The sequence below is a fragment of the Atractosteus spatula genome, chromosome 5, assembly GCF_055471065.1.
Source record: "Atractosteus spatula isolate fAtrSpa1 chromosome 5, fAtrSpa1.hap1, whole genome shotgun sequence".
Classification (NCBI taxonomy): domain Eukaryota; kingdom Metazoa; phylum Chordata; class Actinopteri; order Semionotiformes; family Lepisosteidae; genus Atractosteus; species Atractosteus spatula.
Genome location: NC_142710.1, coordinates 50,018,706 through 50,147,812, shown reverse-complemented (window position 1 = coordinate 50,147,812; position 129,107 = coordinate 50,018,706). Strand labels below are relative to the sequence as shown.

Sequence of the window (129,107 nt, the reverse complement as noted above, 5' to 3'; positions counted from 1 at the left end):
CTACCACCTCGACTGACTCACAGTGTTTCAGATGATTTGTCTATGAATTTTCACTTTTGGTGATACTTAACCTAGAAACTATTGCAGTCAAGCCCCGTATACCGTACATTAATAGTAAACATGCTACTGTAAAGTAGCATCTATTTGCTGTTCTCTTGTACAGCTGTTCATTCACCTCCCCACATAAATTATTGCTGAGTTGAAATGTTTCAGTCAGTGACTTAGGTTAACCATTGACAACTACAAGCAGAGTGGGGAATTTTTATTGCATTGTGTTCTGTATGTTGCCAGTGTTTCAGCAGTCAATGAGTTATAGGACTATACCCTGTCTTAAATTTGATGTCAATAGACAGAATGTAATAATCGGTTATTTTATGTTGTATATTTCTAGTTAATTTAGGAGGGTTTTGGAGAACTTTGTATTCACTTTGACATTATAGGGTATTTTGTGTTAATCAGTGGCAAAAATCCCAATTAAATACATTATGATATAAATATTTAAAATATTTAAGATGTAAAGCCAACAGAAAAAGCCTGTATTTCAAATGGGTTTTTTTGTTTGTTTCTGTGTTAATTGTAGGTGGGGATGAGAAGTATGTTTCATATTTCTCTTCAGTACCACTTTATTTTGACAAAGTATTAACTCTTATTAAGTGGAGCCAGTCAAGCACTTTGGAAATAAATGTCAGCAAAACAAAAGAATTAGTGCTACACCAATTTGTAATTAGGCAGATTTGAGCCAGCCACACTTCAGCCTATAAATATAAATTGTCAGCTTGTGGACATTCTTCCTTTTTTTAAGTATCTGGGTACATACAGTACACTGATAACAAACTAAATTTCTTAGACAACACAGAGCATGTTTTTTTTAAAAAAACCCTTGCAGAGATTATTTCTCTTGAGAAGGTTGAGGAGCTTTGATGAAAGCAAGCACATCCAAAGATAGTCTATACAAGTCTGGGAGGGAACGTGCTCTCTTTTAACATCTCCACTTGGTATCCGATTCTTGGTACCAGGTGTACAGCTAGGCGCTGAAGGATTATAAATATGAGCAGCAAAAGTATTGTTCAGAAATGGAACCAGATGAACCACTTGTATACAAAGAGTGTTTGCAGGAAAGTAAATGATGCCTCACACCCACTACACTCCTAGTTTGAAAAACTACCATCTGGTCAACAGTTCAGAATCCTGAAGGCTACAAAAACACATTTTTAAGAACTCATTTGCTCAGAGTGTCATTACTTTTTTAAACTCTGATGTATGAGCTCCTTCAGAGCACAGTATTTACAGTATATTTATATGTATGGACAAATTTGAATCTTATATGTTTTTTATTGTATTGTTGTTTATGTGGGCTTTATTGTATACAACTCCAGTGCATTAAATGTTTTATGTTTTCTGCATTTGTTGTCTCAGTGAGGTCAATGGAAAAATCCCACTCTATGTGGACAATAAACTAAATTCTGATACTGATATACAAAAAGATTATTTCCATCCACTGAAAAAAAGCAACAGTGCTCAGTACTTTGCAATTTGTTTTTTTTTTAATTCTTGCAACTAACACAAAATATTGAGGTAAAAAAAATTAAAGTTGCTGAAAAAATAAACAACACTTACAGTTCTTAATTGAATATGAATACTCCAAAATACCTTATATTATACAAAATCAGAGCCTCCTGGAAGAAGTGGATTAAACCCTTCCCAAGTCACAAAATAAACTTCTATGATAATTTTAGGGAGCACTAGTGTAGCAGGCAAATGTCTGGATTGTGGGTCTGAGTCCCCCTCACTACTGTTTAAAATTGAGTGAGGTACTTTACCCCTAATTGCACCACCCCACTGTATAAGTGGACACCATCATTGCTGGGGTAATCCCACACCCCAGGGGGATCCTGCTTTCTAGTCCACTAAGTTTTGGCCAAATAAGTCGATGTGGCTCGGATATGGAAATTACCTGCCTATGACAGTTTTATCTGCAATCCACTAAAATTTGCTTTATTTTGGAAAATAAAAGTGTCAAAGGGAAGCAGAGTGGCACAGTGCTGGGGTTGTGGGTTCAATTCCAGACCTGGGTTGCTATCTGTGTGGAGTTTTTATGCTCTCCCCGTGTTGCATGGGTTTCCTCCAGGTGCTCCTGTTTCCTCCCACAGTCCAAAAACATACTGGTACAGTAGATCATTCAGCTTCTGGGACAATTGGCCCTGATAGTTTTGATAGTTTGTGTCCTTCTTTCTACCCTGCAATGGACTGATGTCCTGTCCAGGGTGTACCCTGCCTTGTGCCCATTCCTTGCCGTGATAGGGTCCAGCTCCCCTCGCAATCCTGAACTGGAAGAAACAGTTAAGAAATGGACAGATGAATGGACGTCTAAAAGACAGATAGCATGCAAAGTGTTTAGTAGAACTTGCATACAGAAATACTCCTGAAATGTGTTTAGATAAGGACCAATACTTCATTCACATTCACTGATACTGCCTGTTCAAAATGAAATATTCAACCTAAAACAGACACAGATTTTTGAGCAATAATTATTTTGGACCACTTTAAGGATTATACTAAGGATTTTTCCAGAGCCAACCTCTGTGACATTGAAACACAGGGACCACCAGATTGGTGAGAGGAGAGAGAAGGCCAGCTGGCCCTCTTGCTCACTTGGTTAGTAGTTGTTAATTGATCACAAGATCTCATCCAAGCATTTCTTGAAACAGCTGATGGAGACAGTTTTAACAATATGGCTAGGCATCCTGTTCCAGACACACACGTCAGGAAATTGGTTTCTGGGTTCTGTACACGACACAGCTGTTTTGGTATATCTTGTCCATACATCCATATGTGAATGGCTTGCTAAACGTATTAGAATTTGTATTGCAAATAAAACATAGCAACACAGTATGTCCTTGTGAAAAAAATTAATAGCTGAATGAATGGATGACATGTTTAACAAGGCCTCATAAGTAACTGTGTGTGACCACAAAGCAGAACTGATCTCCTGGTATGTTTCCTGGTTGTGTGCCAGCTGCCAGTTCTGTGCACTCTGCTGTTGAGGGATGGCACACAAACAAGGAAAAGCCAACTGTACTTTCATATCTCTGAAAGCCTTACAATAAAAACACAGAACGCACCTTGCAAATGAAATATTACAATGAATAAAAAGGAATGAAGACCACATGACCCATGTAAATCTGTAAGGACTGTGGACCGCTAATTTTTCATTTATGTTCTTTAAAATCTGTAACTCCGTGCTAGACTGAGAAATAAGTCACTGTACTATACTTTTTTCAAAAGTTGAATACATTTCATTTATAACAAGACAAGAAGGAAGCAGACCACATAATGTGACGTTTCATTCTGGTACAATCATCATTGTGCAGTCATTTTATGTCTTCAAAAGCTATTTTTATATCCATTTATAGCAGATTATTACTTCATTTAAAGGGGAACTGCAGTCCCAATTTTTCAAGTGGTTATTAAATCTCCGTAACAAAATAAATTCATTGACGACATAGAAAAAAATTAATACATTTTCTCATTAAGCACAAAATTGTGAACTTTGTGAAAGTACTGTAAGTCTTCTCAAACTCCTGGTCTCACGTTTCCAATAAGATTTGCGTGCAGAGTTAACACGTATTTTCCTTTTATCAGCAAAACCATCTTGAAGTTGAGAGCAATATTTCTATTGTATTAAAAGAGGTGTACAGTATTCACAAGCCTGGTTGTTCATAATGCAATAGGGCCGCTTCACTTCACTGAATGTTTTGTTGCCTTGTTCTTAATTGCAGAATATGGCACTGCACATACCGGTAAATTTCCTCTATTTCGTAATGTAAATTGGAGGTTTTCCATTTTACTGTGTACATTTTACTTTTATTGTTTAAATGCACTCATCAGTGATTCTTTCTAACCCTGAAATATAAAATTAACATTCCCTTTTAAATGTTTGAGTCATAAAAGGCAAAGTTATGTAAAGATAGTCCAGGTATACCTTACACATTTACATCTATACAGTAACAAAATTTATTTTTTAAACAAAATCAGTTTAATAACACATAGTTAATAAATTTCCATAGTATAAACATAAAGGGTATCAACCAAACAGCTTCATAATCTCCAAAGGCAACTGTTCAGCTTTCATAAATATAAATAAGCATAGAGCCAAACTGGAAATGTAATAACATATGGAAATAAGCAGTTTATCAAAATGAGTATAGATTTAATGTTTTAAATATTTACAGAACTTTTAGAAGAGATTGAGTGCTCACTTTTCTTACTAAAGACAATTCTGGTAACAGACTTAACTGCACTTCACAGAGACATACTGAAAGACATATTGAAAGACACAGGAAAACAGCTATACATTTTTAAGTATTTGAAAAATAGATAAAAGAGGATTTATTATGCTTTTACATGCGAATTTATTTCACAGATTTCATGAAAAAAATGTTTTAGCATAAGCAAAACTGGCAGCATGAGAATGCACATTCTTGAAACGCAGAAAAAAACGTTCTATGTGGTAGCTATAAACCATACTGTAAGTGCATTTTTTGTCTTTTGGTAGGATCTGAAAAACCTGTAAGAATGTAAATGGAAATGTCTTTCTTTTTTAAAAAAAAGATTTTAAACATTTCCCATTTTTAAATATGAAAAAATTACAACAAGGGCAGCACAACAGCAGCGCTGGGGCCCTGGGTTCAGTTCTGCATTGTGGGGTGCTATTTGATATCTGCATACAATTATGTTGTAAGTTCTCCGCGCGTTCACGTGGGTTTCCTCCAGGTGCTCTGGTTTCCTCCCACAGTCCAAAAACTGTTCTATTCCTTTAGATCCTAGACTATATCATCAGCTGTTTTATACAAACAGCAAGTCTTTGAAATAGATGAGAATCCATGATGTGTATATTTCACCTAACAGTAATTTAATTGATATTTGCAGGTATTGCCCAAAACCTGATAATAGCTTACACTAAGCACTGAACTTCCCTAAACATACAGTACTTATGAAGGAGAAAAAGAACTGTTTTGGATACATTCTTCCAGCAAGATTCCTAAAAGAAGGAAGATCTTGGTTGTCAAGGCCTCATTTCTTCAGCTTTACATACCAACCAGTATTAAAATGAATCCAAAGCAGTTTATAATGTATAGGAAAGAGGTCTGCATTGCTAAAATAGGTGAAGGTACAAAGTACAGAGAAACCCTTTAAAAAAAACATTAATTGCATTGTGTCTTTTCATTGCATGTTGAAATAGTTTCTGCATTTGGAGATTGTGGACACTTACGCTGATGTCAGATTAATCAAAAAATATAGACTCAAGAATTTTTAATTTTTTCTCTAGCAATAATACTATTTTTGAAAATGCCTGCTGGCTTTTGACAACATTTAATGACACTTGGGCAGCAGAACCTCAGTTTCCAACAGCTGTGAATGAGAAATTGTGATATAACCAGGAAAGCATCAATCACAGCAGCCTTGGGGAGGAAAGGTTTTAATTTGAAGCTTTTTAATGCAAGTCTTGCTTAGGATTGCTTTCGGCATTATTTTTTAATCATGTATGCTAAAAAAAAAATCCTAGTTTTTAAACGTCGTGCAAATCTTATACTTTGCAACGTTTTCAGTTTTAGTTTAACATTACCCAGGTTAGAAACACTTTGGAGAAGTCTTCATGAGGATACATTTTACCACATTTAAAGAACAAAGAAATTGTGTTTCTGATAGATTTCGTTACATTTTTGTGAAAAAAAAATAGCCTGAAAGTGTCATATGGAGTTTTAAATTAAAGTTTGGCAGGAGGTCAAACTGTAAATTTGCCCACTTTTGCCCACTCTTTGTATAAGAATCTCAGTTCTCCACACTTTCTCATTATCCTTTTACATGATACCACGATGCTAGCTCTCACCCTCACTGTCAAGAGAGATTGCACCAGACCCAGCACTACTTCAGACTCAGCAAGTTAAAGAGCTCCAGCCCGAGCTGGAAATGGAATTTCTCCCAAAACTCAACACTTCCCCAAACTCCAAATCCAGTCTGTATTCACTCCAACCTGACTCCATGCTCTTCTTATGTCAGCAGCCATATCAACCTGCAACTCAAAACTGGCAACCCGCTGAAGCTAAGCAGGTGTGAGCCTGATCAGTACCTGGATGGGAGACCTCCCGGGAAAAACTATGGTTACTGCTGGAAGAGCTGTTAGTGGGGCCAGCAGGGGGTGCCATACACTATAGTCTAAAAAGGTGCTATCCTTCAGATAAGATGTAAAACCGAGGTCCTGACTCTCTGTGGTCAGTAAAAATCCCATGGCGTTTCTTGAAAAGAGTCTGGGTGTAATCCCAGTGTCCTGGACAAATTTCCCATTAGCCCTTACCAATCATGGCCTCCTAATAATCCTGATCTATGAATTGGCTTCATCACTCTGTTCTCCTCCCCACTGAAGTGGTGAGTGTTCTGATGCACTATGGTTTCCATCATATCATCCAGGTGGATGTCGCACATTGGTGGTGGTGGTGGTGGAGGGGAGTCCCAATTACCTGTAAAGCGCTATGAGTGGAGTGTCCAGAAATGCACTATAATTATTATTATTATTTAAGAAAGTGTTTTAAGGTGCCTGAGGATCATGAAATATCTCAATCTGTACGCTATTGTCATCACTGTTTTTTGACAGGGATCCATCTAAGGCCAAAATCAGTACCTTACCTCCAGAAGCTATATAGTGCATATGCCAATTGATCTTCAGAAGTTATATTCCTGTAAGTTGTTCAATGTAACCTTCATCACCATGATTTGGAGCCATCGTGCACCAAACTCTAATCTCTCAACGTGTGCTTGATGGTTTGATTTCAACTGGTTCATATAGGCTTTTAACTTATCTTCTTCCCTACCCTTTTCGATTTGCTAACTGTATCCTCATTCATATACTATTTTTTAGATATTTGCAACATAAGAATTCTGCTTCTGCATAATGGGGTCGCACACTCACTTCTTTGGGGGGGGGTTCTGACAGCCTTATCCTTCCAGTCAAATTGCCATTTCAGTGAAGGCAATAAATCACCCTAATTCAAATTCCATCTCTACTCCATCAGAATTTGTCCAGACTACGGAAAAAACATTAAATACCCTCTGGTGTGAAAAACAGTTGTATGATTTATAGGTACATTTTAAAAATGAAGCATGGTTTATTTTTAAAACTTAAATTTGGTAATATTAAGTTTGTTAAATTAAAAAAAAAAAACACCCCACACTCAGACTCTAATGTCCTTTGAATTGGGCAGGAGATGAAAATCAGCTTTATAATTTACTATAAGGGTGAAATGCACTACTAGATATTCAAGAACTAAGGTTAAATATTCTATTTCTTAAAATTACCTCCATAATTACCTCCAGAGTCCACAGATGGCAATGCTATCCTCGTATATTTTCGTATCATAAAAAAGTGTAAAACTTATACATTTTTTACAAACTTAAAAAGTGCTAAAAAGTGTAAAACTTATATATCTTTTTACAAATAGGACACATATATTCTATAGTTGATATTGTATCGCTGCACTCTCCTTTCATTCTCAAGAAATCCGCTCATAGATATTTGGAAATCAGAAACCTATCCAGCTCCCAAAAAAAAAATCCCTATCCGAATAAACCAACACAGGGATGTGACATTTTACTGTTTCAATTGTAAGTAAAAACACTGATACATAGATTTAAAGTGCACTTGGTAGTTTAATACAAAAAAGGGTCAACTACATATGGTGTAGCATTAATGTGAAGCCTCTAAAAACTCACCTGAACACGTTTTGAGCTTTTGATACTTCGCAAAAAGTAAACATATAAGTAGCACTGCTTCAGACAGTAAAATGTCTCATTTCATCACAGTGAATAAAAATACTAGCAGGTGTTCCTATGCATCTGGTCCGCTGCTGAAACTTCAACAGTAAACATTTGTCAAAGAACATTATTCTGTAGTTTTACCAACAACTTATGCCACAAAACATTTTTTGTGGTTCTGAAATTATGTGACAGTCTAAAAATGATTAGAACACTAAATGTTTGCTGTGTTACGTTTTGAAAAAGACAGTCTTGCTTTATGATATAAGCAGGAGTTCCTTGTTGACACTTCACAATGACAGCATTGTCCTTTGTTATTAAACCATCAGTAATATTCAACTGCAAAAAACAATCAACCTATTCATTGAACACATAATTTGACCCCGTTTATCTTTTACATATATCTTATAATCTTTGCTTCATTGGGAAGATACAGATCCTTTTCTTCAAAAAGCCAGGAAACTCCTTGTGTACACACTGATCTCCTTCAAAGCATCCACATAACTATTCCTTTGCTGAATTTTACATTTTTCATTTCATGACACAGGGCTCCCCAAATATGGAATGGAAACAATGTACACTAACGGACCCGGCTCAAAATTCAAATTCATTTGAAAACAAAATACAGTAGCACCCAGGCATTTAAAGATATTTGTGTTACGAAACCACTCATTTTCCCCACAAAAAAAGTTGTTACAATTGTCCAGCAGTTGCAAAAGGGAGTGCTTTTCAGTTCTGCTCTTTTTTTATTAGGAACTCCTACACTGAAACTAGGCAGTTCAGAGAGTCTGCATATTTAAGAAGAATTAAGAATTCTGTATGACAGCTGTATATTTTACAGCTGTAAAAATAAACTAAACTTGTCAGATGCACGTCTGATGGGTATTTAGAGTCCACCTTCAAAGGAAGTTTCTTCACAAAGCTTCACTTTATCCAAGTTTCCCATTGCAATGTCAATGGTAAAATCCCCATTGTAGAAGAAAATGTCTTTGGTGGCTGTACAGCTCCTTGCAGATGAATCAGAATCAAAACAGTTTTTTTTTTAGTTATGTGGTGGCCTCAGGTGAACAACTACACGTTGCTCATAAACTTTTCTCATGTTTTTTTCCACTTGTTTCAGAAAAACTTGAGGAATGCGGCCACACAAAGTATTGACTGTGTCCAGAAATTTAGTTTGGAGTGGGAAAAACAATGACTGGAACAGGTTCTCTTCAAAGGGATACTGAAAGAGAAAAAAAACATCCGGCCCTCAGTTTTGAATTATATTTGATTTTAGCAAGTCTTAAGATTTATATTAAAATACGTATCACATGATCTGCATGTATCACATGAAAAGAATAATACAAAAAAAGCTTTATTAACATGATGATGTAGAGCACGCAGGCGAGGCAAAACCCTAACATGCAAAAAAAAGTTTTGCCACAGATGAAAAATTGGCAAAAAACTTCAGTGTCTTAAATTAAGATCCAAGTTTTGTCCTACATGTCAATAGTTCCTCTAACATGGTGCAAATGTTAAAACTGTGACCACTAGAGGGAGCTAAGACATTGATGAAGATTAAGGGGAAAATTGTTTTTAATATATCACCATTGGTATGTAATAAAACTAAAATGATAAAAATAACATTCAGACTTTAAGTCAGCTACAAATAGCTATTATAACTACCTATAATATTTTAACAGAAATTCTGTGCACTTTTTTTTATTAAGTCTGTAGTGTTTTGGGCAACAGGGAAATTCAAAGCTTGAACATACCATCTTTTTTTAGATTTACCTTCAATAATATTCTTCTACTGAAGTTAAAATCATTCTAATTCTACAAAGTGACCCATTCATCCATTAACTGCTTCATCCAATTCAGGGTCGAGAAGGAACCGGAACCTATTCCGTCAAGCAATGTGCTCAAGGCAGGGTACATTCTGGATGGGACGTTAGCTCATCATAGGGCAGACACACACAGAAACACACTCACGCCAGGGCAAAAAGAAAATGAACCTACCAGTATGTCTTTTTTAGACTGTGGGAAAGAACAGGAGCACTTGGAGGAAACCCATGAAAACAAGGGGAGAACATACAAACTCCACACAGATAGCATCCCAGGTATGGAATTGAACCCAGGAACTGTGGAATTGAACCATGCTGCCCATAATAAGAATGATTATACTTAATTAAACTAACATGACCATTGCACCGCTCACTGTGCTGTAAATGTTAGAAAACAAATCACGTCTTAAAAATGTACAAAATGGAAGATTAGCGGCAGCACTGTTCCTTCCAAGTCTTTTTTTCTTGGTTTGAAATAACCAAGACAATGTGACATCAAACAAGTGCCTGCCCCATCTCACAAAAAAAAATAAACGCTACCTCATTTAATACTGTGCTGTGAATCTAAAGGGAAAACCAGTGGTACGTTTGTGTTTAAACTTCAGATACCATCTGAATTCTGTTAGGCGCTTGTGCTTTTTCCAGTGACCCTGTGCCAGGGCGGCCTCCTTCTCTCTACATGCAGAGCCTGCCTACTCACATCGTGGATGGCCTCATACACAGCTCTGAAGGCGGGCTGTTTGTCATCATGGTAAACACCACGGTTTCCGTGCAGGACCGACACGCCTTCTTCTTCAGCTCCTTTGCAGTTGCTGCCATACATGCAGTGATCTGGTCTGTAGTTCCACTCGCATGGGAAGATGTAAAGGCACTCTGAGAGGTGAAATCAAGCAAACAGGCTTTGAACAACACCACAGGAAATGTCCGGAATGTCATTTACCGTCTCGTGCCATAATCTCTGTGTTGAACAGACAGTCATTGCTTTAATCATAAAGTTCTAGAACATTCTGTATTACTAAAACAACATTCTTAGGATTCGAGGTAATAAAAGAAGCAACAGGATTTGTAACACTCAGGCAGTAGTCACCCTTTTTCAGAATGGTCTGTTGGCAGCTTCCTGCAGGCAGAATCCAGGAATCCGCTTAACATTGCTTCTTTTTCTCTTGCCAGACAAAACAAAACACATCTGCCAAAGCACATCCCGGCGTTAAAAATATTTAATATCCTGCCTATCTCACTGCACCTGTGGATATCACTGCAGGCAAAGCCTGTGGGAGTGGTTGGTTCTCCTGCTCTCACAGACACGCTTAAAACTACAAAGGAAAGGGAATTGGATTCAAGCACTGTAGACTACAACAGTTCTGTCACAACACAGGGCTGGCACAGAACTGCATGAAAATTTGGAACAGCAGAAATACTTTATTATACAGGAAATGTAAGTGATAAAGTATGAACAACAGTATATAGAGTCAAACAATTCTGTCATCACCAATAGGGCTTATTATCCTGTTTCTTTCACAGTGTGACCCCAACCTGTATAAAAATGATCTTTCTTGCATTCTAACAACATGTAGACTAGCTTCAGCAGTGAAGACGTATTACTGTACATCCACAAACACACTCGAATGCTTCTGCACAGCCGAATGTTTCATTATCATCGCTATTGATATAAAATGACTACTCGTTAATCCCAGTAATACATTTTTCATTTTAATAGCTCGTTGCTGTCCTTGAAGAGAGGCATTCTGTAATTCCGTTTCTGAAGACAAAATAGAGCGTGTGATGATAAGAGCACCATCAATGCCCTCAAAATATAAACACAGCTAGCCTCAACTTGATTCATATCCTTTCATAAATGAAAACATGAATAATTGGGTGTGATCTGGTAGCGTAGCAATTAGTGCTGCTGGTCTCGAGCTCTGGGTTTGAGTCTGGACTCGGGAATGTTCAGTGTAGAGTTTGATATTCTCATAATGTTTACATGGATTTTCACTCTCCTTTCAAAGATGTGCTGGCCTGGTTGTACTTATGTGTGAGTGTGCTCCCTGCGATGGACTGGCATTCTGTTTAGGTTGCAGTCCTGCATTGCACCCTGTTTCTGGGATGGGCTCCAGGCTATCACGAGCCTTGCCAAGAATAAACGGCTTTCTGATAATGGATGGACAAATAATTGTAAGAGTATCAGTACTGGATGAAATGAAAAATCCAAAAGTTGGTCATGTAAAAATACACTGCTTTGTGATCATTTGGTAGGTTTTCAAAACTCCTAGAAGATTTCTGAAGACAAATGATGGCCATTGAAAACAGTTTTCTTAGAAAGGCAGGTAAGGTCCCAACAGTTGTTGTTCATGTCGGGTCAAATTACATTGATGTTAACAACTTACTTTGTATTCAAGAAACATTCAGACCTTAGACACTAAGTGAAAAGAAGGACCCAACCAGTGGTCTTTCCTGAGACCTGCCTGCACAACGCAAAGACAAACGCAGCTACAAAAAAGTAATCTTTTGAGGTAACACGTAGCTGAGGATGTTGCCTGCTATCAGCTTTTTAGGCCTCTGAACACCCTTTTATGGCAAAGGCCATCTGTACATCTGTACAGTAATGAGATGGGCACCAGTTCGGTAGGGACAAGCATTAATAATGAGACATTTTTTTAAAAATATTTTAACTAGAATGGAAAGGGACAGTCCAAAAAAAATTCTGCATAGGATATTCACGCAGAATATCACAAACAGGGATGAGAATCAAAAACAGAACCTAAGGGAGACATAAAATGTTAAAATACCAGGTAATTAAATTATTATGCCTTAATGCCAGATGTATTAGGAGTAAAACAGAAGATGTAGAAGGAACTACATTGGCATGCAACGATGATGGAATTCATATCACTGATACTTGGTTAAGTGAGAGCTGTGGAGATAAGAAAAACATTAGTGGAGTGTTTATCTTCCTCACATAGATTGTACAAAAACAATGTCAGCAGCCGAAACTGAATGGAAGACAAGGGTAATGACAGCCTTGTTGCTCAGTTTGTCAGAGCAGCTACTAGAAGAAATGCCTGCATTGATCAAGTGTTTTCACAATCAAGTTTTCTTTTAACTACCTACAGCATTAATAGATACAAACAGAGCATATGATATGGTACGTTATGTTTTTCAGAAGACTTTTGATAATGTTCCATATTCTAAAATAAATCACAGGCAGAAGACATTCAAGATATTTCACAGTATATATGCAAATCAAGAGCTGGGTACAGAAATGGGGTGCATAGTCCAGCAGGGTCATGTGCTCTAACTAGCAGGGTCCACTCAAAGGTATCAAAAACACAAAAAACTACATTGTGACAAATAACTAATATTCATCTGCTGCATTTTTAATGTCTCTCAGTTTAGATGCTGGCATAGCTAGCAAATTAGTCAGGTTCATAGACAATACCAAAATAGGAAGGTTAGCAAATTGCAGAACCTGCAAAAGAAACTTAAAAATACTTAGAGCAACCTCAGGACTACCACTTGGAAAAAAAAGGTAATAAAAAGCAATATTGGGCAAGCAATAAAAAAGGCAAACAGGAGACTGGTATACTGTATATAGTTACAAGTGTAGAATTTAAATCAAGGGGTATTAAGATGTAATGCACTAGTAAGACCACAGTTAGAATATTGTGCACAATTTTTGTCACCATGATATAATAAAAAGGCTACCACGTGGCAATCAGTTCAGAGAGACTAGATGCTTTGACAGGCTCAAATGAATGCCCTACACTGACCACCGACAAGAAATTAATCTTTTTAGTCTTACAATTTTGCGAAATTTCCAAACACCCTGACCAATGAACATCCTCAGAACTAAAAGTGTTAACACAACCAGAGGACACAGTTCAGTGTGCAGAGGACAAACAGAGGTTAAAGTGCTTTTAAAAATAAGAATTGGACATATTTTTATACATATGTTTGCTGGAGTCTGGAACAAAAAATCAAACCATACTGTTGAAACTAACACCTCGGTGCCCAATGAGAAAGATCTGGATTAGATCCTTGGACTGGATCATTCATTCGTTGTCTATCCCTAACTAACTGAGGACGATTGTCTTCCATCAACTCAAGGGAACTAAATAGAATAACACAGGATGTGCACAATATCTGGCCGTTTGTCTAAGTATTACGTACTGCTCAATCCAGTCAAAGCTCTCTATTTGGGTCCTCATTTTAAAACCTCTGGGCTATAAAAACCTATTTGGACATGTAAATGAGCTAAACGACTGGGACTGAAATGATGAGTGTCTTGTTGAAAAGAATGTCATCGCTTCTGTGAAGTATGAAAGTCTGTCAGATTTTAATTCCCTGGCCCTGGTGCTGCTGTTATAGTTGAGGGATGGTTATTTTAGCCAGAAAACTGCTTCCCACTGTTATGAAGCTCAAAGGTGGTCACAGATGGATTTTTCTAGCAATTTAACAATCGAAAGCAAACCTACAAAACTGCTGAAAAATTGTTGAGCGAGCATAAAATCAACATTCTTGACTGAGCATCACAATCTCCAGATCTAAATTCAACAGAACATAAAGAAAACCATTTATAAGAGCAATCTGTGTAATCTGAAGGAGCTGGACTGGAGACATTCTGCATTGTAGAATGATCAAATATCCCCACTGAGAACTGCCTGAAATATGAAATGTACTGGAGGCACCTCGTTTATGTTATAAAAGCCCAAAAGGGGAGTAATTTATTTATGCAACAGATACTAAATATACACATGCATTTTTTTGCATTTTTTACACCACTTTCAAATTTGTATGTTATACAGTATAACAAATTTGGAACCAGATGTACAGTAGCATGTCTGTTTCATCATATACAAATCATATACAAACTCACTTATCCCTGTTTTTTACAAGATACTTTTATAAAAAAAATATATATATATTTGCAGTAACATGGTTTTGGATATCTCATTAATTTCAATCACTTTAAAAAGCTCCTCCCCGTTAAGATGCATTTTAGTAAAATACAGATGACAGAAATTTTTGTGTACCTATTACGTAATAATTCAATCCTACCTCTGCTATTTTTGCCAAAGTCCATTTAAGTAAATTAGCATTTTATTATAAACACTTTTTGAGGCAAACAGCTGTGCATTTACATTTCCCACTTGTCATTTGCTCCACATACTGAGCTAAACATAGACATATCTTATGCAGAAGACTGATTTAAGTTTGCCAAGGATGGTGCTAAATCCCTCTCCCAATTATCTCCTGCCAATCTGCAGTAACACTGAAAAGTAACACTTGAAACAACCGTTAGCAAGAATTTCATCACAAAAGTGAGTGCATCCGAACACCTACTCCTTTCTGCAGACCCAGGAAAGGTTTATGATTAAAATAGGAAAAACAGTTTTTTTAAAAACAGGATGATGACAGAAATTATTAAAAAGGGTCTGTCTTTTCTTTTCTGTTTTACAGAAAAAAAAACATTTTGCAAAGACCTTATCCCTTGAGAGTGGTTGCACAGCATTTGAAGCTATAACATGGTCCCAAAAGTCAATACAACTAAATTAGAGGTTAATGCTCCAGTGAGCAATCAAATTGTGAAACTCCCAAGGACTAATGCTCATATTTTATCCGTCCCCTTGTTTAGACATATGTGATCCGAAATACCTGCATACCTGGATTGTAGTGAAAAATGATGTTTAATAAGTCCTGGTCTCCCCAGGTGATATGATTTTTGTACTTCTGGTAAAGAGGGTAAAGGAGATCCTCCCATGACAAACCAGCAGGGATCATGCTGTTCTGCAGGATTAACAAGAAAGACATGTTGCATTAAATGTTTTTTTTCCCCTTATAAATGTCAGGAACAACTACTTTCGACGCTCTGAGCTGACAGATCAGGGTTTTGTAAACACACATTTTTAGCAAATGTGACATATGAAAAGGAAAGCCGTTATTTCACTGCCCTTTCAAAGCATCTGAATAGAAATAGCAGCACTTAAGAGTTTCAGAGCAAGAGCTGAAAATACAATCTCAGTTTAAGTGGACACAAAATGTATGTGTGGCCCTTTAACTTGTGCACATGAGAAATGTTTAGAACTAGCCAACCTCTTTTTTAAAATGTTTCATCAAAGCACTCAGTCTGCCCATTGGACTCCTCAAAACATTTAATAATAATAACGTCACTTTATTAACCCCTATACAATTTCTTGCATTAGGAATTTGTCTTTTCATATACCCCAGCTTGCTCTCCATGAGACACACAGACACACAAATAGGGAGAGAGCCTGGGGTCAGAGAGCAGGGTCAGCCATTGTAAAGCGCCACTGGGGTAGCTGGGGCTAAGGGCCGGCTGCGGGATTTGAACCGGCAATCTTCCAGCCACTGGCGCAGATCCTTAGCCACAGAGCCACCGCTCCACCCCATTTTTTGTCTTCTAACCACACTTTTCTTTAAATCAAAGCACAAGTCTAATTCTCCTTCCCCATAGGTAAGGCATGGTACAGACTTGACCTTTCTTTGCTGTAACTGTCTGATAGTGATGCTGAAAATACATCACTCAAGGCGCAGAATCAAACTGACCAGCTTTCGCACTGATCAGCAGAGATCAATCCAGATCATATATCATATCTAAATGCTGATGGAAAAACAAATTTTAGTGGGGGTAAAGTACTATGAAATATTATGCATATCCTTGATAGTCGCAATAAACGAAAGATTCAGATCCTTCTTAACCGTGGCTCTGACTGTTTTCCCTACCTTAAATAGCGTGCTTCTTATCCGTGTCAGATTCATAAGCATCACTCCTGAATTGACTCCTGTCACTCCATAAAATGGATGACGAGCAAAGCGACTGTACCAGCCAATTTTAGGGATTTCATGCTCTGGCGCCATGGCTGCCAGCTGGGTGCTATTGAACTCTTTCAAAAAGGTCCAGATATCATCCATGGGTCTTAAGAAGAGGACATCTGTATCCACATACAAGAGAGAGTCTACCTCCTTCAAGATCACCTGTTTGTTAAAAAAAACACATGCACTGAAATTAATAGAATAAAGTAGATCTGTGGGTTAAAATCACCAACCTACAAAATGAAATGACATTGTGGAAAATATTTTAAACCCCCTTGGAAAGAAAATAAAATATAAAAGAAACTTTAACAAGAATCTCATCCAGGGGTAAAAATTCCTTTTAAAACTATCTGCTCGAGATATCCTACAAGGTAAAATGGAGGCAAATTAGAGTACCATTTTATTCTGAACTCACTATATTTAACTGATATAAACAGATACAAATCAAAAGCATCAGAAATCCCAAGTGTTTTTCACTCCTATTTTCAGTCTGAGTTTTTAATCTTCTGACAAACATAAGTCTGCCTTTGCCTTCTTTTAAGGACTAGCATAAAAATATGTCACAGCAGTGATGAGAGCTAAAATAAAAAAAATCTTAAAAAACACAAGAAATGATACATTTGATACCTTCAGGTGTGAAGCATTAAAAAACACAATCAATCAGTAAACAGAAACATACAGAGAAAGACACAGGAAACTGCTTCCCGACTGTGACGGAATTAACTCAGATTCACCAAGAAATCAGTCCAATGGTTCACATCCCACTATGAGGTCCTTAGTCTTTCATTTCCTTGATACTCAGCCTGTTTGCATAAAAATGTCATTAAAAGAAGTAATTGAAATTGCCATTTGCATTTCATGATGAATTAATTCCTAGGAACTGGTAAAATATATTACCAAAGTCCTACAATTTAATTTGCAGGATGGCAAAACAATAACTGTCTAGTGTAGGAAGATACCTACTGCTGTTTCAGGGAAAATTATACAAGAGCTACAGTAAAATGGTTTCAATATATATGTAGTAAAACTTATTTATCTGAGTTAGCTGAGGGCTAAAATAATAGCGTCGTGTGAGCAAAGCAATTTTTTTGACATTTGTTGTCATCAACCACTTATCTGCAATAATTGCGCTAACCACAGTCAGGAATTGAATGCTTTGGAAGATTTCAAAGCTTTTGAGTGCTTTGGTCTAAAAAAAGCCACATAAAAAATCAGATTTGAGAGCCTATTTGTTTTAATATTCTGACTCAGGCAGTATCAACACTTCCAAGTATTTTGGTGCGTGTTGTGCAGTGCATTTGAATGAAATGTGTTAAGTCTTACTGGAAGAAAGAGACGCTGTGCTGCACACGGTTTGAATAGCTTCTTCCATTCCTGTGTGTTGCCCACTGAAAATGTGATGGAATAGATACTGTACTGAAACTTGGAGGAAATGGGGTGAGGCCATTGGTTCAGCTGAAAGACAAAAACAGACCGGATGATGAGTTTTACATTCTGAACCAGAAACCTGTCTTTAAATGTAATATTTCAAGTTTTTAAAAAAAATAAAATGCATGATTCTGAACGCAATGCTTATACTAACAGAGACAGTCACCTCTGTGGTGAGGACAGAGAAATGCATCATTTAAGAATTGTTTTGTTTAGATCTGACCATTAGTCAGATCCTGACCACAATCAAGAAACATGGTATTTGTAACCCAATCCCTTGCTATTTTATCGGTAATAATAGCAATACTTTATAACTTAATTGCTATTAACACAATGCATTAATAGTAATACAATCTTAAAAATAAACTATACTGCTATAGGTCTAGTGTTTTCCATTTTGCAGTTCATCCCTCCATTCCTGATTATTGTACGATTGTCACCACTCTGGAAAAACAGAATAATGTCAGCTGAAATTCCCTTCACTTAAAATAGGCCTATATTTCAACAGGAACATCTGAGTACTAATACAAACCTAATTTTGTCCTCACATATCCCAAGATAGAGGCAAAGGGAGAATCAGTTATTATACAATTTAAAGCTTAATTTATATAACTTGAACATATCACACATACAATGGTTATATTAAAAAGGTTAGCCAAGGCATCAGTGATATATTACATAGGCTTTAGTAATGTGAGAATTTGATGTCTACTATAAAGCTGACCCCATTGTTTTTGATGGAAGTCAAGCATAGGATAATGGTGGAAGTTTTCTGAACATAGGATCAATCAGTATATGAAATCAAGTAATAGGCAAATATGTTTAATTAGTTAAAAATGCAAACCTTTGTGCAACGCAATGAGCATGTGAAGTTCTGTTAATTTAAAAAGTAAAACATTGAATGTATATGACATTCTTTTTAGAGAACAGAATAAAGTATTGAATCATTTGCCAAAAATCCTGTTTTTCCTTTTCTAGTTATTGGAGAGGAGTACTGAAGTAAACACAGAAGTCTCTGTAGATTGTGAAAGAAAATATTTCAAAATATAGTGTGTGATTTGAGCTACCTCCTAAATGTGGTGTGTGTGAAGGTGTATCATGCTCTGCTGAGTTCTGAACTCCTCAATACTCCACAGTATAATTTAACAATACGTGGATACAAGAAATCAAAACATTATGTGCTGGCATGTATTTCTGCTGACAGAGAAATAATTAATGTAGATTTACAACAGCTGTGTTTTCAGGCAAAGAGCAGATACAGATTCAACAATCATTCCCCTCAGCGGCTCTTTGCTTTTAAAAGGAACCAATGCACAATAGTTTGCTTTTTTTCATGATTTCCTCTTTACTTATTTATCTCCATCAGATTATGTGACATATGTTTTGTTTCATTGGGCTTCACTGGGGGTAAATTATTCCTAATAAAGGAGTTAGGCAGTGTATTTTTCACAGACTCACAAAGCAGTAAGAATTTTACAAAACCTGAAATAAACAGGGTCCAGCTGGATGCTGACAGGCCAGCGCCACACAAAAAGCTACAATTAAAAAGGCATGAATAAGCAACTAAAAATAGATATAGATCCAATCCAGGACATGTCTTAATTAAAAAGGTTTTCAGGCCACTTTAAAATCAACAATGCACACATTTGAAACCAGAATTAAAACACAGATCGTCGCTACCTTAAAATGCTTCTGAAACACTCTCTTTTGACCTTATAACCAATTACATACCCTGGGCAAAGAGGTAAACTAATTAGACCAAGGTACACAATCTTGAAAAACTACTGAGTAAAAACATTAATAATCAAGGGAAAAGGACTCCACGCCTCCTATAGTGCTCCTGAATTATGAAAAGCCACACAGGTAGAACTCTGCCATTAGTATGGAAGTGTAAGTGCACCCAGCAGTAACAATTAAAAGAGAATGATTAAACCAATAAATAAGAGCACTGGTCCTTAATTGTGACTTGGTTTTATTTGATATAAGGGGCCTGACTTTGACAAACCTGGGTGCAAGGGCAGCAGGCAAAGTCATTGCCCTAGTGCTGGAGTGTCTTGTCTTTGAAGTGAAATATGGAACAAAAGCAGTGCCACGAATAATATGTAGTGTAAGTAGTTGGTCGCTGAACCAGTCACTGCAGAGTGGGAAGTGAACTATTGTGGGCTATAGTGAACCACTAACATACTGTTGATGAAGAAATTTACAAGTTAAAATGTATCAAAATGGGTCACCGGAGCAATGCATTCTGAAACCTGCAGCCCTGCTTTGGAGGCTCTACTGCACAAGGACGGAAGTGCACACACAACACATGAGCTTCAGCTTTTGCTGCGGAAGGCGACAGCAATAACAGGCATACAACATCGTCTTCACTTGGAAGAAAATGTCATAGCAACACTGCCGATTCCAGTTCCAGTTCTTCTTCTTCCTCTTCTTGTTGCTTCTGTCGTAATTCTTGGAAACGGCATGGTCTCGTGCCTGTCAGGATTGCCATAGCTCTTGGGTTCATATTCAGCTTCTGTTCGCACCGTCTGTGTGGGGCTTTCTGCCACGGTTCAAAGACATGCTGTCCATAGGATTTGAAGTCTCTTAATTGTCTCTGTACACTTTCCCTGCAAAGAACTGGCTTCCTGTCCAGGGTATATCCAGTCTTGCATCCACTGTCTGTCACTTTAGGTTCTGGCTCACTGTGACACTGTACTAAAAGTTTAATAAAATGGACAGATGTTTCCCACACACCTGAAGAAGGCTCCACAGCCGAAACACTGTGTTATCTTTCTTCTTTTTTTCAGCATGGAATAACCCTATTAGATGTTTCCAAACACTACCTTTATGTTATTTTTTACCTTTATCTGATTGTCCTTTTTGTGTGTAAGTTACTTTTATGTTCACGTGGTGCATACTTCATGCTATTGTCACGTGCAAATAGTACTCTTTGTAGATTTACATCCTCACTATCTGCAATATCTCTTGATTGAATTTTGATAAATGCAATACATTTTATTAAGCAACAAATGAATGATTATGAGATGACAGTGAACGATGACCTCTTAACATTGAAACCTTCTGTTATCTAACGCAATGCTATTTCAGAACCCAAGCCTTCGTAATGAATGTAAAGATGGCTGAACCAGGGCTCATATCTACAGAAAAAAATGACAACCCTTGCTTAGCTTGGCTAATCTCTTTCAGCTTGTGATAGGAGGGAAAGCTGAATTCTCCTCAATTTTTCACTAAAGCGTCACAACATGATACCCTGCAAACCTTAAAGCTGAGCTAATGCTGTTGGAACCTACAGGAGTAATTAACAGCCCTTTGTAAGGAATAAGCTGTAAGACGAGGGCAATACGAACCAGAAGGCAGAAGTGGAAACTAAGTGAAAGTGCATTCAAAACTGGGAACTGGAGGCACTTTGGGTAATAGCCCATCCACCCATGTTGCTGAAGCTGTGAGCCTGGTCACAAGAAGTGGCTAGATTAATGAACTTCTAACTACCAAAGAAGGTGAGCTGAATGGTCTCTCATTTGTAATTGTTCTTATGTTCAAGAGAGCTCATGTCGTTATTTACTGTATGTTAACAGGTAATGTGCCATAATATACCAGTGTTTCCCTCAGTATTCACGTACAGCAGCTGTTGCACATTGTGCATTCTTAATGATTTTACAGATTTCTCTATTTTCTACTATTTTCCTATTACTTTTTAAATAATACTTTTGTCATTTGCTTGCTATGCCTTTGAGTTTGAATGTTTCAGTTCCTGCTCAACGCCCACATTATTGTGCCCTGTCCACTTACTCTTTATTGCCCTGACGACTGAGCCTCCCCGTGACGACTCTTTTAAAATGCAAATACGAAAGCACTTTTCTCCGTCATCAAAGTCGCTTCACAAGAACATGTTAATGAGCCCAGACCACAGAAGTTGTGTTGACCACTAATGCTACATGAATCTCTACATAAATATGTTATTCCAAACAGACCTTGTAGCAGAAATAATGTCTTGGTCCAAATCTGATTTGGATAATCACTTGCACATTTGCCCTAGCATTAGTGCTTTGTGAAATGATCAACGTTTAGTGGAAGGTGTTGACTGAGGATTTTATTATTCAACCAAATTATCAGTGAATTTCTGAAGTTAAACAACCGAGTTTAGAGATACATCCACATGGTTTCTCATGCTACTGTGTAGTAGCATCCCAAATTAGAAGTTACAAAAGCCTTCAGCAACAAAAACCTTCAGTAGGAAACCCTTTTATATACTGTAGTTGACTGCAGACATGAAGACCATGTACAACTGCAAAACAAAATACTGAAAAAGATACAGCATCAGGAAGATATGTTTTATGTCCCATGCCTTGGAACCGTCAAACCAGAAAAAGGAGTAAGAAAAAATAAAAACAAATTTAAGGGCACCTGAAAAAGGCTGATAATTGTTTTCCTTTTTACATATCTGACAATTCCATATCATTCATAGTTTTCAGACAGTGTCTGAATATTATTATACATGGCTTCAGTCATTAAAAAATAATCATTAACATTTTATGTTATAGTATGGCTCACAGTTTTTTTCACACACCATGGAAAATTACAGGTTCCCAGCACAGGTTCGTAAAGACTTCAAAGAAAATCAGAAAGTCTGACACAGTTGTTAATGTGATGGAGAACACATAAAAAGGCCATGCCTCATCTGCACAATGAACTAAGTCCTGCAAGATCCTCTAGTGCCAGAGGAAAAGTTGAACATTAAAGGAGCTGTCAGCTTTTATTTCACACTCCAAACCCAAAGCAGCTTTTAAACAACTGGCAACATTCTGACATGCTGCTGAATTCAAGAAGGAGTAACTACTGAGGAACAACAAACAAATGTACACATTACGAAAGACTATAGAAAGGGAGATATGACAAGAGGAACCTTTGAAAAACACTGCCTGTACATTTACACATCACAAAGATGCCGCTGATAACACAGTGACACGGGACTTACCCCCTTTTCAAACTGAGGACCTAGGGAATCTTCAGCAAAGATATGAAACTTGATTTTCTTTATACTGAAGAGAAGAGCAGATTTCAGCATGGTGAGGGTTTCCTCCAGTCGATTCCCACAAGCCACAACAGCCAAATGCATCCACTCCTCTGGAGAAACATACTTCAAGGCAAACCTCACTGTTTCGCTCTTTTTTCTGAAAAAATAAATCCACGAAGACTATTATATCACAATCACAAATCATAGGTGAAACATGGCTACAAAGTGTCAAATCCCTAATCAAATGAATCATATATATCACCCCCTCGATTCATTTTCAGCTGGCCAGAAAAAAAAGATTTCTTAAAACTTTGCCTTTTAAGAGATCATCTGCACCACTGGATTTATTTGGTTAAAACAATGTGCTTTTTTTTCCTTCCTCTGCAATGAAAAATGCTTCTGTTTTGGGGATATTGTTGGATTTAACATCATCATTACAAAAATAAGATAGAAAAAAATGTGGAAAAATGATAGAAACAGCAGTGAAGACATAATAATAATTCCTTATATTCATATAGTGATTTTCTGGACAATCCACTGAAAGCTCTATACAGGCAGTGGGCACTCCCCTCTAGTAGCATCAATGTGTATTCCCTGGATGATGCGACGGCAGCCAAAGTGCACCAGTATGCTCACCACACACCAGCTATCAGTGGGGAGGAGAACGGAATGATGAAGCAAAGGCATATTTGGGGATTATTAGGAGGCCATGATTGGTAACAGCCAGGGGACATTTGGCCAGGACACCAGGGGTACACCCCCTACTCTTTTAGAGAAATGCCCTGGGATTTTTAAAGACCACATAGAGTCACAACCTTGGTTTTAACTCTTATTTGGTGGACAGTGCCTTTTTTACTCATCTGGGGCATTAGGACCCACACAGACTGCAGGGCAAGCACTCCCTACTGGTCCTACTAACACCTCTTCCAGCAGCAACCTCAGCTTTCCCAGGAGGTCTCCCAGTCAGGTACTGGCCAGACTCACACCTGCTGAGCTTCAATGGGCTGTCAGTTGTGAGTTGCAGAGTGATATACCTGCTGGCTGACATAAAAAGATAAGGATATAAGGAAAACGTGTATATGGGCTGCACAAACAGAACTGTATTCAGAATACAAAGAAACATATTTTATATACATAAGAAACACAAGGTTCAATAGTTATCTTTGTGGACGTAAGTGTTCTCTTATAAAATGTACACATCCAGCATGTTCTCAGGATATTGGTATACATGGTGACAAGGCTGAGAAAACTGAGCGTTTGATTTTTTAACAAATTCCTGGCACCAGGGATATCATTTATCTATGTAGATTTTTTTAAGGAAATGGCCTTTTGCTGGCAGTGAAATTGATCATACTACTGAGAGAAAACATCAAAATAAATGCTTTCTCCACACTCTAAGAACCAAGAGAATGATGTATGGCTCAAACGGAATGTGAAATTTGAAAAAGCTGATTTTATCAGCGCTGTATGACAAGGTGCCCTAACTGATCAGCCAGACAAATCGGGACAGACTTTGCATCTCATTTGGTTTTTCTGCAAGGTGGAAAGACATTAACACAGCAGCGATTAGGTGTGATAAATGGCTCCCTAGATAACTGGTAAAAGACTCAAACAGTATTTTGGAAATGTGAAGGTCAAGGCTTTTCTTCACCAATATCATAAATATCATACTTGATCATGCAAAAAATGAAACAATATTCAAAGACAGGAGATTAACAATTAAAAACAGCTATGTTTTGTTTAAAAGATTCAAGTATATGGAGATACCTGGAGAACCCAACAGTTTATTTTGAGCAGCAAATATATATCTCAAGTTTGATTACTTGCAAATCAAATTCACACATCTATATAATTTTGGCAAAAATAATCTTAAATAGACTTATGAAACAGCTTTTTCATAGTAAACATATTGTGTCTATGAGTCTACTTCAGCGCACAAGCTTCCCTGTAATGTGGGTACAGTGGATTTAAAAAGTCTACACACCCTTATTGAAATTGCAGTTTTTTGTGATGTAAAGCCAGAAACCAAGATAAATCATATCAGACATTTTTCCATCTTTAATTCGAGAGAAAAACAGATTAATAATTATTAGGAAAAATAATTGAAATTTAAAAAACCTTGTTGCAACTAATACTTTGTGGAAGCACCTTTTGCATTTATTACAGCAGTAAGTCTTTGTGAATAAGTCTCTATCAACTTTGCACACCTGGACTTTGCAATTTTATTCCAATCTTCCTTGCAAAAAAGTTCAAGCTCCTTTAAACTGCCTATAATTTATAAAACTATAAATCTGTTTTAAATGCTATTCTTACCAAATCTTTTGTTAAACAAACTGAATGGTGTAGATCTATTAATGCTGGTATTATTTGCCAGCAGCCATATCACCCAGCAACTCATAAGAGGCAACCCACTGAAGCTAAGCAGATGTGAGCCTGGTCAGTACGTGGATGAGAGACTTCCTGGGAAAGCTAAGGCTGCTGCTGGAAGAGGTCTTAGAGGGACCAGTAGGGGGTGCTCATCTCATATGGGTTCTAATGCTCAAGTACAGTGATGGGGACACTATACTGTAAACAGGTGTTGTCCCTTGGATGAGATGCAAAACTAAGGTCCTGAATCTCTGTGGTCATTAAAATTACCAGGGTGTTTCTTGAAAAGAGGAGGGGTGTTACCCACTGGCCTTTACCAATCATGGCCTACTAATAATCCCTGTCTATGAACTGGATTCATCACTCTGTTCTCCTCCCCACTGATAGATGGTGTGCCGTGAGAGTATTGGTGCACTATGGCTGCCATTACGTCATCCATTTTGATACAGCACACTGCTGGTGGTGGAGGGGAGTCCATTGCCTGTAAAGCACTTTGAGTGAAGTGTCCAGAAAAGTGCTACCGTTATTCACAACCCCCAATGGCCTATTACAAACGGTATGGTCAGTTGTGTGATTGGCTCTCAAGAGAAGAAAAATTGATTTACCTTATCACTAACAGCAGGAATCATATTATAGATGTAAGGCAGATGAGCACTAGAGCAATGCTACCTGGACATCTAGCATTGTAATCAAATGATGCATTACGTTAAGCAAAAAACAGAAATATTACAATCAGCTGTTGCAAAACCAAGCCATTCTTTAGTGTTTTTCATAATAGAAGAGCTTGTTCTTTGCTCTGATGAAAAGCAGTGAATGTTTCTCTGAGACAGTGTTTACGAGTACTCGCAGAAATCCAAGGAAGCTGAAAACTTGTGTAGTACTTTGATGAATCCACAATTTTAGCCATTTGGGAGAAACACACTGTGTTACAATATTTTTTCCTTTGAATCAAAACCTACCTCAAAGGAAAAAAAAAACATTTCATTGCAGTGCACCAGAGTTCAAATGAATCAGGCCTTCTGCAACAAGCCCTGCAGTATGGATCATGTGCCATGTCAGAGAGATTAACAGATTTTCCAGCTCTAGATTGTAGACTTGTCTGCCAAGAGGTTTCTGCATTTGGCTTCCTCATGTTTAAAGCTAGTTATGGTAAACCAATTTATCTGACAAAGCGTACAAAAATGTATTTCCAAATTTCTTAGGATGCTCATGCATAGAGGGTGATTTTGAGCTACTGCAGTAAAACCAGCCAGAGCTGAAAAAATACAGGATAGTTAAAGGGGAAAAAAAACAAATAGAAGTGTTTTTTCCACAAAATAAATGTTTTTTTTTTCTAAACCTAAACACTAAATCTTTTAAACCAAGATATTCAGCAAACAGCACTGAAAAAGGACAGAAATGAGAATTGCAGTCCCTGAACTGAGGTCTTGCCTCTCTGTGGTCATTAAAAATACTAAGAACTAAGAAAACCATTTAGAGGGAACACAGAAGGGAGGGGACACAATGTATTTAAATTACAGTAAATTAAAGTATGTAAATTTAAACAGGCACATTGGCAAGCATCACAAGCCAGCTGTGAAAAATCTGAATAACACAGCTGCAAACATTTACCATCATGACCAGACTGAACTGGAAATTTCAAACTGTTTCTTCCAAAAGCAGTGAGCATGAGAGTTACGAAAACTAAGAAGATTGTGTCCTTCTTCTTTCACCAGGAAGGGAGTGTTCGGGTTCTAGAAGGTCTAAACACGGTGAACAGTTCAAAATACCTTTAGAACAGCGTATTTCAAAATGTAAAATGGCATGAGCATTGTTAACCAAAGATTAAGATAATTATTTAACAGACACCTCACCAAAATTAACATAAGAACAGTTACAAATAAAAGGCCAATCAGCAACTAGTTCTTTTGGAGCTAGTAGTTTATTGATCCAAGAATGTCATCCAGCTATTTTTGCCTGAAAAAAACCGAGACATCAGCTACAAGAACATGACTGGGTAGCCTGCTCCACACTCCCACATCTCTTTAGGTAAAGAATGAATGATGTGCATAGCTTTCATCTGTACCATGTACAGAAATTCCAAAAATGATCTTCTCGTCGATTCTTGCTAAAGGAGTTTTGGAATACCTTGCATTGCAATGAAAGGGCATTAGGAGTTGTATTAAGTTTCGCTAGCTGCTCAGGTTATCTCTGACCATCCGAGGACAAGCTGGCTAGTTAACTGGTGTCTCAGATATCCTGTGAACTATATCTGTGTGCATCCTGCAATGGCCTTGTGTCCTGTCCAGGTTGTAGTACCAGGCTGTACTTGTCCATCCAGCACAACTGGGACTGTCACAGGAATAAGCAAGAAGTCCCTAACAGGAATAAGCAGCCTTCTGATAAAGACAGGAAAATATACATAAAGTTCCAATAGTGGGGGAAGTGTTATTTCTGGAACATGCATAAATTTACAGATCAACACACTAAATTCAAAAGGGTTATTAAATCATAAAAATAATTTGTGCACTGTTAAACTGCAAAAGGATCAAAATCAGATATACTGTACTATAAGTGACAGTGTAGCAAGAAAACATCACACGATATACAGTCTGTCTAAATATTTAACAACTACAAGCAAATCGGATAAAATACACTGTAAGGGAGTGTGATGCTATGACTTCAGGCTACTTTTTAGGTCTTAGTGTTCAGCAGTAGACGGGACTCTGTACTTGCTGCTGTATTCAACATACTGTACTTCACTCACATTACTTCAGTAAATACCTCTCTGTATTAATGTGTGAAAATGTGCATTCACTTTAGATAGTATTATCATGCAAACTAATAAGGTAATACTGCTAGTAATGGTCACAATTGATGATCTGCTACAGTATTGCACTTTCTGTCTTTACATCAAAATTGTTCAGGGATCACCTCTGTTTATACCAGTCTTTATCTGTCCAAAGTGGATAGTATTGCTTATGAAAATGGCCACGTTCACACTATCAATTCTATCCAAAGATGGACAGAGAAGCAGATCAAAAAAATGTCTGTGACAAACTGGCCAAAAATGGGACAGAAATGTAAAACTGACTTTTAGTTGGTTGTTTTTAGCCACTCATACCCAGTAAGTCCCCAGAAATCTTTAGGAGAGAATGCACTGATCATTGATCTTGTACACATAACAAGTATGCATGTCATAAGCAGGTTTTCTCCACAATGTAAAACCCCATACCAGCTTTAGCACTGTTAAGAGAAGCATAGATGAAACAGCTATTCTCTGCCAGCTCTAGTTGCTTTAGTCTAGACAGTGTCTGTGGGAAATTAATAAGAGGTCTTCCTCAGCATGTCAGAGGCTGGACCATTTGTGGTTTTTGTCTATTTGATCCCTTAGGATAGGTTTACAAAAGAAAAGAGGAAAATGTGACTATTTAACAACTAATCCCACAATCCCCAACCCAATGGATCATTCATTTTAATTCCAATTTGTCATCCAGGGAGTTTTCCTGCTGTGCAGAAAAAGTTGGAACTATACTATATCAACTGATTCATTTTTACACTGAAAAGTGATCTTACACATCTAACAAGAGCTTTCTTTTCTATATAAACCTCGATACTGTGGTTTCTCCAAATACTGTGTATATGCTCATGTTTATCAGCACAGAGCAGTTCATGGGTGTGCCCACTATTAAGGACAAACTTCATGCAGTGTCACACTGTTTTGACACTTGGTTCATTATAAAGTATTTTGTAGTTGCTTCTGTCTTTGCAGCAGCAGAGACTGAGAATCTGGTATGGTTTTCTGTACATATAGAAGACGGTGACAATGTCAAATCAGTGAATAACACTAACAGTTTACATCTGACAATCTGTAAGATTTGTACAGCTGTAATATTTCAGCAGTTCAAAGAATTGACTTGTTCCACTGGCACAACTAACATCTAACTCATTACTTGTCACACTGTTTCTTATGTATTAGAACCATCAGAATTGTCTCACAGCTCTCCCATTCTATTAAAACAAAAGAAGCTAAAGCACTGCTTGTCAGCTTAGACACTGCCTTTACTGTTTTACAGTAAACGACAGAGCTAGGCAAATACTGAAACGAACAAAAAACACCAGAGATTCTTAAAAAAAAGGATGTCTTCAAAAAATCTGGTTAGGATCAAAGGTCTTAGCAGGCGTGATCAAGTCACAGTTTGTTTCGAGTTTAAAACTCCCATTTGAAGATTTCCATATGAAAATAAAATCCACCGAGCCACACGATGGTTCCGTTCCGAGGGATTTTAAGCAGGTCATGTGACTGCGCGAAAGGCGATTTAACTGCACTCAAGGTGACCTTAGTTCAAACGCAAACGATGGGTACAGAAGTTCTGCAGTGCTGACAAGCATGTGGGTGTTCAGAACATTATCTAGCTGCACCAGTTTACGGCGATGCTTCTTTACCAAAGGCTAGCCTGCCGCTTCCTTTTAAAGTTAATACTGTACTGCTACATGCTAATCACCCAAAGACTAAAGACATTTCAGACTGCTTTCTTGTGTAACGAGGTAATTTGTTTTTGACGCTGTTCTTGCGAGATAACAAACCATTTCCTAAGTCAGCTCAGCAGTCAAAGAAAGACAATCATTAGGAGTATAAAGACAAAATGAAATGTAACTGAATTAAGCGTCAATGCAGTAATAGGCTATACGATTTAAAATTACAGCTTTATTTATAATATATTTACATATATAATGATTGACATAATTAATTCCAGACACTTGGTATAAATTATGTTTTTTCCTTTTCTTTTAAGAACATATTGAGAACATGTTTTTCCAGACGTCTTCTGCTGGTGTACAAATATCGGTCCGAAAATGGGGTAATTCAATGTGTCTTAAGATCTTAAGATCTTAAACTTTACTTGGGAAAGCTGTTAAAATCTGCTTTGGAGCTTTGTAAAAATACATCGCTGCTCACCGAGACTTAAGGGACCTTCAATAAAGTACAATACGCCCCTTCGCAAATCTTAAATTGCACAAAGGTAATGTAAATTAAATTGAGGAAGAGTTAACAGAGGAGGCTTTTTTCGTCTATCAGCGCAGATGCACAACTGCTATGAAATACAGCAGGTCAGGGGTATAGACATAAAAAATTAAAAGAGGCATATCTTCGAAAGGTGTTCCTGTAAGTGAAATTTATAACAGCATCTGACCAACGGGAGACAATCCAGAATAAAAACAACAGCAGAAATTCTTATTGCAATTCTGCAGTTGACTTCCGACACGTCCTTGAAAATAAGATGCATATCTTGAGGACCTTCCTTCGGTAAAGTGTACTACCGTGTCTGAATTAATAAACAGAATATTGACTACATACTTCCACCACTTTCAAGACCAGGCAGTACAGTACATCACTAGAGCGCACCTTGTCTAATGTAAACATGGGTTTTTTATTAAAAAAAGAAACTCGGTTTACTTTAACTACCTGCACGAAATGGATTACGATATTGTTATTCTCGACCTAAATATATAAAGAGGCTACATATGCACAACCGGTGTGATGCAGGAATATAAAAAAGGTTCGAGATCAACAGTTTAAGAAGGAATGAGACGGATCGGTGCCTCACCTAACATTTGCGCGTGTATTGCCTCCTCTACTCCCCACTTTACTGTCCTTTCGTTTCGGACGTGGCTGATTTTGTGAAATCTGAGACACTGGGTGAGATTTTTTTGCAAGGTCGACAGAAACTATGTTTCCTAGTCCGGAGGAAGCTTGAAAATAGTTATCCTTTGCAACTTCTTTCAGGGGCGGCTCGTCCGCTGCATTCCCAACAAAAAAGTACAGAAGTAGCAAAACTCCGAAACACAGGACGATCGCTACAATCTTGCAATAAATTCTCATCGTGAAAAACGGCTCCGGTCCTCTGGAAATACGTCAGAGTATTCCTTCATGGCTGAGGGTAGGAAATTAAAGCCAGACTTGACATTTCATGATAATTCCTTTCCAGTTGCATTGTGCAGGAGGAGGTCGGTGCACAAGCAGAGTGCCACAGCACACTCTCACACAGCATTGCTTGGCGGAGGAGGTCCTTTCGCTGCTTACCGTAATATTTAGAAGAATACCGTCAATAAAATAACTCCGTTCCGATGACCACGTATTAGCCTACTTATTCACTTTAAAATAAAAATACCCAGTCCTTACTGATACCCACATCCTTACAATAAATTGTGGTGATGTCCACAATTTCTCTTCTCTTGATTGTAACTAGCTTTCGCAAGTCTTTTGTGTCTTTATTTCGCATATTTTTTATCCGCTCTGTACCCGGACACCTGATTTGTGGCGTTTAACGTTTGTGCTGTTCGTTGGCCAAGTTATATCGTATATATTTTCGGATATTTTCATAACCAGAAACCAAAACAAACAATTTTGTTTGCATGCAAATGTAAACAGTTCTGCAAAACAACGACAAAGTCCGTATCCACGTTTCCGATTTGAAACATTTAATAAGTCTATTTAAAGCGAGGTAAGGAACGCTTTCACGAGAAAACTGATATCGAATAATAATAAAAAATAAAAGTAATCCCACTTTCAAATCAATGTCTATTCTATATTCTATTAAATACGGTACAAGCATGGTCCCATGTTCTGGGTAAGGTTTAGCAGACCACACTGGTTCCGGACGTCCACGACGTTTATAAAAGAAGGTAACATGCTCACTTAAATTACAAGCAGATATACTGTTTATGTTGTCATATTGTTTTTTCTAATAGTACACCGTTACATTTATTGTTTCTAAACAATGTGGCGCTCACAATCCCCTGTTTGGCCTAATATTTACAGAGCGCTACTCTTTCTGAATCTTACTACGACTGTTTTTAGTTTTACAGCGCCGTGTTGCCTTTAGTGAGTAAACCACGTGCAGTGTCTTTCCATTAGAAATCAGGGGTAAGTTAATTACGATGTAAGGAGCAGTTAGGTACGATGTAAGGGGCAGAACTGTAAAATACGTGAAGCGCTTCACTTTCAAGTCTGTTCAAATTATTTGATCGTATTATTGTATCTGCCCATGTGCTGTCAACATCAGTGTTGCTGGTACAGTATATGAAAGCTAGCGGGTTATTTTCTTTTCCTGCTTGTATTTAAAGAAATAGTGGCTTATGTACTGTAATTCCAGCTACCATTTCAAGTTCCATCGATATGTGAGCAGCCTTTTTGGCTTGCTTTCTGTTTAGGAAATCGTATCATAAGTTCCCGTTTAAAAAGCGGTATGCAAGTTTTCGAGTTTTGCAATCAGGTTATGGGCCGGCAAGCAGAAATATAACGCCTTTTCCGCAGTTATCTGATTTGAAGTTGCCGCGGTGCTCTTGGGATTTTTTGCCAGTTCTTTTTTGATGATAAAGACATTAGCTTGTCGCTGCATACCGCTGCCTTAATGTTTCAAATGAAGCTCTTCTACAGCTATAGTCCGTCAAGTGAGGCGAAACGTCACAAATTCGTATGGGGCCACCAAGTGATAGTGAATACAATTGTGGCAAAAAGGGTACCATTAGTTATTGTATGAAGCCACAGACTCGAAAGTACAGCTGCTTTTCGAATCATATACCAACATAGCGGGCAGAGAAGAAGTCAGCTCTGTGCAGTTCATTTTGAGCCATGCTACAGTGCATTAAAACCAATCAAGATCCACTCACAGGCAGCTAAATGTATATGTTGAAAAGAGAAAACGTTTCAGCTGTGGAGGTGTCTGAAGAACCCTTCTTCACCTTTTTCATCTTCTTCACCCGAAGAAGGCTCCACAGCTGAAACATGTTTCTTTTCTTCGCTTTTCAGCAGGAATAAAACTTTACTTGTTCCTTTGCAGCCTACACATGCTGACACAGCTACCTACCTAAACTTATATGTGCATAGAACTGCTTTAAAATGTTCTGTAGAGCACTGCGTTCATCCTGCAGTGCATTTCACCTACTTTTCAGGTGACTGTAAATGTACACTGATTACGCCCAGGTAATTAGAATCATCAGAAAAGTCAACCCAGTGGACTACAACAAAATCCACAGTGACACAGGAAGGCATGGGTGCACTCTGGTAGGTTAATTGGGACTGGGGAAAGCTGGCCCTGGTGTGAGTATATGCATGTTTGTGTGTGTGTGTGTGTGTGCCTTGTGATGAACTGGGGTCTCAAGCAGGGCATACCCTGCCTTGTACCCGTTACTTGCCAGGATAGGATTTTTCCTCCCCTGCTTTATTCTCAATTGGATGAAAAGATTAGCAAATGCATGGATGGATGGTCCTTTAGGTTACCTGTGTAATGTTTGGCAAATGTGATCTGTGAAATCACTTGCTTCCTTTTTCAAGCTTCATGATATGCATGTACGATATCAGCAGACAACGGAAACCTGTGATCAACGTCACGTGTGCGAAAGAAATGCCTTTCGGACACTACACTTTCTCACACATAACGCAGTGTAATACAGAAATGAATTGCAAGACATGACAAACTAGATAAAACCTGTGCATTTCTAGGTCTTCTGTGGTGGGGGAAATGTTGCAGGAGAGCACTATTCCAAACATTCAGTGAAACATGGATTTTTGTTTCATGTTTACTTCTTCTACCCAATTTGCATTGATGATTTCCAAGGGCAACAGAGGGCTGAAGAGCTTAAAGTCCCATACAAATGTAGTGGATGTTAATTACACAACAAGACTCAGTCCAAGCTAATCAATACATTGTCTTGGAGCAGTTCTATCTCCATCATTCAATTTTAATGTTATTCTATGTACACGTAATTGACCACTTAGCTCCTAGTAACTAAACATGGAAGGAGGCCATTAGGCATATTACTACATATTACAGAAGCTCTGGACCTCTCTGCCCCAGGATATCAGAGAGTCACCTTCTCTAAACTCCTTCAAATCCAGACTCAAAACCTTCTTCTTTAGAAAAGCCTTTACTTACTAGGCCTTTACTAAGCCTTTACCCCTCTGCTTTTCTTAGTACCACCATCCACGGTCTCCTCTGTATATTGTAATTGTGTTTTATCTTGTGTATTCTTTGTATTTATTGTTGTTGTCATTCTGTAAAGCGCTTTGAGATTATTATTATTATTATTATTATTATTAATAATAATAATAATAATAATAATATTACTTGTTTGTCACCTTCTTTATGTTCTTATAAAATGCTTTATAGATCTTCAGCACCCTCTACAGGAATGCAAATATGTACAAACTTAAATACAAGTTTTCAAATTACTGAAGAAAATACACAATGGCTTCAAACTTGAAATGCCAAAAAGAGAACTACACTGACATGTAAAGATGTGATGAAAGATGTCAGAAGAGTTATAGTTATTCCCAATGGGGTGTATCCCATCCAGGAGTGTCTTGCACTCTTAAGCTCTGACTAAGATGGGCTCAGACCCTGTCAGCCAATGAACTTGTAAAGGACTGACCGTAAGTAAAAAGCTGGGTTTATCATTTAACTCAGAAATCACACTTTATTGACTGTGGCACACCTGGTTCTGTCTTTAGGTGGGACCTCCAACTTAACAGATATTAGTAAGGCGGAGTCTTCAGTTTATACAAGCTACTATCAATAGCATGAATATCTGAAAAACATAGATGAGTAATAAAGTTGCATCCACTAAAAGAAATTATTTGCCACTGTCTTTTTTCTGGTGTATGTTGTTCTGGCATGTGGTACAGCACTGCTGCCTCACAGGTCTTCAGTTCTGGGATTGATTCTGGGCTTGAACACCTTCTGTATGGACTGTATGTCCCCTCTCTTTTGAGTTTTCACTTTGTGCTCTGGTTTCTGTGACATCTTCAAGAAGTGCTAGGTAGCTTAACTTAACTGGTATCGAAATTGTCCCGACGTGATTATGTTTTTGTGCAGTTTGATGGCTGGGCATCCCAACCAGAGTGTAGTCCCAGTTTGTATTCTGTGCTTCTGGGATAGTGGATTGGTGTACAGATGTCTTTCTGGGAATTTGTACAAGCTCCCTGTTACCTCTGGCAGGTGCTTGTCATTGTGATTTTCTGTACTGTAATTCACTGGCAGACAGAGGAGATGGCATTTCTCAGCACTTACAGCTAATGATGAGAACAAGCTGCTCAGCTCATCAGTGCTCGTCATTTTTCTTTACAGAAAGTGCATCTGTCGCAGCATCAAGCCCAGACGTGAACGTTTCCTGAGCCTTTCCCTCCACATGTGTGCTGGTAAGCTGTTCTCCATGCATTGACAACTCTGTGTGTGGTACAAGTGTGTTCTAGTATTTGAGCAAAATAGCTTTAAATAAATTTCCATTTATGCCCCCTTTTTTCTGCTAAATTTAACATTAAATAACTTGTGTAACTGTTTAGTGATTCCTCTTTAAAACTTTGAAATTTTCAGTCAAGCTAATATGATTTTTTTTTTGTTATCTGTGCTTTCAGAAGGTTTTCCAGAATTAAAATAACAAACTTACTTTGCTAGGATCTTGCTGCACGTGAGTAAAGTGCTTTTTTTCTGGAACTCCCAACATAAGCTGAGCTAGGTAATTTGCTACACATGATGGTAGTATCTGAGTTAGGATGGTCATCTGGTCTTTTGGTCAGAGTCTTTTTTTCCACATCAAGCTGAGCTGTGTAAAGTCACTCCATTGGTCCCAAACTCATCAGATGAATTTTTCCTGCAAGTGGTTATGTAACATCTCTTACGGAACGATCAATTATTATTTATTTTGGGGGTGAATTAAACTTACCTGAGTTTTAGTTGATTTGGCTGAAATTATAATCACTTTATCTGCATATGTCTTAGTAATGTTTCACTGAGACGCAGTGTTTAGCATTGCTGCCTTGTAGCGCTGGGGCCCTGGGTTCAATTCCTCACCTGGGGCCCTATCTGCGTGGCGTTTGCATATTCTCCCTGTGTTTGTGTGGGTTTCCACCCACAATCCAGAGACATACTGGTAAGTTAATTGGCACTAGGTGTGCGTGTCTGTGTGTATGCCCTGCAGCAGACTGGGGTCCCCTCCTGTGTGCACTCTGCCTTGTGCCTGTTGCTTTCTGGGATAGGCTACAGCTCTTCTGTCACCCTAAAGTAAATGAAATGATTTGAAAATAGATGGATAGATGTTACACCTAGGAAACACTGTCAGGAAGGTGGCAGGTTCCTGCAGCTAGAATTTATTATACATGTATACAGTACATGAATATATACATACAATTTCCAATTAAACCTTTGTTTTAGTTGTATGAGTTGTGTAATCATTCTGTGTTTCTGTGCAAATTAGGGAGGAGGGTATGAGCATGATAAGATTATTTCAAGGTAAAAAAATGGGTTAAACTTGGATGACATGCAGCTCACGAACAGGAGGCTGTTCCTCCCTAATATTTATACTGTAATCAGTATTCCTAGTGGAAAGCATTTACATTATTTAAGAAAATTCTAAGGAGGTCAAGGTTTTTGTGACTTGATTTGGAATGACAGCTCAGTAAAATAAGAAAAATGTTTGGTTTTATCTTTTTTAACGCACTACATCACATTCCTTACAATTCAGATTCATGTTTTTAAAGCCAGATAATGTGACGTTTAGGTATTGTTAAATTGTAACATCATATACAGTAGGCCAGTCTTTCCATTTTAAAAGTAATTGTTTGTCTCTGTAGTGTTTGTCTGTATGCAGATATAGGCAGTGTTCTTCAACACTTTTCTGAGAATCAGAATCTAGATCTCCTCCAGGAATAAAAGGTCTATGCCAAATGCTCACTTTCAGCAGCATGCTATTCATATCTTTGATTTAATCTGTACAGCTTTGTGTAGATAAACCTTTTTATAATAAGAACTGTTTTGCCTGCGGGCAGTCAAATTTCCATTTTCTATGAAATCCTTTAATATCATGGATTTTCTGGGAATCTAATGATGAGCTATTCATTTCTTCTACACTTTACACTTAATAAGTAGTGACTTGTGGAGAACCTTGTCTGAGGTTTACTGAAAATCCAGACACACAACGTCATGAGCACTCCCTGTCTCTACTTTTTGTACATTTTTTGACAAAATCTAGAAGTTTTTGCAAAGATCTCCCACGGGGAACCCATCCTGGTATCTCTAATAATACCTTTACTGTATAAATATTACTAATTTCTCCTTGAAACAGTATGTTACATAGTATTTATGTTTAGATTAAAATGATCCCTTTTTATATATTAGTAAAGAGCCCCAAGTTTAGTTTTTGCCTTCATTATCGCCCATAATCTCAGTCTCAACGACGCCGATAGACAAGATACAATATGTGTACATCACTACTGCTTCTTTGAATTTCTGTTAAACAGGTGAGGTTTTCATTCAATGACTTTATTGGATCACAGCTACTTTTCAGGAACTGTCCTTCCAAAAATATTCCATTTTATTTTGTTACAAAAATTGCTGCAGTTTTCATTTTGACTTGAATTACTAGATGGTGGCTGACAAAGATGTTGATGACATAAATATAACAGGTTTAATAATTCCAAACCTACCTGTAATTCTTAAATCAGAGAAAAAAAATATCCGTGTGTTGTTTCCATTCTTAAAAATTGTATAAGACCATAAGAAACGTTATAAGAGGAGGCCATTCAGCCGGTATACCTCATCTGGTTGCTAGTAGCTAAGTGATACAATGATTTCTATCACATGGCTGGTTCCCTTGTACAGCATTAACTGGACAGCTTGTTACAGACACGCTTGTGCTTTCTCTTCAAAGTTTTAAATGCACCACTACCGTAGTTTCCCCTTGTGCTCCTTGATACTTGAATGAAGACCCTTGTAGCCCTCCCCATTCAAGACCAAAAGGTGTCATTTTTTAACTTGTCAGTACAGGACATCACATTAAGCCCACTGAGGTATAAAATCACACTTTTCTGGACTGATTTACAGAGCAGCAGCAACTTCTTTGTACTGTGTTGATAAAAATTGAGCGTAATATTCTAAAAGTGATCTTGTTATCACATTGTACACTTAAAACTTGAATAGAGCAATCTGTTTTAGTAATTAGTAGTGTGTAACCAGTGTGTGTCAGTTATTCAAATTAATTAAATTAGTTTCTTAATACAGTATTACAGTAGTATATCTGCATTTTATTTTAGCTTACATTTGCATGATGTATCAACATTTTTAACAAGCCCAATCTTTCTCAGTTAAAGTAGATTAATTATGTAGGCCTGTTTGATTTTGTCAACTATCCATTCTTTCTTCAGCAGTAGAGTACTGCATGTCCCTTTTATTGAATTATTGTGTACCTTATTTGTTTAAATGCTGAAAGTTTACATGTAAGCAGATTTTGCAATTAGTTACGTCTTATAAATTATTATATACAATTAATCAGAAAGGCTTAGAACAACATTCTTTACAACCACAATAAATCCTTTACTCGTGTAGTTGTAAATGAAAGCCATTTCAGCAAATTAAGGTGGTAATTACAGAAACTGATCTGCTACAGTAGAAGCTAACCACACTTTTCCATAGCATCCACAGAAGCAGTAGGTTTCAGCCACTACTCAATATCCCCAATTAAAATAAGTTTAAGGTCAGGCAGCCTCTGTATTTTACTTAAAATTCGATATTGTTTCTGGACTCTTTTTCCTTTTTTTAACATTTGAATAAGAATGCAAGCCTCCCGGAAAAGGTAAAATTTGTCATATGTGCCTGTGTTCTAAGTATCTTTAATGCACTGATGCTTAGAATCAGTGTAAGCTCCCATGTTTATTATTTCAAGGTTGTTCCCTGATTCAGTCTCAGATTGCTGGGAAAATTAACTTAACCCACTTATTTTCATCAGTGATGATATTTAGCTAGGGGATAGAAGTTCCACTCTGCCTGTGCCATCCTGTAGTAATTAGGCTATTTTTGATGAGGAGAGATTTGTCTAATTACAGACTCTGCAGAAACCGAACCACAGTTACACTGAAAAATGTGATGGTAATTTGTTGGAAGAAAAACAAAAGATATTGACTTCTCCCTTCTTTTGACTACTCTTTTTATGCAGTGCTACCTTGGTTTGTTTGAAAAAAGTAAATAACAATAAAAGTTCTTTTGTGTTTTACCTTATCTGTCATGGCATTTAATTTTACTTGAAATTATCATTTCACAAATGATTAATTCAGTATGTATGTTATGTTAAATGAGCTTCATAAGGACAGAGTAAAGAAAGAAAAAAGGATTAAAAATAATGAGCACTTCTGTTGCCTTTTTAATGCTATTTATCATGGAAATATTTTGCAAGTATTGTATTTAAGTGTTCTTATTTAACTGAAATGCAGTTTTTTTAGACGTAAGCATTTGAACAAAAAAGTTTTACTAATGTCTACCACAAGATGGAGCAGTGGAGACATTTTGAACGATTGCTGAGGCTTTTAATTGTCTTTAACATTGATGCAACTGCATTGTGATTTTAAAATTACCTAGAGTATTATCATTTGCAGTGTTTTTGGAATAATTTAAATGACTGTGATGTATTAGTATTTTATTTTGGCTGTAGTGAGGGAGGTCATGATTATATGGAAAACATGTGAAGGTAACCTGTTTCATTTATCTCAGTTGATAGTTATTCAGACAATGATTTTGTTGTATCTGAGTTTTCATATTGGATGAAATGATGAAAGATATTTATGATTTCAATGTACACTGTTGTGCCTGAGACACTCCTATACTATAGTGCAAAAGAAAACTAAAACTTTGTTAAACACCATTTCACCTTTATGGAAAAGAAAATATTATTCACATAACCAAAGTAAACCAACTGTCCATCCCTCTGTTCCAGGACTGTTAAAAATCTTCTAGGTATATTCTCAAATAATTTTGTTATTAATGCTTATGAGGTGATGTTGCATGTTTTTGCCTTTCAAAGTTCATATAAGTTTATGGACTTTAGTTTTGCTTTTTTTGTAGTAGTTGAGGTGGCATTCGCGTGTGTTAAAGTATGTTGTAGTTCAAATTGTAGCCTTTTAGCTTTTCTGGATGTGTAGAGAGGACAAATGAGGAACACCTGTCAATGAGTCATTTATATTTGATTAGTACAGTGGATATAAAAAGTCTACACACTCTTGTTGAAATTGCAGGTTTTTGTGATGTAAAGTCAGAAATCAAGATAAATCATGTCAGACATTTTACATCTTTAATGTGACCTTGAAACCAACAGAATTCAAGAGAAAAACAAATAGATATTTGCCAGAAATTCCTGTAGCTCCTTTAATGTCCCTGATAAGTTTTCTCCTTGTCCTGACATCAATTTTGGAGGGTCATCCTGATCTTGGCAATGTCGCTGTGGTGCTACATTTTCTCCACTTATTGATGATAGTCTTCACAGTGCTCCAAGGTGCATCCAATTCCTTTGATATTCTTTTATATCCCTCTTCTGATTGGTACCTTTCAACAATAAGATCCCGTAGATGTTTTATCAGCTCCTTGCAGACCATGGCTATCCCAATAGGATGCAACCACGAAAGTTTCAAGGAAATCCTACAGGTACAGCTGATTTTTATCTGGGGTTAATCAGAATCACTTTTATTGATGGTAAGTGCTACTTACCTTTGGACAAGATTTTAAATGTGATTGGTTAACTCTGAACACAGCTACAGCCCCCATTATAAAAGGGTGTGCACACTTATGCAACCAGGGTGTTGTAGGTTTTTTAAATTTCAGTTATTTTTCCTAATAATTATCTTTTTGTTTTTCTCTTGAATTTTGTTGGTTGCAAGTTCACATTAAAGATGGATAAATGTCTGACATGATTTATCTTGATTTCTGGCTTTACATCACAAAAACCTGCAGTTTGAATAAGGGTGTGTAGGCTTTCTATATCCACTGTAAATGTGAAGAGCCAGCAACTACAGCACTTTGTATGTGGAGCTCAAGCATTTGTTACGTTGAGTTGTTGTGAATGGGGTTTTAAAGACTCTGAGCAGTGTGAACTAACACTGCTAAATAATAAGATTGGCGGGGAGCATCATGGCGCAGTAGGTAGTATCGCTGCCTCACAGTACTGGTGTCCCGGGTTCAGTTCTGGACCCATGGTGCGATCTGCGCTCTGCAGTCTGCATTGGAGATTGTATGTTCTTTCCATGCTGGTGTGGGTTTCCTCTGGGTGCTCCAGTTTCTTCCTGTAGTCCAGAGACATACTAGTAGGCTAATTGGCTTCTGGGCTAATACACCCAAGGTCCAGGGTGTATCTTTCCATGACCCTGTTGCTTGCTGGGATAAGGCTCCAGCTTCCCCAGGGCCATGTGTTGGGTAAAGCGGTTAGAAAATGAATGGACAGGTAAGATTGGCTTCTTCTCTCCCAAACTAAGCTGGACAGTCAAAGTTGTTGTCTTAACAGAAGACACCAATGACTTTGAGTAAATGATTGACACTCATAACACATATTGTAATTCCTGATAGTGTCTAAGTCTGTATGTACTGTATCCAGTATAAACAGCAGTGTATATTATGTAGGCATACAGTCTTCTCACAACAGAAAGTCTGCATGAGGGAACACTGTTAAAGACGTTGAATAGAATATTTAAATAGACATCATTTGCAAAGTGACTTTGAGACCCACAAATGTCTGTTTTTTGTAGTTTACATCTGTGCTGTGGATTTGCCTGCAGAAGTCTTAAAGAGAGATTTTCATATATTAATGATAATGTCTGATTTTGTTAAGTCAGGGCATTATCAGAGTAAAATATACTGTTTTAAGACCCCTTTTTGTAGAGTGCCTTATAAACGTTCAATGTTAAAATGCAGACATGGATTTAGATTAAAATGAGATAAGTGCATTAATATTGCACTTGCTTGACTTTTTATATCAGAGGATCAGTTGAAACAATGAGTAATAAACTGTAGTCATTCCATCCCACTAGTAACATTACCTGCAGTACTTGAGTGAAGAAAGCTATGGCCCTAAAAGTAATCTGTTTGGAAACATTGTTAGAAATTTATAGGTTTTTTTATCCCCCAACAATGCACACTTTCTAAATAAGATCTGCATGTTCAAATGCTAATGAATTTGGATTTGACATCCAGGCAAGAATGATTACCTTAAACATCTGCTTAACTTGAGTTAAGTTCTTTTGAGTTGGCATTTTCCAGACTGACTGGTACAGGTCCCTGGAGAGGTGTGACAGTATCTGATTTCTGTCAGTTTTGATGAAGAGTTTGGCTTAGGGCAAGCGATAATAGTGCGAGCACTGGGGTGAGGGAGGCTTGGGGCTGGCTTTGAAACAAATTATTCTTGACATCATTATCATGATTCTGTTGGAAAACACCAGACAGCCCTGTGATGAGACTTTAGATAGTGCAGTGCTCCACATTGATATAAAAAATGAAAGGTGTCAAGGCTTATAAAACAAAATGATTTTATCTTGATGAAAACATGTTCCCAAATAACTTCATTTTCAATGGATGGATGGATAAGTTTTTAGAGGAGGTTGCACTGTACTGTATTTCGTAAAAGATTGACAAAGAAAAGACCATTCTTCTATGGTAAACAAGGTTTAAGTGATTTTAAAATCATTTCAGGATATTTTTGACAAAAGCCCTTCACCAGCTGTGTAGCAGAAAAAGAAAACAGTGCAATAAATATCTTGGTACGATACAAACATGATTTGTTTCAGTCTAGAATACAGGGAAACAACCGCACGCTCTGTCCTAACTCTTTTTTCAATACCTGTAGTGTTATGATACATTTGCAATATGTCTGTTCACATCTGTGTTTAAACTGATCCTGTGTTACAGGTACAGAACTCATTACCATGACAACAGCTGTCGAGGCCTGTAAAACTGGCTTTGTGCTTTAGCAATACATCATGTTTTGCTGTGCTTGCTATGTACGTTATTTGTTTAGATTCAGTTGCTCAGAATATATCAATTTAAACAGCTTGGTATGTTTTATTTTTTTTCCCACTCTTTTGTGCAGCATCTCTCTGCTGTATAATTTACAGTACCTCACGGTTATCTTTATACACTTCATAAAGATCACCGATCTGCTGGTACACTGCCAATTGTCCTATGGCACCCACTGAAGTCCTTCTGGGCACAGTTGTCTCTCTTACCGTTCAGTAAGTTAGCACTTCATCTCTAACCCAAGTGACATCACATTTATTTATAAAGTGATTTTGTGGTAAAAGAATAATATTGACTCATTGTGTCAGTATTGTATAGTTGTATGTGTCCACACTTTATGCTAATTGGGGATCATAGTAAAAGAGCACAGGTATGTAACCTAGTTTAAGGATCCGTTCTTGTTACTTTTTTATGAGAGACATCACTATAGCAATGTACATGTATATTTCTATTGCACTGTATAGTTTTATAGCAGTAGACATGTTTAGTACAGAGCCTATCAAGACTGTCTTCCACATCTTTAGTCAATTAAAATGTGTGGACTTTTTAAAGGTAGAGTATACACATTTATGCTCTTGGATTTTTGATGCCTCTGATAAATACATTTTTAATGCAAAGAATAGGCTTTTTAGCATAATCGCAGTCAGATTGTTAGTTATTCTGTGTGTATTTTTTATATATTATTTGTAGGTCTTTGTTTTGCACATTAGGATTTCCAGTCCTTTTTATGTTCAGCAGTATTTGAATGGAAGTTAATAAATAGGACTTTTGACCTTAATAATAATGATAATAATAATAACTTTATTTTTTTTAATTTCAGGTTGTGTGAATCATGATAACTCCCATATTTGAGATAACTCAAGAATCGGATTTCCTCATCATCAGTATTCGTGTTCCTTACACACGGACTTCGGAGTTTGACCTATACATCGATGGCGAGGATTTCAAATTTTATGCCAAGCCATACTTCCTAAGGCAAGTAGCAGTGAGTCTTTATATCTTCCATGCTTTCCTTTTCCGTCATTAAATTTCATTATGCTTTCAGATCTTTCTAAAGACAAAGCTGTTTGTCAACGAGAGTTAGCAAAGAGCTGAATCAGAGTGTTTTAACAGATAACATTTGTTTTGTCCTCGATCTGTATTTCTAATCACAGGCTCACCCTCCCTGGGAGAATTGTAGAGGATGGGAGAGAAAAAGCCTCTTTTGATGTCGGTAAAGGTATGGATTTCTATTGCTGACACATGCTTAAAATGCAATCAATAGTTTAACAGTCCCAAATTATCCTGTGACTCCACAGAAAACCATCATACACGCCCACATATAAACAGCACTCGAACGTATTGATTTGTTTGAATTAAATATAACAGGTTTTGAAGAACATGATTTGGTTTAAATGAACATTTTATTGTTTAAAAAATCACTCAAACTAGGGCTGGGCGATAATTCGATAACGATAATTATCGCGATATAATTTTCCTCGATATAATTTTAACAAAAGTTTGATAAATGTTTGATATATATGTTTATACTTTGCGCATGATATGCATGTGCGTGTTGCAGACTGAGCAGCTAAAGTGGTGTTGTTTACCCACACGGTGGTGGCTGACAGGACTGTAGTTAGAGTGGAGACATGAGCGACACTGAAGCAAATGTAGTGCTGCCAACGACCAGCTCGAAGGACGATGACATCATCGACAGAAAAGGTCATTCAACTTCGGTAATTTGGAGATATTTTGGCTTTTTATGATCAGACAAAAAAACGAAAAGACATGAAGACATCACAAATGCAGTTGCATATTGCATTGCAAAAGACATGCTTCCCATTAGCACTGTCGAAAATTAGGGATTCAAGAAGCTTATCAGAGTCCTTGACCCCAGATACGAGCTACCTGGTCGGAAACATTTTGCACTGACTGCACTTCCTCAGCTGTATGCAGAGTGTAGGGAGATGGTAGAGCGGCAGCTGCAAACGGTGCCATTCTTCGCCACTACTTCTGATATGATCCTTTAAAGCACTTTACGCTTTGCAGTCTGTCTGAGCCATCTTCTATGTGTGTTTTATCACACTGCAGTATTTAATTTTTCTATTAAGATATTTATTTTGTAAATTTTACTCATGCATATTTTGACATAAAAAATACTTGAATACTCTCTACCTCAGATTTGTTTAATGTTTCTGCTGTTTGGCAAGTGTTTGTTGTGTTCTTAAAATAAAGAGTTGTTTAATTTACCAATTAACTCTCTGGTTTCTTCAACTTTCACTCAGGAGAAAAAATCTGCCTTTAACCTTGAAAGAAATAATGATTTGACATTTATCATGATAATTATTGATATCGACTGATATGAAATTTTTTATCGTGATAATGTTTTTGGCCATATCGCCCAGCCCTATCTGGAACTATCAATATTGGTCTTGGCTTGGTGTATGAAACACATAAACTGATCTTTTCCAGTGCATGTTGTCTGCTGCTTCTCTTTATTGGCTACATTGGCTGTGACCTCATATAGTGATCTGGTATAACCTGTGTGAAGCTGGGAGACCTGCTATAAAGAAGTGGATGGTTGGGTTTTTTAAATGGCAGGAGAAGTTCCTGTGTTGCTGCCCAAACAACAAGTTAGTCTAAGAATAACATAAATTGATTATTCCTTATGTGTCTCTTCACACTTTCTGAACCAGAAATGGTGAGGATTTAATTACAGCTGCAGAAGCGCTAACTTAGCTTTAATAAGGTTGAAGTATTCAATCAATTTTGTGAAGGCTTTTTTTCTATAGTGACTTCTTCATGATTTTAAATTTTGTGTAAAAGTCAGTTTCCTTTCTTTTAAGATCAGTTTGGTCATTTTAAATTGGGCACAGAGTTATCGACAGGATAATTTGTCCACCCATAGGGTCGTTTATAATTTCATTTGAAGGTTTCTGTCAATGATTTCAGGTGTATGGATGTCGCATATCTTGTTTTCTTGAAATTAGGTTTAGAAAATAAACCCTGTTTATGTTCTAACTAGTATCAGTAACTTAAAATGATGTCCCGATCTAATCGTGTTTATTTTGGAATTTGCTGTAACACTTTTTAATTATAGAGTATTATCAGATGTTTTAATTATAAAGATGTTTAATTTATGTAGCATAATCCCCCTACGCCTTATTTTCTTAAAGCCTTGTTTGACATGCAGTTTGTAAATAATTCAACAGCAGCTGGTAATAAAATTCTTGTAATGGGTACTTCTGTTTACATGTGTAATTAGAAACCATTTAGGTGCTTCTTCGGGTCTAAACAAGACTCATTAATGGCATACTGCCAAAGCAGTCAATAGCATAATGCATTTTTAAGGTAAATACTGTGCCGTAATAATGAAAGTTTTATGAGGTCATTAAAATGCATTATTGCAGTAACTGTCTTCGAGCTGTGAATTTGTCTGTTTTAGTAAACAGTTTTAATTTGTGCAAATTATATTTTTAAGCAATCTTTTTTTGTGCTTTTCATATGATTCCTTTTGTAGTCACTGCTAAATCCTCAGTTAAAATCTGACTATATGGAGTTTGGTGTACAGTAACTAATAACTTTTAGCTTGAGTATTACAAAATAACTTGTGTGTATGATATGTGTACAATTCTGCGTTATACTGTATGAAAGCAAAATGTTGTCATGCAAAATGTGATGCTTAGTTGCAATGTATATTGCAGTTGCAAAGTGTTGCTTTTGAATTTGTGGGCTGATGGCAAAAATACTTCCTGTTTCAAAAAAAGTGCAAACCATTCTTTGTTTCTCTGTGCTTTGTTGCATATTTAGTCTTTAGTGTGTTTCTTGTGTTTGAGGTGCTATTTTGTCCTACAGGTATTTTTACCTTGCGGGTTCCTAAAGAAACTCCAGGAGAGCCTTTTGAAGGACTTCAGATGCTGACCTCTCTTCTTGCACCGAAGGGCTCGAGATCTGCTAAGCCTCTAGTGGAAGAAACAGGTCCGGTGTGTTTTACTTCGTGTTTTCAAATCCAGCATCAAAAACCCAGAAACAAACAAGCATCCACACAACCTTCTTTTGAAAGCGATTGCTTTCATCCATTTCTTCAGTGAAAAGCACAGGCACGCACGGTTTGCAAGCAGGATAAAATAGCTTATTCATCCTTACTTGTCCAGCCAGTGAATAAACAGCTTCATAGAGAGGGTTTCTTTGTTGTGTTAATTTGTGTTAATTTCTTTGTTTGAGTGTTAATTTGTCTGTTAATTTGTCCAAAGCTGCTTACATCTGTCCCCATTTCAGCGGCCGGGCAGTTAACTGGTACGTTCTGAATGAAGCACCCTGCATGAGCGTACAACATCTACTGTATGTGTCACCTGGGATTTGGATCTTCCTGTGTCCAGAGTCCTAACCTCTACCTGATTCTGCTGTCTCTGTGCTGAGTCATGACTTTGCAGGTGTGATGTGTGTAAGTGCATGGGGGCACAAACTTCACAGACCCAATTGGATGTTTAATTTGTTTAGGGATCAATAAAACCTGCACAGTTCATCAGCTGTGTCTTTGTCAAGGGAATTTACTGGGTGATTTGACTGTGTGCCATTACCAGGCTGTTCTGGCTTCATTCTTCCCTTATGTAATCCCTGAACCAGTTATCACGGTTGCTTCTAGTAGAATCAGAGATGTTTTAGTCATTTACAGATCGGGCATAAGTACAGAAACATGTAAAGTGGCAAAAACTGAAGCTGTTTATAAATAATGATTTATGACAAGACATGACCTGTTATGATACTCAGTCAGTTTTTAATCATCATTCAAGAAAGAGCCATAAAAGACAACAACGGATCCAAAAATAAACCAAATACATAAAATAGGAGCTTGCAATCTTAGAAAGTAAGGGAAAAGGGGGCTTACCTTCATAGTTTTTGCATGAGTACATTGTAACCCAGCCATAATATCTTTCCATTGGAATATTTTGTGAACAAGTTTATTTTTTTTAATTCCCTTTCTAATCTTTCTGCTGTTTTTCCATCATGGGTTTTATGGAGAGATCTGCAAGGAGAGTGCCTTGTTGTACACTTTGCACACTCTTTGTTTTCCGAAGGGTCTAATGGAATCGAAATGAAGAATTTAACATACCGTAATGTTGTAAGAGAAATGGCCAATTTGTTTGTGTTGAGTATTTTTTTGTTTTTTTAGGAGGTGAAAGCCTATTGGTCTTAGACACAGTTCATTAGTAATGTGTATGACAAAAGTCTGATGAGCAGCCAGAGCTCTTGTCATTATGCTTCCAGTAATAATTGTGTTGTGATTGGTTTATGTTATGATAATTAATTTTTGTGAGTGTTTAATTTAGAAACAACTTTATATTGAAAAAATTGGAATGATTATGAGTGTCATCAGGCAAAAACAAAATAACCATAGAAGAAGCATTTGTAAAAATCATTTTCCTATCATTATGATAATATATACCCAAACAGATAAATATTATCTGCACATTAACAAGATTACAATTCGGCGCCTTCTGCCACAATTTTTTTTTCTCAATTTACCAATTTGATTTTGAGGAGTGTCTGAATTAGGGGGAAAGTTAGCTTTTACTCTAAACCAGGAAGATGTATTAAATAAGACATTTTCACTTGGTTAATTTAGCACACAAAATGTTTTAAAACACTACTAAATTAGTTAAAGTATTGATTTAGACAATAAAGTTCAGTTCGTCATTATACTCAGTAAGTGACTCCTTGACATATAACTTTATTGTGTATATTCATGACTTGCAAATCTGTTCAAGAAAAGTATCTTTTCTGTGGCATTTTATGTTACATTAGTTATTAACATTTCTTGGTTCATTTATGTTCTTTATTTATATCTGTATACAGTATTACTCATATGTTATTGACATACCTCTTTTGTATTGTCTATTTGTGTTTTCAGAGCTCTCTGGAGAATGTGTGGCAGAAAGTGATGATGAAGATTTTGACTGGGAGGTAGATCAGGAAGTGCAAGTAGAGATCACTGAAGAAGAACTTGGCGGGCTTTACAAATATGGCTTTGGAAACCAGCGAGCTGGGATTTTCACCAGACTGCAGGTATGTCTCTTTAAAAAACAACTGCTGGACAGTTTAAAAGGTACTGATGCCAGCTTTAAGATCATAACAAAAGAAGGCCTCCACTCTTTTGTTAGCCATTTTGACCCATCTAGCCTTTTTTTGTAGTTTGTTACTTATTAATCCAGGGATCTCATTCAGTCATTTCCAGATTTAAAAAAGTTAGGTTATTGGTTAAGTAGCTTGTTCCTTACTCCTGCAACCCACAAGAGTCCTTTGAGAGCCTTCTCAGTCTGTGCATAGAAGAGCTTACATAGTGAGAAAGGGTGTGAGTAAAGAGTGTGACTACATGTATGTAGTAACTGTACATCCTGTGAGAGAATTTATTTTAGATTTGCCTAAAATAAATTCTCTACCATTTTGAGAAACACTTCATCTTCAGAACATAACACTTGCTTTAGTTTTCTCTTTTGAAATTCACATGTAAGGGATTCTTGTATAACAGTAAAGTGGCTTAAGTTGTCATCCACAATCTCAGTATCAATGCCTCGGAGATTTCAGACACAGCATACTAATAGATGCTTTAAATGAGGATTTTTGAGATTTCAATGAGATGATTAAAAATAAACTTTATCTATGATGTTACACAAATACATCAGTCATATATTTCATAGCAGATGGATGTGGAATTAATATTTGTTTAGTGCACTATGCCAAAGAAAGAATACGTCTTGAAATTTCTAATAAATTTAGATACTACAGTAAATTATAATCATTTCCTGGGGAGTTATTTATTTCTAACTTGAAAATGTCTCAGATTAGGATATTAGGTGCTTTGAAGCCTTCCTCTTAATTTAATTTGTTCTTTATTGCAGCACATGGCCTTGAAGTATAAATTAGCTTTGGAAATTTTCCTTTTTTATTCCAGCATTTATTTTAGTTAGACTGTTGATGTATTTTATCTTGGCAAAGAAGTAGTTTTTATGAGTAAACAAAACTCTGACCTTTGAAGAGTAGCTTATTTCCACACTATTCCCGATGTCATTTTAATTTTGTAGGAGATGCTTTATTATGCTTTCAGTATAATGCTAGAAGGAACCATACATATTTGAGACTCATGTTATAAGAACCTTGAGTGTGTGGGGGTGATTATTACCAACAATAATAAAGTATAACCACTGTTGCTATTTACAGTATAGGACATAATAGGTGAGGCTTTAAATCCAGTTTTGTCATTTATAAAATGCTAAAAGACTGTGCTCAGTGCTATAATTCAATAAATATTGCACATCCAAAAAAATGCAGATGTAATAGTATTTATTTTGTAAACATTGCATGTTATTTTTTTCATAATTTGATTAAAAAAGCTGAGTAAATTAATCATAAACTGAAAATGTAGGTTTATATAAGGCCAGGAATTTGAGCAATGATTTTTAGAAAATGTTTGTAAATTAACTGTCCTCAATGCTATGCACATAACTATTGCTTACAAGGCTTACAGTAGTGTACTCTGTCCACACTTTGGACTTTGCTCAGCACTTCAGTATTATATGAGTGATGACAACATTTGCATTTTACTCATAACCTACTTCAGTAATCAACTGCAGATGCATTGCATCACACAGTAAATATCTATTTGCAGTACTGTTCGGTGCAGCCGTGGAATCAATGTTAGTCAGGTTTCAAGTCTGTCAAAAGCATCAAAAGCAAGGAAAAGACTTCATTCTCCCTGGGAAATGTTAGAATTGTGAACATTTGTAGGTTTTAAAGTCTTTTAAAAGTGCAAAATATTAGTCTTATGTAAAGTGTGTACTTTTGTTTTTTTTTTGTAAATATGAGAATTCTCAAGAATTAAAAGTGCCTCTAAAGTCTTTTAGAAGTTTACCCTTGTGGTGTTGTCAGTGTTAGCTTTTTACGTTTTTGTCAGTGGTTGGCATTCAAGTTCACTTTGACAGTTTAATAGACCTCTTCTTTGTTTTCCGCCGGTTGTGAACTTCATTTCTTTATAGCTTTGGCCACAAGAGGGATGATGAGCTTGCAGCTGCAATAAAACAGTGAAATGACATGATGCACAGTGTAGTCCTGTTTTATGAGACATTTAACTGTCTGGCACTGGGCTCAGACTTGTCAGAAACACTAATGCAGAGATCTGTCCCATTAGGACGAGTTGAGTGATGTCATTGATGTGAAGAGTCCAGACAGCACCTCAGCTGCTGAGCGCAGACAGGGCCGTTTGGCTGCTGAGACTGCCAAGTTTGAACCTGACCATTACCTGTAAGTACAGTGTTGCTTTCTTGTATGCCTGGCCTTGTTAAAACATACTGTTAGGCTGTGAAATTGAGCTATTACTTCATAACATTTCTTGTGTTCTCCGTTTTTTTTATGACAGTTACATTAAACACTGTCTTTTGACGGTTTTATTTAGATACAGTTACACAGTTGGTAGCCCCGCTGCCTCAATGCTCATAGGTCCTGTATTTTGTTCCACATGGAGTCACATTCTGTGTGGAGTTTGCATGTTCTCTCCAGGTTTGTATGGGTTTTCCATTTCCATTTGGTCTTCCAAATGCATGCAGGCTAGGTTAATTCGTATCTCTAAAGTGTCTGTGTTCATTTCCCATATGCTCTGCTTGCCAGGTTAGAGCTCTCGAAGCCCTGGCTTCCCATGTGTTCATGACTATAAAGCTCTATCACTTTTATGTTTTTTGGATGTTTCCTGACATATGGTTTTATTTCTGTTTGGCATTCTGCAATTATTTGTACTCTTTTCTTAATTTAATTCTCTTTTTTGGGTCTTCTCTTAAGAGAAAGTAGTTATACGTTCCTTAAGCCTGTTGCTCTTATGTTTAGTACTAACAAATTTGTCACATCAGATGTAAATTATGGTGTCTGTAAATTATTTCAGATTTCATTATTTTACTTCATGGTTTTTCTTTTTTTAGAAACATGCCAGACTTGTTCATTTGTCATGAGTTTGTGATGGATCAGCGTGGATGGTGAATGCAAGTGTTGTAGAGAAGAAAAGTGATAGCTTTTTATGCTACCTGGAGAATCTCCTGCTGTTTGATCACAGTGTGAATCAGCTCTGTCTTGTGAAGTCAAGGTTAAGTGTGAAACCCGCTCACTTGCTCAACAGTCAGGATTTGCATCAGAATTGCATAGGAATAGGGTTATTGCACATCTGTCCAGGAGGCATATACGAGTACCAAAAGAATAGAAGAATGAAGGTTTTAATGGATTTTCAGGATCTGATGTATTAGGGTGATTATTTTTGGTCTCTTGTATAAACTTTGATTATTTTATTGTTAATGTGTGTGGAATGTGTGAACATTATCAAACTTGAAAAATGTGTGCGGGGCATCCAATTTTATTTGTATTGTTATATTTATATTGTTTAAAATTTTAGTCTGCATTTAACAAACGGGCTTGAGCACTTTCACTAGGACGTTATGGGTTTGAGCCTGGGTAATGTGCTCCAAGGATTTCCTATGCAGCTACACACAACTGGCAGAGTGCGATAGGGAGTACAGTTAGGATTAGCCAGCTGAGGTTCACTCAGCAGAACAGCGACTCCTGTGACTTCCTGGGTGCCCGTGAGCTTGCAGTGACATCAGTGAGACTTGCGCCACTCCTCCAGTCAGTGCTAATTCTCCTGTAAGGCGCTGTGGAACTTAAGACATGTCCGAGCATGAATGACTCAATGAGCCTGTGGACTGAAAGTTGAGCCCCATTAACACTGACACTGTTAGTGTGTCAACAGTGCCAAAGTACCACAAGTAAAATCTGCAAAAAACAATTGACAGTTTCAAATTGGGTGGCTTTTTAAAGTGAGCAGTGGTGCAGTGGTTAGCATTACTGCTTCACAGCTCTGTTGCTCCTGGGGTTCTGTCTGTGTGGAGTATGTATAGTATGTCCTTTCCATGTTCACATGGGGTTCAGGGTGATCTGGTTTCCTCCCACAGTCCAAAGACATAACTGGTAGGTTAATTGGCTTCTGGGAAGATTGGCCCTGGTGTGAGTGTGAGCTTGGCATCCTGTCCAGGGTGTAACCTGCCTTGCACCCATTGCTTGCTGTGATAATCTCTGGCTCCTCTACAACCCTGTATTGGATAAAGGACTTGGAAAATGGACGGATTGAATCTAAGTGGCTATACAGATGCAGCCATTCAAAATGCGCGGGCGATACCGCATTATTTTCCGGTACGCTGTACGCAGTCTACCGCAAGCTACCGGTAAATACCGCGAGTTACCGGTAAATACCGCTAGCAAAATAATAGTATCCGGAATTTCCGCAAGGTGGAGCTAATAAAGCTCAACCTCTCATGTTTGAGCTGTAGCCATCAAAGTCTTTAACGAAGATATTAATAATAGTATTAATAATAAATGACCTTGGACAAGCTGTAAACTCAAAGTATTGCCCTGGTCCACATTCTTTTTTTCATTGACCGTCTTTGTAAAAGTAACGCCACAGCATTTCGCAATCACGCATTTTTTTCCAATCATGCAAAGTACAGTGATTCACCATGCCTTTCACATGCTCATAAAAGAGATTGATTTAGGGACATAAACATATTACCGTATGCAAACTGTACTGTATACAGTATGTATATGTATATTTAATGTCTTAACTGTGCCCGTTTAAGTATTGAATATTCATATCTAATTTTACCACTGAAGGGAAATCTTAGTAGCTGAGCATAAAAACAATAGGAGCATACTGCAACGCGTGTGAAGGCCATAAACGATATTAATTTTGGAACATAAACATACAGTATATGGCTGGTCTCGGTACTTTAAAGAAAACATACACGAAACATGGTTTCATTATGACCAGAATCTTGAGATATTTTTAACTTGATTTACAGTATTTGAGAGGTATGTCTTAACACCGATACTACAGTGCTTAAGTACTACTCACGTATATGTTTCTAGGTTTATATTATGCATTTCATACGGTCAAATTACTTTTGAGCAACTAATAAGAAGCGCGAAACGGTATGCGTTTTACTTTCGTTTCGTGCTGGGACCCGTGGATTGATTAGAGATATCAAGTACATACAAGTCATTTTTTAAATGTTGTAGTTCGTCTTGAAAAAATGTTACGAGTACATCATCTATCAACAATTACACAGGTTCTGTTTCCATATTGCGGATTTTGGTTACGTAATATTATTTTCTAGATTTCACGTTGTGAATATATGATTTGGGCAAACAGAGCCGCAAAGAAGTACATTATGGGTTGTTGTTTTTTTTTGCAGTTTTATCTAGAACAAGCGATGCTTAAACCTTTGTCTGATTCTTGTGAAACTATCCACACGACAGTTACAGTACCTAGGAGTTGACTTCAGTGATGTCACTGATGGGATGTTTCTAAAAATCCATCCTCTGTAAAACGTCTTCTCTAGTTGTCCTGCATATGTATTCGCTAATGAAGCTGTGTGTTCTGAGCCTGGATCTCTACATTTCTGTATGAACCACCTTAGAGGGCTAAAGACAGCTTGTGTTTAAATTGAGTGTAAGGCAATTTATGCTTCTAAAGTCATGGTCAGCATTTTTGTACTGTGCTGTAAACTTGTTCTGTGCCTAGTCACATTATTTTATAGCGTTTTCATAGCGTTATCAAATCTGGTGGCGCTGTGTTAGTTTCCTGACTCCCATGTCACATGGTCTGTGATTGTAACCTGTAATGCCGGTTTAATTCGTCACAGCCAGCACTCCGGTTGTAAAGTAGAAGCAGGCGAGATTTCCAGCGAAAAACACCTCCCCCTTCTTCAGGTGTGAGGGTCTTCTGCTCAGAATGAAACGCTAAAATGTAATGTAGGCTCTGAATGGGTTCTGACTTGCTTTAACAAAATATGTTTACAAATCCTTTCACCTGGCATTTTCGTAGTTAGAAATTATGGAACGCTCTGTTAAAAGCAAGGGAGTTTTTATGTCCGTTGCAGTTCTTTTGCAACATGAATATAATTATATCGTTATTAATTTCTTGAGATACGCGATTCCATATTATATTCCCTTTTAATCAAATTCTAAAAGTATGCTTGTTGACTCCGGTATCGCGTTAGTTAAAGACTTCGATGCTTAAAATGTTTAGGAGAAATGGAATACTGGTGTGTATGTTTTCTTTAAAGTACCGAGACCAGCCATATACTGTATGTTTAAGTTCCAAAATTAATATCGTTTATGGACTTCACACGCGTTGCAGTATGCTCCTATTCTTTTTATGCTCAGGCACTAAGTAAAAGGAGATGCTTCATATTGCTTGACTAATTTTAAAAACTAAGTTAGAAATGCAGACGCTCCCTCGGTGCGCTGCTCTGGTGCGCCGGCTCTTACACAGTGCCTGTCTGCCGTAAGCGTTACAATATACATACCCAACACTGCTTGTACCCATCTGTCATGCAAATAAAACACCTTGAATTGAATTGAATTGAGGGGAGAGGGGGGAATACTAAAGGCAATACTGGCTCAATACCCTCGATGGGCTTTGACGTGCTAATGCGTTGGTTTAACAGTCCGGGTGTGGCAGGCTTCCAATGTCAACTCGACTCGATTGGAAGACAATGAACGTATTTTGTGATATTTAGAAATATAAATTTGTTTGGTGCGAGTGAGGTTTTATTTAATCTCTGACCAAGGGAAACGTTTCATTTTTTCAAAGAAATGTTTGTTAAAAAATAAAGTCATAGTTCTATGGGATTCAATCACAGACCATGTGACAAGGGAGTCAGGAAACTACTCTAACACACAGCGCCACCGGATTTAATAACGCAATAAAAACGCTATAAAATAATGTGACTAGGCACAGAAAAAGTTTACAGCACAGTACAATAATAAATGCTGACCATGACTTTAGAAGCATAAATTACCTTACACTCAATTTAAACACAAGCTGTCTTTCTGTATGAACCTCTAAGCTGGTTCATACAGAAAATGTAGAAATGCATTAGCCTGATTATGATTAAAAAACACATAATTAAACACGCGTTTGCGATTTAAATCAGAACACGATTTAAATCAATATAAATGTTTATATTGTAACGCATACTGTCCAGCCTCCATTTCTCTATAAAAATTTACTCTGTTGCACACACACACACAATAGAAGGAGGAACCGCTGTCAGAAGGGAAGATATGTTCAAAATATCGCAAATATCGTTCATGTTGCGATATTTTGAAATATAAAAGTCAATTTATTGTCCATAATATCGCTATTCTATTTTTTCGAAGAAATGTTTGTTAAAAGAAAAGTCCGGCACCAGCTGGATTCGATCACACAACCTCCCAGTTGCTAGTCACGCACCTAGACCAGTCGGCTAGAAGACAGCTCGCATGAACAGGCAGGCGAAAAAGCCCTACACAGCCCTGTCGCAGCACACGAATACCGTTATTAAATTCTTTAGATACGCGATTCCATATTATATTCCCTTTTAATCAAATTCTAAAAGTATGCTTGTTGACTCCGGTATCATGTTAGTTAAAGACTTCAAAGCTTAAAATGTTTAGGGAGAAATGGAATACTGGTGTGTATTTTTTTCTTTAAAGTACCAAGACCAGCTACAGTATATACTGTATGTTTATGTTCCAAAATTAATATCGTTTATGGCCTTCACACGCGTTACAGTATGCTCCTATTCTTTTTATGCTCAGCTACTAAGATTTCCCTTCAGTGGTAAAATTCAATATCTACAACGGGCACAGCAAAGACGTTTTTACTGTAAGTCTTTCTACGACAGACCAACGGACCACGAGTGCCCCTGTCGGTCAACCAATCACGTACTGCGGTGCCACGCGTCATCTTGCGTCATACTGAGCGACGTCACCTGCGGTACGTGTCTGTGACGCGCACTTTGAATGGCTGCATCTGTATAATGAAACAAGCAGAAATGGAAGGATGGAGGAAGACTGTTCTTTCATGCCACTTTAACAAAGCCGAACTGACATTGCTATATAGAGAGATTTATCAATAGATAATCAGGATGATTTTCTGGTAGATTGTGGCACCAGCACCTTTAGGTAGTGCAGAATTCAACCATCAACTCGCTGCCCTATCCAGTGAGCATGGTGAGTTATGACTAATTCTGTCACTGGGAATTAGTGAGAATCCTGCCTTCCTCTGATGGTGTGTGAATATTTATAATTGAGGTGACATTGGCATTTGTTGTTTATTATTCTTACTAGATGTGTGCTGAGGGAATATTTAAATATTCAAGTATAAATGTAATTTGTTTTCACGTGTAATGTGATATTTTGTTTGAATTCAATATTGATTTTGATTCACCAAGTAATCTGTTCATTTTGATTATTGTGTTTATTTTAAGGCAGAAAATAAAATAAAATGCGCCTCCATCATGCACTAAAATGTTCAACAGGAAGTCAACAACACCTGTCAACAATTTATATTCTTTGCTCTATTCAGAAAATGCTTACTTACATAACATATAAGAGGTTGAGATAATTAGATTTGTTATATGCAAAAATATCTATTCACCTAAAAGAATGTCTGCACCTATTTTTAGCAGTACAAAAATAATCATTATTTTTCAAAAGGTGGTTTGTGTATAATATGCACACCTGGGGCTAGCTGAATTGCAAGTACATCTGAGCCCTTTATTTTTAATTAGTAGTGAGTAATTAGTATTTGTCACTGAGTAGCTCATGTTACATGTAGGCTAATTACTAGTGTCACTTTAATTCAGTTGCTTACCTCTGACTGTTTTTCATCACTCATACTGTAGGTCTGGTAGCATGCACAGATAAGTACACTGCAAGATCTGCTCATGCATTTTTTGGAAAGAAGTTGTAAAAACTAAAAGTCCTTAAAACGGCTTTTGTTCCAAAAAAACATTTTCTTCTGTGTGAAGGCATGTATTTTATTGATAATCTTTTATCATTAGCTCTCTGTTCAGCCCCATTACTGTAGTTTGAATGCTTTATAGTGTCAGACTAATTAAATGTAATTAGACGTGTTTTCTAAATGTTTTTTATACACATCCCAAAATATGGGGTAAAGGTACTGTATATTTTAAACAAGAAACCTTTGTCAAAACAATAATAAATAAACATTAAATGATATTAAAGAATTAAAACTTTCACAGTTGCATACAAGACCGATTTAGGGTAAGCTTACAAATCAGCCTTTAAGAGTACATTTTCATATTAACAGTAAATCTACAAGTCACATCTGTCTCAAAAAGAGAAAGAAAATGTAAACATTTAACAGCTAAACAGCATTGACTGTTTGGTTTTAGCCTCAGTCCCTGTTGGACACTTTGCTTGATGACTATAGTACATTGTCATGAATAATTAATTACATTTGCATAGCACTTTTTGTCCCAGTGGATCCCACAGTACTTTACATAAATAAGAAAGAAAGCACCCATTTCATCCACTACGAACGTACAGCAAAAACCTGGGCAATATGGTAGCTGTAAACCGTACTACAGTTGCATTACACAGTTAAACAGGTAGTAAAGTGAAAAATTGATTGCCGTTTATGAAGGTTGGATTGGGCCAACTCAGGAGAATCAAGGCATGGATTACCACACACTTAATTTTTAACTGTGCTGTGGGATCTTTGATTATCAGGTGGTATATATATATTCGTATGAGCTTAACATGCAGAGGTTACATAGTTATATTGTCACAGTCATGTGCCTCAGCCAGTCGCGGCTGGCATCATCCAAATTGATAAAGTTGCCGGGGCATCTGAAGCGAGGGCAGGAGTATAGGATGTGGTCGGCCGTCTGCTCCTTGCCATCGCCACATTCGCAAGTTGGATCATCAGTGAGACCCCACTTGTGTAGGGTGGCCCGGAAACGGCCATGTCCAGTTCTTAGTCGGTTCAGCTTGACCCAGGCTTGTCTGGGTAGGTCATTTCCAGCGGGTTTGTTGGATACTTTGTCAATAAATTGTTTCAGTCTGTGGTTGTTATTATTATCAGGTGATGAGTGACATGGTATATTGTCTAGCCTGAAGGACAGCTTCTCCCACAGTATCACAATCCTGAGGTACCACTCGCAGGTCCCCAAGCACCATTTCACAGAACGAATGGCAGCCTTTAATAATAATTACTTACACGTACATAGCGTTTTTCTGGATACTCCACTCAAAGTGCTTTACAGGTAATGGGAAATCCACTCACCACCACCACTGTGCAGCACCCAACTGGATGATGCAACAGCAGGCAATGTGTGCCAGTACACTCACCACACATCAGCTATCAGTGGGGAGGAGAGCAGAGATGGGGATTATTAGGAGGCCATAATTGGTAAAGGCCAATGGGAAATTTGACCAGGACACAGAGGTTAAACCCCTATTCTCTTCAAGAAACGCTCTGGGAATTCAAATGACCACAGAGTTCAGGACCTCAGTTTTATGTCTCATCCAAAGGACAGCACCTTTTTACAGTATAGTCCCTGTCACTATACTGGGGCATTAGACCACAGGGTGAGAACCCCTTACTGGCCCCACTAACACCACTTCCAACAGTTTTTCCCAGCAGGTCTCCCATTCAGGTACTGACCAGGCTCATACCTGCTTAACTTCAGTGGGCTGCCACTTGTGTGTTGCAGGGTGATATGGCTGCTGGCTATGGTGGCTTTTAATATGAGCAACATGAAAGTAAATGCAGTCAGGGTGCATTTACAGTATTTGGAGCAGACATAGCAATCAGGTGTGAGACATTTTCAGGAGTAATTGCAATATATTAGTCTAACTACAAGAATACCAAAATATTGTTGATATATTCACAGAATTGTGAGGACTAGAATCATTTGATTAATGAACCCAGTACTGATTTTCAGTGAGTTAAAGGTATCACTGAGCTTGTAATAAATACAGATCAGTTCAGCTGATTGTTGCTGAAATGAAATTTGTTCCGTACCCAGATGAAAACAAGAGCATTGAAATGCAAAACGGAGGGTATTTAATTCGTCATGTTCTTTTTTTTTTCTTTTGATGCGCTTACCTTTATTTTTAGAAGCATCCTTAAATTTTTACAACCGCAGTACGGCTAAGTTTGTATTCCGGTTTGAGTACCTGTGTCTGATTGGTGTATCATTGAATGTATCTTTTCAATGCAGTGCAGACTTGTTTGAAGATGATGCAGTCCAGGATGTGCTGAAATACAGACCCTGGTGGGTTGAAGTGGAGAGTAAAAAGAAGATAAAGGAAGAAATCACTCAAGGCCATGATGGGGGCGAAGGAGCCGGTAAGTGTTTCTTCATACTGAAGCTTGAAGTAGTTTTTGGCTTGTTGACAAGAGTCTTTCTCTTTCGTGCTGTTATCTCCTGCTGTGTTTGACTTCATGGTCCATGATAGTTGACACTTCATGATTGGCATAGCAGCAAATCACTTAAATTATATAAATTTGTTTTTGAAAGTAGCTGTGATCTGTGGTTTTGAACAGAGTGTGTTTTTATTTATCCTCCAAACCACATAAAATCTCGTTCTTTTTTATTTGTACGTTTCTAGGTTTCTAAGTAAAAGTTCTTCAAAAATTGTGATTAAAGATAGGGCTTCTATAGACAAAATGCAATACGATCACACAAAAAATGGAATATATTAACAAGTAAGGCAGTTTGGTTTGCATGGGATAATTACTCTTTGTTTTATCACCTTGTGCCTTGACTACTTGTTTAAAATGATACCTGTTACTTTTGCAGAAATGCATTCAGTAACCCATCGCATAGGTACAAATATCCTGGGATTTTTGCATGCTATCTATATTTCCTTGCCTGCAGTGTTTTTGTTTTCTTTGCCTATGTTGCTAAAATCTATTAAATTTAAAACAACATTTTAGGAATAGAAATCTGTATATTCTTTGGAATGGAGCCTTTTGATTGCTGTTACTCATTTATTCATGCATTCTGATATTCATTCATTGTTTAGGATATTCTTTATTCAATGTATAGTGCTGCAGAGAATTTGTATAAGAGTGATACAAAAGTAGATTGTTTTTGATAAATTACAGCCTTAACAATATGTCACTAACTATCATTTGTACTTCCTTAATAAAGTCACAGATGAGCAGATATTGAATGAATAAAGTTACTTGAGGCAAACTCTCTGTGTATGTATGGAGACTACAGCTTAAGCCTTTGATAGGCATTTGGCAGGTTGCTGTGACTGGTTATTATGGTGTGAACTTCTAGTCTTATTAATTAGACAATGAGTATGTAAGTCTTCTGATAAAAGAAAGTATAAATTCATTGTTGTGTCAAAATAGAAGACTTTTATGCTGGTATGTGCTGGAATTTTATTTATAGTAAATTAAGCTGCCTACCTTTGCATCTTACCACATGACATTTCAGTCTTCAGGAAGAAAATATTAACTGCCCTTTTACTACCAATCCTGGTAAATTGTGGACACAGAAAAAAAAATGTTTTCTCTTTTGCTTGTCTTTGAGGTAGTCTACTAGGCTTGGTGGGTTGAATTGTAGTTGTAGGAATAAAGGTTTGCCAGCAGGTGGTGTGTAGTGAAGACTGTATTCACTACTATGCGAAGCTAGGCATCATTACAGGAGGGATTTCTTGCACATGGCAATGGGTTCTACAGTTTTATTAATAAGTAACAGAATGCAGTCGGTTAAAATACCCTTGTTTAAAACAAGCATTTGATTCTAAATAGTATTTTGATGCCTTCTTCTGTGTATGTGTGTATGATGCTTGCATAACACTTACTTGAGGCAGCCAGTTTCTCTCTAGAAAAGAGTAAGCAAGTCAGTAGAATTTATGAGTTCCAAGTCAGTTTTGATAGATTTATTTCATTGATTGAAAGCTTAACTACTTAAATAACTCATAATCAATGAACATAGCAAAGCAGTTTGTCAGAGAAATTTATGGCTCAGGAGCTCCCTGTTGTGAACGTGAAGATAGATCGTAACTATTGATTGATATCTAGTGAAGTGACAAAACAAAGCAGAAAAGCAATGTTTTATTATTGATCAAAGCAGTTGTTTGATGAATTACGGCACACTCCTTAAACAATGAATTTACAGATATGACCGTAAGAAATTTGGAGATATACGAGTCTAAACATCTGAATGAGATATTAAAGGACTCAGAGTCAAAATAAGGGCTCCTTGTGTGAAAGGTATTTATTCCTAGTAACCCAGAGCACATGTTTAATTTCGTAGAGGTAAAACAATAGGAATATTTTCTTTGACCGATCAGAGATAGCTGTCATTGGCCAGTCACTGGTCAAAACAAGTGATAGCTCAGTCAGAGCAGTCTCTGCCCTCAGGAAAAACAGAAACATAACATATTGTAGTAGATGATACATGCCCACAAAGACAAGAAATGCCTTTGTGCATGCCCACACACACTAGAAAGTTCAGATTTTTACTTATTTCAGACTATAGCAACTGCCTATTTGATGTTTCTCAGCTGATCTGCTACTCTTGGTGTCAAGGCATGTAGCTTTCATAGTCACCTTTCACATTCCTGTGCCTGATGCACTGCTCACACCCAGCCTACCTGGCTTGGGCCATTTAATGAATGTTTTGGCACTAGTCCCTCAGCCAGGCCATAAACTGTAAACAGATGTCAGATTATATCCCAGCTGGCCGATTTCTCTGTATTTTATGGTGTTTATTGAGCATGTCCAAGTTGTTGTCATGGGGAAGTATAACAAGGCTGGAGTGATACGTGTGAGTACTAATGAAGTGGTTATTCAAAATAGGCTGTTGGAATTTTGCCTGCTAACCTCCTTGCTTTCTGTTTTCTGTGAAGTGAGTGAGGACTACCTTAAGGCTGTTTAGCACATTTTAATTGTTTATTATTGGGACCACAAATTAACGGCCTCAACAAGTAAGTATGCGAAGGGTTTAGAAAGGAGTCTTTTTTTAAATTTAGAAGTGCCAAGTGTTTTTTTGGTACAGACACCTGATTTGCAAGCAACACATTATGTTTTGTCTGTGGCTACAAACCCTGTTGCTGCACACGGGAGAATGAAGAATTGTAGGCAGCCTTCTGTGCCCCATCCATTCTCGAGCCTTTTAACATGTCTTTTATCACCTCAAATTAGAAAATAAGAACTGTTGTCTTTTAACACGCCACAAAGGACATATCCCTGCACTGGAGGTACAGCGCAGATTGGAGGAGAGGCACATTCCTCACTCATGGCCCTGCAGACCTGCAAGTACTCGGGAGGAGATAGGGGTCTCTGTCTTGTTCAGAGCAGAGGGAGCCCTGGCTGACGAGTCCAACCCACTTCGGGACTAGGGTGTTCAGTCAGTGTCACGCTGCCAGTTGGTTCCAGTCTACTACTGACATGTCGCAGGCTCGAACCTGCAACACCTGGATCAAGGAGCTCGGCCTGTGCAGGGGCAAGCGCCTGTACTTTTTGAGCCATTTAGAAGTTTTTTTAGATCTGCAAAGATCCTTATTAAGGGTTTAGATTTACTATGCCAGTTGTTTGTTACATTAGCTGGCTTATGCCAGATCAGGAAAGCCCTTAGTTATAATTTTTTAACCAAAAAAACAACAATGGGCCTGCTTTCTGATCTTAGCCCATGACATCTTCCGACTAATCCCGTCTCCATCAAATAAGTCTTTAACTGTACATTGTAAGAGAGCATGTAAAACCAGTCCTCATAGAAGACATACAAAGCAACATGATGCCTGGCTTTTTGACTTTAACCTGTCAGATTTATTGTTTTTCAAAAGATTAAAGTGATAAGGGCTTTAGTAGCTGCTTCACCGAGAGGCTGTTCAGTTGTGTGCAGTCTGTTGATAACAGCATGTTAATTCTGCAGAGCTTACAGCCTGAACGAATGGCTTACAGTCAGAGCTTATGTTACTGTTGGATGTCATATGGGTAAAGCAGGATTTAGATTAAAAAGATAGCATTATCTCTGTAGGGTGCTTCAGTTAAAAAGTGAGCTTCAAATTGAAATCTCCGGGAGCCTGTTACCTGGCTTTCAGTTTAAGAGTCGCAGATACACAGCTGTGTGCTTTAGATTTTCTTCTGAATAATTTCCATTAATGACTCCTGAAGAGCTATTCTGCCCAGAAGAAGCTGTCTTATTAATAACTGAGGTCCTATGTTATGTGTACTACTTAAAAGAGCGGTCAACACAATAGTATTTAAGGTCTTAAAAAAGTTGTTAGTTTCATACAAATTGAAGAATAAGGTAGTGTACTGTGTTGTGGTTTCAGACATCATAATAATATGTAATTCAAATTGATCTACTGGGTAGTACCTGACAACTTAAAATATACTTATTTAATAGCAGTTAAAGTGTTAAATGCTTGTTTCACAGAATGTATTTTTTTAATTGTGTGCAAATATATTTTACATGCAAACTGCATTTACTTTGAGGGTTTTTCTGTTTACAGTACAAACAAAGGTATTTCTTCATTACAGACAACAAGGTCAATTTTGACCATTGCAAAGAAATAACAGGCAGTGCTGGAGATTTCAATTAAATGGCTCCATTTGCATACCTGAAAATTCTTTCCCTCCTCTCCAAATAGAGCTGAATTGAATTGCCATTGACTGTCAGTATAGAGGCACCTAAGGACTGATGAGTTCATTTGTCAGGTTACTGTTCCATTTGAAAAGACAAGTCAAGTGTTCTTTCAATCATTTGTCTTTACTGGAATGCAGTTAACATTATGAGAGCAATCATTTTGCCTTTGTACAGCTGTACCTCGCATGAATAGCTTTAGAGCCCTTCAAAAGTGATTTAACAAGAGTGCTTTTCGGTGCAAAATGAAATCCTTGCTTCAGTATTTAACATATTAAATTCAGAGAATAGCAGGCTGTGATCACGATGCAGAATTACTGACAGTTATGCTGTGGTCTAACAATATTACTTAGTAACACAATCTGTTAACGAGCAAAATTAGAACAAGACAATATTCGTTGCTATGATTAAATATTTAAGACATGTAAGTGTACTTGAAACTTATTTTCGTGTTCACAAAATGTGAACATAAGTTAATTACGTTATTTGAACAATCAAAGGGAGGCAAACCTACTCAATGTCAGTGGTGCCATCTGGCACGAAGACAAAGAAGTTCAGGATTTCTAATTAAAGGACAGATTTTGTAGACAGATGTCGACGGAAAATGTTCAATAAAAAAGTTAATTAATTCTTCTGAGGCTAGCAGAACGGTCACGTAAAGAGGGGAGGAAATCGAAAGCAACAACAGGTGAAATACATTTTAATCTTCTCCTTTAAAGGATTTTACTCTTTGGTGGTTTTTATTCTTTCTGAATACATCATTGATTAACCTAGTACATGCTGATCAACCAAAATTTGGCTGTACTCCATATGTATACACAGTACAGGCTCTTAAACATATCCGATAAGCCCAGGTTAAGTCTTAGATGTAATGGCAGTGTGTTGAACACACCTTGTTGAACTCTATTGATTCTCAGCATTACGTGAAATTCTAAATGGGGAAAAAACCTCCAAACTTCCAAAAGTGTGTAATCTAGAAAAACCAAACACAATCACCAGACACATCTGTTCGGATTGCTCTGAGGTCTAAAATGTTTGTGGACTCCGATTGTAAGAAAATGTATGTTTGTCCTAGAACCCTATTTCCAGTCCCCCGTTTTGTAGCGGCATTACATTGTGAACTCCTGATTGTGCCTCACATTAACAGTCCTTTGCTGGTGGTTTTGACTTCAGAATGACAGAGTGGTTCATGCGTAACTGTGTTCTTTGATTTTTCGACACGGGACTGAAAGTGTCCCATCTCCACTGCGGGCGGTGGATTGAGAAGTGCTGTGTAAGTGTACCTCTCACGGTAGCGAGCATATTCCCAGCTGAATAAAGCCAAGATCTAAGCAGGCCCTGGGGTAGCTCTGGGGCCTGCAGGCTTGAAAGCAAACTGGCAGGCTGGTGAAGACCTAACCAATGTCCAAGGGAATTAGTTTATTAGAGTTATCTCTGATAGAAAACAGGGAAACAATGGAAAATAAGAACCATCTTAAACTGATTAGAGACTTCTGAGTTTGACTCTTGCCTCCTGTTTAGTCTGACAGATATTCTCTAGGCACTGCTTTGAACTTTTTATTTCATTGTTGTTTTAATTTGTGACAAGGCTAAGCCCATTTTCTCTCTGTCTGATTTGTCACTGGACCTTTTGAGGGTAGAAAGCCCTGAAGGGTTAAGAACAAAATGGCGATGCTTGAAACTCTGCACAACCACTGTCCTTTATGAAAGGCTTGTTTACTGGAAGCAGATTTCTTGGCAGGAATTTCTCTGTTTATACATTGAAAGAGATGAAAAAGAAACTCGCAATGAATTACAGCAGCTCGACTCAAGAGGAAGCCAGGTATTCTAAGATGTCTGCAACATCCCCCTAGAGGATGTCTGTAGTGATAATAAGTATTTCATCATGCAGCAAGAATTCTGTTCTCACGAGTGCCAAGGCTGCAGCAGAGCCAAGAAAATAATTTTAAACAGTTGTGGTGTCGCTTTCCTTAGCGTACGAAACCTTGCAGGGTGCTCTTTGGAGGGTCTGTAAAGGGGGCTGCTTTTAGCTTCATCGGTCAGATGAGTTTTTCGTTTGAAAGAAGTCTCATGTGCTGCAAAAGTAATTCAGCTTCAATCCCATAGGTCCATGCTTTCAAATTATTGCAAGCCATGAAATGCTGTCTCTTAGAAAAAGGGTCCTTTTCGCTTATCATCTTTCAAAGTACTGGCCCTTTCTAACAGATCTCATGCTTCCATTACTTGACTACCATATAAAGCATTGTGCAGGGTAGTTTTCCAAAATAAATAATTTTCAATATAAAACAAATTTCTAAAAAAATACCTTGTATATACATTACGTTCAGCAGCTTTGTAAACATTTTGCTGTCTCACATTCCTCTGTTGGCTCCAAGCCACTTAGCACTGCATCTTACACATTTGAAAGTTTGAGAATAGATTGAAATAGTTTTGGCTCCACGACTTCTTAATCCCTCACTTTATGGCTTATGCTGCTTCTGACATGAGGTGAGATACACAAACCTGGCAAGTTGATGTATCACAAGAACCTTAAGTAGTACTGTATGGCAGGACACTCCTGCCTTGTGAAGCCAGTAAACTTAACTTAAGTTAGAAAAGGCCTTTTATTCTGTTGTTTTGAGTCCACTAAATGCTAAATGCAAGACCATTTTAAAAATCAAGATATATAAATATAAAACAATTACAGCACATCAGGATTATTTTTCTGCATGTGTTAAACAGGGAGGTACACTATATTTAGGAACAAAGCATGGACTCGTACTTTTCAAACTGATTACACCTAGAAGTCTTCTCACTTTGTCTTCCTGAGATGGCTTTTGCATCAAAAACTTGTTTCTCTTAATTTTTCTGGATCGAGTAAAGTGAAGATGCAGAGAAAGACATACCATAAAGGATACTGGTAGAGAAGATTCCAAAGAAACATTATTTGGATAATTATTCCAGTGATTGTGAATAAAGCATGGGTGTTAATTTCCAGATTGAACAATTACTTTCAAATAGTCTTTGGAGCACATTTGGGACCAGATATTGTTATCAGCTTTCATGTTTTTTGTAGCGTATTATCAGTTAAACAGCTATTCTATTACTTTTTATAATAAGATAGCAGTTTCAGAAGTTACTGAGTACAGTGTGTTGAGCAACTAATCTGAAACAAAGAACTCGAAAGTGTTTTGATTTCTTGGTTTTACACTGTTTTCATATTGACGTGTTTTGTGGTTTAAATAGCAGCAGTAAATGATATATTTCAAATGTAATACAGTAATACAGAAAAATGTTTGCTGTTTTAACAACATTCTTAGCTTTTTACATGAAAATAACCATTAATCTGTATAAACATTCCACTGTAATGCAGCAAAGATAAACCTATGAATGTCCTGTCTAGCTGAAATGATTGTTTTGTAGTGATCTGTAACAATTTTTTATCCATTGTTGTTGGTAGTTCACTGGTTTTGATGGTATGAGTAAACAGCTTGGTTATTTTCTAATTTGAGGAACATTGTGTGCAAAGTGAATTCCAGATATTGTCTTCTTACATCTTTCTACTTACAAATACTCTTTTCTTTAGTGTTTTTTTCTGAAGAGGAAAAGGAGCAGCTCAGAAAATTCAGCAATAAATCCTACCTGCTCGATAAAAAAGCCACCCATCAGGTGTGGATCAGCCTGGTTGATATAATCCTGGCATACGTCTATGAGGTCCGTGTCACAGAAGGGGAAAAAAATGTAAGTGATTATTTTTGGCTCCATATAACCCACTTTGGCATGGCAGACTTTGCAATAATGCAACAATTAATCAGTATTACCTTTTCTGCTCATATTGTTGGTCCTAAAGCACCAAAGTGCTCCAGTGACAGTATTTCATAGTGCTGAAATAATCCTGATCTTTTTTGCATCAAATACAGATAATATTTTCATATTTGACACTAAGTTCTCATGGTTTAATTGGTAAGGGACTAATGATATCTTGTATGGTAAGAAACTTTAGTGCATTTTCTTTCTTCACTGTTTTATAATCCATAGAAACAATATTTTATCGATATTATGTATGTCACTTAAGTGTTTGCATGTACATTACTGAATATTCTAATATCGGTATGAGTTTCCTTGGAATGGCATTCAAAGAATTGTATCTAATGCCTTTGCTTTATCAGACTTTAAACTTACATATTTTGGGTGACCATCACTGTTGTATATTTTTAAAGTAAGTGCAATATTACAGTAATCTCGGCAGACTCAGTTTAGCCTGTTGAGCTTTTTCCCACTTATATAGCAATGTTGACATTTGAACGCTTGTACTTTAACGTGCTGCATTTTGTAATGGAGTTTACTGCCCCTTTGTTTTGCATTTCAGTAAGTCTTCCTTGTTATTTTAAGAACATTTCATTGAGTTATAGTGCAACATATTGAGCTGGAATGAAAAATATTTGCGGCATGGAAAAGCAAAATCGATGTTCTGAAACATGACTACAGGGTACTTGTACAGTAGGCAAACACAATTGCAAAATGATGCCCAGCTTGTAAATGAGGGTTTTCAGGTTATAAATGTTGGATTAATTTTTCGGAGGGTATGTGCTCATACTGAATTGCAGGTGGAGTCTCCATGGAATATCAGAAAACTGAGTGGAACTCTGAGCTGGCTGGAGGTAAGCATGCAAATCCCAGGCCCAAAACATATTTATTGGTTTTGCAAAGAAAAAGAAGCTTGGGGTGTATAACTGAAAGAGTGTGCTCTTATGTTACATTAATTAAATTGTTCTACTAAAAATAATGATTCTGGTATGCATTTTACTGATTTTCTCTGAGGTTAGCATACTCAAGCTAAGCCTACACATTAATGGAACATTTGTCTGACAACAATACCTTTTGCTGTGTTTGTAGTATAACTTAAATGTTTGTTGCAAACTCCATGACGGCTTTGAGACAGCCTGAAGTAGGCAGTGTCTGGTTGGTACGATGCTGTTTAATGATAAACTTCACCATGCTCAAAGGGATTTCTTTGAATTTTTTATCCCCTTCCTCCAATTTGTGTCTTGCTATAACTTTATCCATGAGTATTGAAAGCTATGTGGTCTTCATGATTGAATCTTTGCTTATAATTCTCTGCCTGTGAAATCATGTCAGCCACCATTATTGCACACAGACAGAGGTATTTAACTGATTGTGTGACTTGTCAAAGCAAGTTTGTGCACCTGAACTAATTTAGTTTTGCCCCCACAAAAGTGTCTTCTCTCACCCATTAAAGTGTTCAGTTCAAGCATTGAATTTTTAGTTTTAAAAATTACTTTTAAAAATATGTGGAAGGGGTGAATACTTTTGCTGTATATACAATTCATAATCAGCAAGTATGGGTTAATTCTATTCTAAAAAGTAAAAAAGAAAAAGAACAGAGTTTCAGCTTTCAGTTGATAGTGCCACCTACTGGTCCACCAGTACCACGTGCAGCAGCAAACTGGTTTTCGTTAGAGGTCTCCTATCTCTAGGATAAGGCCTGTCTTTTCTCATCTTCTAAAGATCTGATGCAATATATCTGATTGTGTGTACCTTTTACATTGTCTCCAAGAAAGGAAAGATCATTTTATATATTTTATCATATTCAATACAGGGTTCAGTTGCATAGTCACAAAAATGTGTATAGCCAAATACGTTTTCCACAGTAGTATTTTGTAGTACTAGACAGGCATCATCAAGAAACAAAACAGCAGTCAGATGATCATCTGCGTTTATGCAGTTTTGCCATATTGTAATTGCATTGGCAGGAGAAGGATAGCTACTAGGTTTGAAGTTAATTGGTAAAATATTTATTAAAGAAGAATAGTTCATGGCATTTCACCAAGGATGTGATAACCCGTTGGGGTAGTAAAAGATACATCTGCAAACTGTAAGGTGCAAACAGGGGAGGTGGAAGTTTGAGTATGATGAAACACATTCCAAGTCTCAAGTCAGTCTGGGAAGTTGCTCCAAAGACAGAGGCTGTTTGGTTTGTGAGAACCTTATTTACCTTATGCAGGAACCTTATTTCACCAGCTGTTAACTTTATTGAGACTAGATACCTAGATACCTGCCACATCTGGAAGTAATATTTGACCTAGTCTGTTTGTACTTAATGTTTTTCAATCAATCAACCATATTCAGAGATAACATACTTAGAATGATTTTTGATTATTTTATGGTGAATAAAACATGCGACCATTCCATCTGTCTTGAGCAAGTTAGACATGAGGTTGCAGTGTGTACCAAGTTTCAGATTAGTATTGTAACAGGTCACAAAAAACAGTTTAGAAAATTGTAACAAACTCATGAAAACATGTAAGGAGAGCCATTTCGTGTTTCCAAACCAATCAGATTAATTTTCGTTATAGATCCATGTGAGCTCTGTTGCTACATGACGTTTTATAAGGAACGAGCAGCAGAAGATGCAGGACAGAGGAATGGAGGAAGAAGAGGGAAAGAGGGAGGGCAAGAAAACTTTAAAGAACAATGAAAGACTAGAGATAGGAGGAGGCAGTGTGATGAAAGGCAGCAGTATGTGAGAACAGGAATCTTAAATTGGATCCAAATAGGAACAGGTGGAGAGAACTGAAGAGTGTGCAGGAGAGAAGTTACAAAAGTCACGTGTTGTACATACAGTCACGTGTTGTACATACAGTAAATTGTTACAGTTTTATGAGATAATTATCTGTTTTTCAGTTACATACTCTTAGTCTAGTTTTCACTAAAACATTCCTTAACCTCCTTAATGTAAGCTCAGCTAGTCGGTAGATTGGTTTCTCATCTCTCTTATTGAAGCTGCAAGGATGATTTACATTGTTTACTCAGCAATATGTAACAAAACCAGGCATGCATGACTTCGTTTTTTTTTTCTTATGTTCTACCAAGCACACTATCCTACTTTTAGCACTCAATGTATTTCTGAGAAATGACTTTAATTTAGTATCAGGTTGGTTTTTGTTTATGTTTCCAAAGAGCTTCTTACGTGGGCTCATTTATGAAAGTGGAACATTTGAAAAGCTCCCTGAATAGGGTTCTTAGGCTTAGGAAAATATAGTTATTACATTCCTGTGAAAGAAACGTAGATGAGCTGAATAACAGGTCTGAATGAAGTCTAGAGATAATCACTATAAAAGATAGTGTTTAACATCTCTTATAGAGAAAAGGAAGGTAACATAAACGGATTATCTTCCCTCGTATCAATTCAGTAAGCCGTTTCACAAGTCTGTTTTATCACACCTCTGCATTTTTCTCTAATTTCCCCTAATCTGAGTTTAGTTTGCTATTCTTTTCTGAAGGAGCAAATGAGGGAAAAACTCTTTTTACTCATGCATGTCAGATAATTAGAGGTGAATGGAATGATTGAGTAGGGGAAAGTAAGAGATTTCCCGGCTGTTTGGTCCCAGACCAGGGCTTTTGCATCATTCAAGTTTTATCTGATAAATGAGACATCACGCATTCAGGCAGCATCTACCTCCAACAACAGTGGCCTTCAGGAGCACCTAGATAAATTAGCTGAAATGTCAGTAGCTGGTCTTTATTATAAATTAATTATTTCAAGCCTTTCAATTTATAGTTTCCACTGAGCCTCTGTATACAAAATACATTAGTTATTGATATGCCATCAATCGATTAAAAAACGATACTCAGGATGGTTATTCAGTTTTTTCATGATCGTTTTAAATCACAACACCTTTATTTTTTTTACAGTAGTCAGTAAATTATCATTTATTTCAGGTTTATGAAGTACACTATAATATTATGGAAATCTCAACTGTATGATGACTTTAACAACAGTTCATTGAATTTCCTATCCTGTCATTTATGTTTTGAGAAGAGTTCAGATTTTCATTTCTGCAAAGCCTATTTGGTTAAGTGAGCTCTAAGGCAGTTTGCAGTTAGTGTGGTAAATAAAAGCCTAACTCAAATGACAAGGTCTAACATCCATGATAATTCTGTCACTGAGACCAGGGAACTGGAGTGGATCTTATTGCTGTCATAATCATAACAGACTGACAAATGTTAAATGATCTTAAATTAATTTGCTCTTTCCCATTATTGAACGTATATTAATAAGACACATGAGGTACATAACGACCGTGGGAATCCAAAGCCCACGATTTGATGTATGCGGTCTTGAAATCTATTAAGTGTCTTTGATATTAATATCACCCAGATTGATTCATGCCAGCTCCAGAGTCCTTTTATTTTATTGCCTTGTACTTTTAAGGTTAATCTGAGGAAAACCTGAAAATCAGGTTACAGTTCCATGTAGAAATTAAAAAAAAGAATTATTTTGTCACAGATTTTTGGGGTTTTGGTTAGAAGAGTACTATAGTTAATTTGGCAACTGAAAGTTGAGAAACATGTTATTTTTTCCTTTTTGAAGTGTAGAAGTGGGATGAAAACATAAAATGCAGTTTTTGATTGTAGTCATTTTCAGAGATTTGCCTACTTTAAAAAAAAACCTTCAGTTTAAAGTATTTTAATCTTCAGAGGTGTATCATTGGTGGTAAGACAAATACTACATTTTTTTTCTTTTTCAAGTGAAGGTGTTAATAAATTTCCTTTCCTAGCTGGTATTACCTCTTCATAGGCCACATGAGATGCATGCATTCAGCACTTGACAGACAATTATACTTCTCATTATCTCAAACTATATAAGAGAGCAATTAACAGCACTCTAAAAACATAGAAGACCAGTAACAAAATGATAATTAGAAATCTCGAAATGCAATCAAAGCAGGCAGACAAAGATTAACAAACTGATTTAACAATTAAAAGGCCTTCTAAAGCTCTTTTATTGACTGTTAAAGCAGAGGAAACAACCCTGAAACAAATGAACTGATTAAAAGACTTCTGACAATTAAAGTACTGGCTTTGCAGGGGTATTTCAATGCTCCACAAGTATTTACCTTCTGTATAAGTAAGTCATTAAGAGTAATTAGTCTATAAATGACTACAATTAGGAAGAAGTTATCCTGGCTTGCTGTTGAAGGAGAGAAAGTATTACAGTAGCTGTCATCAGAAAATCAATCTCTTTTCGTTAAAAGTTAAAATGGTATCTGTTCTGATACATACAGCAAAGTAACATTATTTGGTTTCTACAAATTGGGTATTAGCATTTGAATGAAATCCATATGAAGAGTCACAGTACTATTTTTATGTATTGTTTTTTAATACAATTGGTGTTTTTATGTATTAATATATACATTACTAATGTACATTAGAATTTTACATTTTTCTTTACTGCATTACATAATAATGGTAAACGCTTAATTTATAAAATGAAGATGAAGATTAATGTAACTGGAACAAGTGGTGCCAAGCAGTACCACACAGAGATTGATTAACCTGGAACAACTATGTGTCTTAAAGATCCACAATTCCTGCAACTCTGTCAGTCGCCTGATGGAGCTCTGCCACTTCTTTGTCCCCTATACATTTTCTCCCTCTGCTTTACACTGACAAATGTTCTCCTCGGAAACAAGGTCATTTATTTTCTTCTCTTTTCCTCTTACGTGATTTATGTTGAGAAGTCCAAATGATTTTGCAGTGAAGAGCCCTCTGTGTGCCTCCTCCAATCTTTCTCCCAGCTGGGAATTTTGAATCGGAAAAACCACTGCCAGTGCCTTGGCCTCCAGGCTTGTCTCCATTCTACACAGCAGTATCGGATATTTCCATCTTTGATCCATATGAAAATGTAACCGATTAAGTGAATTTGTCTATGTATGTGTTCCATCTTTATCCACACATTTAGTGCTGTGTGTTTTTTTTCTAGACATACAACTCTGTCCAGGAGGTCTTGGTATCATTTGGAAGAAGAGTGCTGTGTTACCCATTGTATAGACACTTTGCTCTCATTAAGGCAGCTATAGAAGATGCAGCAGTTATATTTGAGTTAGGTAAGTAACAGTCTTTCAATCATTATTTTTTTTTTGCAAAAACAACAGCAACCAGTAACATGTAAGCTAGTGCAGACAATGGTGTAACACCTGAACACGAGGAAGCGATATGATACTTATCATTAAACCTGCTTTCACCTCAGAATCTTAAATAGTGAATTATTTTCAATGTACTTATGTACAGCTGCCTCAGAACTACTGTAATATATTGTTATACATGGATTCTCCTACTGTTGTTTTTCAACTAACCAGTTTGTAGTAGCACTGCTTTGTCCCGTTTTGTAACTCAGGAAAACCCTTGAAGTTTGTAACATGTATTTATAGAATATTTACTTTATATCTGCTAAGTGTGTGTAATCTTTGGATCAAGGCTCCTCATAAAGTGCTAAGATGAAGGTTCCACTGTGCAAATACATTTAGGATTTATATTGCAAGATTAGCAGTTTCTGTTGGTTTAGCAAGTGTAAATGTGTTAGCAAATTAAACTCATATTTCCAGTTCTGGATTAGCATTTATGTGCTTCATTAGCTATCACAAGTCTGAAATTCTACTTCTGGGAAATTTAGAGCTTTAGAGCGATTTCAGACTGAGGTAGAGGAATGAGAATCAAAGCCTTTTGGACAAAAGACTATGTAATTAATTATTACATTTGAACACCTTGTTACGACCCCAAGTGTCTAGGTGTAAAGGGGTGTAACATTTAGGATGGTTTTGGATGCAGGTGGGTTTCTGGTGAGGGACTTAGGAAGCATGACACATGTTTGGTGCAAAAGTGATTTATTTTAAAGTGAACAAGTGACTGTTACATAATTAGGACACAATAACACACAGGGAAAGGGAACTAGAGCGGTCCCAAAGAAAAGAAAATAACAAACAAAATGGAGCTGCCTAATAAGGTGAGGGAAAGCTGACCTAACTACAAAACAAAAACCTGAAACACTCGGTCTTCTGCGTCTAACACCCTGGCTAACCTTCACTAACTACCCAAAACCATACAAGACAAAAGGCACTCACCTGTCCTATACTAGTGTTACTAATACAGAGATCAACTACGTGTGTAGAATGTACCCGACAACCTTAACTAGCTAACTTAACTAACCCTTAACGCAAAAGTTCACACACATACACAAGTGAACTACGAATACAAATAAGGAAAAACAAGATTAGACACAAGGAACAGGGTACAAAAAAGCACAGAGGTTGATATAACGTTAGGGCAAGGTAATGGCGAAATAAAGGATAAACACAAACAAACGAAAGTACAAGAAGACGAACAAAAACCAACAAAGCTGAAGCTATACTGAAACACACACGAAAACTAACGAAAACGGAGAGAAACGAAGCCGTAGCAAAGCGAAACGAAGCTGAGCCGAGCAGAACAGAAGTCAAGTGAAAGGCCCCCTTCATTCTGAAAACCTCCAAGTTAAATACTGAATAAGCTGAGTTCTGATTGGTCGAGAGTTGATTGAAGACGATGTCACAATAGCAAAGATGAGTGAATTAATGAACCAATGGGGAGGGAGAGCAACCAAAGTCAGGAAGTGTGGAATATAACATCAAAACAAACACACGGACCACACTGGAACATAACACACCTGTAGAACTCTTACTGCCGATGGACTAGGTTTACTCAGATTCTGCCAATTTCTGCTACTTCATCCATTATATTTTTGCTTTTACTGTTTGCTGGCTTATTGAAACAGTGTGACAAGTGTGTGAGGGTTTTTCATTCACATGGATTGCCAATGTGTGCATGTGGATGTGGGAAAAACATTCATAAAAGAAGGGCCCAGGGTTCAGTTGCAGTATTCACTCGAAAATTTGCATTTTCATGTGAGTCAGGGAATTTTACATTTCATTTTATATGAAATGAATGCCCAGTTACTGTTAAATTAACTGCTATCAAGTGGGTTGTATGGGCCGAATTGCCTACTCTCGATTGAGGCTTTACTTATGTTTTTAGTGTCTCCCCCAAAACTACCATAAAATTAATCTGTGATGAAGTTTATCATGGACCTAAGATGGCTAAAGCCAAATAAGGTGGCTAGAGCCATTTTATGTATGTGGTTGTTCTTTATTGGACTGATAACAACTGGTAGGCTACTTTTACATCTTTGCAGGGTACTCAGTGTGCATAGTTAATGGAAGGAATTTTAATAAACATTAAATATTATAAGCTTTTGCTTTATACATAATTATTAGGGTTATAAATTACAAATCTGAGTTTTAACATCTGTAGTGCAAAAATTGAGTCGTTTAAAGTCGTTATATTTAATTAGTATACTGTATGTGTATAATGCCCCCACCAATGTACAACATGGCTAATTTTATAAGGAAGGAAAATTGTCCTCTTCCTGCATTTGATTGTCGCTCACAGAGAAGTGCTTGCAAGAAGAATTGTTTATAAGAGAGTGAGAGACCCTACACATAGATACAAAAAGGAACCGAGTCTGTATTTCACAAGAAACACATTTCTCAAGAAACGAAAAATACACATGTAATCTAACTTTTTGTTGTCATAAACCTTAACATTCACTTTGTAATTTTAGAAAATCTATGTTATTATAATTTGATAGATAAACCGTTATATAAGTAGTATTTGACCAACTTTAGGACAAACATATGTCTCTGTCCACTTGTGTATGTGTTAAGTATCTGTGTAAATGCTAACGTTGTGCTGCAAAACATTTATGTTATGTTTGTTTAGTGTTAGGCAGCATGATGGCTCTGTGATTAGCATTGCTGCTTTGGCAAGATGGGGACCTGGGTTCAATTCCTGACCTGGGGTGCTATCTCTGTGGAGTTTGTATGTTCTCCTTGCGTTTGCATAGGTTTCCTCCAGATGCTCTCGTTTCCTCCCACAGTCCAAAGACATACTGATATGTTAATTTGCTTCTAGGAACACTGGTCCTGGTGTGAGTGTGTGCATGTCTGTGTCTGTGTCTGAGTTTGGACTGCCCAAAAGGATGTAAAATCCTTAATTTTAAAGGACGTTATGTTATACAGTACAAGGGTTGACGATTAGAGGAATGAATGTAGGTTCTCTTTTACCAAAATAAAAACAAATGAAAAAATCCATGTATTTTCACTTGATTTTTTTCCAAACATGAAAACAAGCATCAGTAAATATTAGGAAAACAAACCCATTAATATCCAAACGGAGGTTGAAACCTTCTAGGAAATTTTACAGAAGCGTAAATATTTGGACAGTCACTTGGCAACATGTCAAGTATGTGAGAGGCTTTGCCAGCTAGCTGTTAAGTGCCTGTATCCAATCAGACCTGCAGCAGCAGCAGGGGCTCGTGCTGAATACATTACAGGCTCCCTTTATTTATACTGCTGACTGAGAAAGCATGCCTCTCTGCAGATCACTTTCCTGCACTTGAGCTCCGTACGGTAGTGCAGCAATTCTGAACTGAGCCTACTGTTATATGGAACATCCAAAGCATTCATGTGCAGAAGCTGTGTTTAATTCTTTTTTCTAAGATCACTTTTTATCAGTTTATGTGTGTGTGTGAAGAAGCCACACAATATAAAAAATATGAATTTTTGCATAACCAGTCATTTTAAAACTTTCAGTGTTTCATTTAACCATGGTAAAAATGCTGTAAAATGTTGTAAAAAGCTTGTCAGAAATGACAAATCAAAAGGCAGTTTGGAACAGATGATGTGAAAATGCCTTTGCAGATGATTACAAAACACCAGGAGTATAAAACAGCGTCCTGGGAGCAGTTTACAAAGAGGCTTGTTACTTACAAGTCAGGGGTGTTTTTTCCTAGTCAGCGTTGTGTGTTCATGTCAGTGCAAACAGCAGTTGCCCTCAGTGTTGCCTGTTTCCATCCAGGTTAACCAATTATCTTCTCTTATTCCACTCAGCTACTAAAGGGAGAGGAAAAAGATCAGACCTGTATCACCCTTTGTAACTTTCTGTATTGAGCTCCATATTGCAATGTAAGCAACAGTGGAAATGCCTTTTCATTGATTTATAGTGGATTTAGCTGTTCTACAGCTGTATGTGAACATCTTTTTACCCCCCTTTAATCTCAGAAAACGTTCAGTTTGTTGCAATGTCAGAACTTTAATAAGTAAAATTATTGGAATTTCTTTCAAGTCACAAAACATTCAGCAAACAAATGCGTTGGAGGCAGATAAAGGGTATATCCATTTCTAGTGATATAAAACCATTGCAAAACCCAGCCATTGCAAAAATGGAGCCCATTAAAATATTTTTTCCCTAGATTTCACTCACTGGAAAGCCAAAAGAATAACTACTTACTTGAAGGAACATGGTGATATTCCATCGCATACTCATCTTTCATAATTTTACCAAGAGACATCATTGTGCAAACTCTTTCAACTGTATTCTGGCAGATTAAATTAAATAAATAACATTACAGATATATTATTCCATCCATAATTCCCATTTTCTCTACTGTTATGCAAATTAAAGCATGAGTGACTGCAGTTCAGCAATTACTCCGTGATTGATGTATCTAAGTACAGCATATTTACTGCAATCTCCACCGTCCTGTCCTGGCTCCAGTCAGATCTACTTTCTGTCTGCTTTGCTTTCCTATGAGTGTTCCCTGGGGCTTTCAAACACATGATTAAGTGGCTCAACTTGTCATCAAAGTAAAAAACAGATGACTGTAGAAATCATAGCCTCACTAACTCTCAGCACTCTGGGCCAGTGATGAAACAAAACCAGGCTTTTATTGCGTTCAGAAAAAAAACCCTTGAGGGACAGGAAAATGGGTTCAGATTTCTTTGACATTCTGATGCAAGATTTTAGGTTTTAGGCCAACTTAACATTGCTCACTAAAAGAGCCCTGTTTAAATGGGAACCAAATGTTTGTGTAAGGTTTCCCCGAGTTAAAGTGGAGTGTTTGTTTTGAATATACTGGAATGTCACTGCTCAGCGCCAACAAATTCTGTGCATGGAGAGAGGGATTAGTTTTGTTTCTTTGGGGTAGGTCATGGCAAACATACTGTTTTTTAAGCAAACTTTTATTGAAATAACAAACTTTTTAGAAAAATTGACAAAATACATGAGCTCTACCAACTGCTATCATGTAGGCTTTAAAAAGATTTAACAAGGTTCCCTTCACTTTGCAATTTTATTCTCATTTGAGATGTTAATTTTTGTTCTTTATGATTTGCAGGTGTTAGCACAACCACATATGGTGTACTGTTATAGTACAATAGGATAGATGAATTTCTATGAAAAATGTGTTGCTTTCTGGTTATCATTTTTAACTCAAGATGTATTATATATATTACAGATTTTTGTATTACTTTGTAACTTAATCATTTAACTCATGACCACATAATCCTAATACTACAAGACTACTTTATACGTAGAAGACTAAAACTTTTAATTTGGTGCAAAAAATAACTAAAACAATACATTTAGGTTATGGTATAATTACCTCATGCTCCAAAACATTTTCATAAATGCCACATTACCAATTGCAGAAGCCTGGGAGTCTCAGGTTTTGAAGCCTGCTTGCCTTCAATGTGTAATAGTGAGGTCACGTACACACACACTGTAAGGGGTTTGAGATGGGTGTAGCATCAGTGTGCCATAGATGCCAAGAAACAAGTAAAGGTTGATTTCAAACTAACAAGTAGAAAAAACAATGTTTCATAAGTGAATAATTCTTCAGGTATAACAAGAAGCTCATGTATCATGATATGCTTAACAGGATAATCATTGGACACACTGAAAAACAGAAAGAAAAAACAGTTTACCTTTACTTGTATAGTTTACCTTGCACTGACAGGTTCATTTTATATAGTTACTTTTAACTAGCCAGAAATGACACCGTATTCTTCAGTATGATTATTGCTGGAGCTCAGAAATATCTCATCACAAGAAAAACCACTGTCAGTGTTACAAATTTCATGGTTTTATTTTTGAATATTTTAGGACCGAAAACAGCATGTTGTATTTGTTAGAAAAACCCGCCACGTGTTCCTTCAGTAGTTAATTGAGTGATTTATTTTTAGCTGCTACATACACACACATGGCAAGGGGACAGTTTAGTTACTGTGTGTGGCAGAATAAGGGCTGCCCTGCCCTAAATTAAGCACAGCTGGGTTGAGCATGCAATTACATTGTTGTATTTTCAATGCACATTCAATTAGCCAATTATTCTATCCCAGGGCTCTCTTCTAGCCATATAACCTGCTGCTTGGACAGCAGGGACTGGAACAGGGTAGTCAGCCTTGGCACTTATACTCCATACCATTACAGGGCTTAGAAAGTTTCAATAAGTTAAATGCTGAATTGATCCTTAATGTTTTAATTGACCTGATTGCTGCAGATCACTTTGATAGTTACAGATTAGCTGGAATAAGAACTATCAATGGTGTGGAATCCAGGTGGCACTGATAATTGATATCCTTGATCTAGACAGAGTGGGTGAGAGACTGAGAAAGAGCATAATGTGATACTGTAGTGGTGGGGAGTTCTTTATGTAAATGGTCTTGATCCCCCAATTGGTCTTAAAAGGTCTTAAATGGTCTTAAAAGTATTGCACTGTAAGTCCCTGCCTGGACTTGACCACATCACACTAATGGAGAATTTGGGCACCTTGACCACAAGGTGACTCAGTCAGCCATGGATAGGATCATCTGGCCCTAGCTATCTGGTTTTCATGTAGCAGATCTAGAGAGATCCCTCTTTACTAGACTGCCTATGCTACACTGCCAGCTATGATTTAGTCTTTGACACTTGCTCCAGTACCAGTTCCTAATGTACTGTACCTATCCAATACCTAGCCCAGCAGCCAGCTAGATCTCGTAGTGTTGGAAACAGACTGGAATATGGAGCATACCTCCTGGCCCGATGCCATCAATATTTTGATTTAGGATTCCTCAGGAGAAGCAGGTTTTAGAGCCAGCAGCCATATCGCCCTGCAACTCACAACTGGCAACCCACTGAAGCTAAGCAGGTGTGAGCCTGGTCAGTACCTGGATAGGAGACCTCCTGGGAAAAACTAAGGTTGCTGCTGGAAGAGGTGTTAGTGAAGCCAGTGGGGGGCGCTCATCCTGCGGTCCAGGTGGGTCCTAATGCCCCAGTATAGTGACGGGGACACTATACTGTAAATAAACGCCGTCCTTCGGATGAGACGTAAAACCGAGGTCCTGACTCTCTGTGGTCATTAAAAATCCCAGGGTGTTTCTCGAAAAGAGTAGGGGTGTAACCCCGGCATCCTGGCCGAATTTCCCATGCCTCCTAATAATCCCCATCTATGAATTGGCTACATTACTTTGTTCTCCCACTCCGATGGCAGGCGGAGCGAGGCGTGTAACCCCAGCATCCTGGCCGAATTTCCCATGCCTCCTAATAATCCCCCTCTATGAATTGGCTACATTACTTTGTTCTCCCACTCCGATGGCAGGCGGAGCGAGGCGCCGGTTGGAGTATTTCTCGGTCGCAGTTAATGGCAATGTCAGCTCAAAGATTTGGTTCAAACCACCAAATGGAGACTGGTGTGCCGACAAGCGGACCCTGCTGATGAGGGATTAACGCTAGGAAAGAGAGAGGAGAAGCAGGTTTTAGATTGACTCCTGCTTTCTGTTGCCCCTGGTGGTTGAGGAGATCAGCTATGAAGATCTGCCAGGCCTCTAGTACCAGTTAGATCTTGAAAGGGGTGTTCTAAAAGCCATGGAAGACCTTCTGGCAGGTGCAAATTTGCTGACAAGGTGGCTCCATTCTCCATACCCAACTATCCTGATGAAAGTCTGTCCTGAAGACTTCTAGATGTTACTCTAGGTAGTGGAGGAGCCACTGTTTTCCAGTTAATTACTCTGGATCTTCTGTCAATTAGGATGCCAGACCTGCTCTTTTTCTCTTGCTGCATTGCCTCCCAGTTCTGCACATGTTGCTATGACTTCGGTCAGGGTGGCATCTTCTGTTCTCTTCTGCTCTGGATCCCTTTGTGGACCCCATGTGTGGTTGGTGTACCAGCTGTTGAGTCACCAGGTTGCCAGGTGCCTGTCAATTGCCAAGTCATGCATCATATGAGGGGGAGGAATATGACAGGGCAGCTGGGTTACAGTGAGGAGCACCCAGGAAAAACTGATTGGTCAACATCTGACTGCAGATGTCTTGTTGTACAGTATATTCAGTGCTTGGTCAGTCATGCAGCCTGTGTGTGTCTTGCCATTATAACCAGAGTATGAGAGGCTGAACCAAATGAGTGAAAAACATGAAAGTGAGAAGTTGTAATAGCAGAGCATTTGCATTTGAGTTTACTCCCCCAATAAGGCCTTGGACATATAGCTACACCTTGAAACTCCACCTGGACTCTCACTGTGCTTAATATTTTAATACATGTAAATGTGAGTACCAAGACAAGATGCAATATCTAATTAAAGCTCTAAAATTCAAATTAAAGCCACATAATTCCTACCATTCTTCCTCTGCTGTTTGAAATCTTTGCACATTGAAATGTCTTATCATCCATGATTGGATGACAACCCCTGACAATTGTATTGGAGTTGGCACGTGAGGATATTTTGACATTAGGCCAACACTCTCAAGGTGATGGTGTAATTTCTCACTTCTCCCTGTGATCAGTTGTGTGATGATGAAAGGCACTATACAAAGACAAGGTATTACTATAAGTGATAGTATGTTCAGATTAAATCTCAGTGTTAATATCTGTTTCACAGATGCTGTATTTATAAACAGTACTGATAAAAAATAACCTGTCAGTCTGAAATACAGACTACATTTTGTTTCAAGTAGTATGTTGCAAGAAAATAAAATATCAATGTGGTGATGGCTATGGCAACACCCAATCTGTGGCTCTGGGGCCACTTTATTGTAAGAACATTACTTGTAAATTCAAAGGTTTTACCCATCGTGTCTGCATTCTAACAAGTGAAAACATTTTAAGGTTAGATTTCAGCAGTAATCTCACTGTTTTTACAAGGCATTGTCTATGTTAGCTACCAATGTTTTATTTATTCATTTACCTTATCCACTGATACCTACTCCATATGTAAAAGTAGCCATGCAGGATGCTGGGCTCCAGGTTAAGTTTAGGAAATAGCTGTATTCGTGCTATGCTAAGCAATTCACAGCCCAAAGCTTGTGTTTCAGCTCAGGCCTTTTAGCGTGTCCACAGGCTCCATACCCTGCAGTGAATCAGTACAAGTTCTCGAACATGGGAAGGCATCTTTACATGGTTTCGAAAGATGAACTGAGAAAGCTGCTATTTGAGATCAGCAGTGTGGTATTATAAATGTGTTTTGCAGCTTGCAGTTATTACACCATGTTCTGAAGTGCAGTTTGATATGGTACGTTTTGACTGTTTCACACCAGATTTCCCTTTTGGCTAATTAAAAAGTTATGAATCGGCAGCATTTATATTTAACTTTTTCATACTGCAGATATAATCAACATGCTTAACAGCTGTGAACATTAATGGGTAGATTAAAGCATTAAAAAAAGTCCACTCAAGGTAAATGTTGTATGTTGTATGTTGAAAGAGATTCACTTTGTATGTTGCCCCCTCAGCTGATATTAACAGTAAATGGCAATGTAGGTTTTATTTTTCGGCACAGTGGTTGAGAGGGAGAAAGTGACACACGGCTGTTTTACTCTTTGTATGTTAAGGACTGGCGACCAACATGGTGTCTACTGTACATCCAAACAACAGACGGCAAGTCAAACTGTTCATATCAAACCCATTACCTATTCAGTGATAGGAATTCAGGAGGAGCTCATTATGCAAAAGTGTTGGTTTAAATGCATTTATGAGCCAGAGAAGAAGAAGGCACTTTGTCAGAGAAAGCACAGGTCTTTTGTCTGCACAGGGTTGGGTGACCTAGTATCGAAAGAGAGATATGAGTGACCTACTGGATAGAGAAGCAATCAATAAATTCCTGCTGTTGCCAAGCTGTCCTTAGACATAAATTCAATAGACCACACTTGTAAAATGAATCTTCTCTCATCTCCTGAGCTTTGAACTGCAGTTAAATAGGAGATTGATGTTGAATTGAAGGGAATTTTACATAATGCCATTTTGTAGAGGAAAACGCATTGTGTATGAATTATTATGTATCAAATGAGACTGACTTGATTTACAAGAACTGTGTGGTTTTTAATGTTATGTTGATAGATCAGATTATTCCGATTTTTTATTTTTTCTGTTAATTTCAAGTGGTTTGAGATTGAATGAAAAACAGTTATTATACCATTTGAGTTGATCAAAGGGGATAAAAGGAGCAGGATCAGAACATGACACTGCTCTGTGGTACCAAAGCACTATTCATTGTAATTGAAGGCTATTTCACATTTTTGTCAGGTCTCTAAATAGTAGCTTTGGGGTTGTGAATATTCTCAAGGACAAAGATTTCCCTCTAACGAAGAATTTCAGATTGCCTGTACATTCTGCTCTCAAAGAAAGGAAAAATGCGTTTTAAATTGGATTCTGATTGGAGAAAACAACATTGTACTGATTCATTCTTTCTGAAATAATGTTATACTGTAGAGATATGCATAAAATAAAATTAAAAAAAATATTTAAGCTGTTAGAATTTATATTATTTTACACTGAATGAAAATGTGTTACACTAATGACCCTGTAATTTAAGAAATTGTTTAATTTGTCATTTGGTATGCACTGATTTCTCTTGAGGGTGTACAGTACCCTGAATAACACATAAAGGTGGTGTGGTTTTCATAGCATTATAGCTGTTAAACATACAATGAAGTGTACAGACCTCACTTCTGGCTTAATTTCCCACAATATTGCATGATAACCATAATTCTGTAGCAAAACGTATCATATCGGCTTGATGGATTATTCAAGTTTGTTCATTGAATAAACTGCTTAGTTAGATGAATTAAAAAATAACAGGAGATGATTACTGGGATGTTAAGAAGATGTGAAACAGACAACATTTTCAGTCATTTAGGAACAGCCTGGACACTGATTGAATTTTGAAAAAAACAGACTGACAGCCACTGTTAATTGTACATTATGTTTGATGCACAGAACTATTTTTTCACTTTCCTTTTTAATCCCTGCATGAAATAGCAAAAGAGATCAACTTCTTAATTCACTGAGGCTGTTTTAGAGATATACTGCAGAGAGTGTTATCTAACTTTAAAAATTCCTTGACGTGATTCACTTAAATTTGTTGCTTTTAACCAATTTATTAGGTTTTAAAGTTTACTGACTGATGATTCTCTACATATTTGAATCTTTCTTAAAGTGCTGAGACTGAATTTCAAAATCACCATTGGATGCAATCATATTTGTATATTATATGTGGATGTTTCGTTGAAGATTTGTTTTTGTCAGCCATTACTGGGATTTTTCTTCTCTCAGATCCCTGGATTGCCAATATATATGGATGCTTAGCCTTGCAATGCAATACAGGTATTGATAAATAAGATGTTCCCAAATTGTGATGGCTGCCAGTTTTTTCCCCTTGTACAGAAGTTCTGTATTCTATTTAATAAATCATTCTGTGGTGTTTATTTAGTATTTCCTGAAATCCCATTGGAAAGGATTAAAATTTAGGGTGGCAAGGTAGTACACTCTTTAACATTGCAGCCTTGCAGCACTAGAGCCCTGGTTCAGTTCCTGGGGTGCTTTCTGCTTGGCGTTTGTATGTTCTTCCCATGTTTGCATGATGAGAGCAGGGGAGCTTCTCATTCGGCAAATTTAAATTTGGATATGGATTGCAAAATAAATGCACACTTGTATGCATGCTTTTGTTGTAGACTGCTTGTGCAAAAAAAACAGCATTCTCTTGATATCTGAAATGTGCATGTCTCTAACACTCCACATACTGTATTATGAAACATTGCTTAATTGTATATTGAAAAACAACTGTATGTTGCAATTTGTATAAAATATATCTGTACATCTTTTTACAAATATAATTTCCCAGAAACCGTTTCGTATCGCAAAAAATTACATAAAGGGGAAAAAGTATGATCTGTTTCGGATCCCAAAAAAGTCATCCCTACTTCTAATTTTTTCACCAAAAAATGAAAAAAAGAAACAATAATAATTAGCGTACCTTGGTTTGTGTTTTTAGTAATAAAAACTGCTTACGTAGTTAGGTATGATTAATGATGTCTAAGTAACAGCAGCCACTTCATTTGCTTTTTTTGTAATTACCCACACACTAACGATTTTCATTTTTTAACATCTTTAGGGTCCATGATAAAGTCTAAGTGCACACAATAGCGAACAACACATGAAGTATAATGCAGTGTACTGTATCACACCTGTCAGTTGTGCCACTCAGTAGAGTCTGTGCTAGCTGTCACCCATACTAGTTAGTGGAAGGTGATGTGTACACTCAATATGAAACAAGTTATATGACGCCTTCCTCTTCACTCTTACTTTTGGCGGAGGTTTTGACATTTTTCTTCATATCGCTTCTTTGTAGTTTTGAAGTTGGTTTCTGTTATTCGAAATGTGGGTAACAATTCACATGGACCATAGTATCTAATTTTTATAAAAATAATGTGTAAAAAGAGGTGTGGGTGTATAAATTATACAACATATTTTGGGGGTTGCTGTAGTTAGCATTTGTGCTTCGTAGCACTGGAACCTTAGCAGAGTTTGTGTTTTCTTCCCTTGTTTGCGTGAATTTCGTCTAGGTCCTCCAGTTTCCTCCCATAGTCCAAAAACATACTGGTTAATTAGCTTCTGGGAAAATTGGCCTTGATATGAGTGTGTGTTTGTGTGTGCCCTGCGATGGACTGGCTTCCTGTCCAGGGTGTACTCTGACTTGCGCCTATTGTTTGTGGGGATTAGGGGATTATGAAATGAATGGAAGGATGGATAGATTGAATTTAAGCCTTATGAGAAATATAACTATATGATCATACAAATGAGCATCTTTAATTTACACCATTACAAGCTGTTTTATCAGTCAGTACATCCCACCCCCAAGTTATATACAGGTTGCCTTACAAAATTAAGCAATATCAGGCAACCGTCACACACAAGCATGAATGTCTGTAGCATGTTATTAAAGGGGAGACTACTGTCTGTTGCAAATGTATTAGTCCATCTAAATCAGTGATGCTCCTTTCTTTTCCTGGAGGGCCACTGTGTTCCAGGTTTTGTAGGTAATTTATACAGAAAATGTACTTTTTCCAATTGGAAACAGTGGTGATATAGACCAATTAAGTGAGTGATTATTGATTCAAATAATGTTATTAAGAGTCCAGAGTGGAATGAAACCAGAATACACAGCAGCACTTCAGGACCTGGAGTGAATATCCTGATGATTATATTGAAAAAAATGTCCACAGTGATGTTTACAATCATTTGAACAGCACTTTTAAAACCCTGTTTCAAGGTGTGCTGGGAATATAGATGCCAGTTATCTCTTAGTGGACACAATGATTACAGATGTAAAAGGAGGCACTATAAATACTAGAAATCCTGTTGAATTCATTGATGTTTATGTATCACTTAATCTGTTAAATTTCAATGCCTAAACTGAATCACTTTCAGTTACCATATGAAATCAACATCCTGTTTGTTACACTTAAACCCATTTGCCAGGTGCACCTTTGACAACCTTGTGATGATGAAATGAATGTGATTTGATCTTATTACATGTGGTAAGAGATCAAAAGGTATTATACCAGACAGATCCTTTCTAAAGACAAGAACAGACTGGAACATTCATTAACTCAAAGGGCAACAATTAAAAAAATAAGAAGAGAAAACAATAATGTTAGATAAAACTGAACACTGATTCAAATAGAAAATTTAAAGGACTGTGTTTTAATTGCATTTTAGCACCTTGACACAAAATTGGTGAAAGAGTAAAAATGTTTTTATTTTCTTTATTTTTTTCCTGCTTGAAATCCTTGTTGGTTCGATGTTATATAGATAATGTTAAAAGTTTCTTTCAACTTGGCATATTAAAAAATAGTTGAGTTTAAAACCCTTAAAGGAACAAATGTTTTCCTTATATACTGCTCATTTAATTTAGAAGTCAAAATAACAGTTTCCATTTTTCAGTTATGTGTGTTATTAGTGAATGTTATTGAATTTTTTGTGATTTTTTTCCCCTATTCCTTAAATCCAACATGAGAATTTTTCTTGGCCCACCCAGCCTGTCACATTTCAAAACACACTGGACTGGTTGGCTATGCCGTGTCAGAAATGCTCAGTGTGAACACAAAAACAATATTTAAGAGCACAAAAATCCCAGAAATGGGTTCTTCAAATAATGTTGATGACTTTCTTGTTTAACCTGTTTGGTAAGAAAGCATCTATACCAAATTTATCTAAATTTAATTAGCAAAGAGTTACTGTTGACTCTAGCATAAAAGCTTATGAGTGCAAAGTTCCAAAACTTATTTTATGGAGACAATTTAAATACATGAGGAAAATATTTGGTTTGTCATACTAATGAACTTGTTGTCTGCCTGTTGTAGGTTTGCCCAATTTTTTTACATCAGTTGTAAGATTTTAATTAAAAATCTTACACATCTTTACTTTATGGACCAATGGGAAGTGTATTGCTAATAAATGCATTTTCAATGAATAAATATTGGAAACTACATTTCTTGTTGTTGATGTTTTCTCTACAGTACAAGGACAGAGTAATAAGTATAATAGGAAGAATGATGACAAATTATTCAATGTTGAATAATTTTATTAGATTAATTTTCTTGGGGCAAGTTGATAATAACTGTTAAATAACATTTCTTGTTCTTGTGGAATAGTGGTAGGAAAATGAAACCTCTTAATAAAATTATCTGATGTGCTAATTTCTTGTTGTAGAAAGTAATTACATTTTATGTATTATTCTCTCTGTTTCCATCCAGGAAAAGTCTGTGTCCTGAAATGTCTGTTAGACATTCACAAGGTCTTCAGGGAGAATGACCCCGCTTACATCCTCAACGATCTCTACATCACAGATTACTGCGTGTGGATTCAAAAGGCCAAGTAAGTCATAAATAACTCACTAATCACCTTCTCTATACAGGCAGAAAAAAAAGCACAGTGCACTAACCTTAGACCGAGTTTGTCAGTCAGTTCTTGATTTGCTTGGTTTTGCTAAATAGATTAGTAACTAGATACCATTTGTGTCATTGCTTGGGGATTTGACTGACAAGAGCTTTCTTAGACCTCAGTAGAATGTACCTGTGCTCATTTCCCACTGGTAAAGACACTGATTAATGGGGTCCAGACCATCTGTTGTCCTTTCTTATGCAGCTGTCATTTCTGTTTGGATAGCAGAACCTTTTTAAAATCTCTAAAATGGATTTAACTTAGACTGTTCTTGTTTTGGAATTGTGAGTTCCAAGTATTGGTTTATTCCCTCATCATATCACCAGAAGCTTTCTGATGAAGTTTGAGGAGGATTTTTAGGAACGTTTAAGTGCTGTGAGGTTACAGCTCAAATGTTATTGCCTTCATTCTTTTTTATGTTTCCATACTTTCTAATTGCTTACATCTTGAAACAGCTTTTAAGCAAATAACTTAGTAATGAGGTACTTTTTCATGTTGGTGAAGATTCAAGTCGGTGGACTGCTGGTGTGTTGAAAGACAGGAATTTAAAACTTTGCACCTGATATCATAGGCTCTAAGCCCAGATGGAGACATTATAAAAGATTTGCACGTTTCAGTCTATACTGCTTTTAATACTATGATTACAACTGAGCCTTGGTGGTACATTTATATTTTTTTAAAAAGAAAACATTTCAACTGGTAATTAATAATAATAATTTAATAATTGCTTACACTTATATAGCGCTTTTCTGGACACTCCACTCAAAGCGGTTTACAGGTAATGGGGACTCCCCTCCACCACCACCAATGTGCAGCATCCACCTGGATGATGCGACGGTATCCATAGTGCGCTAGAACGCTCACCACACATCAGCTATCAGTGGGGAAGAGAGCAGAGTAATTAAGCCAATTCATAGATTATAGACAGCAGGTTCATTTGAGTGCCTTTATTGTATTGAGAAACAGTGGATGCAGAATTAAAAAAGGTTCCATGTATAGCAAGTTATAACTTTTTGCAGACAGTACACAACATTATGACTCATTTGTGAAGCTGGTAGGTCATCTAAAGTGATGAAATACCAGACAGATACTTGAGGGTAAACATATAGTTTGCCATCTGGCTTAGCTGCATTTTAAAAAGTAATATCAGTTGGGCCTGCTATGTTCACGCCTGTTCTGCAAGTTGACGCATTTAATTTTATGTTATAATTGATTGTTTAAAAATTATAATTCCCTCCGTCCCCAGCTTAGGGTTCAGGTATCAAAAACTTCTCATTGGCAGAGCTCTGGAGTAGCACTGTCAACCCAACTGTTCACAGACCTACTGGCACAAGACTTGTCTGGCTGCAAGATTTTTCTCTTTGCAGACGAGGAGACAGAAGCACAGCTTGCAGCTACTTTTAAGGAATGTTTCATTAAATGTTTCGAAACAATATAAATTTTAACAGGAAAGGCCAGGCTATTTGTAAGACCTATGTTACATTCACCAATGTCGTATTACCTTTTTCTGAAAACAAGCAGGTTTAAGCCAGTGCTGTTTGTATTGGTTGTTGGACCAGTCTTTATTTACAGTATGGGTTTTCATTTGTATTTATGGGTGTCTATTAAATGTCTTTTAAAAGCTTTTGAAGACTGTGATTTATTCATTATCTTCACCTGAAAGAGTAAAGGCCATATTTTAGGATTTTAAAAACTCTGGGAAGAAATACACAAAAATAATCTGTTTTTGAATCCTGACATTTGTGCATTCTGTCAGGTATTTCAAATTTCACTGGTGCTCAAAGATTTTCTTTTCTTTTTTGGGCTCAGGGGAAAATAGCATTCAATGTTTTTTCACTCTGAAACTTTGTTTATCTGAGCCTATTTTTAGGCAAGTAATGTATACTGCCAGAGCAGTCTAGTGACAGAACTGTTATTACTGAAGTTTTTATTTAAGAGGTAGAAGGGTATCTGTGAGGGAATTATGCCAAGCTTATTATGTCAAATTATGCCAAGCTAGTGTTGAAACACCATCAAAATAATTTATCTAATGAACATTTTTGGTTCACTTTTCGATATTTAAATTCAACCTAAAAGAAAAAAAAGAAAAGTAGTGATTATAAAAAATATCTAAACAAAAGTCAATAATAATAATATACATAAGCGCGGTATGGTATACTCACTATGCTACTGTTAGATGGTACATTATTTTTGATCCAGGTAACAAGAATACATTTCTCTAGAAGCGCAGCTTGTAGCTGTGATCTATGTACTGTATGTGATGCAGAAGTATGTATTGAATATCCCATGCTGTATTACATGCAAATGTACACTCCATAGCATGTATGGTCTCTATTCAAGCTATTTTTTATCAAGAGTTCCACATAAGTTCCTCTCCCAAGATTGTAGGACTGCCTGCATGTTGCTTATACTGTTTGAAAGTGACTAAATGGTCACACCAACAACCCAAGAGGGAACGTGACATTAGAGTCTTAAATACTCTATTCAATCCGCACAGTTGCACTTCAATGTTCTGACATTTACTGTAGATCAAAATTCAGTTTACATTTTCAAGTTAAATGAAACAGGTGACTGTCTGAAAGGGGACATCCACTAAGGCAGCCAAGATGCCAGAGTTGCCCTAGTGTCTCCTGCACTCTGTCTTGAATGCTCTTAAGCTTCCTCTTTTGTCCCCTGATCTTTGTTTTGCTTGTGCTCTTAAAGAAGTCCTCTGAGTTACCTCAGCCAGTGACTTCAAGAATTTTGAATAAAGAGTATTATGCAGTACTGGTGATGGTACTGCTTTATGATACACATAGTAGATCATTAGAAACTAGAAAACTGATTTTTGTTATCCCAAGTATCTGAAAACTTCTTCACTACATCAGGCTCTTACACGTGTCAGGATCCGTGGTAATGTATGTCAATAACCTGGCAGGGAGCTTATTCCAGATACCTACAGCCTTTGGTTTAAAGAAATGCCTCCTATTTACATATCACAAGTTGCTTCCCAGTTTCTTTTACATAATCTATTTTTTACTGAATCCTTGTGTGAAATGATGTTATTTTTGGAATTTTTCAGATATGCAAGTGATTGTTTCCTTAAAGAACAAGTATTGTCTCCTTCATTAAAGCCAGTTACATCAGCCCCATTTTGTGATGTGTTCCAGTCATGTAGCACTCCTTTTAGATTTATTTATCTTGAGCAAGAAACAATCACAAACCTGAGAGGTTCTATCAATCCTGCTTTTTCATGCATGTAGCAAACATATTACAGAATAATCTGCAGGGACAGAAACCTACAGTATAGTTGATGTCTTGCTAAGTAGGAATTATAGATGTCAGCTAATTATTTTTCTCAATGCTTATTTGATGCCCATTGAAAAGCAAATGCTGGGTGTAGATTTAGTTAAATTCTCTGTAGTGTCTCATTTTTTCAGGTGCTGTTTAGAAACAAAGCTGATATGAATCGTACTAGAAGCAGATCATAATATGTTTCCTGGCACTATAATAACCGAATATTGTTGGGGCTCTGTTTTAATAGGTGTTTTATGAAATCTTATCTCTGCCTCTATTTTTAGTGTGCTTTTTGTCTGCATGTATCAGCATGATCATTCTTCATCTCCAGAACTCTACAGAAATGCCCTGTTCTTGACACTGTTGTTTTTAAAATCATATGCAGTTGTTTAGATAGTGCATGCAAAATGATGTTTAGGAATAAGCCTTTTGAACTAAAAAAGTTTAATTTTTTATGACAATGAAGATTGTCCTTCGTTGTTTTTAAACCTTTCAAAACTTTGTGTTGCCATAGAGATTTAACATTAATCCTTGGGAATTTGTAACCTAAATATATATTTTAGGAAAGAGCTTTAAATCAGTTATTAATACAATGACCTTAGTCCATAACATATAAATGTAAACTGTAGTTGTTTGTCATATTGTTAATAATTTGTAATTAAAACAATATAATTTGAAAAAATGATACAACAGCTGCTTTAACAATAGTGAATGCTGCAAATAATCCCAAAACAGTCGTTTTAAAATATAGATTTTTTTATTTGCTTTCTTTCAAATGTATTTGTATAGGCAGTACTGCATCAATATATCATGCATCGTTTGGGCTCTTAATTGTATGTTTTGGCAACTGTACTGTAATGCAGATTATATCTTGAACAACTGCAGAGATGCCCATTTTTGTATTAATCATTGTGTTCATCATTCTTTCAAAGTGGTATTCTTTCAAGTAATTGTTCAACATTCCTCTATGTGATTTGTTATTTGATCTGGTTTAATCACCAAATATTGTTATGATCTGTACCTGACAATTTTACTGATTTAAACTGGAATTATAGTGAGTGGATGGCAAGATCCCTTCTGTGATACCTATTTCCTGTCTATTTGACATAATAGGCAGTAATATTAGAGAAGAAATACCTTTATCTAATGATTTATGTTGTCTGTCAGCTGTGTGCTGCAGGCATTTATGCTTTTTCATTCTAACTGTTCGCTAAGATGTCCTTCTCAAATTTACAGCTTAATAAATTCGTCAGAATGATTTAAAAGCTACAATAGCTTGACTTGCAAAAATAATAGTGACTAGCGTGAGAGAAAAACATGATTGCAGCATTCTTTTCCTGTTGTATGTCTTGGCCTAGTCTGTCTGAAGGAAAAGGCTCAATTACTCTACAGGAGTGAAGCACACTGTTGAGCTTGACTTACCATGTTAACAAATCACCTGAACCTTCCAGACTAATTGCCAGTAATGGCCTGAGGTGGAGAAGTAAATGGATTTCTGTTAATCAAGTCTCTTAATTCTATGTGCAGGGACCTAGTGCCGTGGTCCATTTTCTGAATTCACATTCAGATTTCTGAAAAACTCTACAGTCCTGTTTATTTTTGTTTAAAAAAATACAGGAGGGATGATAGCTCCAGTTGATCAATAAAATTTAACAGTTTGTTTATCTATTCCTTTACTGCTTACTTACACTGCCTAGTGCTTATTTTCACTGACTATCACGATTAACACAATCTCTTTACGCTCCTTTTTCACTTGAAGTATCCTGTTGAGACTACCTTTGGCAGTGAGATAAAAAAAAACCTGCATTGTTAGAACAAGTGAAGTGTGTGAAGCTTTGCACAGTGTACAGCGTGGCAAAGCCTAGCTGTGAATGCAAACAAAACGACTTTCTTGTATGCATCTTGAGATGCTTTCTTGGAAAGGTCTCCATTCCCCTAGGGCTCACAGGTTTATGAGAGCCTCATTAAGGACAGAATATGACTGCAGAGCTACATCGTAATTATTAACGAGTCTGGCGGTGGTCAGGGAGTCATTCCTTTATTGTCTGGCATGGAATACCCCAGAACAGTGCACAGATTGAGTGTGCAGTATACTGAGACTGTGGCTGCAATGGTAATGACACTCTCTATTATTATAAAGTATCCTGGTTAGTCACCACTCAGGTGGCATCTAGGTCCTCGTTACACACTTCTCCTGGGATTAGAGGTCACAGGAGCACTGAAGAAGTTAAAAATGGTGCCTGTAGGGTCTTTTCTTCGGGAGAGAGAACACCTTGAGTTGCATGAACAATTCCTCACGGTTTCTAAACAGTGAGCGGACTGCACAATTCGTTTTTGCAGTAAGGATGTAGGAATGTAATAAGGAAATCTTTGACTTTGAAAAATGATAAATGGAAATGAAATTGAACCCAGATGATTTTAAAGACTTTTTCACATTGCTTTTTCAGAAATTAGCAACGTAACTGGGAATTGAAAAACTCCAATCTAGGAAGATTGTCTTCACACAACATAAGATTTTCTAGAACGACATAAAGTAGTTATTATTTCTTCCTAGACTTTGATATCCATGGAATTTAGAAGGAAGTTTTCAGCATTTTTTAAGTTCATGTAATGTTTAATGTTTCATGTACAGAAGAGATGAACCCAAATAAAACATTTAAGATATTTTTTTAAGATATACACGTCTTTGAGGGTTTATCGAAAGTGAAAATTCAATGAAAGCTTAATCTAGTTTAATAATCATTTTCAGCAGTATACCTATGTTTCTGCTGGCAGGAAGTGATCTTTAAGTGATTTCTTGTAAAACATTAAAATGCCTAGGTAAAGTTGGCTAGAAAATGATCTTGGTGCATAAATATAACAATGGGAGGCATTCTTTTCAAACAAGATTATTTCTGAAAATAATTGAAAGCAGTTGGATTTTAAACCTTAGACATGGATTATATATATTAATTATTTTTCTCACCTTAATTTGTAATGTGAATTAAAAGTGAGATGCAAAATGCACAGGATCTCACCATTGCTGCAGCATGTCTAAAAAGCTGCAGTGGTTTTTAAAAAACAATATCGCTCAACCTTTTTAATTGAAATCCCGCTGTCCTGTTTCTGGTAACCTTAGTTTTTAGTACATGGCTTTTTTTTCTGAAGTTTATGTAAACTGCTCATTAGAATCCTTAATTGTCAGGTATCACTGGATCCTCACGGTCACAAGTGGACTTGCATAGCTTTTTGATGTAAGTGTTGCATATTGTCACCCCAATTTTCCAAATCCACACAGTATCAAATTCAGCAGTGAGCACAACTTGGATGGCACAGTTCCGAGTTCCCAGAGGATCCCCCTTCCCTGGGGTGTAAAGGCTATCATCCACGTCCTTCGCTGAGTCAGAGTCGCTGAGTCCTTCGCCGGGGTCAGAGGTTAGATAAAGCTCTGTAATCTCCCACCACTGGTGCCGACCGCAGCATTGTCAATATATTGAATTACACAGAAGAAAATGCAGTTATTTTTGGTAATATTGCAGAAATCACAACAAAATATATAAAACAGAAAACAGAATAGATATAAATCACTAAAAGACTCTGAAAAACAGAAAATGCAAATGTAGTGTACCCATGAATTTTTTTATGGGTAAATTTCCATTTCTTTTTCCACCCTTTCAGCATTGCTGTAGTCTTGATTTATATTGATAAATAATAATATGTCAGAAACTGAGTTTTGTTTTCCTTTTTAATGCAGGCATCTGCAAAGCTTGAAGTCTGTTATTTTTGGTTCGCTTTGATAATTCGTAGGATTTTCTATGTGTTTTTGTATGAAATCATTAAGTTTGCATTTTAGAATAATTGTTTTTGAGCAACTATTCCCGATAGGAATTTTGGGAGATCACTTTGTTGTGATCAGTGCCCATCAAAAATACTTTCCACATTTTCAGGTTTTATTAACTTCGTTAAACATTATTGGTTTAAGAAATTTAAAATGAACAAATGGATGCTGTCATCTGACAAATTTAAATATCCAGATAAAAGCCTTACTTCAAATTCATTGGTTTTTACAAAGTGCTGAAGTATGGAGCATTTGTTATTACTGCGTCTCAGTAAGAGTCTTAAGCATTCATAAAAATACAAGTCATATATAAGCAGGAGGAGATGGATACACGGCTGACTGTGTTGGCTGTGATTGAAAAGAGCAATCAGGCAGAGACGCTGCTCTGCAGAATAATCCTTGCCGGCAGAATTCCTGTGTTGCTCATCAAGAAGGAAACTAAAGTAGCCTGAAGCCTTCGGAAATTTGCATTGAACGGGGTGTTTGCTGTGTGCTCTGCCTATTGTGATTATAAGGTCGATTTCATGTGTCCAGGTGCCCCGCTGAGAAGAGAAGGGTAAAATCACTGTCAGTGTTAACATGGGTCAGTCTTGCTGATTTGGTCTCAGCATGTGGGTGTTCATATATAAAGCCACTCACCTTTTCCAGCTTCTCTATGACGTCCTCACTAGTTGCTTCTATAGAAGCACGGCATTATAGAAGCACTTTGTTCCTCTAGTCTGCTTCAGGATGTGCTCTGGGAATTTAAGCACCGTGATCGATGTGCTACTGATTAACCCAATTAGCTTGGTATTCTCTTGATTAACACCTCGTGAAATAATGTAACACTTCCTGTTTATGTAGGATGCTGTCAATCCAGTACTGACACAGATGGACTTATTTGACTCAATTGATATTTTTAATTCTTAAATACTTTTTATTTATTAATACTCCATTGTCATTTATTACTTTGTAAAATTAATGACACTGTTATTGCCTTCTCTTTTTGTCACTGAACCTTAAACAGACATTGGTACTGTAAATGTGTAAATCATATTTTACTGGAATTATTACACAGCCCCTGTGGATGAGAAAGGTCGAGTAATTTAGTAACTTATATACATTATTGTTCCTATGACACCTGTTGCTTGCCTAGCATAATGGCTTCCTGATTGTTTTTTAAATACTGTTATCATTTAATAATGCAGTCCTGTATGTGGCTTTTGGCATTAATGTGTGGGGTATGGAGAAGGCAGTTTTTTTAATCATGGAGAGAGATTCTTTTGAGAGGCTGTGCATTGATTAACCCCTTGAGGAATCTCCCAAAACCTACAAGTCCCCTTGGCAGCTGGAGAACTTTGCAGGAGGCGATTGTGTTAGACCGTGGTCATGAATGAGTAACCCTGAAATCGCTGCTGTGGTTTTCATTGGTCATGCTTTAGGCAGAAAAGATATTTGTGAAGGGATTTAAATGACAAAAATATCTCTGGTTCTTGGTGTCTTAGTGTAGTGTTAGGTGGTACGTAGAGTAAAATTGTAAAGTGTAATATTAATACTTTTTATAGTATAGAAAGGTGTAGTGTTAGTACTTTGTATAGTACAGCAAGTGCTGGTAATGTTATTTTGTTAGTGCTTTGTGTCTTAGTATAGTGTTAGCAGATGTGAGTGCAACACACTTAAACAGAACTGGAAATGCAGCAGTTGCTTTATACCTTCGTATTTATAAAAGAGCTTTCTGACAGCAATCAAATCCATAAAAAGGTTTCGAAATCCATAAAAAGCTTAAATGATTGACATTGAAACATGAAGCGTAATGCAGACTGAAAAGCCAGAAATATGATTTTACAATAGTTTAACAACCTTGTTCTGTTTTTATCGATTCCCAAAACACACCATTACCCACTGTGCATTTGGTATACACTATAGAAGAAACCTCACTTTACCAACCTCAGATATTTTTGTGTAAGAAGTTTCACTACTTTTCACACTGTCCTAGGTGTTTTTGTAACAAAGTAATTAATTAGGAAATTATTATACTTTTTGGTAACTTGGGAGTACAGTTACTCACAGGAAATTAATCAATATTTTCAATTAGTTTGTCATTAAAGCATTTACGATTAAAATTATGGTGGCATTTGAAGTCGTATAGTCAACTGAAATTATTCTGTCAAGTACTGAAGTGCATCTGTCCCCTTGAGTATTTAACATTAGGCAAGTCCAAATTTGCAATTAAGGGTGCACTGCACTGTGTGATCAAAATTAAGATGATAATTACGTTTGCCTGATACAAGAAAGAAAGTTTTTTTTTTTAAGCTGGAAAAAAAATAAAAGGCCTGTATAACAAGTCTCTTGAGTTTTTCTGCTTGCGAATCTCTCGTCTGCTGTTTGCAATTATAACAATTCTGAGAGAAAATACTGTGACAAGCCAAAAATGTTTTCATATTTCCCTGTCATCAGATTTAGCCATGTGAAATGCATTCTAGTAGAAATTTTATAGCGGTATATGTTGAAAAGAGATTTAAAAATGTTTTGGAAATTTAAGAGCAAGCATACACTCTGTGGCGTTTGGTTTTACTGTGTAGAGGTTTAGTATTAGAAAAAAATGTTAAGCTAGGGATTTCCAGACAGAATTATCTAAAACCCCCACATTTTTCAAAATTAGCTGACTTCTCGGCAAGCTGTAGCCCCTTCGTCGTGAAGAAGGGCTGAGGCAGACACCAGAGTTCTGACTCAGAGCGCATCCTGCCCAGTTAATTGGGCCATGCGGTAACAATTGTCTAATGATGGCATAATGTAGAGCAGTGATTTTCACCTTAAAGGAATCTGTTTTCTTTTCCTCTGCAAGTACCGAAAAGCACACACCTCCTGCTGAAATACTAACTAAATAATGACTTCCCCTGGGAAATGCGAAACTAAGATATTTGAACGTGTTCTGCTGATAGACGGAGCTGTTACAGCTGTGCCTGGCTGTCTCCAGGAGTGCATTATCTGCAGTCTACCCTCATGGCTGCATGTCCTGCCTCATAGGTTACTGAGGTTTGAGAAAGGAAATGAAACCCAGCCAGTCAGTTACTGCAGGATTAATAGCAAAGCTGTCATTGTAGGAAGTGGTGAAAATCTGATGGATTGTCTACAAGGAACTCTACTGTAGGAAACAGGATGTGAGGCTTCTATTTTTTACTTTTTAAAAATTTTGACTCTGTATCCTGTGTTGAAATTATTTCAGGCTTCCTTTAACATATAAATCAGCTTATAAAGTACAGTTCTGCCATGGCCAGGCCAGCACTAGATATAAACCTAACTGAGAATGGATGGGTTATTGTTGGAGAAGTAAGCCCGTCATCTAGGTCTAACTCCACACATTCTCAAAGATTGCTATGAATTATGGGTATACATATTAATTATTCCGTGCCATAAAACAACCCTTGTAATTCCATAAACAGTACATTGTGAAGGAATAGGGGGTACAATTATAGGCAGATTCTGCCATGTAGGGAGTAGCCCTGTAGTTTTTCCCTCATTATGTTTTTGTAGTAGAAAGAGCTCAACAGAAAGATGTGGAAATACATTTCCCAGTGGGCCAAGGGATAATTAGTACCAATTGTAGGGTTTTCTCGAGCTAATTGAGGACAGGTGTTGTCCATGAACTCCTGTGCTTAGTGTATATAAGGGTGTGGCAAACTGGAGTGAGGTGTCTGTTCTTTGAGACCAGGTTCCCTTTAACTTCAGTTTCTTAATGATGTTTCTGACAGTTGAAATTGTAAGCTGGAAATGTTAACAGCCTTTTATAGCCTTCCCCTGCTTTGTAAGAGTGAATTATCTCTTATTTCAAGTCCTCAGCTGCTTAGAGGTGCCAGTGGTTGCTGAAAGTAGGCAGAACAACAGTCACAACCTGAGAGGCCAGAAGGGTCAGAATATTTGTTCACATCACTTAAGGCCTAACGACTCAATCAAATTTAGGGACCTTAAAAACACAAATTAAAAAAGTAGTCATGAATCAACTGGAAGGTGCCCGATCCTATGCATAGGCAACATTTCCCTTTTTTATTTTTTCAGTCTGTTAAAATCAGCAAATAAATACTAATTATGCATTCAAATTTGCAGAAAGATTACATGTTTATATTTGTGCCATGCAGAGGCTGTGAACTTCTTTTCACTTACAGATTCACTGCAACATACAATTTGACCAGAGGTACCTAAACTTTTAAACACAATTCTATGCATAAAGTGTTATATACCGAAAAGGCAAACTAGAACACAGACAGAAATCTTTCTCCCAAGTGCTGTGATAAAGCAAGAGCTAATTAATAGTCATACCCATAATCCACAGCAATTGCAATAGCTTTAAAACCACCATGACCCCAGAGGGTGTTACTTGTAGTATGTAACATGTTGAGCAACTGTGAGCAACAGAAAATGGTTCAGAACATAGCATGCATTCCATAGATGTTTTTCCATTAATCTTGCTGTTCTAGCTGGATTCCCTTCAGCTGAGGTTGAGACGAGAGTAATAGTATGTGACACTGAACTGCATGTTACACCAGTTTTACCAGTTTTCAAAAGGATTAAAATCTAGGGATTGTTATGGTCAGGGAAGATGATGGAATCTGCCTTGTGCTTCTTAACACAACCACACGTCTGCCACTGAGAATCTTTTTAACTGGGCACATCAATATATGGATGGATAGATGAAGCAGATTGTTTTACAGGCTTCAATTCAATTCAATTCAACTTTATTGTCATTAAACTTACACAGGTGCATAGTATAATGAAAAGTGTTTCTCATTAGTCACTCAGGTGCAGTATATAAATAGGACAGAAGATGAGACAATAGACAGTTACACAATAGCAATAACAGTAACAACATGTAATAACATAACATAAATAACATGTAATCGAAAACTGTGCAAAATTCCGCAAACAGAGAAAATTTAACAGGACAAAAGCAGCTATCTGCCAACAAAAAAAAAAAAAAAAAGATAGTATGGTTAAAAGTAGTATGGTTAATTAATAAATATTAAATATTATTATGCCTGTTACAATTTTACTGGGCTATCGAGGGGACAGTACAATTTTGGCTTACATGTGTGTGTGGTGGTGTAGGAGTACAGTGGTTGTGGGTACAGGAGGATGTTAGGAGAGATCATAATAAGGTGGAAGGGAGTGGGGGCGTCACCAACTTGACAGCTCTGGGGAAGAAGCTATTTTGGAGTCTAGTTGTGTGTGACTGGAGTGACCGGAACCTTCTGCCAGATGGTAGGGGAACAAACAAGTTATGACCAGGGTGAGTGGGGTCAGACATAATTTTGGTGGCTTTTTTCAGACTCCTGGTGTTGTATATTTCCTGGATGGATGGTAAGGCACTGCCGATGATGTGTTGGGCAGTTTTGACTACCCGCTGTAGTGCCTTACGGTCGGATGCAGTGCAGTTGCCATACCAGACTGTGATGCAGCTGGTCAGTATGCTCTCCACCGTACATCTGTAGAAATTGGTGAGGATCAGTGGGTGTAGGTGTATTTTCTTCAGCCTTCTCAGGAAGTACAGCCGCTGTTGTGCCTTCTTGATGAGACTGGAGGTGTTCAGTGTCCATGTAAGGTCCTTAGAGATGTGAACGCCTAGGAATTTGAAGTTATTCACCATCTCCACTGCAGACCCTTCTATGTAGATGGGGGAGTGAACTTTTCCTTGTCTTCTGAAGTCAACAATCAGCTCTTTGGTTTTGCTGATGTTGAGACATAGGTTGTTGGTTCGGCACCAGTCTGCGAGTTGTTTTATCTCCTCCCTGTAGGCAGTCTCGTCGTTGTCAGTGATCAAGCCCACGACTGTGGTATCGTCAGCATACTTGGTGATGGTGTTTGTGCTGAACTTAGCAGTACAGTCGTGGGTGAACAGGGAGTAAAGCAGTGGGCTGAGCACACAGCCTTGAGGGGCACCGGTGTTAAGGGTGAGTGTGTTGGAGATGAGGTTGCCAATCCTGACAGTCTGGGGTCTGCTGGTGAGGAAGTCTAGGATCCAGCTGCAGAGGGTTGTATCTAAACCTAGAGCCCTGAGTTTGGTAGAAAGTTTTATGGGTATGATGGTGTTAAATGCTGAGCTGAAGTCAATGAACAGCATTCTTGTATAGGTGTTCCTTTTATCCAGGTGGGTTAGTGTGGTGTGTAAAGCTATGGAGATTGCATCCTCTGTGGAGCGGTTTGTGCGATAGGCAAACTGTAGAGGATCCAGTGTTTTTGGAATGCTGGCTTTAATGTGCGGAATAAGTAGTTTTTCAAAGCACTTCATTATGATGGGGGTGAGTGCAATAGGGCGGTAGTCATTCAGGCATGTGGGGGCTGATTTTTTCGGTACTGGCACGATGGTGGTTGTCTTGAAGCAGCTAGGTACAGTGGCCTGGGCCAAGGACAGGTTGAAGATGTCGGTACAGACATCAGCTATCTGCCAGGCACATGTTCTGAGTACCAGGCCAGGGATACCATCAGGTCCAGCAGCTTTCTGTGTGTTCACTCTACTTAGTGATTTCCACACATCTAGCTTCGATAGTGTGGGGGGTGGGGTGGTAGGGGAGTCAGTGGTCCAGGTGGCTGGTTCAGGGTTTTGAGCTTCGAAGCGTGCATAGAAGGTGTTAAGCTTGTTTGGGAGAGAGGGGTCAGTAGCGCTTACAGGGCTTGTTTTGCTCCTGTAGCTTGTGATTGTATTTATGTCTTGCCACATGCGTCAATTACTTAAAGTAACTACTCTTCAAAACATGTACACATTAAATTAAGGATCTTCTTTTAAAAGGGCTTCCCATTAAAAGGTATTTCCAGTCCGATTACAAAATTACAAACAAAAGAGACCTGTATATTTTCTCCCTAGTTAAGGAAATGTTTTTTCAACACATCCTAATTTAAGCAAAGGGCATTAGATTAAATACTAATTTAGAAGTAAAAAAAGTGCCCATGCATAAAGACTTTGTAACTTTAAGAAAATAACTTATTTATATAAGTCAAATCAAAATCATTCAGTTTTAATCAAATTAAAAATCAAAATATATTTACATTACAGGGTAAAAAATAGACTAATTCTCATCCCACATTAATGAAGCATGGGGGTTATCAGCGCACAAAATGTGCAGCGAAATGCCACATGTTTGTGTTAAATGTCACTTTGACTATATGTGTATATTTCTGGTGGATTTTAACAGTTCTATGTGGCATTTAAACTGAATGATTTTGATTTGACTTATATAAATAAGTTATTTTCTTAAAGTTACAAAGTCTTTATGCATGGGCACTTTTTTTACTTCTAAATTAGTATTTAATCTAATGCCCTTTGCTTAAATTAGGATGTGTTGAAAAAACATTTCCTTAACTAGGGAGAAAATATACAGGTCTCTTTTGTTTGTAATTTTGTAATCGGACTGGAAATACCTTTTAATGGGAAGCCCTTTTAAAAGAAGATCCTTAATTTAATGTGTACATGTTTTGAAGAGTAGTTACTTTAAGTAATTGCCCTAATTTGTGGCCCATTTGAGTGGAGTACAGTTGTCAGACCACAGGCAGTTTCACCTCTTTATTTGTGATAGATTAGGCTTGCCAGAGTACTGCTGGGTAGTGACACAAGGAGGTCAGCTCTTAATCGAGAGTGCATTGCGTGCTGCTTCACTGTTCTGCCTGAGAGTAGGAGGGATTTCAATTACTAAATCAACAAAAAATGTATTGAATTCATGAATAATGCATACTGTGTGGGTTTGTTCAAAGCACGGGTCTTTAATGTTAACCCTTTAGAGGTAAAATGTTTATCAACCATAATAAACACTGTCTGAGTTATTCTATATCATTCATTCAGTACCCAAGGAATTACAATAGTACTCTGTTGGAAAAAAAGTATTCTCAAATGAAGCCCAGATGGTAAAGCACATATGCTTCTGCACCTGCAGTAATCAAAATATCTTCCAATAGTAAATCAGCTGTGTGCTATAAATTGTTATTTTTTTTACTGTATTCAATTGTTTTCCAAACTGAAGGCTTCTGGGACTTTATCTGTGGTGGATTATGGTTGAGAGTGAAATATCGCTTTATATATAATACATCATTGGTGTATGCAGCCCTGCACAGCTTAATGAAAATAATTTACATTTCAATACTTAGAACAATTCTTTCTCTCTGAGAAGGTAGTGTTGTGACAGTTCTGGTTCAGTCTCAATGTACATGTCATTAATTAATGTGCTGAAAATAGTTCATCTTATAAAAAGGTTAAAGGACTCAAAATATCTGGTTCAAAATGGTGACAACCTATCAGACAGTTTCAGTTTGAATCACTGGGTGGCAAAATCAGGAATAGATAATCCATAGATCTCTCTGTTATCTTTTGCTAGGCTTGTTAAAAGTATTTTTTTATCTGATTTGCATCAACTCTTGTAATTGGAACAAAACGACCGCGTGAGCATTTTGTCACACTGACTGATCTTTTTTCAGACCCGCTGTCAAAGACTCGTACTGCTATACCATCCATCAAGTTGATGCAAAACATGCAAATCTCATTTTACAGTCAGAAGGCAAGTCTAAATCCACTACATCATTTCTGTCTTTTATGAAGGGAATTCACTTGTAACCCATATAATGTATTTCAGTCACATTGTGCGTTGCACTGTAAGAGACTGAGCACACCAGTGCACATTTTCATTCTTTATCGTGCCATGTTTAAGGCCGTAGTTCATTAAACTGGGTATTAATTAAATCAGGAAATTTAACAGCTCATAGAAAAAAACAGGTTAACTTTGCCATAATCATTTTATGGACCATATTATTGGCAGACAGTTGCAAAACCACAAACACGTACAGTATTCACACCTAAAACTGCTGTTAGACTTACTACAGAAAGTGTTTTTATTTCAAACCTTTCTGTGAGAAGTGGGTTATCATTGAAAGAGTGGTTCTTCGGTAAAGCACATATTTACACCAGGGCTCATGCACACCCTTCAGTCACAACTGTGGTCTTCCTTTCGAGAGCCTTGTGTGCAGTGGGACGTTAATCCTCTGAGACGTAAAAAATAATTGGCACCCAAGGGAGGAGAACCATTAGAGATACACATAATGCTCCTGGAAAGAAATAAAGCAAGTGCACATAAAAGACAGGATTTATCCAGAAGCCTATGTTCTTATTTAAACCTAATTAAAATGAAGCATTGTTTATACAGCCTCCCTCTTTTAGTTTATCTTTGCTCAGTCTGGCATTTGCCATAAATGAGAGTTGTGTTCTATATTTTTGGGAAACATGAAAATGAAAGACTCTGGGTGGAGATTGTCAGAAATCCAGGGCTTTCTCCTCACGCGAAAGTAACCACTTCTGTTGAAATGCAGGAGAAGTGGCACAGGGAGCTTCGAGCTTAGTTGCTGTGTTTCATTATTGGCCAGTACTGCCTGTTATTGTGAATAGATCCAATCTTCACACCCATCACTTGATCTCGTAAGTGGCTGGAAGCAATAATGCAACAGCGTTCAGGCACAAAGCTGGTTTTGGCTTTCAGCCTGGTTCAAACCCTGATGGCTGTCGAGGGTTGTGGTGTCACAGGCATGTCAAATGGGAGAGAAGGCGGTCACGGCTCCTTTAGCACAGTGCATCCAAAACACGCCCATTGAACATGAAGAATGCGGGAATTAGAAAACTTAACCAAGTAAGATTATTTACATATATTACATGGTTTCAGTGAAGCAGAAAAATGCCTTGGCAGTCCAACTAGTAGGAGCAGTTTTGATATACATTTCTGAACTTTTCCATTATTTGTTTTTCCTGATTCGTATTGTTCTGAAGGGTAAAAATAAAGGTTGCTTCAGTTTTTCAGGGTATTTATTTTCACAGCCAGCATCTATGTTGAGCAGTGTCTTTTAAATAGTTTGTTAACCACCTGGTTTCGCTGTGAAGAAACCAATTCAGCTTCCATTTCCTCACTCACTAACTCTCCTTCAGTGTTTGATTGTTTAATTGAAACGGTCTCTTTGATCCTGTGTTTGGAACCTGGTGATGCCTGCTGTGACTGTAATGCTCACTAATCTGCCTGAGTTCTTTATCAGCACTTACAGCAATCCCTTTCCTGGCTTTCCAGGAAAATACGGGATGTGAGATGAGTAGTCTTCTGCATTTTCAGTGCTTATTTTCTGTCGTGCAACATCCCTTTAAATTTGCCCTTGGCAGATCTTAAACAGAACAGAGATACAGTATATGTACTATACAATGATCACATCATATTTTAATAATTCTAGATAATAATGGTTAAAAAATCCTATACACACAGGCCAGTCAATAGGCTTCATTACTGAAAATTGGGGTCCAGTGAAAACACATTGACTGCTGTTTTAATTTTTTTTAGAAGTCTGTTGTTGTAAAATAATTGCTGAAAACCTAATGATTAAGAGCAACAACGTCAAGAGATGTTTTTGCTATCTTGCAAAGGCTTGAAAGCAGTGAAGTGTTTCTAGTTACAACACCTGAGCTGTACCTTAAAGGGCCCTATTAATGCCATGTTTTTTAGTTTCAGTTGACATTCTCTTTTGAAATTTCTTTGTACTCATTGTGAAATGCTTCAGTAAAGCACTTGTGATCCAACAAAACTGAAAGGAAAGAATGGTGAAGTATGAAATAACAGTTGAAGATGTTTTCAATATTGTGCATAACTTTAACGTAAGTCAATGTGTAGATTGGTAGTTATATATTTTTAAAAACACTCACACAACAAAAATCTGATTATTTATAGAAACAATTTACTGTGTATTTTCATGTAAAAATATTGGATGGCTCTAAGTATTTCACACTACAAAGTCACATTTTAAAAATGTCATTTAGGTGACTCAAAATGTCTTTTAAATGACAACATAAATACCGTGTCGTTGTTCCTTTATGTAATCCAGTTTTTAAGGTGGGAAAATTCTTAAATATTGAAGTACTTTTGCACTGGTGTTATGCCCAAATCTAGTTATATCATACTTGCCTAAACAGTGCATTTTGTCTTCTTCATGCAGGTCCAAAAAAGTCAGGGCTCTTACTGAGCACTTAAAGAAAGCCACGCTCCGCAAATCAGACCTGGAATTAGAACTGGATGAGCTGGAAACTGCGGCGCAGCTGGTGAAAGTAGAGGAGGAGGAGGAAGACTCGAGACAAGCAGCCAGGTACAGGGAGAGCATTCCAGAATCGGACAGCAAGGAGGACTCCGAGGAAGACGATGGCTCTAGCAGCAGCAGCAGCTCCTCCGCAGAGACAGATGAGTGCAGCTCTGACAAGGAGGACAGCCTTGACAGGCTGCAGAGCTGCGTTCTGGAAAAGGCTAGCCCGCCTCGAGCGGCAAATATTCCTGAGGCAAATCCAGTCACTCAGCATTTAGACTGTGAGGCAGGACCTCGAGGTGAGGAGGAACCATTATTTGTGAAGTTACCAGGCTTCCCTCTGTCTCAGCCAATGCCCAGAAAACTGATAGAAGAGCTGGGGGACCAAGTGTGCTCAGTGGTGAGGATCTCCGAGCAGCCTGAAGGCACCGATTCCAGGGGCTGTGATGTTGTTCAGGGAGAACGAGACAAGCCTTCTGTGCAATCTGCAGAGCACACAGTGCTGAGGCCAGCAACAGCAGAAACTGCAGCTTCTCAGGGGACTTTCTTAGAGGTGTGTCCTCAGAGAAACCCTTTGCTAATCATAGCAGACTGTGATGATGATGTAGAAGATTCGTAGAGCGTGACATGAGTACAGAGAGAGAGATAAGGGATTCAGCGCCAGAATGCTATTAACCCCTTTTTTCACACAGTGAGGCAGAGTTGCATGTATGAAATGTGGTAAAGGACTAGAAAAGGGAAACTCCCAGGCTCTTTATTCTCTCCCAAAGATGAATATCTAAGAAAGTGTTTGTTTGAGAACAAGTGAGTATTGAATCCTTGGAAGAAATTCTGAGTTTGTATGGTCTGTTCTCTAAAAATGTTTAAACAAACATTCTGTTGTAATCTTACATGGTTGCGAGTGATTTAAACTTGATTCAGAGGCAATTTATGTCCATTAAAAATGCTGTTAATAGTTTTGTTTTGGGTTTATTCTGATTAGCATGCATTAGCTTCCTTTTCATATGTTTATTCTGTCTCATTAAATATAATGTGATTCTTACAAGAAGCAAATTTAGTGTTAAAATACCAGAAATAAATGCATTCAAGGAAAAAAAGATGAAAAGGGGCAGCGAATCAAGCAAAAGCATTTTTCATTTTTATTGAATTCCATGCTAACAGCATTATAAAATTAAGACATTTAAAATGTGTATTTTATCTTTACGGGTACGCTCCTTTTACCTTTAAAGTAATGGACCCTAGATTTTCTAACATCTTCATGTTAAATTTAACTTAAGCAGATTATGACCAGTGTTTGAACAGCTGTTTTAAAAAGAGGTATTGTAATATGCTAATCCAGGAAAAAATGTTAGAAGATTGACATTCAAGACCCACTTATTCAGATATATAAAGAAGAAAAAGGGCAGCCTACTGTAACTTAAACCAGAAAATGAATTTACTCTGGCAGGATTTAGTGGGAGAATGTACACTATTGTGTTTCCTCTCTTTATTTTCTTTGTCGGCACTTCTTGAGCACATATCACATGTTTTATGTAAATGAAAATAAATCCCTTTCCTGTCTGCACCATTGTCTGGTGGTCTTAGTCTTAAATTACTACATTTATTTTTGCACACCATTTTCCTTGAGGGGATTCTTTCTGTGCTGAGAATTAAGAGTGACATCAAAAGGAAGCAGCAACTGCAGACGTTACACTTTTCCGGCCACACAACACAGCAGAGTGCAGCAATTCCACTTAATAAATAAAAATGCTTTCTTCATACAAAATCGTATTTCCTTTTAAATCCCCATCTTTTTTTACAATTGGAATACTACTACCTATATTTGACAGTAAATGTAGCTTTGTGACTCATTTCATATGCAGACATTTCTCCTGTTTAGCCACCTGTGTTTAGAGGGACAAATACTGAACATATTACGCGAATGCTTATCTGTCTGTGGCTTCAGTGTGTGACTATCTATATATAGTATATCTGTCTGTATCGTTGTCTCTTATCTACTGATCTTTGTACATAAGTTTGACATACCTAATTATGAAACTTTAAAAGCTTCTAGCATCCCACCCACCAGCTATATGCCCCCATTCAATGCCTGTTCATAAACCTCTGCATTTTTACATGAATGAGGCTTCCTCTGGCTTGTATGAATTCATTTAGCTGGCAGTCATGTGTTTCTCATGTGGTGGGAATGACCTGTTTGGATCTCAGCTGATGTCTATACGTTTACGTCAAGTCCCCATATTTAAAGTGTACTGTATATACATATACACTGCAGAAATGCATGTTTTAAGATCTTTAATAGTAACAGAAATGCAAAAGTTTTATAAGACCTTGCAGTGTTTTGGGGGGGGGGGAGTTTGTGTACTCTATTACTAGAAACAGTATGTCCGTTTTACTGTGTAAAATCTTATGAAAACTGCAGTTGTCTTTTCTGTCCAAAATGAGCATGTTGCCTCTTTTTCTCTCTGTGCGAAAGGCCTTTTTTAAGGTTCCTCCAATGTATACCTTGGTAGTCGGTTCTAGCAGTCTACTGCACTTGCAGACTGATGCGTAAAAAATAGTTGTAACATCCTCAAAAAGGTAAGTATTGATTACATTTGGGGATTTATAGTATTAAACTGTGTAAGTGGCATGCAGGAGTGATTTATATAACTGGCATGAATAGAGAAGTTAGAGTTGATGCAGCTCAATATTGTCAGAGCTTTCATGGGTGTCTCAAGGCTGGAGAAAGCAAACAAGGAAGCACATGTCAAACAGATAAATGACTTCTCTCTTTAGAGCTGCTGTGTTGTAGCCATTTGTTTCTGAGATAAGAGAGAGTGCTCTAAACCGGTAACAAGATAGGGCTGGAAACAGACTCACAAAAGGCGAGGGCCTGTGAAACACGCGTTTATTTCACAGTTTCCCGTGACTTTTTGTATTTAAAACCATCAGGAAAACACTGTTGCTTCATTACAGGTTGGTGAAAAGACTTAAAACCATAATGGTGACAAATAAGAGGAGGCCATTTGGCAAATCTAGTCCATTTGGTAAAACATTCATACAGTATGCAAAACTGATATAGTCACACTGAAAAAGACTGACATGACAAAAAAAATAAATTATTCCTTGACTGAAAAGAACAGCCTTTTATTGAAAAATAAAAAGACAATAAAAGAGGCAATATGATTAATCACGGTGATTTAATTGACTTCTGTGAAAGGTGTTTAAAATTATTTTATTATGGAAACTTTATTGTTTTAATTTTGTTTTCCTATGTATTTTTAAAAGCCCATTCAACACTGGTAAATGTTTTGAACGTGTGTCTCTTAATGTGTTTCCTTCTAAAAAAAACACTTCAGAACACACCTTCCAGTCTTTATATGGTTTTGAAATTGTCAGAATTATAATCAAACATTGAAATATGATGACTGTAATGAAAGTTATAGTAAATTATATCATACCTTTTCTTTAATGTCTGTTCCATGACATTTTTACTGAGCTTTAAATTGCTTGACCTCAAAGCAAAACAGGAAAATGAGGGAGTTTAATCACATCATTATCCCAGTATATTGGGTGTACCACAACAAAATATCGTTGGCTACAAACCTCTTAGTGACTGGATCTGCAATGGATTCAGAAGCCATTGTTTCCAGTAAGCAGAGAGCAGTTTAATCTGAGAAAGAGTATTTCTTGTTCTACCATACAGCTGCACCCCCAAACTTATATTTAATGACTGGTTTTGTTTGTCTTGTTGAGCTGTAAATGTCATTTCTAAGCTATTAAGAGTACCAATTTCTGTCTTTTACAAATATGCAGTTGTCAAGATAAAAAAAGCTTTAGAAACTGTCTTTGGATACTGGTGTTTAAATAATCCCTAAACACCTAAGTAACCACAAAATAAATAGAATAGCAACTACACAGTGGGTTTCTTTTGAATTTTCTTCATCTGCATTATAAAGGCTTTTGTCTGATGGCTGAAACTTGACAATGTATCTGCTTCAAAGCAGGGGAAAAAGCATTAAAAATAATCTTTTTAGAAGTCTTCCAAGAAAATGTTTCATTCACGGTCCTGTCTGCGAAAGGATGAGGTCAGCCACAACTTGCATGATAAAAACTCATGTAGATCTTGAGGTTTGATGTAACTTTAGTAGTGCTTGTTCTTCGTATGGATATACCATATCAGAAATATGTTGCTTGTTTTAGGCAGAAAAGCTTGACATATTGAACAGGAGATGCCAATGAGTTTCTTTACCTCTAGGAACCAAACAAACAAAAGGAAACAGTCAGCTGTGAGCTAGCACTTGTGTAGTCAAAGACAACTTGCTGAACATATACTGTATAATGTGTAATTGATTTTGTTTAAATCTCATAACGCTTGTCTTAAAGGTGTCAGATTTTTTATCTTAGATTATCTACATTGAGAGATCAGCCACTCACTGTTCCAGAGTGAGGCTGTATGCTTAAATCTTCCAAGAAGTATAGTAGCTTATTCTTCCTCTGAGGAGATATCTTACCTTTTTTTCTCAAGAGACTAATGATCTGCACTTCACCCTGGGGCGCAATACAGTTTGAAATTCTTGCCATGGAGAATAGCTGCCTTGATAGTGGTAACATCTGCCTAGAAAGCAGGGGAATTGCTATCATCAGTAATAGCTTTCCCCCTTATGGAATTGTATAGTGATAAAGAGGTATGCTCTCGGTGTGCAGTTTTTCATCCTAAAGTGGGCTGTGCATTTCCTTATTTTCCATCACCAATGACCGGGACAGCCTGGCAAGAATTCTGCAACCAGGAGAAAAAGGGTCCGTTTCCTCAGAGCTTGGATCTTTCCTGTTATTTGGTAACCACACGGATTGTTCAAAGACTTTCAAAAGTTCAGGAGAAAACAATTCTAGTACGCACAGTTATATAGAATATACTACGTCTTCACCTGCTACCCACCCTTGATTTCTATTTTTAAACAGAAAATGCACAAATGTGCCAGTCTAGATGTGATTATTAAACATCGGTCAGCACTGTTGCTATTAAACCCAATTCAGTGATATGATCCACGTACAGTAAAATGCATTACAAATGACAGCAAATAACATTAAACCCATAAGCGTTATCCTGTTTTATTTAGCATTTTTGATTCCTGATTCCTGAGTAAAAATAAAAACGGGGTGCACACCACAAAGAGAATAACTTAATTGTAGTTTTCCTATGACTTTCATTAGCTTTCATTAGAATACTAGCGCTTTAAAAAAAATCTGTATTTTCTCCAGAAAGGACCCTAAAGATACTGTAATTATTCTGCTAGTCTTCTTGTCACACTTGCCTTGCAGTAATTGTTCATTGATGGTGTCTCATTGAATGTTGGACCGCTTCAGATTGCTGCCATCCCTCCTGCCTCAGCATTTAATGGGAGTCTCTGAACAGTGATGAAACGATCCAGGGCTGGGAGGATGGTTTTTCTTCCTTCTTCTGAGCAGGGAGTACATGTCTGTTTAATCTTGCACACCAAGGACATCCATCGGAGATCAACCATTCTGTGTCCTCTCTGAAGGAGCGTGGTAGAGGTTAAGGACTGTGTTTTGCACTTTCTCTGAGTATTACCCAAGAGATCTCTGTCATTTCTGTTAAATGTGAATATTGCAGAATCTAGGCACGCCATGGGGGTTTTGTTTTTCTTAATGTACATTGAAAGATTCAGCCACGCTGGGAAATGGAAGAAGTGCAGTGTAACAATGTAGCCTTCAGAGTCCTACTGGGATTCCAGTTTACTGCTGGTGAAAGGATTTGTTGTGCCTGAAATTCAATGCGACACAATAAAATTTAGTTTGTTTCTTTTTGGGCCATGTTATCCATGTAGCAGAAAACAAGATACTGTCCCAGGTCCCTAAATGGTCTTTTCCCGTGTAAGCTACACATCTGCTCCACGTGGATAATCCAAACTATGGGAATGGAGTACAGCCACAGTTAAAGGAGGGTTAAGACTGTGGAAATGCCATCAGTCTGAAGGCCAAGCATTTTGCCAGTGTACGAGTCTGCTAGGCCTGACAAAGCATCATCATTGCTATATTTTGTGGAATGAATTTTCCTCTTACATGTTTAGAGTTAGGAGCTGCAACTGAACAAGTAGAGGTCAGTTCCATACTAAAAGGTGAAAAGTAAGAAGAAAAGCAACTTTTCTGTGAAAATCAACCAATTATTTTTTGTTCTTTGGAATTTTGGAATAATAATGGAATTAACCTATGAGGTCCCTTAATCTTGGTGCTGAGATGTGAGATTACCACCATTTAACTGTTAAAAGCTGAAATATGTCTGTTTATCTGTCTCCGTATGTCTGTCTATCTACCAGTCAATCACTCAAAGTGAAGTACAATGACACACATGCACTTAAGTGGTCCAAGCCCTTTTGTGTCTAATGCTAATAAAAAGCTCAGTCTTGTGTCCCTTTCCTGAGAGGAGAACTGACTCAAGTGCTACAAAAGATTAATAGCCCCGGAGAAGGAATGAATCAGTGTGTCGCAGGGGCAGACCAAATTTATGTGCAAATAGCCTTTTCAGTAGACCACAATGTTCTAACATGGAGGATTATTCTTTTATATGCTGTTAGACTCCTCTTTTGTTCTTTTTATTTATTCAGTATCACCTGAAGTTAAGATATTTCATTTTTTTAAAAGAAAATGTGCTTATCGTAACGGTTTTTACTTTGCAAATTTACATTGTAAACAAAAATCTTTCTAAGATTTGACCCTCTGTTCCCAAGTCAAAATATTGATTATTTCAGTACCTCAGTAGAATGACATGAAGTTTCTTCTGTCATTTACCTTGATTAACATTGTTTTCCTGTTAATTTAATGCAGGCAGCAGGCATTAAATGCTTGCATCAAACTGCAAGAAGTGCCTGTAGAAAAAAAAAAACCTCTTGAGGCTGAATTGTATCTATTAAAACTTGTATCAAATAATTCTGTTATGTGCATATGGTCAATTAAACTCCATGTTGAAGGAATTGTGAAAAAAGCAATGTATCACTTATAGGTAACTTCCGTTAATGAGAGCAGGGCCTGCTGCACTGGACACATATTTGTAATCATTAATGTGCCTGCCATTGATAATGAAATTAAAAGCGACTCAATGCTATGTGTCTGGCTTGTGACAGATACTTAGATATTTGTCTTCTTCAGTTGTAGAATGACTTTTATTATTATACCAAACTGTGCTATTTGGACATTTAAAATAAAATGCGTGGTATTAAATCTCAAGGTAATTACCAGTTGAAAAAAAAAGATCCTTTGCAAAAATGTTTAGTTGCTATTTTTTTTACAGTTTTGCCAAAGATAAGATATGCCATAGACAAGATAACTGGAAATTGAAAAAAAAAAAGAAAATAATGCATCGGATTAGGAGGTTTTGTTCTAGGCACCGTTATTCATGGTATGGTGTCTGTCACCAACACCATACTATTCACAAACTACATTCTTGGGAAGTTGTTTTGTTTTTTAGCTGTAAATTAATCAAAACGAGTGGGAGTTCTGCTTTTTTTCCACTCTCAGATACAGTTAATACTTCCTACTTTCAGGGACATTTTTTATAAGTACATGTCACATGTTTCCCAATAGTCTAAGCTCCTTGTATTTTTAATGACTTCCCATGGTAGTTAATGCAGTCTAGTTCCTCCTCATAGTTATTTATCTTTTTATGCCTGTGGTGGATCAATATATTTGGCTTGTGAGTTTACTGCAGTAAATAGATCAGCATGTTATACTGGACAATTGTATCCGTCTTGCCTTAAGCATATTGTATTTAGACCTCCTTTTGGTTAATAAAACCACTACAGAGATGTAGAACAAATGTGTCTGTGCATTATATTTTTCTCATAGGGTTTTGTTGCTGGATTTCCTATGTGTCATAGTTACGAAGCTCCTTTAATCTTTCCCCATGAACAAACAGTGTGGATTTTTTGGGGGGAGACACTGAATAATTGTTTCTTAAATAAAACATAATTCCCATTCAAAAGAATTGTTAAAACGATAGCTTTATATGGAACAGTCCACTTGCTTCAGCCTGCTGTCTCTCAAGTGGAACTAGCTAGCCAGAGTGCTACACGATATTGGAACAGCAAAAGCCCTCTTGACTCATTTAGAGCTAATCAAGTGTAAATCCTTCAGATTGCTTCATCCAGCGGCTGTCTTTGTGATTTATATTAATTGGTGTGATTAGTGCTAGCTCTCAATCATTCCACACTCAATGTCTGCAATCTGTCATAGCTGTTAGAAGGAAAGTTTACCTTTGAATGTATTCCATATCGGACACTGGAGTATCTGTCTTGTGTTTGCAGCTGAAAGAAAAAGCATAATTAGACCTGCCAAAGAGCTTTATGCTGCTATGCTGCTAGAGGTAGGAACGTCATTGTGAACATTGTTATACCTCATTATTCATTGCAAATGAGACTCCTAGATTTCTTAACAGCCAAAGCGGTAAAGTCTGTTTTCCATTTCTTTTCTTTCTTCTGTTTGAAGGCAATAATTCTGGGTTGGGCTGAACCAGGAAAGGCAGTAAGAGAGGAAGCCTTTTCCAAACGTGTTAAGAATGGAGTTTAAAATTATTTCCTCTTTATCCAAGGGAAGATTGGCTGTTCTTAAGTGAATGTGTTTCTGAAACGTTTTGAGCCTCGAGTGACAGCAATGCTGAGCATGTGTAATGGTTCAGCAGGGAGTAGGGATAATGCTAAATGTTATCTTTGCACTTTCTGCCAAGATCTGCTTTCTTGCATGGGAGGTAAGTAGTACAAAGGTGAAGGTTAGGACAGGTCTTTCAGTGTTAATTTGAAAGCTTAGTTTTACTCCCTTTGCTGTTGGAATTCTCCTAGAGAATGTTATGACATTTGCACTGCACTCCTTGAGAGTTTGTAAGTTTTAGTTTCCACAGACTGTTTTAAAGACAAGGAGTTTGCCAGTTTGTAAACCAAACAAATCAGCCACATCTCTTTTTCAGGAGAAATATATTCTAAAAATAGAATAAATATGATTCTGTGTAGCTTATTCACAGAAATGTCTGTGGCAAATGAAAGTATAGGGTGCAGGCAGGAAATTAGTCCATGGCAAGAAACACATCATTTGATATAATAATTAACTCAATTAGGGTCTGGGAGGAAACATGAGCACCCTAAGAAAAGCCACATGGGCATGGGGAGAACATGCAAATTCCACACAGAAGACACCCCAGGCAGGAGATCTGTCAGGCTGTAGCACTAATCACCACAGTACAAAACTGCCCCATAATGTCTTTATTTCACGATTTCACCTTTCTGTTCTGTTCATTTAAAATGTCCTTTTTCACCTTTAAAGGAGATGCCTCTGTTTTTTTGTCTGTTCTTCCATTTATTTTCTTAACCACTTTACCTAGTACAGGGTCTCTGGAGGAACCTGTTGCCTAACCCAGCAAACAAATGGCACAAGGCAGTCTACAGCCTGGATGGGACTCCCGTCCATCGCAGGGCACACACAATCACAATAAAAGGCACTCTCACACCAGGCCAGAAGCCAATTAACCTACCAGTATGTCTTCATGCTATGAGAGATAATCGTAGCACACAGAGGAAACCCATGCAAACACGAGGAGAACATACTGTACAAACTCAACATAGATAGCACCACAGGAATTGAACCCAGGGCCCCAGCATTGTGTAAAGACATTCCTGAGAAAAACAAAATATAGATTGGATACCAACAGCATACCATCAGGAAAAAGACAAAAAGGGGGGGGGGAAAGCTCTGTATGAAAAATAAGTTATAGGAAATGAGGGAGAAGGCTTCACTCTCCACTGGTTGGCCTATACAATATAAAACCCCATTACACATGCCTTGCTTAATGAGGCTCATATGACAGTTCTGCGCTGTTTATCAGAAAAGTCACAATGTATTTTCCATTTATTTAGACCAGAAGTCAAGGATGATTAATATTTCCGAGAGTTCCGGTGCTCACAAGATATAGGTTGGGAATGTAACTTAAACTGAGTGTAAAAACTGGAAATAAAAATCCTAGAAAATGTCACAGCTGTCTCCACAAAATACATTGGGATATCCTGTGTCCCCAGTAATTATTAGGACCGAAAAGTAAAAACAAAAACATGAATTTTTGTTCTGGAGTCCAGCAATTTGTATTTGTGATCATGAAATTAATATAAATATACATTTATTTTTTTAGTATGCTTACATTTGATCCTATTACAACAAAAATACAGTTTGCATGTAGCTTGATTATTTCTTGATTATTTCAAGTGCTTGTAAGTATTGGAACACTTTCATTTTATGTAAATGTCGGGCTGTAAAGCTTAGAACGTGGTTGCACATACCTTTGTGGGAATGACTTCAAGACATCTGCAATGTACTGTGCACACCAGACTCTTTGTATAATAATCTGAGATGCTTCACTGAAACCACTTTGGGTTCTTGTCTATTATTTTGTGTTGTGACTAAATTGTCTCCTTTAGCATGTAAAATACATGCACAGTTGGGTTTAAATCTGAAAACAGCCTCAGCCAGTTAAAGATTTTCCAAATTGTTCTCTTGAAGACCTCCTATCCCGCATTTACTGAATGTTTTGGGTCATTTTCCTGCTGACCACATCCAATGATGGCCATGCAAGCCCAGAACATGATGTTACTTCTTCCTTGCTTCAGAATTTGCTCGGAAGAACAAAGATGAGCTGGGGAGTTTTGAAACAAAGATTTCTGAACAGATCAGAGCAAGAGTGAAGAAAAGGTTAAAGTGTGGAAAAAGAAAAGAACTGCAGATGCTCTAAAGAGCACCACCTCATCTGTGAAGCATGTCTTGGCCTGGGCATGCATGGCCACCCCTGGAACTGGCTCACTCATCTTTATTGATGGTGTTACTAATGCTGGCAGCTGCAGGAGTTCAGAAATGTATAGGCTGCTGTCAGCCCGATTGTGTGATAATAACATTGTTTTTGTTTGCACAGCATAGCAACCTTCTAAAAGTGTAACATTTTAAATGATCTTTGCAGTCCATCAGCAGACATACCCCAGACAATCATTCTGTCACACCTCTAGAGCAATAGCTTTCTGAGTTTGAGTCAGGATAATTGCGGTATGAATCAGTCTTATTTAAAAATATATGGCTTATAAAAAAACAAGGAATGAGTGATTCTGTGTCTTCCTCACACATTATATTATTATATCAGCATGATGCACCAACTAAAATAAAACTGTTTTAGCAGTAAGATAAATAAAAGATCATCACTGGAACTTCTGTCCGTGAACTTTGTCCTGTAAAATTCCCTTTTTGGGGCCTCTTTTTCAATTACACTTATGCACATTGCCGCCGATATGGTTTAAACTAACTATGCCCTGCAGTCTGAATATGCAAAGTCATTGAGATCAACCATATGTATGTTTTGAACAAGGGTTTTTTTCTTCGCAACGCATAGCCCTATCATCTAGCCTTGTGCCTTGAGCATGCTGCCTTTTTATTCCTGCCACAACTCGATATCACAAGGGTCCCTCTCACAAGAGACATTTGAGTACAATATTTGTAAAGTAGATTTCCTTATACTCTGAGTGCTACAGCTGTCTGAATGTCATTATGGAAGACATGACAATTCATTGGTGCATTTTATGCCTTTTACTTGTTAATATAATTGCCAAGAGTTTAAGATTACATGCCTTCATCAAAAAACTCTACTTTACAAATGTATTGTCTTCTAGTATTTTGTGGGTGCAACCTTATGGACTTATAACACTTGAAAAAATGTTGCGAAATGTCTGTGAAATGTACCTTTTCTAGTAATCTGCTAGCATTTCTAATAATCTGCCAATTAAAAGATGTTGCATGGCTGGCTGAATTTCACACTTATTTTATGTCTTTGTGTAGGGACTGTATCTTGTCAGCTGTCATGTGTGTTGCAATGCTGTTCACCTCTGGCAGCTTTTAACACACAACGATCTTGATCTCTAGTTAGTCTTTCAAAGGGTTCATTTCTCATTTTTAATACTTATTGTATGTCTGTAGATCTTTTTTTTTAGTTGAAATCGCCAGTTATTTCATATTATTTACAAATCCAGTTTGGAATCACCAGCTGTTTCAAGACTAAGCTTTCTGGTAATGCCCTACCACTTGGGGTAAAATGAGTTATATACATGCCCACCTGTAGAGTTATTTTTCAACATTTTTTTTCATGACGCACCACAAGCACCGAAGCACCTGATAGAACAGGTAGCACTGCTTTTTTCCAGGAAGCCATCAGAATGCTGCCCCTGATGGCTTTCAGCCAATTGCATGTTACTGCTCTTCAGAAAATCCATTCACAGCCAGATAATGAGATGACACAGCTTTAAACTTACAACACCCAGACACAGCACCTTTACTGATCAAACTCAGGAGCCAGCTAGTTTCAGATTATTTCTTTTGAGAAATATCTTTTACAACCTTGCACAGGCTAGATTTATTTTCTCAGTCTCCCTTCAATACACACTTATGTGTTTCATATCTACTGAGTTCTTTTTTTCCCTTAAATGATCCTGAAAGCATTAATAGCATTGGTCAAGTTCTAACTGGAAAAGAAAACTCTGCCAAATAAAGAAGACTGAGCATTGTTTTTTCCAGAAAAATACAAAAGGAAAAGCAAAAGAAGGCAATCACTGCTTAAGTAAGCAATAATAATAGGTTACTGAATCTGTAATTGGATTGGGACAATGGCCATTGATTCTTAAGAGAACGCTCAGCAAAGCTGGCTTTAAATAGAATGTAATGTTAAATGTTGATTGATAAATTGAATCTGTAACATCACAGGCACTGCTCTGATCATGAGGATTGAGCTGCAGTGGGAACAAAAAAACTAAAATAATGTTTTATTTCATCAATGTTAAACATCAGGTATCAGTGAGAGTTAATGTTCAAGCTTTTTTATTCTCATGGCCTAGACTTTCAGTGCCCTGAGATCAGGATCACATTTGCCTTTTTTGTATAACTGGATTAAATGATTGAGGTAGTTAAGTTTGCTCTGATCTTTATCTTTACACTGGAGTCCTAATAGGTTTATGGGCTTTCTTTGCTATCTGCCAGTGAAGAGCAAGTATCCTGTCCTGCAGGTCACACAAAAGCAGCTCACTGATTTAATCTGTCCTGTGCCTCAGGAGTGTCATTGAGGGTGAATACATGTACCAAAAATATTACAATTACTAAGCCTTTTATTTGGGTCACAAAGCTCTTCCTTAAAATTATAATACAAAATAATGTATTTTAATATTCCAATTTTAATTGTGTTTAAAAATCCTTTCTCTCCAGCTCGTAAGTGAAATCTGCAAACACTGTAATTTTTTTTTTCTCTGTAACAATCCATGCCTGTAACCTGATGTAAAAGTGCACCGTTCTTCACACTGAATTACTTCATTACTTTAACACAGCAAACAACAGACTTTGGACGCCAGATTGAACTCTACCTAATATAAAGCGAAATCCCCTTATTCATAACATCTGTTTAAAATTACACTGGCAGAGATCTTTATGTGACTTTCACACAGCAAAATTAAATGCCTTCAGAGCTTTCAAGTTCAGGCCACAGTTTAGTTGTGGTGGAGACAAAGGGAAAAAAATGGTCTCTTGGTGATTCTGAAATTCATATGAAAATTGATCTATAACTGTGTCATTTAAAAAAACAGGTCAAAAGTCTCTCTTAATTTTCAAGCAGCAAATGCCAAAACAATTTCTCAGTTTCTTTTTAACTTGATTCAAGCAAATATGTATTAAATGTTCAGATAAAGGCTGGCAGTACTTTTAGTTTTTTGTAAATGCATGTGTGTGTTGAAAGCTATAGCTTTTCATTCTCTGTATCATATTGGAGTGCAGCACAAAGAAATAATGTCATGTCATTTACCAAACCGTTTTATACCATATGGTGTCACAGGAAGCCAGAGCCTACGCGTCAAGCAACGAGCGCAAGTTAGGGTACACCCTGGACTGGGCGCCGGTCCATTGCAGGGCAAGTGCAAGCCAATCATACAGGGACAATTTGGAGGCCATGGTAAAGGCAGAGGGGGGAAATTCGGCCCGGACACTATGATAACTCCCTACTTATCCCTGGGATCTTTAATGACCACTGAGAGTCATGATCTTAGTTTAACGTCTCATCTCTCAACTGGCTACCTTTTGAAGGTAAGCAGGGTTGAGCCTGGTCAGTACCTGGATGGGAGACCTCCTGGGAAGCTATGGTTGCTGCTGGAAGTGATGTTAATGGGACCAGCGGGGGGTGCCCACCCTGTGGTCTGTGTGGGTCCTAATGCCCCGGTATAGTGGCGGGGACACTATACTGTAGTGGGCGCCGTCTTTCAGATGAAACAAAAAATAATATTTAAGTTAAATGAAATTGTAGAGGGGTGGCACAATGAACAGCATTGCTGCCTCACAGCACTGGGGCCATGTGTTCAGTTTCTGACCAGGGGTGCTGTTTGTATGTTCTCCTCAGGTTTCCTTTGGGTGCTCCGGTTTCTTCCCACAGGCTAAAAAACATACTGATAGGTTTATTGTCTTTCTCTGAAAACTAGCCCTGATATGAGGGTGTGCTGTGTCTGTCCTTCAATGGATTGGCATCCAGTCCAGGGTGTAACCTGCCTTGCACTCATTGCTTGCTGGGATAGGCTCCGGCTTCCCCCTGTGACCCTGAATAGGAACAAGCGATTGGAAAATCGATGGGTGGATGAAAATCTAGACTGTGAAACCCCCAAAATATAATAGCATTAATGGTAGAACAGAAATAGGAATCTCTTTCATTAACAATGTGACCTAAAGATCCACTGTTCATTTGTCCAGTGGTGCAGTTGTATAGGTTGTATGCCAAACAGCGTTTTGTCTACTGACTACACAAATCGAACTAACAATCTTACCCGAAGATCTCTCTCATTCTCTCATTCTAAGTACATTGTTGTTTGCGAAACCAGAAGTGAAAGGGATACAGCCCAGAGTGTAGACCTGACTACATGAAACGTGTAGGATTTAGAAATAGTTTTATGCTTTTGTATATTATTATAGTGTTAGCACTCTATTGCATAAATAAGATGTTTGTATGTTAAGAGAATTTTGGCTATAATTTATTTAATTCCATCAAACATCTGTGGTAGACATGAACATGAAATAAGGCCACGTGAAATGTTCTTGCAACAATAATGGGGATGTAGTATTGCAGGTGATTTACCCTGAGTATACATCTTATTATAGGTTTATTCCATGCTGAAAAGAGAAGAAAGAAAACACAACGTTTCGGCAATGGAGCCTTCTTCAGATGTGTGCTCAGCCATCTACATTGGGGAAACAGGAAGGGGACTCGGAGACCGCTTCAGAGAACGTTAGGGCTGTGAAGATTAAAGATTTCTCCAAGCCTATTGTTTCTCATTTCACCTCTGATGGCCATGATCACAGTAATCTCTCCATCTGTGTTCTCAAAGATGGTTTTCCCTAACTCCTACATCAGAAAGACTACAGAAACTAAAATTATCCTGCAGCTAGGATCACACCTTCCCCCAACAAACTAATTTTCTTCTAAATTCTCTCTATTCATTGTACTGTAGGTTTCATTTCACACCTCTCTTCACCTATCCTCACACTACCTGATTGGCCACTCTGTCTGTCCTCTGCTCCTGCCTCCCTCTCCTCCTCTCTACTAGCTTTTGTTCTCCCGCTACATTACCCTTGCTTACTGCCCTGTCTTTCTCACTCCTGAAGAAGGCTCCACGGCTGAAACGTTGTATTTGCTTTCTTCTCTTTTCAGCATTGGAATAAACCTATTACTTGCTCCTTTGCAGCCTACGCATGCTGATGCAGCTACCTACCTGGACTACATCTTACTATGGTACTTGGCTATATAGCTGTGGTACATCAGCATTTCTTATTGCAGGCACCATCTTTCCACTCATCCATACATTTTGTAACTGCTTCTTCCAATTCAGGGTCACAGGGGAGCTTGGAGCCTATCCCAGAAAGCAACAGGCATAAGGCAAGATACAGTACATCCTGGACCGGACACAATCCATTACAGGGCAGACAAACGCAAACACCCACACACCAGGTACAATTTATCCAGAAGACAATTATTTTACCTGTATGTCTTTGGACTGTGGGAGGAAATCGGAGCACCTGAAGGAAACCCATAAGAACAAGTGGAAAACATACAAACTCCACGCAGGTAGCACCCCAGGTCCAGAATTGAATCCGGAGGCCCAGCGCTGCAAGGCAGCAATGATAACCAATGCAGCACCGTGCGACCCTGGAACAATACTTAATTTATATAAAAAAATGTTTTTGAGATTTTTAATGCAAACAGAATAGTTTCCAAAAGGAGTGATTTTAACAAAAGCGTTCTGAAACCTGGATTGTTAATGCTAAATGGGAGCACAACAGAGGTAAAAGTGAAGTCTTCCTGATCATATCCATGTATAGCTTGATTAAGCTAAAGGGAATCTCAAAGAACAAAGCTTGTAAATAAGGTAATTAATAGTCAAATCCAATGGACACATCCATCCTAACACAAATAAAGAGGTAAGATAAAAGCACTAGATGCATTTCTTTCTTTTTTCAATGACTCCACACTATAGGTCACAAAAATAATTGTGATAAGTATTGTTGTATTCTAGATGTTTAACCATGTGAGGCCCAGCTACACCACATACAGTAAGTTCTACAAAAGCAGTACAAAACACAATTACTTTTTAAACATATTCATACATTTTGGTTTTCAGATTTTTGTTTGCAGACTTTCAGTGTGAAGTACAAGTGTTCTGTTATTCTAAGCATTTGATTGCCCTTTGAAGTTATTACTAATCATTTTAGCAGGGTAGTTGTTATAATTTCATATTTTTGTTCTTCTTTTATATAAAACTATATCTTCTAAAAAGGTTTAAAAGGGCTTACTGACATAATTAGCATGTGTTTTTTTACAACTGCTTCCAACCTGTTTCTGAATAACCTGTATAGAAAAGTCATATGTACGGCCAGGAGCAACAATCTGTTTGTGTAGAATCAGTATTCTATGTCACCTTACAGCAAAATCTTTCCTTTCAGTATGGTGAGGCCTGGACGGGATAATTAGATGTCTCAGACCTCTTCACACTTCCATTTTAGGTCAGTCTCAAGTATGAATATTTCAGAATTGAAAAGGTGGCCCTGGGCCAGCCTAAATTTGGGCCACTTTTTGATGTAACCTGATGTCATAAACTGCAGGATGAGGGCTGTCCTTATATATGTGAATGTGGAGTCCAGTCCGGGCTCCATATTACCATATAAATACTAGCCACTCCCAATATCAGTGGCACACAAGAACAGAAACAAAAGCCCTTGTACTTGTACTTGAAAGGTGAGTAACACTTTGTCACCTTCCCAGGAGCAACTACTGACTTTGGGTCCAGGTTATTTCAAATTGCCTCTGCAGAGACTGGAGCATTCTGCAGAGTGAGCTGAAAACATCAGCCTTCATATATGAGGATGTCTTCAGGTACAGTATATGATTAAATCTTTCTTGCACTTATAAACACTGCTGCATCTTATTATGTTATTTATTCCTTATTGATTGTTCTTTTCTTTCCTTCTCTTCTTTGTGTTCTATGCAACAATCACGTAATCTCTTAACTTGCTCATCATTGTAAATTTCTTCTCAACTTCAGTAATTAGCTAGCATTTAAGGAGTGCACACATTCTTAATACATTATTTAGGTGTTGTGTCAATTTGAACGCTCTTTGGAATACCTGTTAGAAACCTATTTTACAACACATTAGATTATATTTATATTTAGAATACATTACATTCTACCAAACACAATAAGATTTAAAAAGTACTTACCATTAATGGTAGTCCCATGATCTCATTGATTTGCAACTGCATGAAAACCTTTCTTGTTGCACAGACTGTACAGATATTTCTGGTGTTAATATGTGAGCATGTGAGTTCCATCATCAACACCCCCTGAACATGGGGGAAATTAGTGTTGATAAAAGCCATCCACAATTTCAATGAGTCATTGTCCAGAAGGAAATCATATGAAGATTGGCAGCAAACCTGCATAATGGCCTCTCAATTTACCCTCATAATGGCATTTGCAGTACTTGTGGTTATGCCAAATAAATGGCCTATGGTTCTGAACCTGTGGTTGGTTGCCAGCCACCATGGATTTACTTCTGCTTTTAGCTTCACACCGATGGCAGTCCTAATGGAGAGACAGGCATAACATGTAAAATGAAGAAGGAACTTCTGCTGCCAGGTTTCTGGGTTTTCAACCAAAACAGAACCTCTGAACATTCTGTCGAAACAATATTTTGTCATTCATTAGCCTGGACCATGCAGCCAGTCACAAAAGTGCCTCCTGTTGTCAAAGAGCTTCAGACCTTCCCAGAACCACCTCACTCTCTGGCAGACTCACTTGTGTGCTATGTGGAAATGCAGCCCACATAATGTGTTATTTCCAGGGAGAAAAAGGACAGCAACATCATGGCATTTAGGCATTTATGGATTTTATGGATTAAGTACAGTACCATTCGTGTTGTGAGGGATGAAGTATCCACACTGTTTCCTTTAATACTTGTTAATGCTTTCGTTACTTCTGTCTTGCTACACTTCTTCAAATACCTACGTTTGCAACATGTATTTTGCCCATATTTAGATGATCGGTATATAAATAATATATAAATATATTTTATATAAATATAAAAATATTTAAAGTAAAGGTTTATTCCACTCTGAAAAGAGAAGAAAAGAAACACAGTGTTGCGACTGTGGAGCCTTCTTTGGCTGTGAGAAAGAGGGAACAGTCAGTAGCTAATAAAGCATGGCAGCATGGGAGTCTCTCTCGACTTCACACCTGCTTCTCTCCTGCTCCCACCCCCTCTTCACTCCCAGCTTTTGTTCACCCCCCTCTTTCTCACAGCCGAAGAAGGCTCCATAGTCAAAAAGTTGTGTTTCTTTTCTCTTTTCAGAGTTAAATAAACCTTTACTTGTTCCTTTGCAGCCTACGCATGCTGACGCAGCTACCTACTTGAAATACATGTAAATATGTATTTGTGACCGGTGGAAGCAATACAATCTGTATATCTGTGTTGCATATTTTGCACAAGGTTTTAAATCCTTTCTTGTGTGGTTCTGACCCATTTCTGTCAGAACCTGGACAAGCATATTCCTCTCTTTCACTGAGTGCTGAGCCCTACATGCCACACGCCAATACAGATCACCCCACAAATGTTTAAGAGGGCTCAAGTTTGCAAGTAGGGCATCTATGACAATAACTGTCACATTCTTTTCTGACATCAAACAGCATGAGGATGTGCTCTGTCCTGCTGGAATGTCATCGTGTCAGGATAAGCTCACAGGAAGGGCAACAAGCAATATCCCAGCACTTTATCAATGCAGAGCTGTGTAGTCAGCTTGCCATCAATCACTACGAGTGGAGTTCTGTAGCAACTAGACACTTCTGCCAGACTGTCGCACTTGGACCTCCATCAATTGTTCTGTGGCACACATCAGTTAGCATTACTTTCTGCACATCTGCGCTGCACTCAGGTTGGCCACAAAAAATCTTGAATCACTGTTAAAGAGGATTTGGTTCCGTTGTTGGGAAGTTCACTGGAGGCATTGCTCACCCCTCCTCATTCTGTTGCATTGATGAACTTCAGTGAACACTGGGGCCTCTGTGTGGCTGTCTGGGCTGCAAACAATGATTATTTAGCCACACAGGTTTTTGCAATCAGGGAATTTCTGAAGCATCAGAAACCAGTGTTGTGACAATGATGATCCTAAATACAGAGCGTGATGATATTTTGATATTGGTGAGATGTCATGACCAGAGCATGGCCTATCACTAACTGTTTGGCTGTAACATCTTGCCAGGCTAGAAATTCTTTACTTATTCCTGACAGTAGCACAAAGATATTTCTCTTTTGATAAATGGGGCATGTTGGTTCTTTCCTAGGTTTCAGGTTTCTTGATTTTCACCAGTATTACACAGGTTAAAATACCCACCCACCTCTTGCCCCACCAACTCTTTCACTACTGAGATGTGTGACTGTTTGAGGTTTCACGTCACTACTAGCTGGGCACGTTTATCTGCAGCAGGAAACTGTTCATGTGATCATTCACCCTTCCATCCATTTTCTAAGGTGTTATCCAAAACGGGGTCATGGGGCTTCATCCAATACAGGGTCATGGGCCATCTGGAGCCTATCATGGCAAGCAATGGGTGCAAGGCAGGGGTAGGGTACACTCTTGACAGGACACCAGTTCATCAGATGGGAACACTCAGATACAAACACAGACATGCACACACTCACACCAGGGCCAATTTTCCCAGAAGCCAATTGGACCATATGAGGAAACCGGTGCACCTGGAGGAAACTAATCACTAGCAATTGAGCCTCATCACACAGGAGACAAGCTAATCACTTTTCCTTTTGCCTACTTGAAAATGAAGGTTATTTTTTCTGGAAAGGAGGGCAGAAGAAAGTACAAACTTTAGTTGACAGGGTTATGGTGGGGGGAAGCTTCTTAAAATTCTTGGCCTAAAATGTTGTTCTGCAACCCCGCTCTACTTTCTGACAGATGTGATTTAGTGCTTATGCAACATTCAAAGTCATTTGAGTGTATCATGGTGAGTCATGAATGACCAATTAATCAAATTTCATCTGACATCTGACTTCTTTCACCCATAAAAGTGTTCAGTTTGAGCATTCAAGATTTGATTAAAAATATTCAATTAAAAGTATTTAAAATTAAAGTCTCTTAAAAAAACTTTGAACTTATTCAGGCCTACTGTACAAACCAAATCCCTGCAATATATCTCTTATTACTCCTTATGTGTCAAGTAGGGTTTTACTGAGGCATACCTTTTAAGAATACCTTCTTATGGGTACAAGTGTCTCAGGGTTCATGCTATCAGGTGCCTTGCCCTGCACCTCTGTAATTTAATGTCTGACAATCTGAGACATGTAAATTCTTCTACTGTTCTTAACTCTAGACTGTAGACTTATTTGTTTCGTCAGGCTTTTAATTGGTCTTTTTTCCCCTTTCCACATTTCTAATCTCTTATCTTTATTTCTTGATTTCTGTTCAAATCAAGATTTCTGTTCTTTGTGCTACTGTTTGTTTGTTATTTTTAGTTTTGAGGGTGGCACAGTGGTGCACTGGTGAGCATTGCTGTCCTGCAGCGCTGGGGCTCTGGTTTCAATTCTGGATATTCTGGAATTGGGGTGCTATCTGCATGAATTTTCTTCCCATGTCTGTGTGACTTTCCTCCAATAGTTCAGAATTTGTATTTTCTCCCTCTGTACAGGGTATATCCTACCTTGTGCCCATTGCTTGCTGGGATAGGCTTCAGCTCCCCCATGGTCCTGTATTGGATAAAGCAGTTAGAAAATGGATGTATTTTGTTTTTCTTTTGGATTACCCTGGTAAAGCATTAGGCACTGAAATAAATCCTTGTTTCCTTGTAATTATTGTAAAAAATATACACATCATTTGTAATTCAACAAAATGGGGC

General features: G+C 37.4%; 2 protein-coding genes across 5 annotated transcripts; one reads left to right on the top strand and one right to left on the bottom strand.

The window, feature by feature from the left end:
• Positions 1-7,684: 7,684 nt before the first annotated feature.
• gxylt2 (glucoside xylosyltransferase 2) lies at positions 7,685-31,300 on the bottom strand. Its single transcript, XM_088915830.1, has 7 exons — positions 30,864-31,300; positions 22,870-23,065; positions 17,787-17,918; positions 16,374-16,625; positions 15,293-15,416; positions 10,333-10,505; positions 7,685-9,031 (listed from the first exon to the last, which is right to left on the bottom strand). The coding sequence occupies exons 1-7, from the start codon at positions 31,136-31,138 to the stop codon at positions 8,852-8,854; spliced, it is 1,332 nt and encodes a 443-aa protein (XP_088771956.1). The 5' UTR covers positions 31,139-31,300; the 3' UTR covers positions 7,685-8,851.
• A 560-nt stretch (positions 31,301-31,860) lies between these two features.
• Positions 31,861-109,183, top strand: shq1 (SHQ1, H/ACA ribonucleoprotein assembly factor). Of its 4 annotated transcripts, XM_088917366.1 has the most exons (15): positions 31,861-31,941; positions 35,385-35,455; positions 35,672-35,724; positions 43,153-43,294; positions 43,900-44,054; positions 44,234-44,298; positions 46,917-47,039; positions 48,973-49,127; positions 51,247-51,359; positions 60,170-60,297; positions 68,124-68,278; positions 69,145-69,198; positions 74,325-74,448; positions 89,282-89,402; positions 107,539-109,183. In XM_088917366.1, the coding sequence occupies exons 5-15, from the start codon at positions 43,912-43,914 to the stop codon at positions 108,236-108,238; spliced, it is 1,881 nt and encodes a 626-aa protein (XP_088773492.1). In that variant the 5' UTR covers positions 31,861-31,941; positions 35,385-35,455; positions 35,672-35,724; positions 43,153-43,294; positions 43,900-43,911; the 3' UTR covers positions 108,239-109,183. The 4 variants fall into 4 exon arrangements, with proteins under 4 accessions (XP_088773492.1, XP_088773493.1, XP_088773495.1 ...); XM_088917369.1 differs by lacking the exon at positions 43,153-43,294 and having other exon boundaries at positions 31,870-31,941; XM_088917368.1 differs by lacking the exon at positions 35,672-35,724 and having other exon boundaries at positions 31,885-31,941.
• The last annotated feature ends 19,924 nt before the right edge of the window (positions 109,184-129,107 follow it).

Bases quoted from the DNA above. Each gene is read 5' to 3' on its own strand.
- gxylt2 (XM_088915830.1), bottom strand. From the start codon at position 31,138: ATGAGAATTTATTGCAAGATTGTAGCGATCGTCCTGTGTTTCGGAGTT. The intron at 17,919-22,869 runs GTAAGTCCCGTG...TTTGTCTTTCAG, and splicing joins GTCCTCAGTTTGAAAAGGGG to CTGAACCAATGGCCTCACCC. The intron at 9,032-10,332 runs GTGAGTAGGCAG...TTTCTCTTTCAG, and splicing joins TGTATGAGGCCATCCACGAT to TATCCCTTTGAAGAGAACCT.
- shq1 (XM_088917367.1), top strand. From the start codon at position 43,912: ATGATAACTCCCATATTTGAGATAACTCAAGAATCGGATTTCCTCATC. The intron at 51,360-60,169 runs GTAAGTACAGTG...TTTTCAATGCAG, and splicing joins TTTGAACCTGACCATTACCT to TGCAGACTTGTTTGAAGATG. The intron at 74,449-89,281 runs GTAAGTAACAGT...GTTTCCATCCAG, and splicing joins AGCAGTTATATTTGAGTTAG to GAAAAGTCTGTGTCCTGAAA.